The sequence below is a fragment of the Hippocampus zosterae genome, chromosome 3 (genome assembly GCF_025434085.1).
Source record: "Hippocampus zosterae strain Florida chromosome 3, ASM2543408v3, whole genome shotgun sequence".
Lineage (NCBI taxonomy): Eukaryota > Metazoa > Chordata > Actinopteri > Syngnathiformes > Syngnathidae > Hippocampus > Hippocampus zosterae.
Window position 1 is genome coordinate 28,075,347 of NC_067453.1, and position 107,927 is coordinate 28,183,273.

At 42.1% G+C, this 107,927-nt stretch overlaps 5 protein-coding genes across 7 annotated transcripts; 1 reads left to right on the forward strand and 4 right to left on the reverse strand.

Moving 5' to 3' along the window:
- Nucleotides 1-1,653: 1,653 nt before the first annotated feature.
- On the reverse strand, nt 1,654-32,238 carry far1 (fatty acyl CoA reductase 1). 3 transcript variants are annotated; one of them, XM_052062102.1, is made up of 13 exons: nt 32,079-32,238; nt 26,887-26,999; nt 23,954-24,070; nt 22,140-22,315; nt 20,400-20,579; nt 16,613-16,790; nt 16,433-16,477; nt 14,766-14,893; nt 12,955-13,022; nt 11,483-11,654; nt 6,459-6,588; nt 4,336-4,463; nt 1,654-4,073 (listed from the first exon to the last, which is right to left on the reverse strand). In XM_052062102.1, the coding sequence occupies exons 2-13, from the start codon at nt 26,986-26,988 to the stop codon at nt 3,914-3,916; spliced, it is 1,584 nt and encodes a 527-aa protein (XP_051918062.1). In that variant the 5' UTR covers nt 26,989-26,999; nt 32,079-32,238; the 3' UTR covers nt 1,654-3,913. The 3 variants fall into 3 exon arrangements, with proteins under 3 accessions (XP_051918062.1, XP_051918061.1, XP_051918060.1); XM_052062101.1 differs by lacking the exons at nt 11,483-11,654; nt 32,079-32,238 and adding exons at nt 10,673-10,844; nt 31,598-32,069; XM_052062100.1 differs by lacking the exon at nt 32,079-32,238 and adding an exon at nt 31,598-32,066.
- A 532-nt stretch (nt 32,239-32,770) lies between these two features.
- dkk3b (dickkopf WNT signaling pathway inhibitor 3b) lies at nt 32,771-41,939 on the reverse strand. The gene is made up of 7 exons (XM_052062195.1): nt 41,586-41,939; nt 41,063-41,152; nt 40,876-40,956; nt 37,425-37,517; nt 36,075-36,219; nt 33,827-33,977; nt 32,771-32,982 (listed from the first exon to the last, which is right to left on the reverse strand). Exons 1-7 carry the CDS (start codon nt 41,778-41,780, stop codon nt 32,946-32,948), a joined length of 792 nt encoding a protein of 263 aa, XP_051918155.1. The 5' UTR covers nt 41,781-41,939; the 3' UTR covers nt 32,771-32,945.
- Nucleotides 41,940-43,439: 1,500 nt separating this feature from the next.
- cmip (c-Maf inducing protein) lies at nt 43,440-85,832 on the reverse strand. The gene is made up of 21 exons (XM_052062048.1): nt 84,707-85,832; nt 68,759-68,884; nt 66,898-66,948; nt 64,857-65,018; nt 64,652-64,693; nt 62,772-62,834; nt 62,542-62,622; nt 62,311-62,414; nt 61,649-61,753; nt 59,073-59,516; nt 57,508-57,573; nt 53,569-53,595; nt 53,444-53,492; nt 53,266-53,373; nt 53,056-53,172; nt 51,496-51,636; nt 49,702-49,749; nt 49,457-49,603; nt 48,988-49,093; nt 47,716-47,786; nt 43,440-46,994 (listed from the first exon to the last, which is right to left on the reverse strand). Exons 1-21 carry the CDS (start codon nt 85,022-85,024, stop codon nt 46,941-46,943), a joined length of 2,430 nt encoding a protein of 809 aa, XP_051918008.1. The 5' UTR covers nt 85,025-85,832; the 3' UTR covers nt 43,440-46,940.
- A 2,980-nt stretch (nt 85,833-88,812) lies between these two features.
- Nucleotides 88,813-104,101, reverse strand: gan (gigaxonin). The gene is made up of 13 exons (XM_052062070.1): nt 103,952-104,101; nt 102,446-102,669; nt 102,220-102,334; nt 101,736-102,086; nt 99,851-99,919; nt 99,558-99,709; nt 98,779-98,900; nt 97,373-97,485; nt 95,511-95,660; nt 94,579-94,715; nt 93,632-93,766; nt 91,520-91,629; nt 88,813-91,430 (listed from the first exon to the last, which is right to left on the reverse strand). Exons 1-13 carry the CDS (start codon nt 103,982-103,984, stop codon nt 91,258-91,260), a joined length of 1,884 nt encoding a protein of 627 aa, XP_051918030.1. The 5' UTR covers nt 103,985-104,101; the 3' UTR covers nt 88,813-91,257.
- Nucleotides 104,102-104,364: 263 nt separating this feature from the next.
- Nucleotides 104,365-106,653, forward strand: acd (ACD shelterin complex subunit and telomerase recruitment factor). Its single transcript, XM_052062103.1, has 2 exons — nt 104,365-104,638; nt 104,841-106,653. The coding sequence occupies exon 2, from the start codon at nt 104,920-104,922 to the stop codon at nt 106,522-106,524; it is 1,605 nt and encodes a 534-aa protein (XP_051918063.1). The 5' UTR covers nt 104,365-104,638; nt 104,841-104,919; the 3' UTR covers nt 106,525-106,653.
- The last annotated feature ends 1,274 nt before the right edge of the window (nt 106,654-107,927 follow it).

A 107,927-nucleotide genomic window follows, 5' to 3' on the forward strand; every position in this document is an offset into this window, starting at 1 on the left:
AGATATGCACATACTGTAGTAAATATTACAGTACAAAGAATAACAACCTTCAGCTGGACAATACCAGAATGACGATTTGATGTCATTTAATGGCGGCATTAAATCTTAATGTAGCAGCTCAAGTGCCTCTTTAATCTGACCTCTGCAAAGTACACCAGGAGAATGTGGACGATTGACCTGTTACGCACTGATGGGAATCGGTCATGGATGTACAGATTGAGAAGAATGGTTTGTTTCCATCATGCCGTCACTCCCGCTTTATCAGTCGTGTTGACGAATGCCACAGAGGCAAAGCACACACATCAAGGCACACAAATGTATGAAACAAACTTTTATTTCTTTTTTTTTTTTTGGTTCACAACCCCCCCCCCCCTCCATAACAGACACCAGTTCATATATTCTGTTTTTAAGGTGAATACATAAATACAGTAGATCTGACCGAGTTAGGAGCGATGAATCGATCGATCAGCTTCCAAAAAAAGATGACGCTGTATAAAATACAAGCCATCTTTTCCTGGTCAACATTTAAACGTCAGATAAGCATCACAGACATTCGTGTTTTCCACATCAGTAGGATCAGAAGGAATGTCAAAAACTACACCGCACACATTCTATCAGTTGGATGTGCCAGTCAAAACTTGATCAGCGCATAACACAAAGAGGCGCGAAAAAGAAAAAACACACACTGGCCCTTAGAATTTGATTAGCCGGAAAATACCGAACGACATGTACTTCTAAGGACATTATTGTGTTGAAAGGTCCTGAAATGTATGATCATGGTCAGGTCAGATCAGATCAAAATAAGACCAAATGTGCAGTCTGTGCATCAGAGAGGATTCACCGACGCTTGCCGTATCAATTCAATGTTTCCGGGATGCAAACTTCAATTTCTGAATTCGGATATCTTTGGGATTGCATTTCTTGGAATTTAAGCAACACAGTTTAACCTACAATAACAGCTGCAACGCTGGTATGATTTTTATCAGCAGGTTTGGATCTGCAATTACCCCAAATTACTTTCAAAGTCAATATGATGCTTTGGTTATTTGTGCATTGCTAATGAATGACCATTTTGTGGCATGATTCAGTTAATCTGTCTCACTCAGTGCAACGCCAAACAAAAATGCTGCAGTAGAAATGCAAGATCTTATTTTCTCAGAAAAAAAAAAAATTAAAAATCTAATCAACAAAACTGGCCTAATCACACATATATACACGAACAAAGCTTGTCAATGGCATTTCTATGTAATTTCCCCCAGATTCCATGTGCTTATATGTCACTCACTTTAAAAGAAAACGAATCAACAGACGGTTTGAAGCTGACAGGAGGTTAGGCTCTTATGCGATTACATTCAATGAAAAACAGAATATTATAGTCAAACAAAAACCACTATAGGCTTGAGATGCAACAATTTGAATGAGTTATCGTCTCCAGAAATTAAGCAGATAGTGTTGTTTGGGAGTTCAAAGACCCTCACAATACAATTACAAAAATACAATTTCATTAGAAAGCTACCTAAAGAGAGCGACCGTACTCACAAACTAGTTTGAAAACAGCTCTCCTCCGTTTTCACTTTGTTCCAAACGTTCAGGCACTAAAGACAAAAAGTGCGGAACTAACACACTGTATACTGTATATATAATTTTTTTAAAATTACAAGACATTCATAGGACATGTGTGACAGTTGTCACCTAAACCAAAGAGAAGACAAAATCAACATGAGCAAACATTGGCAAGGTCACGCCTCAATTATTCAAACATTGTAGCGTTCTTAGGAAAACAAGACACACGCACACTTCTGACATGTCAATCGTTCAGTGAAGCCTCATGAAGTCAATGGGTGTTAGACAAAGGTTTGGTGTCAAAGTGCCTCTTGAACGTGATGAACAGGGAACTTTACCTTTTCAAACTTCAACAAAACAAATGCTACATAAACACTCAGTCAAATTAGTCACTGGATTTGGCAAAAAAAAAAGAAAACAAAAGACCAATGTTGAAAATTAGCTTAGCTAGCAAGCAACAGGCACTGGTAGCTACTGCACATTGTACGTAAGGTAGCTTGCATTGCAACTAGAACTATAAACAGCTATGGTGTGAACTTTGGCCGAGAAGGTATCGAAATTGTTATTTAGAGGTCATTTAGAAGCTGTCTTTAAAGCAGATGTACTGTCGTGTCAGCAGTTGCACATTTATGTTTAATATGAAACACATGGCTTTAGTCTTAACAGATTTGGTGGTGGTGGCCTGACTAAACACTGGCTCTCCAAACGACTAGATTCGCTGGTGTGCAACTTTCTCAACAGATACAATGTTTCTGCTTGTATGGGCCAATTATTAAGGCATCTCAAGTCAATATTTACTGTATCCATATACTGTACTGTATTCACATGGATACAGTATACATAGATGTGTATATATTAGTATGTAGTAGACATGTATACTGTATACAAACACAAAGGACCCCTTCCATCTCGCAGAGCAAAAATACGTGTATAATTGTGGCCCAATATAAATTGCACTGGAAAACAGGGATAACCCTCCAATAAGCATTTCAGGGAAAACAGGGGTGGCTCCCCCCAAAAATATTTTCTTTTTAAGAACCCCTGCACCCCCCCAAAAAAAACTTTGCGAATAGGTGAATCTGCAGGTGCTGAACCGTACGCACAGTATGTGGTGGTCCACTGTATACATACACTCTCTATATAAATATGTGTATATTCTTATACAGTGTGATGTATAATGTATACTAGTGGTGCGCCGATCGACCTTTCGTGATTGGCCACTTTCCGTGGAAAAGTCCATGATCGTCATTTCGATTAATGCCTTTCAATGCCATCGCATAACCTGATCAACTGCAACTTGTATTTTGCAGCCTACGCTAACTTTCCTGAATATTGCGCATTGCAGACCATACCAGAAATGCAATCATAATCATTTTAAAATAATGCTCTGGTTGTGAATAATAAAGGGATGGAAATTTGGATAGAATTGTTTTTTTTTAAATTTAATTAATCAATTCGTTGCCGGTAAATCGATTTTTAAAATAACTTAGTGAAGCAGCTCTGAAATTGAAAACCGTGCAGCTAATCCGTTTGATCAGCATTGTACTTGGCCAATCTCACCACGGATGAGGGGGTATCGGAATCAATGGCATAAAACCTTGATCGGAAAGCCACTACTGTAGACTAATATCGACATCTCTATGTATACCGTATTCATGTCCATGTATACCGGACACACATTGTGTATATATATACACCTATGCAACCGCGCATGCACACACATTCACACACTCGCAGTGAATACAAACGCAATGCTTCAAGTAACAAAAGACAGTGTTAGTATAGGGTTGTCCAACCCCCGGTCCATGTGAGCCCCTACCCAAGATGTTTTCGATGTCTCCCTCCTCCAACGTACCGGATTCAAATGATCAGCTCATTGGCAAGCTCTGAGAATCTTGACAACGATCCTGATCATTTGAATCTGGTGTGTTGGAGGAGGGACACGTCGAAAACATCCTGGACAGTGTGGGGTGGGGTGGGGGGGGGGGGGGGGTTCGGGTGGGGCTCGAGGGGTGGATTTTGATATCGCTGGTGTGGTAGGGTCTGACTGAAACCAGCAGTCCTTTTAATTTACCGGTCTTTCTTAAGCCTAATGTCTAATTGGAGTTGAAAAGCCTGTCAGAGCTCAATACGGTGTATAAAAATCAAACATCTGCAACATTCCTGTTTTTGAATGCTATTGAATCGCTGACCAATGAGTATAACTGCTTTGAAGGCTGCACTCTCTTTTTCCACACAGAACCAAAAGGAATAGATTTGCATATTCTCTTTCAAGAACCACAGCTAGGATTCAGTATTTTTCATTTCTGTGTTGTTCCGCCCTGCCTCCCTCTACTGGGACTCTGGGTCATTATTTCATGGTGGAAGAGGCTCGGAAGTAGGAGAGAAACTTAAAGCAGAGGCTCACTACAAAGTACCAGATGTTTCTAGCCATCTGAGATCGGGCAATGAAAATGCGCCAGATGAGCACCACTAGGATGGTGTTGAAACTGTAGCGGATATTCCTCAGCCTAGGAGAAAAAAAAAAAAGACAAATACTTTTGGAATTAGTATGCATGACGAGAAAACAAAAAAGACCACCAAAAAAAAAATATAATAAAATAAAAAGATAATTTGTTACCCCAATGCTGTTAGTAGAAGTTGCTGAAATAAATCACTGGAATGTACTTTCCAAAACACTAAATAAAATTTACAAGTTCAACCAGTCTACTAATCGGTCATTCATTTTGTGTTTGGTGGCAGAAATGCATGTTCAATGCAAAGCACACTTACTTGTTGAGGTGCTTGCGTGCGGCAGGCAGGCCTGACAGCTCTTCATTGAGGACATATTTTTTAGTGCCCATGCAGTAATTTTCCATGTACTCTGCCCAGTTCAGCTGCCGCACGTCGAAATTAAACACCTACAGCAACGAAATGGAGACATATGGCAGTGTATATGTATAGATGCAGTGGAAGAAGCAACATTTAAAAAAAAATGCAAAGTCAACTTTGCAAATCTAACATATAATCTTAGAAAATGAACTTATGCTTCGATATGGATATGTGGTATAGGAAGCATAATGTGGGAAAAGGAGAATCGCCTTTGTCAGGGCCGGAGAGCGGCCACAGTCACAGGCCAAACCGGCAGCTCCTCACCTCAAGCAGTGGACTATGAGCTACAAGTGGACTTGTGCAAGAAGCTCGAGTTCCCAGTCCACGTCACAACAACTCAGTATCTTCAAGGCAGGTGCGATTGTCTGAACTGACGGTTCTTGGCACGAGTGGAAGCGGTTAAAGAACCAGGAGCGAGTTGACGTCAAAAATGCGTGCCAATGCTACTGGAACACAAGCCGGGCTCTGATCAACCCTGGCTGGGTCATCTGAATGATGGGGTAATGATGTCGGAAGACCTGAAATCCCTGTTGATCTCGGCAACATCACTGATTATGTGTCCATGTATAACCATGTCCATGCGTCCATCCTGGGATGTTATCTCACGCTGTGTACTGTCAAATTGACAGCGACAAGGGAATTCACACACTTGCTTTAGTTCTTTTAGAAAGACTCCCTTTGACTCAATGTAGTGGCTTTTACATCAAATTATCTGCAATGCTGAATGTGTTTGGCATTGATTGCTGTAGTAACTTCTTATTGAAGTAACTCATTTCTTAAAGTGCCTGTCAAGTGAAATTAAAATGTCGTCCATTTGACAAACAAAAAAAAAAAGAGTTTTGCTAATAACTGTCAAATTAGAACAAGTCAAAAATGATACAAAATGAGGCTTCAAAATGATGAAAAATCAAGCCTTTGTCACCACTCTCAAAGATGTGGGGGTTTCGGCTGAAGACTGCATGGGGCCAGATCTGGCCCCCGGGCTTTGACTTTGACACCTGTGCTTTAAACTGCTAACAAGCGTGAATGGTTGTTATCTACATGTGCCCCACGATTGACTGGTAACCAGTTGAGGGTGTCCCCCACCTGCTGCCGAAGACAGCGGAGATAGGCTCCAGCACGTAGGTGTTACCCTCGTGAGGAGAAGCAGATCAGAAAATGGCTGGGTGGATAAATTGCGGTAGAGTATCAAGGATTTAAGAATCCTACATCCAGGTGAAAATGGCAGGAAAGTCACAGGCAAGGATCAATATGTTAATGTGGACTGCGCTTCTGCAGCACTGAATTTATCCAGACACAACATAAATAAATACATGGATAAAATATACACATTTACAGTATGTTTAAAAAAAAAATTGAGGTGATTGCAATTTGGAAATTGCATTCCACGGCATTGCAATGTTTATTTGAATTTGATTCATTCTTCTGCCTTACTTTGAGGACTCAAATAAGTTCATTCATTCATTCATCTTCCAAGCCGCTTGATCCTCACTAGGGTCGCGGGGGGTGCTGGAGCCTATCCCAGCTGTCTTCGGGCAGTAGGCGGGGGACACCCTGAATCGGTTGCCAGCCAATCGCAGGGCACACAGAAACGAACAACCATTCGCACTCACACTCACACCTAGGGACAATTTAGAGTGTTCAATCAGCCTGCCACGCATGTTTTTGGAATGCGGGAGGAAACCGGAGCACCCGGAGAAAACCCACGCAGGCCCGGGGAGAACATGCAAACTCCACACAGGGAGGCCGGAGCTGGAATCGAACCCGGTACCTCTGCACTGTGAAGCCGACGTGCTAACCACTGGACTACCGGGCCGCCCTGACTCAGTAAAATAAGATCGCCTCATAATTCCTTTTCACGAACGGATGTTTGTTGAATGGCAAACACTTCGAAATTATTTTGATGAAAACATTACCACACGGTAGATTACCGTCTGCCAACTAGCGTACTTTGCTCCAAGAGTGGCGTCAGGATACACGTGACAGTGGGTGGATATCTGTCTGTCCGTCTATGATTCTCTTACCTTTTTATCCTCTGGGGTCATGTGGGCCATCAACATGGCTACGTTGTCGGTGCTCCACACCCAAGAGTGACTCGTGAAATATTCCAGAACCATCATGGCTCTATGAAGGCGAGTGATCGTCTTCATCATCCTTTTAGTGAGAAAGTGAAGGTGAGGTGTAGAATTAAGATTCAAAAGGGTTGATTATGGGATACAGAGCAGGGGAGCAGATTGTTGACATAATTCAGAGAGGGGTCAGAGAGTCAAAGCGAGGCGGCGTGAAGAAAGACAGCAAGCTGTGTAATAAGGCGTCTGGAGCGTGAACAAAAGCGCGATTGTGAAGAAAGGAAAATAACGGGAGGTCAGTTGTTGCCAGGCGAGGATCAGAAAAGTGTTTTAGTAGGATTGCTGTTACTTGTAGATGAGATCCAGTTGAGAGAGGGTGTCATGAGTATGTGCATGCAGAATCTACTTCCGGATTATTTGCGTACAATGGCAATGACTTCCAGGGTGCGAGGAGTGATTTGTTTTGAAAGAAAGTCATTTCAACTAGACAGTGGTACGCATCTGTATGCCCTAAATAGCCTCAAGCTATCTTCGCCTTCAATTCAAATTGTCCCCAATCCTCTTTGGTACATCAGACAATCCAATTGGTTCATTGGTTAACGCGTGTATGATAATTAGGACACAGTTGGTTGACATTTTATTGCCACTTAAGTGCGGATTCAGAAGTTAGTAGTTTTGAGGCTGCCATGACATTTCGGGCATTGTTTTTTTTTTTTTTTTTTTGGTATACCACTGTTCTCATCAAACTACAACAAGTTATATAAAGTATGATGATGTCAAACAATAGTGGGTCAAACTTTTGCGCATTTTCTATTTGCAGAAAACGTCACCCATGAAGAGAATCCAATTCATATGAAAGATATACAGTATGTGAGTTGTTTTAAGGACGTATGCATGTTGCAATCAATCACAGTGTTGAAAATAGAACAGCAAAACTACTTGTGGCGAGAAAAACAAAAATGGAATGATCTGAGCCTTCTAATCACTTAGGAACTAAGTCAGTTTAAGTGCTTCAAAATTGACATGATGAAGACTCAGATTCCATCCGGTGAAGCAAATGAGTCAAATGCGATGAGCTGAATGCATTTTCAAGCAGCCCGTTGAGCCGAAGATTGCTGTTGCTAACAAGCCTAAACCGGAAACATTTTAACCAAACTCGTTTCATTCACCTGAATCCAATTTGACATTTTTAGTGTGGAGATTTACTTCACTTATCTGCAAAATCCACGATTCAAAATGCCACTTGTAAATAATAACTCCACACACCCAAAAAAATCCAATAAAAACTGCATTTTGGATACGTCATTTTGTTATGCTGCAAGCCTGTGTCAAAATCTGAACATCAGCAAAAGTGACAAAAGTAGAGAGAAGAGCCTTGGTGGGAGAAGGAACCAATAACTCACAATTGAGTTCCTCTGGGGAGCTTTGTGAAAGGTCCAGACCTGGATTGGGCAAGCAGAGATTGCTGCCTGGGTTCCAGCAACTACCGTGTACACCCGAGAACTAAAGCCAAAAAGTTGAATCTTGGTGTCATCAGACCATCTAGCAGGTGGGTTCTGTTAAAAAGTCCTGATTGATACTTCAGGAAAAAGAAATAAAAGTGTGACAAAGTGACAAAAACTGACATTTTCAATGTCTTGGGTCATTCCACAGATAGTTCAATTGAATTTCGGCCTGGACTCTTCATAATAGCGCAGTTTTGTTCTCAACCATTTGGAGGACGTTTGGCTGAAATTTGTTTTGGAGGACATGTGACTTACAGCTAAGACTTCCAGACACTGGGCCACACAATTCACTCCAGATGACTTTCATTTTCTTGAGAGTTCCTATGTCAGAAAAGCAGCCCCAAAACAACCTCCTTGCTTCACTTTTCTTTTTTTTTTTTGCTTTGTGTGCTTCATTTTTGCATCTGTAAACAGCAAGCCGATATGTTTTGACTCAACTGTTCAAAGAACACATTCCCAGAAGATGAGGCTTGTTGTTGTGTTTGGCACCGAACAGTGTCAGGTTAGGGGCATTGTGTCTATTTATTTATTTTTTGTAAGACTAACTTTGTACATGTGTGCATTTTATGGATTTCTTAATAAGTACAAAATGCTTCGATTCATTAAGGGCATATTTTATCATGTGCTGATGTCAAAAAGAGGGTGCGCTGGTGCGCTTCTTTTTTGGCTGTGCAGATCCTCTCATCGACTGAAGTGTGCTTCCATGCCGCCATATAATGTACGCACTCGAGGTGGAGTGACCTTAAAATCAGTCGAGCGTGCTCCGAGTGTGTACAATGGTCTATGGGCTCTCAAAGGCAAAATATCACCCTCATTAGTTCGGTTGTGAGTCATTTCACAGCCGCTGACTTCGAATGATGACTCGCACAGGCCGACCGGGATGACTTGTGTTGTGCCGCAGAGCTCACGTACTCTCACACCAAGAGTGTGCAGCAACTGTCTATGTGCGTCCCTAATACGTTACAACAGGGTTGTCCAAAGTCGATCCTGGAGGGCCGCTGTGCTGCCGGTTTTCCAGCTCTGGACCGATTTTAGACACCCCTGCGTTACAATGACAGCCTAATGTTGACATTGTATCATATTACTTTGTGAAAAAGTACCATATTTTAAAGATTATAAATCACAGGGTTTTTTTTTTTCATAGTTTGGCCGCTGGTGAGATTTATACTCTGGAGCGATTGATGTGTGAAAGGATTAACACATTATCATTTCACGGTATTTTCACAAACCATAAGAGGGTGGTTCTTAACCTGGGTTCGATCGAACCCAAGGGGCTCGGTGAATCGGTCTCAGGGGTTCGACGGAGCCTCTGACATGGACGTTAAGACACACCGACTCAACATGTCAATTAGTTATGATATGCCCGCTATGCCATCACTGGCTGCAGTTGATCACATGACATTGCTTGTCCAATCAGTTAAGTGGGAAATTTAGTTTGCTAAATAGTCACCGTGTGACTGTCGTGATAGTGCGTCATACAATTTTTAAAAAACTATACTTAGGTTGTCCACTGCCTACTGCCCGAAGACAGCTCTAGCACCCCCCGCAACCCTTGTGAGGATAAAGCCGATTGGAAAATGGATGGATGGATATACCTGTACTTAGGCCATGTAATTTTATTTACGTTTTTCTGTTTTTAACAAATGTGTTTTTTTTAATGTCTTGAATTTGTAAAAAATAATTTCATTCTTCACTAATGAAGGGGGGCGGCCCGGTAGTCCAGTGGTTAGCACGTCGGCTTCACAGTGCAGAGGTACCGGGTTCGATTCCAGTTCCGGCCTCCCTGTGTGGAGTTTGCATGTTCTGCGTGGGTTTTCTCCGGGTACTCCGGTTTCCTCCCACATTCCAAAAATATGCATGGCAAGCTGATTGAACACTCTAAATTATCACTAGGTGTGAGTGCGAGCATGGATGGTTGTTTGTTTCTGTGTGCCCTGCGATTGGCTGGCGACCGATTCAGGGTGTCCCCGCTTACTGCCCAAAGACAGCGGGGATTGCCTCCAGCACCCCCCGCGACCCTAGTGAGGATCAAGCGGCTCGGAAGATGAATGAATGAATGAACTAATGAAGGGTTTGGTACCACAAACACCACTGTTCTAAGTAGTCTGTAATTGAGCCACACACACATGACACTGGCGATATTTTCAAAATGGATCTCTATGGAATTCATGTCTGATGAAAACCATGACCCGGGAATTGGGGCCACGAGAGAGTTGATTGAATCACTCGGCGATGGTGGTTGCACACACATTTCCAGTTCATGCATAGCGGGTGTGTCTGAAGTCTGGACGGGAGAATCGCAGCACAAGGAATTGACATAAGCGCTAATGGGTGACTATGCCCCTAATTTACTTGAACAGGTCCATATTAACAAGTGTGAAACCTTTTTTTTCCCGGAAAAAGCACCGTGGCCGTGACCGTTTAGATCGCGTCATACCCCAGTTTCAATAACTCATCTTGCACTCCAAATAAAGTGAATTATTTTAGCATAGGTTTGCAACATAACTAATATTTAACAAATTCAAGAGTACTTGAATACACCATATTAATATTAGCCAAGGGACACACTGTACCAAGTCTATCTGACTGAACGTGCGACGCGGTTTTTGTGCAAAAACTGGGCCAGACTACCGAGGAGAGGAAAAAGTGGACACACAACCTTACCGAGGCTTTTGGCCTTTCAGCCCGAGATAGAAGTCATAGAGGAGAGCTGGCAGCGTGTGGCTGACAAGTGTCCAGTACTGATTAGTAAAGGGGTTGGAGCGGAGATTGACATTGGGCCTTCTGAAGGCTTGCTCTAAAGGATTGGTCTTGAAGGTCATGTTTATACAGTTCTCTGTAGGAGAAAGACATGACAAACACGAAGGAGAAAAATAGGAGGCCATTTATAATCTACTCCTGTGCTTCCTGAAGGATACACCGAATTGCGTCACGCTATTAACAATGTTAGCTTGTTAAGAGCATCCATGCAGTGAACATCTGAAGCTCAGATGATTTCTGAAATGAAAACAGGGTGAATGAAATGCTCCTAAAGTCACTGTGACAAATCCAGGAGCGAAGCAAGACGGTTGAAAAAAAAAAAAAAAAAAGCATCAAAACCTCGGTTGGGTTTCCAAAGGCAAAGCCACATGTATAGGCCAACTTTCAACCATTTATTGAGGCTGAACTGAGATGACCCAGATAGGTGTCCATTCTATTTGGAAACTCAACCGGGACTTAACCATTGCTCGTGGTAAAATGTAAGCGTGCATAAACCAGTGAGAACCCCCACGTAAGCAGAGGAGCACCTGAGTTATACATTCTTGAAATGACAAGCATTGCATTACACATGAACAGCACAGCTTTAAGATGATACCACACTGACAAGGAATTTAAGCAGCAGAAAGGTCTGTGTGTGTGGAGGGAGGTTTCTGGGGCATTTTGGAAAAAAGGAGTTGGCCAGGAAAGCCCGATACGGCGAGAGAATGAGGTTACCTGGGTTCACGTCCAATCAGCCTGAGGTACACATCGTACAAGAAGGCTGGAGCCTTGTGACTCACAGCGATCCAGTACTGATTGATTAGGTGATTGGATGTGAGATTAACATTGGGCCGTCGGAAGGCCTGATCGAGAGGGTTCCTCTTGAACGTTGATATTACATGGTATTCTAAAAAAACAAAAGTAATCGACAAGGAGTGTAAGATGTGTTGTATCATTTTTAGAGTTTTGTCTGGAGCTGTGCCATATGCAGGGATGGCAATGGCTAGTGATGAAAAAAGCGGAAAGGGGCGTGGCCTGGACAGGGCAACCGATCACAACAAGTAAGACATCATACACGTCCAATCGCAGGGCTGTTTACAATCGGAAGATGGAAAGACTGATCGGGAGAGCTCTTGAAAACTCGACGATAAGGTACCTGACCCCCCCCCCTAAAATTTTCAACGCATTTAGACGATTCACAAAAATGATCAATTTAAGAAACAAAATGGCGGATTTCCGCGTATCCGCGGAAAATTGCCATCCCTGCATATGTAATTAGTTGGGTTGTTTTAAAAAAAAAAATGCAAATTCACTTTTTACTTTCAATTTAACCAATTTGTAACATGGAGATGTAACAAGTTTCCACCCAGCATTTGCGAGGACAAGCATTTCAGCGCTTTGTTTTGTTCCAGTTTCAATTAAAATATTCCAGGACTATTGTTTCCGTTCTGGATACAACTGTTATTTTCAATTCTCAACATAGTGGATGCTCGGACAAAATATAGGACTCGCTGTTACTGCCTCGAGGATCTTATGAATTTTGTCAGAGGTCATTGGACTGTCTTTTCAATAAAAATGAAAATGTGGATAATGGATGCCGTTTTGATTATGTTTGATTTTATGGTGGTCCCGTCTTACATGATGGGAGAATTGTTCTTATAATTCAAAAAAAATAATAATAATAAATCACATTTCTTTAACACTAGCATTTTAAATAAAACTCAAAGTTGTATCCTGCTTTAAATAATTGCATTTACTGTTAAGAAGCTTTTTGGAATGATTTTTAAGAATTCACAATAAAGACCAAAAAGACTTAAATAAGACTTACTAAAACACTGCATACATGCAAATGTGTCGCGCTTAATTCATGTGTCCAGATGGTAGGATAGTTTAATGACACCACTAACTGCTATGTGTAAACCAAAACAATGTTAGTGTAATATTTAAAGCCATGGAAGTAACCCTGGACACGTTTCAGACGAAGATTTCAACTTTACAACATTTAACAATGACTAATTAATTAATTTAGCCAGAATCCACAGGAAACAGGCAAACAAATGTTCCCTGGTTGGTTGAGGCCAGTGGAGAAGATATTGTGCACAATTTGAAAAATCCATGACAAGTTTCTCTCATCTAGACCGACAACACCGCTGTTGTCGGTCTAGTCGGCTGTTTTAGGCTATTTAGATAACATTAGAGAGACATACCAACTTCTCCCCAGCGAAATGGGTTGATGCCACCAGTCGTGCAGTTGTAAACCAGGATGGATTTGGGCCTACAATGAGACAGCAACTTTAATTACAAGCACTCTGTGAACATTTTTCGTACACCTTTTCCAAAAATGTGAATATACAACCAAGTTCACAACTGGCCTGATTTAATAGGATCCCAAGTTCAGGAGCAGATACTAAATTCCGTATTCACTCGCACAGATCGCGTGCACGGCAAGTGTGCATTTTCCATGCGCTCAATAATGATTTTTTACTACAATCCTATATAGTGAGAGTTAAATTCTGGGTTAACTCACGAACAAAATGTGCATGTAGGTTGCTCTAATGATTTTCACAGTGGAGCACTCGGGAGAGCATAGAAAATATAAAATGAAGTTTGAAGTAATGCAAGTGGTCAGTGGAAGTGGCAAAAAACAAATGAGAGAAAAAAAAATCACCCTGATAATTTGGGACCAGCCAGCAACCGCATAAAAGCCATGTTGTTTGTTTGATTGAACTTGCCCCAAGTTCTTGGCAATAGGATACTACTGTCCATCCTGTGTGGTTACAACACCACAAAAATGATCTCGGAGTAACCAGTACTAGTCCACTAGGGTTGGACGATGAATCAAATTTAAATGATGAGCTCGAGTTTGGCTTCTCTCATTCCTTAAAATGTAATAATCGAAGAAAAGCAATTAAGGTGTACAACGGAGTGGTGCCTTTACAAGTTCCCGACGTTGGGAACATACCCTAACGAACTCGAGGTTCTGTTTTTTTTTTTTTATTGCGATTATTTCAGCATATTCTTATTTTACTTCTTGCTCATTTTTCCCCTTGGTCTCTTTTCTAAATAAATTCAAATTTGAGTTTAAGAATTCATGGAATTTTCTTTTGCTCAAAATTTGAGGATACTTTTTTTTTTCTTGTCATACCCATTTCCACGTAACTTGGCACGAAATACAATCCCGAAATCCCAGGTTAGCCTGAAGTAGGTTGTGTGTATTTTGATTTCTGATTTTCACGGAGCGCTGGAATGACCCAGACATGAGCGGAGTTTCATCATAGGTGATAATGCACGACTCCTTCCTGTGACTGGCTTCAAGTCAGCCCTAAATTCAGGGGTGTCCAAAATGGGTCCGCAAGGATCGATGTCCTGCCTGGCTGCCATCCATCTCCCTCTGCTGATTCAAGTGGTCAAGATTGTTTTCTTGCTTCTTCAGAGCTTGCTGATGAGTTGATGCTTTGAATCAGGTTTCAGAAGGGAAAGACGGAAAACAGGCAGGACAGCGGCCCTTGAGGATCGACTCTGGATATCCCTGCCGTAAATCATTCAGAAGCTCCAAAGTTGCATCGTTGACTAGACTGTGATGTACAGTAAAATTTTTGATTGTAGCATTTCAAAAATGTTTACATGAGCGGAAAACATCCATTTTGCCTACTGCCGCTCATTTTGCAGCTTTTCAATTCCTGTAATAGTTCTGGACAACGATGCAGTTTGCTCCAGTCTGAAATATTTACATTTTTTAAAGATTTAATTTCAAGATGCAAAATAAACCATTGCAATTTGTCTCAGGGTTGAAAAATCACATTGCGTGTTTTTAACCCTTGAAAAATTCACTTGTAGTCAAAAAGCATGCAAAATGAACTGTCGTAATGTTCCACATTTGGCAGACTCACTCCTCTGTTCATACATTTGCCTCCATATCTAATCGGGTGAGCAATCAAGTTTGCAGCAGCTTTTTTTTTTGTTTTTTTTGGCCGGTGCAATCCTTCAGTAAATCCAACCCAATTGCTGAGTTACCAACCTGTTCTTTTGTTGTGATCCAGAATACCAGGCAGCAGCCAGTGTCGCATTGATGACGACATCTACAGGTACCAAGTCAGCCACTGCGTCATTAGATGCTCTCATTGTACGTAGGATCCCTTTACCTGCCTAAGGAGAGATAAAAATTTATGAAAACATCTATTGATCTCAAAATTCAAATACAGGCTACGTAAGGCCTGTAGTTAAGATGTTCTCTTAACTACCAAAGGATTTAGTAAAAAAAAAAAATTCTTGTCACACTTAAATGCTTCTGATAATCAATTTTAATATTCATTCATTCATTCATTCATTCATCTTCCGAGCCGCTTGATCCTCACTAGGGTCGGTGGGGGTGCTGGAGCCTATCCCAGCTGTCTTCGGGCAGTAGGCGGGGGACACCCTGAATCGGTTGCCAGCCAATCGCAGGGCACACAGAAATGAACAACCATTCGCACTCACACTCACACCTAGGGACAATTTAGACTGCCACGCATGTTTTTGGAATGTGGGAGGAAACCGGAGCACCCGGAGAAAACCCACGCAGGCCCGGGGAGAACATGCAAACTCCACACAGGGAGGCCGGAGCTGGAATCGAACCCGGTACCTCTGCACTGTGAAGCCCACGTGCTAACCACTGGACTACCGGGCCGCCCAATTTTAATATCTCTCAAAGAAATGCAAGTCAATACTAAATGCCATTTTCCATTTATTATATTTTTCTTAATTGTATTTAGGAAGGGGAAAACGATTAACACTAAAATCTGTCCGTCTTTGGAAAAGTAACTGTCCCCTTATTAAATCATCAGTCAACTGTGTTGAATGAACCCCTTGAGGGACAGTGGTTACTACAGTGAACAGCCTACCATGATATCAGGTTACAGGGTGCCTGAAAGGGTTTACCACCGTTTTTGGAAAGCCAAATTCAAAAAATAGTACCTGTTAGACAAAGTGGAGTATATATCTATTTAAAAAAAAAAAAAAGAAAATTTAATAAAGGCACCGTGCAATGATCAAAAGAAATTCAAGAACAAATGACAAAAAGTGAGTGTAATTTATATGTCAAGGAATGGTTACAAAGCCATTTGGAAGGATTTGGGGTTCCAGCAAACCTCAGTAGGTGTTTGGATTTTGGCTTCCTTTGATGAATAAAATCTGTATTTTTAAACTACAGTTTCTATTTAATTAGGATGTTTTTGTGTGAGCCACAGTATGAAAAGTGGTTCAACGATTCGAAACTGGTGCAGCAGTAAATAAGCAAAATATAGGAATAAAAATCAGAATGGAGGCAAATACTATTTGATTTATTGTATATTGCTTGAAAAAAAAAAAACAACAAAAAACCCAAAGCTTTAAATTTAGAAAATGTTCTGTCAAGGAGAGTGCATATCTCCAGTAAAAGACGATGCAATAGATATTTAGGTACATACAAAGGAGGCTACGGTTGGCTTCAAGACTGGTGCATTTTAAAATGGAACGATTTCATTCCGGTTCGATTAAATCAAAACCGATTTTCCAATTCAAACCGTTTTTGTTACACCCCTAGTTCTGTCTATTAAGAGTGGTAAAAACATTGCTCCCATTCAAAGCACTTTCTCCAAAATCTGCAATGTGTTTGTTCCACTGATGAATGATAAAACAAACCGTTACCATATTCCTCCCAGCACTTACCGCAATGAATATTCCGCTAGGTCCATTAAAATTATCAATCCAACCCTGAAACAGTGCAGAGAAGTAACACATTATTATTATTGTAGATGCTGAATTACACATACAATACACAATACAATATTGACCTTCTACAGTATATGGGCTTTGAATTGGAAGGAAAATATTTCAACAAAAACTCACGGGAAAAGGTTCTTTCCAGCTGGCACCAACGATGGAGGGTCTTACAATAGCAACGTTGAGGTCGCCGGCCTCCTGCTGCACCAGATACTCGGCTAATGCTTTTGTGTAGGTATAAGTGTTGGGTCGTTGACCAATCAGTTTGGGGGTCAGAACCGACACCAGTTCATCGTCCATCCAACTAGGAACAGAATTAAGACATGCAAGGGTTTCTAGTTACCATCAGAGGTTTACGTAGGGTCAGCATGCCACGAATACGAATACGGTTGTAGACGTTCCAAATGAATTAATGTGGTTGGTTGGAATGTGCTGTACATGAGAGCGCATGTCCAAAGTCCACGAGTGTGGAAAGTCCATGACTGACCTCATCTTAATTTTCAATATTTAAGATATCCTTTATTCGTCCCACACTGGGGAAATTTACAGCCTCCAGCAGCAAGAATGTATGTAGAAAGAAGAAAGGAGAAAGAGAAAAAAAAAAACAACAAACATCTTTCAATTAAATACAATATGAACACAAAATGGATAAATCGCAGTACTATTTACAATTTTCCTTCACATCATTTAATTATTATTATTATTATGATTGTTATTTTATATTCATCAGCCTGACAGCAGTCGGTAGGAACGAGCGTCGGTATCTCTCCTTCTTGCAGCGCGGGTGTAACAGTCTCTGGCTGAAGGAGCTACCAAGTGCTGTCAGGGCGGGCTGGAGGGGGTGGGAGGGACTGGCCATCATAGCTTTTAGCTTAGTTAGCATCCTTCTGTTGCCCACCTCCTCCAGAGTGTCAAGGGGGCAACCCAGGACAGAACTGGCCTTCCTGACCAGTCGCTCCAGTCTCTTTCTGTCCCGGGCCGAGATGCTGCCTGACCAGCAGACAATGCCGTAATGGATGGCCGAGGCCACCACCGAGTTATAGAACAAGATATAGAAGATTTATCATCTTGAATGTTCTTATCATCATCCAGCCTCAGTATCTGGTGTCAACAATTTCACGAAGCAATCAGGCATGTATTACCAATCAGGACCTAAAACTAATGGTTAACGCGTATCCCACAAAACTCAATGCAGCTCTTTGTAACGTTGGACTTTGACAGAAGTCCTATTAAGTACAGTCATGATTAGAAAGTGGCAATTCTTTGCCCAGCCGAGTCGCCACGTCGTGGGCTGATTAACTCGGAGTGGGGTAGCATTCTCCACATTGTGACATCACAATTTGGGAAATTTCTGAGCAGCTCTCTCAGAGTAGCAACATGACAAGAGTTCCCTAAAATGACACTGGCAGTCTGACACAATGATGAATACGGTTGGAATGGCCATTTCAAGTACAGTACAACGGAGTACAAATTTTGAAAGTGTTCCAAGTATACCAAGCTTTTTGTGTGTAAACATTGACCTCGTTGGCTAACGCTTTTGTGTTATATTGCCTATCAGTCCAAGTGCTCCAAAGAGCACAAATTACAGTAAAACAGTGTAACTGCACCATTTATTAGCATATCATAACAAAACGTCACACATTTTTGTAATTGGCCATGCCGAATAGCATTTTGAACGTATTTCTTATAACATAAGATATCCTTTATTCGTCCCACACTGGGGAAATTTACAGCCTCCAGCAGCAAGAATGTGTGTTAGACCCGCGCTGCAAGAAGGAGAGATACCGACGCTCGTTCCTACCGACTGCTGTCAGGCTGATGAATAAAAAATAACAATCATAATAATAATAATAATTAAATGATGTGAAGGAAAATTGTAAATAGTACTGCGATTTATCCATTGTGTTCATATTGTATTTAATTGAAAGATGTTTGTTGTTTTTTTTTCTCTCTTTCTCCTTTCTTCTTTCTACATACATTCTTGCTGCTGGAGGCTGTAAATTTCCCCAGTGTGGGACGAATAAAGGATATCTTATCTTATCTTAGAAAGAAGAAAGAGAAAAGAAACAACAAACATCTTTCAATTAAATTATGACAATTTAAGGGGCCTAATTATGATCCGCACTACCCCTTCCCCACAAAATTGTTTAAAAAAAAGAGGGGGGTGGTTTGGGTTGTTTTTATTCCCCAAAAGCAAAACAAACAAGCCAAGCTCTTCATCTTTGGACATAGTATATAAACCCACAATGTAGTTGTAATACAGACATTTTGAAATGAATTTGTCAGTCACAGCAATTTTTCACAACATTAGTTATGTAATTTCACAATACTTGATGAAGTTAGCTGAAATTTGGTATGCAGTTTCTTATAATGTGTGCTTTTATAAAGTTTGGGGCTATACTGTTCTCCTTGATGCAATAGATGCCTCAAGTTGTGACACCGTCCCGGTGAGAGTCTTTCATAACACCGACAAACCCTTGCATGAAGATCGTGCAAACCTGAAGACATTTTTATGAAACGTTAGCAACTTTTTTTCAATTTTTGATTAAGTCCAGAGCACCATGCGGAGCAATTTAACATATTAAGTTACAGGCAGTTGTTGAAGTGGTATATGCATAAGCACCTTAAATTTTATTTCATCCAACTGAATCAAAATTAGAAATTTAATTTAAAATGTATCATGTTCATTATTGATATTTATCACTCACAAAGAATGAATTATGACTTAATACCTGTTCTCTTTATTTTAACTTAGCATGAAAGAAATCCTAAAATGATTGTATTCTTCATAAGATTACTCAAGACACAGCAAATATTTTACTGAGAAGATGCAAGTCTTATTCATCTTCCTAACCGCTTGATCCTCACCTTTAAACATAGATTGAACATTCATTCATTCATATGCAAGTCTTATATTAATGCAAATTCATCATTTAATTTATCGTGCATATGGGTTCAATATGAACTTGTAATCTAGGGTTCATTCAAGCCGTTTGAAAGTGAGACATACTTCTTGGGTACTAATGTGAAGGTAATAAATGTTATACACAACGCTGAAAAATAAATTACTCAAATTACCTTTAACAATACATCATTTCATCAACAGGAGAATGCAATTTCTGGAGAAATTGTGTTTAAAGGCAAAGAGGCTCAATGAAAATTGAATGATATAGAATGACAGAATGGTATACAATGACCTGGAATGAGCACAGCAGGTCGAAAAGTGGAATGGTTTGAATTGTTCAGGAAAATGCAGAAAGTAGAGGATAAAAAAATATTCATTTCTGGCTTTTATTTTGACATTTTAAAAATGTGGTAGAAATAAGCTGAACAGTTTAAAGTTGGTTTGAATTAGTCAAAAAACATGGAAGAAAAACAATGTTTTTGCATTTATTTTAAAATATTGCAAGGAAGCAAGAAAGCTAGGAAACAAGGAACCTATGAAGCAAAGAAAGAAGAATGGCTGGGGATGGCTTCACAAGAGAATCAGGGTGTCCCCCGCCTACTGCGCGAAGACAGCTGGGATAGGCACCCTCCGCGACCCTAGTGAGGATTAAGCAGTTTGGACAATGGATGGATGGAGTTTAAAGCTGGAACATTTCCTTGATAGCTTATTTCACGTCGGGTGGATAAGCTGGCACTCCAGAGATCCAACTTTTATATACAAGAAACTAACTATATTGTACACCAGAAGAGCCCATTTGCCCGTTACTATGATACTAAGTCTATCACTGATATTAGTTGGGGGGGGGGGGGGCTGCTAAGGTTCTTGGTGTGAATGGACTTTTTAGTTATTTCGTTTGTTTTTTATATTTTAATTTTATATTTTAATTATATTAAAATTCTCCAAAAACATGTGTGTCATCTGCTAACATTGACGAGCTAGATTTGGTAAAAGTCAAATCGAACTTACTCCAGTGCATCAATGAGTTTGACATACTCCACTGGGGGAGGATAGACCATTTCCTCAATGAGCTCCCGATCACAGTTGGCGTAGGCTGTGGATACATGGATGAAGATTTCTAGATGCTTCATCTTATGGGCCAGAGTGAGCATCTTCTGAGTAGCCAAGACATTCAACTGCATTGCATCTCTAAGAGGAAAGTTTTAGAAAGGATACAAAGTTTAAAAAATAATAATAATTCGAAGATGACAATTAGAACAAGGTAAGCGGCTGCTGTCTCACAGAGCTGATCAGGACAGAACTATGGCATTAAATGGAGCTACTGCTTCAAGGCATGCAATATAATTCAATGACCGTATTTTCCGCACGAAAAGGCATACTGGATTATGAGGCGCACCTTCAATGAATTGTCTATTTTGTCATTTGTTTCAGATATTAAACGCACTGCATTATAAGGCGCAATGCATCCACTAGATGGAGCCACAGCTCTTCATTTGACTCGAGAGGCGTTCACGACCGACTCCCCAAAAAATAAATTAACGGTTATTTCAATGAAACTACGAAAATCAAAAACACAGTAATGCATCAAAACAGAAAATCAAGCGAGGAAATCACAAAATAACTTCTATAACCCCCCTAGAGAATTTATTTTGGCATCTCCTTGAGCATAGCTCCAATAGAAATATCAGCTGTTAGTAAAATGTAGGAGACTGGACTGTCTCAGAAGTGTTTGTTATTTATTCCTTTGTGTACTGTATTCACAAACGAATAAATAAATAAATCAAATTCATTCTGAAAGAAAAAGAATTTCTTTATAGAATTTATTTTGTGATTTCCTCGCTTGATTTTCTGTTTTGATGCATTATTTTCAATTTTTGTAGTTTCAATGAAGGAATCGTTCATTAACGTTTTTCCTAGGCGGACATGAACGCCTCTTGAGTCAAAGTAAGAAGAAAAGGCAGGAAACTGACAGACGTAACTGTATTTGTTGAGACTGTGAAAGACATTCATAAAGTGTGCGTTTTAAAATTTAACACCACAGCTCTCCTTTTTTCGGAGCTGCAACAAAAACTTATTTAATAAAGCAGCGACACAGTTCAAGTTATAACATTGGAAGCATCTCTCCAGGAAGGAGCCATCTTGGGGGTCGACATATTACCGTAATGACCATACACAAGACGCACCGGATTTTCAGGCGCTCGGTGAGCTTTTAAGAAAATCGAAGACTTTTTGGTGTGCCCTATAGTGCGGAAAATATGGTATATACAGTAAGTCTGTATCTCTCGACAACAAATTAAGTTCATAACATGAATCTTTCAAGACAAATGAAAACAGGTAGATGTGATACAAACAGCCATACCCGTCTAAACACCAAAAGTTAAAATTAATCTGCTTTCTCACTCTTAAACAGCAACCTCTGCCCTTAAAATAACTACAGATAAAAAGGCACTACCTCATTTTGTCCAGGACAAAAAACAGGAGAAAAAAAATCTTTGTTGAGGCAAGTAAGTAAGGTGTCAAATATCTCTGCGTACTCCAAACCACTCTGACTCATACCGACATGCCATGCTTGATGAGAAGTTGAGCAAACATCTATCAGCATCCATAGCACTTCATACTCAAGACGCTTTAAACAATCATTCATTTGGCTGAAAGTGTTGTACAAGATTATTTAATACTCTTGCCTAAGACACACACAGTTGGGAATTCATTCCAAGAAAGAAACACGCTTACAATTAAAATACTCACTTCAGTGGTTCATTGAAACGGATGGTGGCGGCACAGTGGAAGATAATGTTGATGCTTTCAGCGAGTAATGTCTGATTCTCCTTACTAAGATCCAGTTCTGGCTTTGTGAGGTCACTGCTCACTGCAATAATCTTCTCTGCAAAGCATGGCTGTTCACCTTGTAACCTTTCGAACAACTAAGAGCAGACACATTTTTATTCAAATCAAACCAAGCAAATCCTGAATGCGAGAGGGAAGAAATGTCATCAGTGCTCTATGTTCCACATACAGTACATTTGACAATAAAGTTTATCCAATTTTGAATGCAAGGAAAGAAGGTCAGGGCTTTAGAGACTCACTTTTTGTTCAGGTTGCACTCATGCGCCCAGCCTTTTTCTTGGTAGCGCCAGCACTTACATTAGTTACACATTTTTGACTGCATTAGGCGCAGAAAAAGAAATTGTGTGGTTCCGGTAACGCGACCGACCAAGAATTTCTATGTCGAAAATGCCGACCTGTAATTTTTTTTTTCTTTCAAAAAAACCCTCTACATTTTTGTATACAAACAGTTTCAAGAACCAAAATAAAACAAAAGGAAATTTGACTTTCTATTGTTTGTGCACAAAAAGCTGGGTCCTGAATTTCGCACGACTAATTAAGTTGGCCGATTATAGCCCTTGAAACAACGGCGAAGTAGAAGTTTGCCGGTTATTTCTACATTTACATACAATGGTACATCTACTTACGAAATTAATTGGTTCTGTTTGAAATTTCTTAACTAGAAAATTTTGTAAATTGATATGTGTTTTCCATGTACAGTCATACCTCGGTTTTCGACAATAATCCGTTCCAGAAGGCTGTCCCTCTTTGCCAATGGGATGCCAGGAAGATGCTCAGTAATAGCCAATGGCAGAGCAGTTAAAAGTATGTTGCGTTCAGGAAACTCGGAGCTGCGAGTAGCAGCCCATACTGTGCAGTATTTCTACCTTTCGAATCTTGAAATTTCTTTTGTAACAGGAGGCAATATTTTCCTGTTGAGTCGTTTCGTAACGTGAAAATTTTGTATGAAGAGGCGTTCATAAGTAGAGGTACCACTGTACTGTAACCATTTACTGCGGTTACAGTAGAACTGGTCTCATTACGAGGGCTATACGCGAATCTGTGGTGAAATTTTGCAATACTGTTGTGTAAATCGTCCCTTTAATGAGAACTCAATGTGTATGATGTAGCTATGTGGGGAGTGCGCAGGCGTTGTGTGTGCAATGACCTTTGTCAAACTTTTTCTGGTACCTGGAAGCATATGCAGATATTTGTGAATGTTGAGCCAGCTAAAGTAAAATTATCTTTACACCAACAGTTCAGCAGTACAGTCTTGATGAAATCCATCTAGTAAGTGTATCAAATCTCTGTTCATAGCCTCTGACTCACAGAATCACGAAAAAAATGAAAGTCACTTGTATCTGAGATGACCTCTCCTCAGATTAGCTGATGTGCTGATACCTACTAAATCCGTGCTAACAAGCTAATTAGCATGCAAAAGAATCGCGAAAAAATTACATGTTACCGTAATAACCATTCACAAGGTGCATCGGATTTTAAGGCGCGCTGTGAGCTTTTAAGAAAATGGAAAGCTTTTATGCCTTCTAGTGCAGAATATACGGGAGATAATTTTGTCATCTGCATATTTCTCAATTGTCTTTGGAAGTTTCACTATACAACATGACCAAGTAACACATCAGTAAATCTAATTAATGTTTCTTAATATGCTCCGATCCGACTATACTCCCGTCCGCCAAAAGTAATCCATGGTATCATTGGATCTCAAAAGCTCTTACCTTGCTGCTGATCATGTCAGTAATACGGGCCTGAGGGCTCTGGCCAGATTTTGACCTGACCATCACATAGACAGTATTAACTCCTGGGCACGACCTCAGCAGCTTCTCCAGCATTACCTGTAATAGTCAACAAGGAAGGGGTATATAAACATTTCTTTCCTGTCGCTACATAAGTCACAAATACAGTCAATGAAATGGAACATATTGTTCTTGTCTCGACCACATCATTATTTGTGGTGCAGCATGTTCCTAGATTCCTTAAAAATCACTTAGCACTTACGAACTGGGTTGCAACATTTCTTCTTACTACTTCGTTACATTTGAATTTAAATCGGTTTTGTTGGTCATTTTCTTATGTCATGTTTGAAATAGGCGGCCCGGTACTCCAGTGGTTAGCACGTCTGCTTCACAGTGCAGAGGTACCGGGTTCGATTCCAGCTCCGGCCTGGAGTTTGCCTGTTCTCCCCGGGCCTGCGTGGGTTTTCTCCGGGTGCTCCGGTTTCCTCCCACATTCCAAAAATATGCATGGCAGGCTGATTGAACACTCGAAATTGTCCCTAGGTGTGAGTGTGAGCGTGGTTGGTTGTTTGTCTCTGTGTGCCCTGCGATTGGCTGGCAACCGATTCAGGGTGTCCCCCGCCTACTGCCTGTTTCAATGTGGCTCCCGGGCATTTACACAATAAGCGTCGAAAACGCCTCGGCGGTGTCGATGTCATTCAAACTACGGCGTTAAATACACAGAAGGTACCACGCCAGCCTATCATCAATCACGTTACTTGATTGACATAGAGGGCAACCAATCAGATGACTGAATCACAGCTCATGCGCAAACAATGGCACTAAGCTTTAAGCTAGTCAGCGAATTACCTCAGTTTTTAAGGCAAGGGTGCCCAATACGTCGATCGCAATCGACCGGGAGCCAGGAGACTGGTTCCAAGTAGACCGCAAGGGGTGGGATGAGGAAATGGAGGGGTGTAGATTTGTGTGTTTGTCTGTAGCTTTCATTCATGTTCGGGCCGTTCCGTTCAGGCGGTTGCCCATCATGGCGTACGTGCATATGTGCATGAATGCTTGGTTGGGCACACGCGTGCATGTGTGTGTGTGTGTGTTCTTGCACGTGCGCGATCGGATCGTGGGAGTTTGGGCGCTTCAAAAGTCGATCTTTGGGCAAAAAAAGTGTGTACGCGTGTCCATGTGCGCGAGGACGGACGGGATGCCCATGTGTATGTGGCTCTTTGCAGTCACACAGTCAAAAAATGGCTCGTAGTCTCTGACTGGTTGGCCACCCCTGTTCTACTTCTTCCTCTCATAACTTTGCTGCTGTGAAGTGGGAATTTCTCCATTGTGAGACTATTAAAGTTTTGAAATTAAAGTAAATTAATTCTTACTTCAATGAAACCATGAAGAAAATCAAGCATGGATCTGGGGAGCTACACATCCATGCGCACCAAATCCAGTAGACACTTAAACAGCTTCTTCCCTCTAGCCATTAACTCCTTAAACCAGGGGTGACTAAACTTTTTGGACCGACGATCTACTTTTCGATCAAATAACCTCCCGGGATCTACCCTTATCAGCACGTATGCACGCACACGCGCCCGCGCACACACACACACACCATGATGAGAAACGGTCTGAAACTGAGGCATGTGATGATGCACTTTTGCAGCCTGTTGACTGTCGTAGCTCACACGTACCATTTTAAAGCGCTTCCCTGGGCCCTCCTATTCTTTGCCTGCGCCCTCGGTGAATTGTACACAAAGCAAACTCTGAATGATAAAAATGACGATAAAAGATAGAGCTCAACAGCTCTGATCACAAGGTGCAATTGCAGACTGCTGAGCGCGAACAACTTCCGGTGACGTAATTACGCGCCACCGGCAAATTCAAGATTTACCAGCTTTATTTTATTTTTATGTATTTATTTTTTTGTGAAAATGAGACTGATAGGATGATTAGGGTGCAGTGTACATTAACACAAAAAAAAAATATAATACTAACATGTACAAAGACACACAAATGGTTGTGTTTTTTCTCCTTGACACGCATTCGGATCTACATGGGACCTGTCATAAACCGGTAGATCAGGATCGATGTAATGGGCACCCCCGTCCTAGTTCATATAAACACAGAAACCTCTGCTAGTGATTAGGTGCGGATAAGAATGACAAACTTTGAGCCGACTTTCATCCATATCCCGTACAAGGCGCACCACATTAAAAGGCACACTTTTTAAGAAAATTTAAGGATTCTCAGTGAACCTTATGGTAAAAAAAAAAGACAGTATTTGGTTTTTATTTTGCCTTATTTTACTCTGCTGTCTGCGGTTGGAATGTCGGCATTGCAGAGAATGCCTTGCCTTTCCTGGATTCAAGTAAGGATAAATAAATGATCTCTGTCAGTTTAACACTATGACGTTTAAGAGTGCAAAAACTAAGGAGTTTCGTGAACAAGAAAAATTACACGAGGAAATCCTAGCTCCAACGTTGCCATTTTATTGCACAAATTATATTTAGTAACATAAGTGGCGGCTCATAAAGGCCCTCCTCACTGAGAGGCAGTAGAATGATTTTTAAGATTTCTGCCTTACATTTAACAAAAACACACAAAAATTATCAAGTATTTTCATTTGCACACATCCACAGGGTATAAAATTAATAGATTTTATTAATTAAGACTCGGAATATGTTTTTAATCAAGTGACGTATGTGTGCATGTGTGTGCGTACGTGTTTCTGTGTGTATGCGCGCAAACTCTCTTGTAGCTCTGAATTATGCTACGTGATTTATAAAATATCACATATTTCAAAAGAAATTAATTTCATAAAGTACATATAGTAATACCATGCCGACACCGAAATCTGCTTATGCTTGATCCACACATTGGTTGAGCCACACCTACTGGACTCGCTGCCAAGTCAATTACTATTGTACCTTTCCCATGAAGCCAGTTGCTCCAGTGATCAGCACATTTTTCCCTGCATAGTATTCCGGTATGTTCATCATGTCTGCAAATGTGTTTGCTGAACTCCTCATCACCACTCCTCCTGTTCAAAAAGAACGACACAAATCACAACAAAAAGTATTAGAGCATCGACAACATCTTTAGAGTTTTGCCCAGAGTTTTTTTTAATTTACTTTTTTTTACCCCCAATGTGGAGAAGCATTAGAGCAGGGATGTCCAAAGTCCGGCCTGCGGGCCAAATCCGGCCCGCGGTCGAATTTCATCCGGCCCTCGGCCCCTGTCATAAAATCAGTGCCGTCTGGCCCGCAGGTTGGGCGCAATGGAACACGTGTTGCATTGACTGAGGTCTCGTAGACTGGTGAGTGATGTTTCATAGAGTACTGCTTCCCTCTAGTGGCTAAATGAGTAATAGCATTTAGACACGAGAGGGCATCACTCACGAGTTAACAAGACATCACTCCGTGTTTATATTGACTGATATGTCATATTTCAAATGATCCTTGCAGTTGTGGATATGTGTATTGCTTGTTCATTTCCCTGTTGTTCGAGTCAAAGGTTTTGTGACTATTGAAAAGTCATGGTGATACATTTTATGTTTGAAATCAATCAATTTGCACTCAGGAGACTTCTGTTTAAGAAAAAGTCAAGTGAATAAGCAGTTGCATGTGATATACCTGTTTCAAATGAACCAAAAGAAATTCTTAAGATTGTTGAAATTCAAATAAAAATGGAAATGTAAAACAGACTGGCTTACTAAAATTTGTTGAACAATATTGTTGTTCAATGTAAAGAATGTCAGCCAAGTTCGGCCCCCCCGACATTTTACCACATAAAATCTGGCCCCCTTGGCAACAAGTTTGGACACCCCTGCATTAGAGAATCATCAGCAGTTTGAAACAAACATGTGATTGAAACTTGGCACATGCAGTATAAAGACAGGAGGCAGCCTGACTGCCAGCAGTTGGGTTAATAAAGTTTGTGTACACAACACCAGGACTGATTAGCATTTGTCTGGTTATGAGGGATGCGTTTATTCTTTCGAAGGTAGGGTCTTATCGGTGAAATCATGTTGGCTTTTCAAGAAGACAGACACTGTCCAGCTGATAACAAGCCATTTAGATACCTTAAATCAATATTGACACAGCATTATCTCTTTTCTCCACAAATACACACACATTCACTAGTGAAGGACTGTAGACAACCGTGAGTATCATCAAGGGTTAGGGGGAAAAAAAAAACAATATGAATGCTTTCTTGTTTCTATTAATAAATTGTAATGCTTTTAAGGGCATGGAAGGATACTTAACATTAAGTCGAAATGGACACCATATGGTGAAGAAAGGTGATGACTGGGGAAACATGTTATTATACTGGAATACATTACATTTTTAACATATTATAGACATTATTTCTGTATTTGAAAGAGTAAACCGGTTTAAATTTAAGGCCGTATCTCACTGAGCGGCAAAGTGTGCGCGCATGCAGTAATTTTTTTCCGTCACAAAGCTGTTTCACTGACGATTTTAATGATCTCAAACCGTTTACGTTTTTTCGTTGCTCAAAATTTGATGGTGACAAGAAAAAAACGTGTGTGGCCGTTATGGCTACTTGGGAATGTCTTTGCAAGAGTTTGCAACATTGAAAAAAAAAAAAAAAAAGAAAAAAAGAAAGAAATTTGCTCCGTGGGCACACACTTGCAAACCTTTGTCAGTCAATTTGATACGGGCTTAAAATAAGGCACATTGTTTATGTTATTATTGTTGTTATTGTTAGAATTATTATGTTATATTATAATATGCATTGCTAGGAAATCCAGGGATACATGTTGCCCAAAATTCTGGTAAATTCTTAGCTCTGACACCATACTGCAAGGCAATTTTAATGGACAGTCCAGCATGAAAGTTCAGACATCTTTATTTGCTCTGTATATAGCACTGTACCGAGTCAGTCACGATTCAAAATGGATTTGTGGAAATCATTGTTATTGCAAAAGACAATCTACGCGGATACGAAAAAGGGAAGGACTATTTAAAGTTCCGTTTGTACATGAGTGAGAGCTTTGACAAGAGAGCGAAGAGAAATAACACTTTCAACTAAACAAACGCATTACAATTGCTTTCCATTCATTTGAGTAACGATAGCAGCTCGTCTTTGGCTGCAGGCTTTCTGTCCCTTGTGGGTGTCATTAGCATTTCTGTGACAGCTAACGGAGTTAACATGAGGCAAATAGTAAACATGACCTTTGCAGGTACAGGACAGGCAGGAGCCAAGGCAACATTTTAAAAAGGTCTACAAATAAAAAGAATGGCAATGTCGCCAGTTCACCTCCAAAATGCCTACAGTTTGTAAAATGGGCTGAGAAATGTAATCTGAATTGACCGTAATGCTTTAAGTCCGAAAACATTGCCATCAATTCATCTAAAATTTTGGTTAATTGACATTTAAAAAAAAATAATAATGGCACATAAAATGCTGTTTGCACACTGCATTATGTGTGCAATCTTTCAAGAAATGGTGTCAATGTGAATTTAACAGCACCAACATGTGTATGTGTTTGTGTACCCTTTGTTATCCAGCACAAAAGAGACATTCTTACGGGTAAACTGTCTGTTAGGATCAAAAAGTTGGCTTTCGAAGACCCAGTCATGTCTAGCTAGTGCACAGGCTAAAAACAAACCAGATATGTCATAGAAAGCAGGGTAATCTTAGGTCTGAACTACTGTGACCTTTAATGAGACGTCTATTCCAGAGCTAATGCAGCTTACAGTTAGACAGACAGGCAGCAAGCTGATCTTTGATGAGACGTTCACACGATCAATAATTCATCACTTTAGGTTGTATATTAAGCTATCCAGGCACAGCGGCATGCGTGACAGGCAGAGGAAAGTTTTGGTCTCAGAGGCACATTGCTGGGCTTGGGTGAGAACAAGAAGGCTCAAGTTTCTTTTTAGGGTGGTTATGCGTTGACAAATCACCTCACTTATTTTAATCTGTCAGGACGAAAAGTAGGAAGAGAACACAAAGAGTTGGCTGAAGATTCAACAAAAGCAACCAGTGCCAGGGCACATTCGCAGGAAGTGAGGATTCAATACCACAACTCTGAACAAAAAGTCCAGAACAATTTGCCTATTGAGATACGGTATTGTCACAAGGCTCTAATTGCATGTGACTTGTAGATATTTGAGTTATATGTCAAATGATCTCTTCCAGTTTAACAAAGACCAACAGCTCGAAATTAAAGGCCACTTGTCAATATTATGTATAATTGTGTACAGTACAAACATTAGGGCTCAATTAATTTTTAAATATGACTTCTTTGTCAAGATGTATATATATTTTTAACAAACACAAACAATAAACCAACTGGCATTACAAGAAACAATATCAGAGTTATTAGACATAAATGTTTTGATCTTATAGCATCGTCCTACAGTGAACCTTTTTTGGGTGGTGGCCTGACCATTTTATGGTGACTCTGATAAAACCAGCACTGTGCCCGGATAATCTTAATAGAATATGTCAAGTAGCAATGATTATTTCATATTTTACATTTTTTTATGCCGTTTTATTTTACCCTTTCAGAAAATATTGCTTTGTGTAGTTATTTGTTTTAAGATTAAGATTAAGAAAACCTTTATTAGTCTCGCAATGGAGAAATTCCAGATTCACAGCAGCAAAGTTATGAAAGTAAGAAGTAGAACAACAAAATATGGGAGCTGCTGGAAAGGCAGCCACTCTCGCGGCGCCATTTTGAAGTCAAAAAATAACAAAAATAACACAAGACATCACATAGGACAGAGACAGTCGTGCAATCTTCACCACTTTTCCGCATACACTTTGTTGTCTGAAGCAGTTATAGATGAAAGAGGAGAGGATCAAAGTTTTGCATCTTGTTTTCGTTTTTGCAGTATTAAATAAAATTCAATTGAGCATTTGACGTTTTACCTTGTCTTGACTTTATATCTTGTTCAAGTCATCATGATGTAAGAATTTAACCAGATAAGCAAAACGATGTGTAGCACAGTAAATACATCAATAATGATTGACCATTTTAAGTCGAACCCCTCCACCCCCTCGAAATATTAAATATTTAAAAAGCAAGAAAATCTTGACTTCATCATATTTATTTATTACTTCTATACAGGTGCAAACGGGCCAACATCAGTAAACTTCGAGTGGCCCTGGGCAGCTGATTAATTACGTGTGTCAAATTTAAGGCCCGGTGGCCAAATCCGGCCTGCTATATCATTTTATGTGGCCCACAAAGACAAATCATGTGTCGACTGCATGTTTCTTGTAAAATACCAAATCGCATTGTCTTCACTTTTAATAAAATTGAGATGTTCAAGCATTTTTTTGTTACCAATGCCTTTTTTATTTAAATTGGGAATCATCCCCACTCATAATGGCACCACCAAGGCAAACCATAACTGTCTGTACAATGTGCCCGCGAGACAAAAAATGCGTTTGACACCGCCGGATTAATTGTTCAGCCCTAACAAACACGTTTTCATGGACTACTTTGAGGTAATGAGAACGATATTTGAGTTTTATACAACCATATAAATGTATTCAGTACACATGAAATTCTCAACCCATCAAAACGGACATTTGCATTGAACAGAAAGATCACCGCAGGCAAACCCGAGGCCACTGGATCCCGTGATTCCAATTCCTCACTGATGCCTGGCATCATTACCACACCATGAAGCTGGTGGAGTTCCACTTTTACAGCAGGCGTTTCACACAGCGCAGCAACTATTGGAGACCGCAATACCACAAAGAGCCAAACAGAAACGCGCTTCCCACAAACGCTTCGTGTATTTTCTGCTTTCGTCTGAGCCGCTGCACACGGAGAAAGTTCAACAGCTGGCTGACCACCGAGAAGAATTCAAATTACTGTTTAACACGAGAGTCCCGCGACGGCTTCTAAAGTGGCTTGGAGATTGCTAGGCACATGAAGGTTCTTGTGGTAGACAAGGGAAGCGAACCGGTGTGGTCGCAAAAAACGCGATTTTTTTGCGTTTTAAGCATCTCGAACCGCCTGGCGCAGAAGTTGGCGCTGAGAAAATCACCGGTGAAAAGGAACAATTCAGTTACTGGGCAGAATATTACGGATAGCGTTACAATGGCACGGATGTCGTACCGCGGTTCTACGTACCTATGTGTGGATATTTCCGGGCTTGCGAACTTGTTAGCCTGTTGCACAGCGTCCCGATAGTAGGGAAGCAATCGGCAGGGAACGCGAAATTCAACGGTGCTCACTCACGAGGAAACTGGTCGTGGGGCGGATAGTGTGACGTCACGACGTCATAGGAACGGCAGCGCAGAGACAAAAAGGAAGTCTCCATCTTGCAAACGAACGAACTCCTTATGCCTCAATGCTCATATACAAAAACAGCATTTTGGGTGTTTTTGAAATCCCATCAAGTCAATTGACTGACTGTACCATAAACGCAAATAATTTGGCATCGCACAAAGAGATAACGTTTTTGCTAAAATACAATTTGAAAGCAACATTTTATTGTACGTTATTGTTCGACGCAAGTGGAGGCAATTAGTGTGGTCGGTCAAGACCAGAACAAACCGGTGTAAAACAATTAAGACATAATTTTAAAAAGCAGTAATGTGATCCTAAAACCGGTCAATGCGATTAAAAGCTTAAAGTTTGAAAAATGGACAACTCACACACTAAAAAAAAATCTAGCTCCGTATTAATTTCTTAGCACACTGCCTTGCATATCAATAAAACATAAGTGGGGCCCCTAGTGTTCCGTTGTTTCCAGTAAAAAAAACAAGAATCTTATCATGGGACTTTGTATCTTTTATTGCAAGAACAAGAACAAGAATCTTATCACGGGACTGTATCTTTTATTGCAAAGAATACATTCCAAAAATATAAACACACACAAACAAAATTGAAAAACTTATAGTTGGAGCAGCTTGGCTGTTCTTTGGTGAATCATCAATCACGACTTCACCTTAGCTTCAGGCGTACTTGTGTATTTTCGATACAGCACTTAGCTCCTTATTTCCGGTCTGACAGCACACAAACAGATCCACGTCTGTAAGAGAAAAAAAAAAAAAACAGGCAATGCAGCAAAGAAGTGAGTTAAGAGATAACTATACTGCACTCTATTACTGTGCTTCCAAAAAATCGGGGAGCATAATTTAGGACATATAATAATAATAATAATAATACATGTTATTTATAAGCCCCTTTCAAGACACCCAAGGACACTTTACAATAACAAAAAACACAAAACAATATATCATTTTAATTGTGTACTGATTAGGAAAGGACAGAGGAAACTGAGGTCTTTTGGGGTTCAGGGGTCACTCCTTAAGACGTTCTATAACTCGGTGGTGGCCTCGGCCATCCATTATGGCATTGTCTGCTGGTCAGGCAGCATCTCGGCCCGGGACAGAAAGAGACTGGAGCGACTGGTCAGGAAGGCCAGTTCTGTCCTGGGTTGCTCCCTTGACACTCTGGAGGAGGTGGGCAACAGAAGGATGCTAACTAAGCTAAAAGCTATGATGGCCAGTCCCTCCCACCCCCTCCAGCCCGCCCTGACAGCACTTGGTAGCTCCTTCAGCCAGAGACTGTTACACCCGCGCTGCAAGAAGGAGAGATACCGACGCTCGTTCCTACCGACTGCTGTCAGGCTGATGAATAAAAAAAATAACAATCATAATAATAATAATAATTAAATGATGTGAAGGAAAATTGTAAATAGTACTGCGATTTATCCATTTTGTGTTCATATTGCATTTAATTGAAAGATGTTTGTTGTTTTTTTTTTCTCTTTCTTCTTTCTACATACATTCTTGCTGCTGGAGGCTGTAAATTTCCCCAGTGTGGGACGAATAAAGGATATCTTATCTTATCTTACTAATAGTTGTTCTTACCCTTGAGGTTGGCACTGAAGATCATTGGCACAGGGGCAGTAGTCGCGAGGGCCCTCCTGGTCCCAGGCAAGCATGTCCATCAATAAATTGGGTTGGTTCAGACAGGCCTCTCCCTGTCCCGGTTTAGGGTTGCACACAGGAAATAAAAGCTCTGGAGAGAATAGGGATAGGGGGCAGACTAAACAAAGCCAGGCTAGACAAGCACATGGATTTCAAAACGTTTATTGTCATGAGAGTCGTTCATCCTGAAAGAACGCCTGCCTTATGGTGAAAGGTCTTCTTTAAATCTGTTGGAAGTTTTCATGTCCACTTTTCTCCGTTCAGTCCAAAGGCATCAATGCTAGATTTTTTTATTTTATTTTGAACTCTAAATTGCCCAGTGTCAACTGGGGGAAGCTCCAGCACACTTGTGACCCTGAACAAAATATGTGGTAGAAGGCAGAGGTGGGAGTAAGTCTCATATGTGCAAGTCACAAGTCTCAAGTTGTAACCTTCAAGTCTCAAGCAAGTCCCAAGGGACTACTGTATCGGAAAAAAAAAATCAAACAAATCAAGTCACCTCCAAATTTCTAGCAAGTCACAAGTCAAGTCAGTAAAACATGTTGGAGTGGTAAAATCTTTTTTTTTTGGACTAATCTCACAATAAAAAGTACATTATCTCCATTTTTTTTAAACATTTAAATGCATGAAGTAGTTGACCAGCGATTGGTGAGCTAAACTGTCGAGCAAACCTAATAGCTTACGTTCACAGTGCTATCTTCTATAAAACCGATAAAACTCAACTTAGAGATGTTGTGTCTTTGATCTTCGAGTGTCGAAATCTGCATGCCGCTATTGTGTTTTTCCCGGTTTCATCAAAACCATCATCCTTGATTCCAAAGTTGTCTCCACGTCTTTTTTTTCTCTCCACAACTGACCACAAGCATCATGACAGAACCACTGGTGTCTATGGTAGTAATGCTTTGGTGGATAGAAGCTACTTTTGAAGTGCACATCTCTTCATCATGTTAGGGTGGAAGGGGAGGTTTGCAAGACTACACAAATGGTAATGCAACAGTCGAAACCAACGGTTCGGAGAGTTTTCACAAACCATCCCAGCCTTAGTTACATTATTTAGCTGAACTTAAGATGTTCGCAATCACCTTTTTTTTATGTTTTTTTTTTTTTACTGGTCTCAAACCAGTGTTCGTATCGCAAGTTAAATTGTATGGTTAGCTTGCCTGTCTGTAGGTTATGTCATATCAAGTAAGACGTTAACATTGCTGTGAGTTCATTCTGTGAGACGTCAACCGTGCGTTTTTCCATCCTTTTTTGGCTAACGTCGTTGGCAAAATAATCCGTGAATTAAAATCAATGATCCTCTCAAGGGGCGGCCCGGTAGTCCAGTGGTTAGCACGTGGGCTTCACAGTGCAGAGGTACCGGGTTCGATTCCAGCTCCGGCCTCCCTGTGTGGAGTTTGCATGTTCTCCCCGGGCCTGCGTGGGTTTTCTCCGGGTGCTCCGGTTTCCTCCCACATTCCAAAAAATATGCATGGCAGGCTGATTGAACACTCTAAATTGTCCCTAGGTGTGGGTGTGAGTGTGAGCGTGGATGGTTGTTCGTCTATGTGTGCCCTGCGATTGGCTGGCAACCGATTCAGGGTGTCCCCCGCCTACTGCCTGGAGACAGCTGGGATAGGCTCCAGCACCCCCCGCGACCCTAGTGAGGATCAAGCGGCTCGGAAAATGAATGAATGAATGAATGAGGATCCTCTCAAGGTGGACCACTGGTTAGCACGTTTGCCTCATAGTCCAGCGATGCAGGGTTCGATTCCGGCTCTGGCCTCCCTGTGTGGAGTTTGCGTGTTCTCCCCGTGCCTGCGTCGGTTTTGTACTCTAGTTTCCTCCCACGTTCCCTAAACATGCATGGCAGGTTTATTGAACATTTCGGTTTGAGTGTGAGCACGGATGGTTGTTTGCCTATGTGTGCCCTGTGATTGGCTGCCAACCAGTATAGGGGGTACCCTGTCGACTTCCTGAAGACAGATGGGATAACCTCCAGCATGCTTGCGACCCTTGTGAGGATAAGCCGATTCGATACCAAGTCCCAAGTCATTCCCATCTTTTTGGCAAAAATGAGCAAATTGAATCTCACTCGAGTCAAGTCGTGTATCCATCTCACCCCCCATCTCTGGCAGAAAGTGTATGAATACAATGGGTTGAATCCTTCATGTTAGTCTTCGAGGAAGTGTGACAGAAAAGAGGTTACCTCGTTGGAAGGCACAGCAGAGGTCTCGTTTGCAGTCATTCTGGCCCTGACATATTGTTCCCTCTGTTCCCTCAGTGGCATTAACTGTACACTGGCCCCAAACACACAACTGACTTGAGCAGCACTCCTCATTCTTTGTGCAGGGCTAAAAATGGAAAGACATTCAGATGTACAAACTGTACTGAGGGCGGCCCGGTAGTCCAGTGGTTAGCACGTCGGCTTCACAGTGCGGAGGTACCGGGTTCGATTCCAGCTCCGGCCTCCCTGTGTGGAGTTTGCATGTTCTCCCCGGGCCTGCGTGGGTTTTCTCCGGGTGCTCCGGTTTCCTCCCACATTCCAAAAACATGCGTGGCAGGCTGATTGGACACTCTAAATTGTCCCTAGGTGTGAGTGTGAGTGTGAATGGTTGTTCGTTTCTGTGTGCCCTGCGATTGGCTGGCAAGCGATTCAGGGTGTCCCCCGCCTACTGCCCGAAGACAGCTGGGATGGGCTCCAGCACCCCCCGCGACCCTAGTGAGGATCAAGCGGCTCGGAAGATGAATGAATGAATGAATGAATGAATGAAACTGTCCTGATAATTTTTACTCTCAACGATATTAAGAAGAATGCATCCAATTTATGTATATGGTGCTTTTTCTGTACACTCAAATCACTAACAATGGACATTTTTTATGTGCTCGCAGATTCACGCTCTAGTGGTGGTAAACTATGATCTGTAGCCACAGATGTCTTGGGCGGGCTGATGGAAGCATGGCTGCCGGTGTGCGCCTAAGACCCCCTCTGACCACCACCAAATGTTCACACCCTGCCATACACCAGTGTGAGTGGCACTGGAGGCAAGTAGGGTTGAGGTATCACGTCCGAGGACGCAACGACACATGACACGGACAGAACAGGAATAGAATCGGTCAACCATTTGGTTTCTAGATAACCCGCTCTCTATGTGTGTCACGGCCCTTCAAATAGTTTACATGACCCAACTCATACCATGTAGAAGTCACAGTGAGATTTTTACTGATGATGCAAAGAATTGTGTTTTGCAAGCGGTGTTGATCAGCTTAATTCGACTTTTACAGGGCCATTGGGAGGGACTACATTACCACGATGGCTGGGATATTGGAATGAATTTGAAGTTACCGGTATGTATGACATTACAAGTCCATCCAGCTGTAACTAGGCTTTTGATGACTTGATTTGATCATGTGTAAAATGTCAGCATTTAGAAAGATTCTTATTTGACAGTATAAACCTCAGCATTCATTACACCGGCGGTTTCATTGCTCACATAAAAACTGGCTTGTTTAACGGAACAAAAGAAAAAGGATAACAATAACAGGACGGACTTCCCACCATATCAGTTGGTATGCAGGGGAGGCACTTGGAGCTGTCAATCCGATAGAGGCAATACCTCCGCGCGCCACAGTCCTCGTCCACCAGGCACTCCTGTGGCATGAGATATACGTTACGTATAAGCATGGCAATAAACGTCAACTTTGCATTACTAGACTGACTGTGTCTGTGGAGCTTTTTCAGCACATAAACTTAAAATCTCTTATTCTTCCCTTCTTACAACCACCTTCTTTTTGTGTCTAAACCAAGGTTTTGTGTGTTCGACCGTCGATCTCACAGTGCAGCGGTGCGGGGTTCAATTCCAGCTCCGGCCTCCCTGTGTGGAGTTTGCATGTTCTCCCCGGGCCTGCTTGGGTTTTCTCCGGGTACTCCGTTTTCCTCCCACATTCCAAAAACGTGCACATTTGGCTGATTGAGCACTCCGAATTGTCTCTAGGTGTGAGTGTGAGCGTAGATGGTTGTTTGTATGGGTGTGCCTTGCGATTGGCTGGCAACCGGTTCAGGGTGTCCCCCGCCCATTGCTCAAAGACAGCTGGGATAGGCTGCAGCACCCCCCGCGGCCCTTGTGAGGATAAAGTGGATCGGAAAATGGATGGATGGATACTGTGGAGTGTACAATTTAGCAGGGTAATAAAAAAAACATTTCTGAACCCTGCACAGGCTTTTGGGGTAAAATGTTCCTAATATATTGAAGAATGAAACCCTTTTAATGATGAGCGTATAATTATGTACTTTGTATTGCATACAGTTGTACAGGAGGTGCTAGCAGTGTAAATCTAGCGAAGCATAATTAAAAACAGTCTCGAATGTCATGTTTTATGTCAAGTATGAAGTGCGGGAGCCTAGACCTAATGACCACCAGAGGGCATTGAACTTTTCCTTGAAACAGGCTTGACTCGCCAAACAGTGGACTCGCCAAATGAAGCAATGTTGTTCGTGTGATTGTTCATTTGAGAAAATTATTGAAATAAATTCGTATTTGGCCCTCCTCACATTTTGAACCAAATGAAAACCCCTCAAAAACGGCGGTGTTAAAAAGGCCCCGGTACTAATGGCCATTGTCAGTAGGAGGCACACCTAACGTGAATGAAAACCAACCAATCTTATCCATTTCAAACAAAAGGTTGCTGATTATGTGGTTTAGTCTTTAAATGTTGTGTTCATTTAGTTTGTTGAGCTTTATAGTAGACTGTCATCATTTGCTTAGCTCACATATGGCCAGACCTGCAGTTAAAATCACATGCACGGAATAAATTGAGAATAAATTACATTCTACCAAAAGACAAGATCATTTTAAAAGACTCATGCCATCCACTGTTCATGTTCTAAGTAGAGTTTCTCTCACTTTTTTCCCCCTACAGCCTTTGTCATGAGATCTTCCTGAAGTAATAAAAAAACATACTGGAAACTGTAAGTAGGGGCCAGACAACCCTGTAATTATTTTAATATGTTCCAGACAAATACTGCTGCCGTTAGTCATGTGCACAGTAGCACTGATCAGTCAAGTCCAGGGGTTGGCAACCCGCGGTTCCGGAGCTACATGCATTTCTTTCTTCAACTTTTGTTCATTTGTTAATTCCATCCATCCATCCATCCATCCATCTTCTACCGCTTATCCGGGGCCGGGTCGCGGGGGCAACAGCTTTAGCAGGGAAGCCCAGACTTCCCTCTCCCTAGCTACTTCTTTCAGCTCTCCCCAGGGGATCCCGAGGCGTTCCCAGGCCAGCTGCGTGACATAGTCTCTCCAGCGTGTCCTGGGTCTTCCTCGGGGTCTCCTCCCGGTGGGACATGCCCGGAACACCTCACCAGGGAGGCGTTCAGGAGGCATCCGAATCAGATGCCCAAGCCACCTCATCTGGCTCCTCTCGATGTGGAGGAGAAGCGGCTCGACTCTGAGCCCCTCCCGGATGACCGAGCTTCTCACCTTATCTCTAAGGGAGAACCCGGACACCCTGCAGAGAAAACTCATTTCGGCCGCTTGTGTCCGGGATCTCGTTCTTTCGGTCACGACTCATAGCTCGTGACCATAGATGAGTTTGTTAATTGTAGATGTAAATTTTAAGATTGTGATTTGAAATATTACAAATAATTTATATAGTGTATTATTTTTCGTCGCTCAAAATATATGTCAGAATCTCCAACAGCCTGGCAAAACGACGTACATTTATCGAGACTTTCAACCCCACGTAGGGCAAAGATGGAGAAACGTAAGAAAAGAAAAATATCAGAAGAAAATAGAACATTTAATGAAGCCTGGACAGATTCATTTGCATTTTCCTCGGACAAGAGCTGGTCATATGCCTAATTTTTGGTGAAAAACTGGCCAATGATAAAAGTTTGAAAATCGGAAGACAATTCCAAAATAAACACACAGCCTTTTGCTGAAAAATATCTAGAGGGAGAAGAGAGAAAAAAAGCTGTTTTAGAACTGGGGCTGGAGGCTGATTTGAGGAAAAACCAATTCAAGAAGTGGATGTAGTCTGCAAATTCAACGGCGTAAGCAAGTTTTGTGGCCGTTCGGGAAATAGTCAGACATAGGAAGCTGTTCACAGATGCAGAAGACATGAAAGAGTCACTCATTAAGATTTCACTAGACCTATTCGCGGACTTTAAAAACAAGACTGAATTTGTGCAGAAAGTCAGAGTGATGCATTTCTATTGTATTTTTCAATTCAGGTCAAGGCTCTGCTACACGCTCCGAAAGCCGAAAAGATGACGGCTTTTTTGTTTGCTAGTTTAGCTCAAGAAGTTTGCTCCAAGTTCAGCTTTTTAATTCATTTGACAACACCCTATTTTACTAGTGTAAACTATCAACCCCCCCTACACATGCGCACACTCACACACACACACACACACACACACACTCGGGAAAACTCGATAAGGAGTGACTGGTACAGCTCAGCGTAACTATCACCTCTCTCTTCGACATATAAGTATTTGTATCTGTATTTTGCATTCCTGCATGTGTGTGATCTTGTTCTCTGTAAGGTGTGCCACATAAAATGTGCAGCAGTGTGTGAGTTCAATTTCCCCCGGAGGGATTTTATTGTGTTGATAAAAACTAGACAGCTAACACTTTACCTCAGCCATGTTGCCTGATGACAAATGATGAGAAATGAAAAACATGCTGTGTGTTAGCTGCATGCTGTAACTGTATGTGAAAACAAGTCTTTACAAAACCGTCCCAGTTTGAAAGCAGCCCAACCATGAGCCCCTGCCAGTAGATAACATTTTGGATTTTTAAATGGTTGTATGTAGTTCTGTATTATTTAAAATAACTCCCTAGGCCTTTGGTTTGCTCTAAAAACATACAACAACAAAAAAAGATTCTTTAACATTTAGTCAGACACCATTAGCTGAACTCCATTGAACTCCAATTTCACCATCCTTTTTTCTTTTGGAACTTGTTCACATTTTTCGAGATAGCGGTCGGTAACGCTAATATACTTACATGATACACACTGTTCCATTCGCCTGAGATCTCTACATGGATATGTGATGATTCTGTCTCTCCTGCTGTGCTATTAATTTCCTTAAAAAGACAAAAAGGCGAGCAAAAATTCTGATGAGTCATAAACATAATATAATACTTTATTTAACTTTTTATTACTTCTGACACCCAAGCATGTAAGAACTACCTTGTCAGTTTGAATGGCATCTTTCACAGTCTTGGTATTACTGTGGTGATGATGGTGATTTTCCATTGACTTGGCACTCTCCGTTGTTATCTGTGGGTTAGAATTCACTTTAAAATGTGCATACAAATAAAAGGCCAGAAAACGTGGAGGGTTACAACAAATATATTCACTGAAAACAAAAGAAGGGGCCCAGTTTCTCTCATTTGATTCATTCTGTCACACAGCTGTAAATAAACAACGTGTTTATTTTTACTGGGGTTGATTTGCATTGCTGAAAAAAAATAGCATTTCATTCCCCAAATTATTTTTACCCCTCTCGTTAGTTAGATAATGTAACAAATAATATAACTGATTATACTTCTCTGAATGGTATTTCACAACATGAACATAAACGCCAACAACAAGTACTTGTTCGCTCATAAAAGTGGCAGTCTTGAACTCGGGTGGATCAGTATCAATGTTTTACAAAAATCACATCGCTCTAAAGGAAAGAATAGTGGCCATTAATTATACTATATTAGACCTGGTCGACGGCATCCTCCAGAAGGTTTTGGGTATCTTCCATCAACTCCTCCACTTCACGGAACATGTCGTCCAAGCTGACAAAGCTTTGCTCCTGGCCGTCTCGAATAATCATTGCCCGGCTCGGCACGACTCCTACAGCCCCCCACCACAAAAATAGACTGAAAGTAACAGATAAAAACCCATGGCCGGACATTTCTGCCACTGTTCTTCCTAGTTGTGAGCCCACGGAGCCTCTCAGAGACGGATGACGCAAAGAGCACCACTGCACACAGCTGGTTCGGTTTTATTTGGAAAGTCTGAGGAGGAGTACGAATTCGCTTTAATGACGAGGAAGCGGCTCATGAAGAAGCTGCTTGGAGACTGTGCTGTATTATTTACTTAAACGCGGCGAAGCCTCCAAAATGAGTGGAAGTAGTCTGGACGTAAATATTAATTGAGCTTTTCCACACATTTTGTGTTTCCTTACGAAATTATTCACTTTACATTTCCAGTGACTGTATTGGAGACACATCTATATGATATCCAGCAGATGGCGCTGCTTTTCCTTACTATAAGCATGCCTCGTTATGATCAGTGACGTTATGAACCACTTGCATATCTCCCCTGCCCCTGCGTGCCAATCGAAGGGGGGGGGGGGTACAAATTGAATATTGTATGAAGCAATATAAACTGTTCTGGAGTTGCAGATGCTATTATAACTTGTCCCCTCCTCCCTTGCCGTACAGTCACTCAGTAAGTCGGAATCGTTTCCAGTGAGGGTAGGACTCCGCCAAGGCTGCCCTTTGTCACCGATTCTGTTCATAACCTTCATGGACAGAATCTCTAGGCGCAGCCGAAGCGTTGAGGGGGTCCGTTTTGGTGGCCTCAGTATTGCATCCCTGCTTTTTGCAGATGATGTGGTGCTGTTGGCTCCTTCAAACAGGGCTCTCCAACTCTCACTGGAGCGTTTCGCAGCCGAGTGTGAAGCGGTTGGGATGAAGATCAGCACCTCCAAATCTGAAACCATGGTCCTCAGTCGGAAAAGGGTGTAGTGCCCCCTCCAGGTCGGGGGGGAGATCTTGCCCCAAGTGGAGGAGTTTAAGTATCTTGGGGTCTTGTTCACGAGTGAGGGCAGGAGGGAGCGAGAGATCGACAGGCGGATCGGTGCAGCGTCTGCTGTGATGCGGACGTTGTATCGGTCTGTCGTGGTGAAGAAGGAGCTGAGCCAAAGGGCGAAGCTCTCAATTTACCGGTCGATCTACGTTCCAAACCTCATCTATGGTCACGAGCTATGGGTCGTGACCGAAAGAATGAGATCCCGGATACAAGCGGCCGAAATGAGTTTTCTCCGCAGGGTGTCCGGGCTCTCCCTTAGAGATAAGGTGACAAGCTCGGTCATCCGGGAGGGGCTCCGAGTCGAGCCGCTTCTCCTCCACATCGAGAGGAGCCAGATGAGGTGGCTTGGGCATCTGATTCGGATGCCTCCTGAACGCCTCCCCGGTGAGGTGTTCCGGTCATGTCCCACCGGGAGGAGACCCCGAGGAAGACCCAGGACACGCTGGAGAGACTATGTCAACCAGCTGGCCTGGGAACGACTCGGGATCCCCCGGGGAGAGCTGAAAGAAGTAGCTAGGGAGAGGGAAGTCTGGGCTTCCCTGCTAAAGCTGTTGCCCCCGCGACCCGGCCCCGGATAAGCGGTAGAAGATGGATGGATGGATGGATGAACACTGAAAAGTGTACATCAAAAAGTTGCATTCACATTTGATACGTCTGTGCACTAAAATGTTTTGTGCATGTATGCGGTCTCTGTTGTGAAAATCCCATCGCTATGAGAAAATTGAGTTTTGTATGTGATTGAAAATGAATGAATGAATAAAAGATACTCACGGACAATTTATTTTTGTTTCAAATTATTTTACATCATGTTGAAGATCTTTCGTTTTATCACAGCCACGGAGCAGTAGCAGCAAGAATAAGAAGAATGATAAGAATAGCAATAATAGTAAGTCCAACAACCCAGTAGGAGCAGATCAATGTTGACAGAGACCAAAAAAAAAAAGTACCGACACTCTTTCCAGATGCCCCCCCCCCACTCCCCTCCAACAAATACAAGGAAGGAATTATGCAAAATCAAATTCTTGCGTTTTCAGTCAGAGTTGCCTCATCTGATGGGCTCCTTACATTGTATGACAGACAAACCGCAGAACATTTCTAAATAGTACAAACTCGCTGTGAGTTGGGAGTTAAGGAAAACAAACAAACAACCCCCCCCCAAACATCTCATCGTTTAGGACCAAACACGAAGGTGAATGTTTAACAAAACGCGGGCTGCCCCTCATTTACAACCATGATTAAAAAAAAGAAAAAAAATAGTTGCCCCTATTCAGCCACGAAGAATATGCTGTTTGATGTCTTTCAGACAAAGAGGAGGTTGTTCAATGCCAAGTCTGCAGTCCGCAATACAAATAGCTTGGTTTGATTCGAATAACCAACACCTGCAAAGTTCAGTGATTGTCATCAAAATAAAAATGAAATAAAATAAACACAATAAATAAAACTGACAGTAGCGGAGACCAGCGTGATTTGGGACATATTTTATTCCTTCATCACACAACCAGTAAATGGATCCACAGCAGTATGTTTTCAAACGGGAGAGTGGTTATCTAATTCTTTGCAATTAAAAAAAAAAAAAAAAGCAATCTTGAGATTTAAAAAAAAAATCAATTTTGGCCAGTTATTTTATTTACGGTATTTATTTGGGAACCCTTTCAGGGACAGCGGTTACTACAGTTGACAGCTCATCATCTTATCAGATGACAGGGTGCTTAAAATGGTTAAAGTGTTTTTTTTTGGTTGAAATATTTATTCTATTGAAGTGGTCATTATGTTTTGTCAATTCTGAGCTTTGGACATTTAGACACCCATAATTGTACTGTTTTAGGTTTTGTCAATAATAATAATGACAACAATAATTACAGTGCGTGACAAGATCTGTCACGGCTTATGAGAGGCCGGTGGGAAAAAAACAAAAGTGATTGCTCTAGTTCAACACTTAACCTCAGATAGTGATCAAACCCTTTATCACAATTTCAAACCTTATAGAAAACAACCCAGAGTGAAAATATCAGATGATGTTGAGACACGTACATGCAAAACAACCCTGAAAACTAGACCAACCAAACATCAGAACTACGTCATCAAATCAGTCAAGCCGGAAACGTAGGATTAAAAATACGATGCCAAGAAAACAATGATTTCCATTACAGTGCACTTGGTGTGAAACAACAAAACAACCACACAGATTTGCTCAATGAAGGCAACGCCAGCCCACCGATAAAGGAAGGCCAAGATTAAGAGAGAAAAGAAAACGAGAAGGGTTTAAAAATGATTCCAATACAAGAGAGAAAAGAGAGTCTATATACAATTCTATGTACATTACACAGGATACGAAAGTGAGCAAGGATGCGTATGGCCCAAAATCTACTCACCAAATAGAAAACTGCATTTCAGCAAATAAATAGGAAAGTAACTCGCAGTGGACGGCATCCTATTCTTGGTGGTTACTTTTGATTTTTCTCACCCGCCTGGAGCATTCTCCGGCTTGGCACGTGGAGGGAAAATATATGCATTTGGAGCAAAAACGGACTAAAATAATAAAAAAATAAAATCGAAGCCGTCATGTTTTGTCTCAATGTGGAGCCAAATACACGAGACAAAAGTGGCTGACTTGCAGTGAGGCAGGGCAATTACCATATACTGGAGAATGCAGTGTTGCCACAGTACACAGGGAATGCTTTGAGGGAATGTCGAGGGACAATTATGGCCTAAAGTTGTCTTGTTCCATCACCCCCATCGACCTTTATAGCCCACCTCCACAATATATACATGAATTGTGTCCCAACATCTTGTTTACACATCACCTTTAAGATTACCACCACTTGAAATACAGCAGAAAAGAAGTGTCTGCAGTGTGACCTTGGCACGGGAGGTCAGACCGCACCTTTTGCACAGGGAGCGCACCACAAGATCCGCGTCAACGGCCTGGCGGAAGAAGCTCATGTTGGCTGGATGCAAAAAGACATTTGGCAAGTGTTCTTTCTCCATGTCCAACAGTCAACAATAAGGCCCAAAAGACAGAGCCGATGAAAACACATAAACTCTTGAGCTGGTGATGTGGTCTCGTGCGCAGGTATCCATGAACAGATCCTTGTGACACCCCCCCCCCCCCCCCCCAAGTTGGAATAATCCAGAGAGAGATCCACAAACGGGTTCGGTCTAGGTTGGCTTCATGTATTATGCGTCAAAAACAAAGCACTCAAAACAGCGAAAAAGAATTGAGTCAGTGTACGTCTATACTGCCGGGATCAAATCCCAGAGAGTAAAAGAGAATTATAAATAAGAGGTAATCCCAGACCGCCAGGCTACTGCTACACAAAAGTCCTATTAAATAGTAACGGGAGCTGATCGGTATATGTACACTGGAGAATTAAAATGGGACCTATTTTGCTCTCACTGTTCAAGTCTCCTACAGAGACCCCAAACCGTTTCTCAAACATCATTCCAGACGACATTCATCTTCAAATAAACACACAGTAGTATATGAAATTGCAGACGCCTGGAAAAAATGGTCGATTTAAACTGACCCCCCCCCTCCCCCCTTTTGTCTTGCCTTTGAATATGTTGGTAAATGAAAAGCGGGCACAGTCTTACCACTCACAAAGGTAGTGCCGTTGCCAACCACAGTCTTGGAAAAGAGGGACCCCGCAAATCAATCTGGACAACACATTGGGGGGTCTGATTACGAGAAAAATACGTCCGTTTGATTCGCAACGTTGCGGATTAGGGCAGAGAAGAGCTGGAATGTAAGCGCTTCGTCACATGAGATCCATGAGCAATTCAAAACAAAACGAGTGGAAGGTTCTGAGTGGGCATCACTCTTTCCCATAAAACTTTAGAAACAGATCACATATCTGACAACATATCACAAGGATATTGGGAGCAAAGATAGCCGTTTTGTTTTTTTTTAAAAACAGTGTAGCAGGTCCTTGAACATCCGCGGAACCCCCCAATCCACCCCCCAAAATAAAAAGCATCCACTATACAGTGACAGCAGTAGCGACGGGAGCAACAAGGTCCATAAAGCTTTCTTTGTGGGGGAGAAAATGGCAACTGTCCTTCCTGGTCATGGCACTGCTATATCCTCTCCTCACATATACGTTGAATTAAGATGATCCTGACGATTGTTGTCTGACATCTTGGATGATGAAAATATCGGACGATGCAACGGGAAAAAAAATTGTTTGTGAACTGTCTTCAGAGTGGCTTTCTTCTGGGAGTCTGTCTCCCCATATACAGGTGGTGCGAGAACAGTTGATCACCAGGCCTCTGTGTACCGAACATCCACATCTTTCAGGTTAGGCAGTTTGGCCTGCATGGAAAACGGCATTACAACCCGTCAAGCGGACCTTCGAACTTTCAATGAATTACATTCCAGAATTTTTTTAGACTAAAAAAGTCACGCATCATAGAGTGAAACGTTCACTTGCAGCATCCACAAAACTTAATATACTATTAAGTTATTAATATACTATTAATATATTATTAAGTATATTACTATATGTAATATACTTTTATTAAAAATTGTGGAATTACATGCTTGCTTCTGGCTGACCCTCGCAATTTTCTGCTGTGCTTTGTGGCATTGACATTTTTCTTAGCGTCTTCCGAGTTGTGTGCCTATTGGCAAGCAGGATATTGCACACGTTACATCTCGTTGGACCTAATATGGACCTTTTCGTGTTTTGAAAATGTCACCGTAAAAGTGAACTGTATCAATGTAGAGGTGTGTTTTTCAAGCATGAACGAATTAATTACTTCCAATCAAGCCATCCATCCCTTCATTTTCTAATCCTCGCGAGGGTTGCGGGCATACTGGCGTCTGTCCCGGTTGTCTTCGGGCAGTAGACACCCTGATCGTACACCCTGATCTGGTTGCCGGCCAATCGCAGCCAATCAAGCCACGCATGTAAAATTAATGACGTTTTCTCTAATGCCTAATGAGCAAATGCGAATACAAGTCAAGCATTTAAAGCAGAATGAGACATAAAGTCAAACTATTTGTTATTATCAGTGTCGTGTCTTGTATTTACCTTGAGGTCCTCATATGTGTCGGCTGTAAGCTTGGTGCTGTTCATGTTCAGACTACACAAACTCTTCATGGCTGGAACAAGCATACGGATACAATTTGTGGAATGTTTATTCATGAATTTAATAGAGCCGTCAGTTTAGCGCGTTTTTATTGGCATTAATTAAAATGAATTTTAACGGGATTAAATTTTTTCTCGCGAGATTAACGCGGCACACGTCACAAGCGGATGTTACGGTGCTCTATAAATACACCAGAAACAAAACAACAACCGCACTGCTGAAGTCCACGCCCATGTCTGTTTTGCCAGCCACGGCAGCGCGAGACACCGAAAACGGATACTTAAAGAGTTTATGAATGGAAAGTTTACTTTTAAAAAGTTGCCAGATTGCTCCACTGACAAGACCAAAGTTACCTGTATGATACAGGTATACGATCTATGCCACTGCTGCGATTGTTACTTGTTTGGAACTATTTTGTGTGGAAGGTTACAGCGTTCCGTGTCCATATAAATAGAGCGGGTGGAGCTTCTCTGTGTTCGTCTGACAGTGACAGTGCGCTGCTGTTGTAGCGACCTAGCGAAAATTAAACGTCTCCAGTGTTGTCATCGAACCAACTGTAGTCATCCGAAATGAGGTAGACACAAAAACCGTAGAGAGACTTCCGCGCAAGAAGGACCAACATAATCAACATAGCCTGACTTTGTTAGGGGGAGTGAAACCCCCCTCTTTCAGAATGGTTTGCCCCAGCAGCACGGGGGAAGTGCTTGCGCTTGTTTGTACGGCCGGCGGTTTTGAATACAGCGGCACATAACGAAAACTGGTGTCCGGGGTCTCGTTATTCTCCAACAAACATACAGAAACAGACTGCTGTGTTCAAAGCAAACTTGAGAAAAACGAAGTATGCAACCATGGTTTAAATCCTTTATACTTTATAATGTTATATTGCTCTGTTTTGATTTCATTAAAATAGCTGTTAAAGCAGCTGTTGTGTGACAAAAAAAAAAAAAAAAATCACTGTTGTTGATGGACATTAATATTGTGTGAGAGATTATGTGTGAAGAACTGCTCCAAGTGAAAAATGTTCATGTAAAATTGAAAATTGAAATAATTATTTCAGTAAATCACGATGAATTAGTTCATTTGAGTTAATTATGACAGTTGCATTTTTATTTAGATTAAATATTTTAATCGTTTGACAGCTCTAGTATTTACACATAATCGGATTTTTGGGACAACAGATGACGTGCGAGCACTATGTGTATGTGTTCTCTTACAGCTCAGAGCCAGTAATCCAGCATCAGTGACGGGAGTCTCACACAGATTCAACACCTGAAGGCAGGCCAGGTGCTCCGATAACAGCCGCAGTCCTGCATCGCCAAACTGTGGAAAGACATTAAATATATATCTATAAATAAATAAATAGAGAGAGACAGAGAGAGGTGTCAAATTATCGTGTTAATTGCAATTAATTAATTACAGAACATTTAGCATGTTTTTTTAATGCGTTAATCTTAATTTTAATCTCTGCCGTTATTGTTTCTGTGTTAGCTTCCTGCGTTTGAGTTGTTGAGGGTGGGGAAACAACTGTCAGTCACAGCCTGAAATGGACATTGATTGGCTGCCATTATGTTGGGGCTTGTTTAGCCGAAGCTGATAGGCTCCCATTGGATGTGTCTTTTGTTACTCTATGAAGTTCTGAGATTCTATGACTATGTGTGTGTGTGTGTGTGTGTGTGTGTGTACCTGAGTGGACCACAGGTTAAGTTGTTTGAGCGAAGGTAGCTTGATGAGCTGCTCGGCACAGGCACTGGTGACATTGGTGAAGGCCAGACTGAGATTCTCCAAGTTCCCAAAAGAACCTGAACTCAACAGTCGAGCTAAGTCTGCATCCTAAATCGTAACAAAGTGTACATTAATTGAGCTTTATGCATATATGAGGACAGTGGGGCGAAGAAGAAAGACAGTGAAGCTCATCATTCTTATCTCACCGTGGACTTAGAAGGAAGAGTCAAGCGGGTGGGACCTCCTTTTCTTTGCTGCAAGGACAAGGAAAAAAAAAAGATGGCGTCAGCGCACCTGAACTTGCAGGAACCTTTCCAGACAGCAGATGGGGTGCGCGAGTAGCTTTGACTTAACTTTCCAAGCAATGTTTTAAGTCATGAAGTTGACACTGTTGAGTGATTGGGTGTATTATACAGAAAAGTGGTGGTGCTAAGACGTCTCTTTGACAATCAGTCACAAACATGGAAAGTATACCCGGTGATGAAATATTTGTTATTGGCATAATTGCTTCAAAACAGAGTTAGCATTCAATCAGAATGCCAGAGGAACCCCTTAAAATCTGTTTGCAAAAATCAACCTAGAACTGTGAGGCAGACGCACTCACCACTCTTGTACCATGCTGCACACAGAGAGAGAGAGAGAGAGAGAGAGAGAGAGAGAGAGAGAGAGAGAGAGAGAGAGAGAGAGATAGGTAGCTAGATACTTCATCTTATGAGGGAATTCATTTTGATGCCTAAACATTTTCAAACCTTTTTACAGGTTGAATAAATACGTAAAATAAAAACTAATCCCAAGTATTTATTTCACAGTTTTTATTTTTTTTATTTTTGCAGTGCCTTCTTTTCCTAACTTTACTATTTGCAATGTCGACTGCATTTAAAAAAAATGTTGTGTGACTGAGATAAGTGAAATACTGCTTTTTGTGTTTAGAGATTGTCACAAATTATTTACAGTGCAACTTTTCATTGTGCCAAGTTTTGGGTTCCATTTTAAAATGCGCTAAACATTTACAGCTGAAACTGCGAATGCGAGTTGCACCTTCAATTTAATATGCACCGTCAAACATGTACCATACTACATAACAGTAATTATTCCCACCTATGGACTTTTATCAAACGGAAATTCCCTCACCTGGAATAAAAACCTATACATTAAAATTTCGACTATGATATTATATTAACCATCGATTCATTCATTCATTCAAGTTCTGGTACCCGGAACCTGGAAGCCCTACGGAAGCCCAAAGTAGCGCAAACTCAAGCAAGTCCCGCTGGATACTACGGAATAACTGTTCCCGCGCCGCTATTTACTCTCATTGGATCCAAAATGGCGACATCCAAGTGACCCTATTGGCATGAGTTTTACTGGAATCACAAACAAATTTCTATTTCATGCATTTACATTTACGCCCTGTAGATCGTGGCATCCAAATGATCCAAATCGTAATGACCGCGGAAGACAGAGTGGAATGCATCCGATTAGTTGCTCAGAGTAAATTGCTTGTGGCTTTCCTGGAATGCTTTACCTGTTCTCGCGCTAAAGACCTTCCACTAACTGGACCACTAATTAGAAAGAAGGCGAGTTCTCATCTCATTTTGTCGCAAATAGTCCTCATTTTGTAACGCGTCTTGTTATATTGTATTTTGTTCATATACAGTACCTGTCCTGTATGCTGCAGGTTTTGAGCTCTCAAGAAGTTTTGGGACTATATACAGTATTTTTTGCATTTTATTGTGTGTGTTGTTACATACTTGCATGTTCATAAAGGACATGTACCATAGTCATTTCTCACAAAAGGAAATTCTGTTTTAAGGAAAGATTGGACAATGCAAATATGATTCCTTACGAGAGAATACTTACCTGTAGACCTGTATGTATACTTTAAGGTCAGCGTTGCGCCAAAAGCCTCAGCACAGTGTTAATTGCACAGCGTTAATCATGCGCACATGTAGATATGTGCGCATGTGAGTCTTTATGTGCATAAGCAATAAGTAACTCACCAGTTCTTTAAGTTCCCGCTGTCGATCGCAGAGCTGTTCGTACATGCGGATGCCCACCTGGGTGCTCTCCAGAGTGGAAATGATCTGCAGCTGGGTGTCCTTGTTCTCGATGATGTTGTACTCCAACATCAGACATAAAATCTGCCCACAAACAATCCAACGTTTAGACGAGAAGAATCTCACAAGTGCACCATTGTTACTGCAAGGGAAAGAAAATTGTGGAAGCGCAGGAGTTGGATTCACTTGTACGTTTACAAAATGAAGTCTGAGGTGACGGAATTTGAAGTATTAGTGTAGGAGGTAAACAACTGGCGCTCGGCTGTACAGCGATGTGTTCATCCTGCGTAATACCAGCAATTAAAACCTCTGGAAGATCAGCTCGAAGAGATTTACAGACTTTGACCATAAGAGAGCGAAAATGCTCCAATTCAGTTCCTTTGCCAGAATGTGTGCACTATGTATCAATATGGACAGTTGATTTAATTATTTAGGTATTTATTTTACCGTATTTATTTTGCGGACGTTGTATCGGTCTGTCGTGGTGAAGAAGGAGCTGAGCCAAAGGGCGAAGCTCTCAATTTACCGGTCGATCTACGTTCCAACCCTCATCTATGGTCACGAGCTATGGGTCGTGACTGAAAGAACGAGATCCCGGATACAAGCGGCCGAAATGAGTTTTCTCCGCAGGGTGTCCGGGCTCTCCCTTAGAGATAAGGTGAGAAGCTCGGTCATCCGGGAGGGGCTCCGAGTCGAGCCGCTTCTCCTCCACATCGAGAGGAGCCAGATGAGGTGGCTTGGGCATCTGATTTGGATGCCTCCTGAACGCCTCCCTGGTGAGGTGTTCCGGTCATGTCCCACCGGGAGGAGACCCCGAGGAAGACCCAGGACACGCTGGAGAGACTATGTCAACCAGCTGGCCTGGGAACGACTCGGGATCCCCCGGGGAGAGCTGGAAGAAGTAGCTAGGGAGAGGGAAGTCTGGGCTTCCCTCCTAAAGCTGTTGCCCCCGCGACCCGGCCCCGGATAAGCGGTAGATGATGGATGGATGGATGGAGGTATTTATTTTTGTTGCCATCACTGCTTATCTTTTCCCCTCTGTCGCTTCGAGTTCAGCAAGCACTTGGTTGTCCAACACGGCTCTACTTGAAACGTTTCCCAGCCTATGTCTCAATCACTTTTGTTATTATTATGTAACAGCCTGCTCTGGGAGAGGCCATCATCATTGTCACAGTGTGCTGAAATGACCCAGATGCACGGAAATGTAGATTGCGCCAAAAGTACTGCGTGACAATTTAGCACATTTGGCGGACGCAATTTTGGTTGCTCCCAGTAAATAGATCAGCTGGCACGTTTGCTCGTGCCCGTTTTTGCACACTCAAAACCTCACTAAGTCAGGCCTTGATGGTCCAAACCGAACCGCTCCCACTTCTATCCACATCACCAAAACACAACGGGCTCTTGGTTGACGCTCGAGAAATAAATCTAAATGTTGATCAAAACATAACCAAGTGGCTTGTGAATAAATACCTGCCTTAGAATTGGATATAAACAATGACGTACCTCAACCATCGTCTGGTTCCCACGCAAGGCTAATAGCATGCAGGGGCCGAGCTTGTTCTCAGCCAAAGAGAAGAGGAACTTCTTCGTCTTATAACAGGAACCCATCAGGATATGAACCTGGTTTCGAAGAAGGGATGGGACAGTTAATACCAATCATGACCATCACAACCAATTAAGGTTACCGGTATTAGTCAGAGTTTGTAGACCCACCATACTGGCGAAAAGTTCACCATCATCGTCACAGGCCACCCCTCCCGGACTATATAGCTGAAACCAGCCATCTTTTCCTGAACGAACGCTGAGAAGGCAGGAATGGACCTAGAAGGTACAAAGGAGTAGTTCAGGGGTGTCCTGTGGAGTATTGAAGGGCTTTTGAACAAAGTCTCACCTCTTGCCTTGGATCCTCTGCAAACCTCTGAATAACATATTTCAGTTCCCTGTTCACACGCAGGTAAAGAATAAAGTTGGGAAATCAATATTTTGAGATCCAGTCGTGTTTTATGTGATACTTACTTGGTGAATTTGGCATGTGCAAGGGCCCTGCAGAAGAGGACAAATGACATGTCAGGGTCTCACTGAAAACATTGTTGAATATTTAGAATGGTTCTGTGCATAGTCATACAACATTTGAGCTCACTATTTGGTTAGAGCCTAGTGTGTTATGGCAGCACGTGGACGCTAATGACATGGCTCTTTTTTTGTGATTTTAACTCGGGTGAAACGGTCAACGGGATGCCAGGGGGAGTCTTCTTCTGGTTATTACAATGACAGCTTTTTTCCACACTAAAAGGCGATCCTAAAAGCATTAAATCAGGCATATCCAAAGTCCGGCCCGCGGGCCAATTTCGGCCCGCGGTCGAATTTCATCCGGCCCTCGGCCCCTGTCATAAAATCAGTGCCGTCTGGCCCGCAGGTTGGGCGCAATGGAACACGTGTTGCATTGACTGAGGTCTCGTAGACTGGTGAGTGATGTTTCATAGAGTACTGCTTCCCTCTAGTGGCTAAATGAGTAATAGCATTCACTAAATGAGTAATAGCATTTAGACACTAGAGGGCATCACTCACGAGTTAACAAGACATCACTCCGTGTTTATATTGACTGATATGTCATATTTCAAATGGTCCTTGCAGTTGTGGATATGTGTATTGCTTGTTCATTTCCCTGTTGTTCGAGTCAAAGGTTTTGTGACTATTGAAGTCATGGTGATACATTTTATGTTTCAAATCGATCAATTTGCACTCAGGAGACTTCTGTTCAAGAAAAAGTCAAGTGAATAAGCAGTTGCATGTGATATACCTGTTTCAAATGAACCAAAAGAAATTCTTAAGATTGTTGAAATTCAAATAAAAATGGAAATGTGAAACAGACTGGCTTACTAAAATTTGTTGAACAATAATGTTGTTCAATGTAAAGAATGTCAGCCAAGGTCGGCCCCCCGACATTTTACACATAAAATCTGGCCCCCTTGGCAAAAAGTTTGGACACCCCTGCATTAAATGTTCCCAAAAGACGCATTTTTAAACTTTCATATATCATATAGGGCGCACTGCATTATAAGGCTCATAGAAAAGATAACAATAGTGGCTGCGGTTGTGCTATGCATCCACTAGATGGTGCTACGCTAAAGGCAATACAATACAATACATTACAGATTCCTTTAGATTAAATCTTCACAACCGCTGCAGCTGTAACAATGAGACCTGGTCACAAACACGTACATGAAACATAAATGCAAATGGTATATAAACACAATTAGGACTAAATATCCTTCGAAGTCTTGCTTGTCTCCTTCTTCCTTCGTTCAGTTAACTAGGCTTTAGGTATTATCTTTGTTTCATTATGGCTGCGCAGAGCTCACAGAGTTGTTGTCTGTTTGAGTGTGTTGGCGGTTCACTGGTCGAAAGCATTTGGTTGAGAGGCTCTAGTTTTCATGGGGCTTGATTTCAAATACTCACATTTTTTTATTCATTCAAATTTGGCAGATTAGTTAGCGACCCTCTCTACGGTGTATCAAATTGATAAGACATTTTATTTTCCCTTTAGAAGGCCTTTAAAATGTTACAACTGTTGAGTTGATGATGAGACTGGAACTAATCAAATCATTTTATATTTCCCATCTGCTACGGGAAATATTGTTTTGAGATGAGAACAATTTGGAATTCGCAACAGATATTGCGCTTGATTTGCGCTTTCCCATCACAAAATGTTTGCCGCAATGAGCTTGATGTGTGCTTGTTAGTGTGTGCGTTGATGTGACTTCATTGTATTCTGAGCTATAGGTAACCTGGGGAGTGTTTTTGCCTTTCCTAATGATATCTTTAAGTCGAGCACGAGGCAACAATGGTGCAGGTGAGTTAAAGGTGAGTCCCAGTGTTACAGACAACAATGTCGTCTCATCTCCACTGCTTAATGAACCCGTCAGTCTGACACCAACTTCCAGAACTGGCTTGGGGCAGCTTCAAGACATTATAACAGGCTCTCTGGGGGAACAAGGCTTGAAATCTCCAGTTCACAACCCTGTTGTCGAGGGTTTTCAACGCACGTCAGCATTTCGTTCCCCAAAGAAAAACAACGGTCTCAACTTCCCAAGGTGCACCGAGAAAGTATTTAGCAGCAAGCCTGTGTTGATGGTTTTACAATTATTTTTGGCCTCAGGTTATTAGACTGAACCAAAGGGGATTATTTTATGATGTTAAATTGTCAAACATTAAAACATTCATTTGATTAATTATCATGTCTCCAAACATGTTTTGACAACAGGGATGTTTTGCAAGGATATGCACTTATTTTCATAATAATTTCTGTGGAAGTTATTTTAAAAAAATCTTGCTGGGGAAAAATGGTTTTACAGCTCGTCTGGCAGCAGGAGAAATAAAGTACAGTGGTGCCTCCAGATACATGTTCAATTTGTTCAGTGGCCATTCTTGTAAATCAAAATATTCATACCTCACTTTATAGTTTTTCATTGAAATAAATGGCAATGCCTATGATTCCGATCCAGCCTTCCCACAAAAAAAAATGTTTCACACCATAAAAACCAGAGTAATAACATAAATAGCATGTACAGAATTAAACCGTTTGTATCAGGATTGAATACTTCAATTTAATGACGTGCGTCTCTCCTTCCGGTGTTGCTGCCTTGGCCACCGTGTAATGCATTCATTCATTCATCTTCCGAACCGCTTGATCCTCACTAGGGTCGCGGGGAGTGCTGGAGCCTATCCCAGCTGTCTCCGGGCAGTAGGCGGGGGACACCCTGAATCGGTTGCCAGCCAATCGCAGGGCACACAGAGACAAACAACCATCCACGCTCACACTCACACCCAGGGACAATTTCGAGTGTTCAATCAGCCTGCCACGCATATTTATGGAATGTGGGAGGAAACCGGAGCACCCGGAGAAAACCCACGCAGGCCCGGGGAGAACATGCAAACTCCACACAGGGAGGCCGGAGCTGGAATCGAACCCGGTACCTCTGCACTGTGCAGCCCACGTGCTAACCACTGGACTACCGGGCCGCCCCTGTGTAATGCATCAATGTTTTTTTTCTATTATTTGTTAGCTTATGAAGGAAGGGCATTCTTTAGGCAAAGTTTGGTTGTTTCATCTAATTCTTTGTTTTATGTTTAATTTGAAAATAACCTTCAAGTGGGAGTGACATAAAGAGCTTGAAGCCTCTTTTTTGAAGAATTGTTTTCCATCTGTGAGACGGCTGCTCAGTGTCAAGTGAGTTGAGTTCAAAGCCACCAGACAACACTCGTACCTCAGGTTTAAAAAAAAGGAAAATAACAGCTAATATCTCGAAAATTGGGTTGCTCGTATTTCAGGGCACCACTGAAAATCCGGGAAGGAAAAAAAACAACAGATTTCTGTAAATTTCTGGGATTGCAACCTCATCGGGAATTTGACTTTTTTTTTTCTCCAACTATGGTAAATAAGAAATCAATGGGTCAATTTGATTTATTTTTAAACATGAATAATTAATTTCAGACGGGAGGCAATAAGCAGGAGGTAAAGTCTCTGTGTTCCCCTTGTGCTTGCTTGAGTTTTCTCGAATTTTTGCCACATTTCAAAAACAGAAATGTCAGGTTAATTAAAGCCCATAAATCACCCTTAGTGAATGCAAGGGCAAATGGTTGCCTGCCCAGATAAGACCTGTGATTGACTTCCGTCTACTCTAATGTACTCTGCAAATCAGCTGAAACAGGCTCCACCTCACCATCTTACCATGAACAGTGATTACCACCAAGTAGTACATGCCATTGTCTCCTCAGTTTCTACTAATGCAATATACAACCGATTCCACAACTTGGCCAGAATTCTCAATAATCGGTTCATAAAGTTGAAATTGCAACACATCAATAACCATAAAAATGAACTAGAGTGCTAAATTGCTAAATTGGCAACAACAACATGCTGACGTGTCACTTTTAATGTGTGCGACGACTCACTCTTTTGGAAAAGGGATGGGCTGCAACAGGCTGGCCAACGCAGGTCTCCAGTCGTCGTAATCAGACCTGACACACACACACACACAGACACACACACAGTCATTAGAGGAACAAAGATAAATGAGTGCTGTGGGTTGGATGCTAAGACTAGGACTCTAGGTGTGGTTAAACATGAGCTGCTGAGATGACGCAAGCTCACAGTGCTGACTTCACAGAAGGTGATTCACATTAGTGGGAGTGAAGAAAATGACTCTTTTTAGCTAACAAGTGATGACGCCTCCTTTTAAGGCCGATCTCTTCAATGTGGTAACAAGACCTTCAAAGAAAGTCATACAGAAGTGCAGCTCGGCTTTGGCATTGTGCGATCAACCAATATGTCACGTTCACTGAGTATAAGCAACTCTATATTGTGGTTAGGGAATATACTGTACCAACATTGATAACCAGAGCTCGGCGTGTTCAGTAAATGTAGCCGGGCTGTCATTCATCATTCGCTACCGCCAAAAGTCTATCATCGTCAGTCCGTCGCTCGTTATTGCAACTGCACTTCCGTCATGTCCGCTATCTCCGCTTCAGGACTGTCTGAGCATTATCTTTGCATGTGAAGAAACTTTTGAAAGACTTTTGAAGCCCTTGAACTAGCTTACATATCAAGGGATAATTTGTGAGCCTCACATTTTCCAGTTCTTTCCAAATACAGAGGCGGATCTTATTTATTAGTATGTGTTTATTCGTCTTATTGCTAAATTTTATGATTAGCTGTGAAATGACAGCAAAGAGGTGAAAAACAAAACATCCAAGTAGGAAGATTTAAATGTACTACCCTATTGGCCCAATATAAGACGGCCCCGATCATAAAACGACCCCCTCTTTTTCAAGACTCAAGTTTGAAAACATACTTTTTGAACACCAAATAATTTTTTATACAGAAAATAATTAAAGTACATCTGAAACAAATGATTATAACAATATATTTGAGAGAAAAAGCATGTTATTCTGCCTCATTCAAATATCTGAATATAAGATCTGAACATTTAAATATGTAAACTATTATTTTCTTCTCTTTTCTTTCTTACCGCTATTTTTTATTTTTATTCTTCGTGCTACCGCTATTTTTATTTTTCTTCTTCGTGACAGGGGTTCAATTTGGCCTGGGGAGTCAAGTTTAGCATTCGCATCAATGACATCTGGCGCCATCTAGCGTCGTGAACAGATATAATGTCTAGACCCCGAATACAAGACGATCCCAAAGTCTTATTTCAAAGCAAAAAACACTGTCTTATATTCGGGTCAATACGGTACTTTCTCTCGGAACTGTGTTGTGTATGAAAGCGCTAGAAATTTAAAGGTTGAGACATCCATCCCAAAAAGTTAAAATACCAAAGTAGGACATGAAAAACCACCCGAGATATTTTGCAGCTATGAATCTGACAAGGTCGTAGACAACTTCCTCTGACAGCTTTTAATAGCATTAGACTATGTGCTAAATGATTACCTGATGAGTGAGAGCATGCATGTTTTTTGCAACTGTCACTTTCACCAAGATCAGTCAGTGCAAGACTCACAGCATCTTTAGGATGAGAGCAAAGCACCCAAGCACACGGTCGGCCTGAGCGGGCAGCTGGATGGACAGAGTGTTGACGGCTGGGCTGACCAGAAGACAGTCGATGAGGTTGGGTTCACTGTCATGCTCGGACTTCCGCTTCGTGTTGGCGCAGTTGTTGTTGCGCTCCAACTCCACTAGGATCTCACTCGAGTTGACAACAGATGGAGGGGGAGAGAGGGGCAGGCTCGGTGTTGGAGAGCATTTGGGGATCGACGGTGGCGGGTTTGGGGGGGCGGGAGGAGGCGGCTGAGGAGGAGCGGGGTTGGGGGAGAGAGGGAGCAGGGTGGCGGAAGGTGGCATTGGCGGCTCCGGGCGCAGCAGGCGGAGAGGCATCGGAGGCTTGCGGTCATTCTGCTGCTGACAGCCGTTTCTGATCTCCTTCAGGCTTGGAGAGTTGTCTCGGCTGGAGGGTAGGATGCCGATGGGAGGGGAAAAAAGGGAAAGGTGACGGGGATGAACCTCCAACAATGAACATAAGCACATGCACTGTATTAACAACAGATTTGATGCGATGACACCATCGAGCCAGGAGACTGGCTGCCATAAGTACTGGACCTTAGAGGGTTGGTGTTACGGAAAAGAAAAAAACAAAACAAAAAACAAAGATGGGTTCTCTGGGGTGAAACATGTTGACAGGGGCAATGCTGATGACGCCGATTGTGCGGTTACAGCATATGAGCTGGATTTTCATCAGCACAGTGCCTCATGGAACATACTTGAGTGACACTACTTAGAGCAGAGGTGGGCAAACTACGGCCCGCGGGCCAAATCCGGCCCGTTGGTCTTTTTAATCCGGCCCGCCGAAAGTTGGTACACAATTAAGGTTCGATGTCAACGACTACATTCATTTCATTTGGACTTGTAATGACCAGGTGCCAGGTGGCACAGTTACTTGAAGTTGCAGAGCATAGGAAGGAAGGGGGAGACGATACGGAAGCCCACAGTAGCGCCAAGTCAAGCAAATCCCGTTCGATACGACGGAATAATGTACTCTTAAAGTCTGAAAAACGTGCCAAAAAATGCAAAATACTGCTTTTTAAATAAAGAAATCCAATTAATATTATGTCAAATTTAGTTCACCCTTTTGATCCGGCGCTCCATAATATTTTCTGGTTCTCATGTGGCCCTGTGCAAAAAAATAATTGCCCACCCCTGACTTAGAGCCTGGTTACTAAGGACATACAGTACATGTGTAGGAACTGGCACAAATCTACAAAACGGGCGAAGTTCTATCTTCAAATAGTTGAATTTAGCATGCGTCATGTGATTTACCAAATACAAACTAGATTAGTGCAAGAAAAATGAGAAAGAACAAAAATGATTGGCACCTATTGAGCGGTTGTCTCACTGTCCATTAATACTGTTTTCTCCACTTCATAGACAGTCCTTTTCAAGAGGTCCTCCTTTTCAAACATTTTTTTCCCAAATCGTTCATTGCTAATCTGACACCACCACCGAAGGCACAAATGATCACAGGTACGACAACAATTTTGTAACCAGGTCGTCTTTTTCTAGTTTCGATCGCCAGCTGTTGGTATTTCATCAGGCTTTTCCACATTTGGTCTCAATGTTGCGTTGTTGAGCTCATGCCATCTCACAAATACAGATCTTTTCTTTATGCCCGGGAATCAAGTCAGGTCGTCTCGCCGTTGTCGTCTTGCGTAGATGAAATTCGAAATGACCCATCCATCCATTTAATAATCTGTTGATCCTCACAAGTGTAAGTATCGCAGACTCGCGGGCGTGCTAGACCCGATCCCAGCTGTCTTCGGGCAGTAGGCGGGGGACACCCTGAACCAGTTGCCAGCCAATCGCAGGGCACACAGAGACGAACAACCATTGCGCTCAATATCCACACCACAATTTAGACTGTTTTTGCATGTTTTTAGAATGTGGGAGGAAACCGGAGGACCCGGAGAAACCCCATGCAGGCATGGGGAGAACATGCAAACTCCACATAGGAAGGCCGGAGCTGAAATCGAACCCTGCCCTCTGCACTGTGAGGTCGATGGAATCCGTTCCAAAAATGTATCAAGAAAAGTTTACGTATAGCTCTGACTAAGAAGAAAAATGGTAAAAGTTTGTTGACCAGTGTTATTAAAAAATAAATATGTAAATATAATTCAAGTTTAAATAATTACCTGTAGGATAGACTGAAGAATTATTCACAGAGAGAAATGTGAGAGAAAGAGAGAAATTACTAAGTCGGTGTCAGTGAAGGTTGTTATTAAGTTGAGCGTATATTTTAATTTCGGTCTCGTGTATGTAGGACGAAAAAAATATTTGTTTTTATTTCCGCATGTTGTGCTGTATTGAAGTGTTATGAGAACGGTCCTCAAAAGTATGAGCTGTAGGCTATTGATCTTTTATGACACTGACCTTCAGGCACATCATATCTGAGTAACTCAAAAGCCAAACCCATAAAAAAGAGTGACGGACACTCTGCAACTCTAACCATGCAGAGGAGAGAAGATACAAACTCTTGTGTGTGTGTGTGTGTGTGTGTGTGCGTGCGTGTATGCACGTCTGACTAACCTGTTAATGAATTCCTCATAACACGAGTAAATGGCAGCAAGACAGACTGCAACCAGGTTTGGCAGGACCCGTGGGTGAGGGCACTGCCCTGTTGGCCCGTGCATGCTGCAACACAGGTTAGGTTCAACACATGGTCATGATCTACTCCAATTTCAGATAAATGAGATGAATACGCTCAAATCTCTAAAACCCCTCTGTGACAGTTACTGAATTCCAAATTGCTCAAATTTCAGGGCCCAATCGGTCGCCTTCACACAGTAAACGCCATTTTTTAAGTAACGTTTTACCATCACAAATAAAAAGAGAAGTTAACCACTGTAAAGTACAAAAACCCTTTCAGGGACAGCGGTTACTACGGTGGGCAGCTAATCATGTAATCGGTTTATGGGGTGTGTGAAAGGGTTAAAGAGGGGAAAAAAAACACGGAACAAAACCCTTTCCTTTGGGGACATTTCACCAGATCAGCTCGGCAGTAAATTATTTTGAACCTCGTGTGCTAAGCTAGGTGCTTTCATTCATCTATAAATTCCTATCGTGATTCTGTTATTTATACCGAATAGCGTGTAAGTCAAATTGAGCCAACCCTCGATAAAGTCAGTCAATATTTCATTTATTGAACCCACTGCAGTGTAAAATTGAGTACAAGTATTCATATTTCTCACCTGTGAACAAATTTCTTGACAACTTCCATGCCTGCATTCAGTTCATTCAGTGCCAGGATGTACTCCTGAGTGAAGAGGCGCAGTCGAGGGCACTTTCCAAAATCCTGCAAAGCAGAAAGAACACAAAACCTGGGTAATCTGACTGAATAGAACCCATTCGGACCCGGACGGTAAGGGAACAGAAACTGATCTCCATCATTCCTGCAGCCTCTGCGGGGGATCATGACTCACCATGTTGTGTTTGAGGATTCTCTGGACCACCGGCGTGAAAACTTCTATAACAACCATGGAACGCGGTCGCTCACGACAATGCTGCAAAAAGTCAGGGCAAGTCCATTTTCATTCATAGGTTAGCAAAACAGGGATTACTAATGACACATCCGAACGGACATTCATGTCTCTAATCAAACGCTACTGTATGTTCAATTCCGTGACAGTTTCAGAACATTTCATCACCTCACCTTACAGAAGAACTCACAAAGATCTGGGGGTGGGTGGTTGTTTTCTAGAAGAGGTGCGATTGCCTGTAAATACCCAGATACAGGCAGAGGTAAAAAGAATACAATATTCCAAAGAGGGCCAGAGGAATAGAAACACAAAGTCAGAACCCCCAAATTAGTCATTATTGTGTACAGTAGACCAATGTCAGGCCTGGATTTGCCATGCGCGAAGGTACCGTATTTTCACGACCATGAGGCGCACCGCATTATTTTTGACTTCAAAATGGCGCCGCGAGAGTGGCTGCCTTTTCAGCAGCTCCTATATTTTTTTTTTGTTCTACTTCTTCCTTTCGTAGCTTTGCTGCTGTTAATTGGGAATTTCTCCATTGCGAGACTAATAAAGGTTTTCTTAACTTAACTTAAGAGGCGCAGTGTCAGTTGCAGGTGATATTTCTGTGTTTACCACACACAAAACACGCACTGCATTATCGGAAGCAGGCATGGTAAAACGTGAATCCATTGCTTTAATCCAACTCATGCTGTCATGTTTCGGTTTGTGACCAACAGGTGGCACTGTGGGGCTTTTCCCTGCAGCTGCGCACCTGTTGGTCGTTAGATAATCAGTGGCTTGAAAAGGACTCCCAGCCCGACCACTCATTGTCGGGTCGTTGTTGCTGTTTGCTTGCAACTGTCATGTTTGTTGCTGTCATGGTTTTGTTTTGCTACTTTGGATTAGTTTTGGTTGTTAGCACTTTGTTTGTTTTGGATTCAGTTTTCTCTGTTTTATCTATATATATATTGTGCGTCGTCCCGCACTCGGTCTGTCCTTCCGTCTGTCCCTTTTCAAAACGTACCTACTTCACCGCGCCGCTGCGCGCCGCCACTGCGCCGCTGCGCGCCGCCACTGCGCCGCTCAGGCAGTGGCTCACTACGATCGCGCGGGCATCTTAGCGAAAAAATGTTGTCTACCCACAAGCATTGCAATGAAATTGTTAGTTATTTAGTAGAGCTAAACATCTCTTTATTTTCGCGATAAGCAATGAAGATGAACAAAAAGTTGAACCAAGCAACAACACTTTTGTGGGCCGAAGGCCCACCTTACCAGCCTTCCGCAGGAACTAGCTGATGAGCCGCCCAAAGGGCGGCCAACCAGCTAGTTAAATATAATTCGTCAAGTTCACCCTGCTCCTCCCTCCTGCCTGCTCTTTGGGGTCTACATCACCACCTCGCAAACGTGACACATGCCGCCTCGCCTTGTTTCCGTGAAAACTCAGCTTCATCTTCTTGACTTTGCAAAGCTCATTCTCCTGATTCCTCCACTTGCAAACCATGGATTCGTATATCTTAAATTTCCTTGCGGCCGCTCGATTGCCATGTGCCGCGTAACTGATCGCTTGAGGTTTGAACGGTGCCCCCTTCCATTTTGGAGAAAATCTAAGACTTTTAAGTGCACCCTATGGTCGTGAAAATATGGTACTTTGTATGTTTGTTGTTTGACAAAGGAAAGCATAGTTGCATTGTGGAAGAGAACCTTTGGCCCAATTCACAAGACAGGTTTGATGGGAATGACGAGTGCTTGTTACGGTTTCGCCCCCGCCTCCCCAAAATGCTTTTTTTTTTTCTTGCTGTACAATAACTCAGTGATAAACACATCAGTATGTTTTGCAGGACTTTTTGTTGTTGTTAAAGTAAAGTGTTGCTTTGTATTCATCAATAAATTCAGCTTTGTCTGTAGTATTCGCTCAAAGAATACTTTTCCAGTGACATAAAATGTAGCATGGGATGAAACACCTGTCACATATTTTGGACTGCAATCGCGAAACCTCCAAACTAAATCTGATAAATAGCTGAAATCAACCCCCAGAAAATAAAATATGTGAACGTGTGACCTTCGCTCTTACCACTATGATGTTCTCGTGATCCTGTGTGCTGAGATTAGAGTTCTGAGGGCAAAAAGATGACACGATATAAATGAATGACAGATTTTATTATGAAAGAAAGAAAGGAAGGAATTGCGGTGACTGTGCCAATATATGCCACCTTCCCTTAAATAGTCTGCCTCTGAGGAAATGACAAATCCAACCAGACAAACAAGATTAACGCTACCTCAGCCAGCAAAAGAGAGATGATATGTAGAGGGGCCTGATGGATGGACTCGTCCTGCAGTGGTGAGGTCAGGGCCATGTCCACGAGTGCTCTGATCTCCTTCAGCACAACATCCCAGCGGCTTGGATTGTTCAAAACCTTACGGTATTTGTAGATCTTTTTCTACGTGAAAAATAAGTCATGAAAAAAATTCAAATACAAATTTGTGTGTATACAGTACAGACCTCCAGCAGCTATCCCAATGAAAAAGGTGCCTGAAATGAACCCCAAACTCTTTCTTTTAGGGTTGTTAATACACAAATAGGTGTATTTGTGTATACACCCCCCCCCCTAGCTGTGCCATCCAACCCAATGGGATTATTTAAAAATATATAATCCAAATGTAAAACAACGATTCAGAGGATTTCATGCTCACTGCTCCTTTCCAGTAGTTCTGAATGAAGTATGACGCGTTGGTCCAGCCGTTTACTCCGCGTCTTTGTTTGACATGGTCTGAGCAGGCACAAGGTTTGCCAACAGCGCCCACACGACCACTCCCGGAAAAGTTGATTGTCCCTCCACAGCCATCAACTAAAACATTTGCTGTACGTGTGGTCTCATTTCGAGGGTTCACCGTAATTTTAATGATTGCAGTTAATCTCAAATTGTCTAAATTACCATTGAACAAAAAAGAAAAAAAAGTGCATTCAGTTTGACTTTCTGTTTAAAATGGAAAAACGTGTCAAGCTCACTATAAATAAAAGAGTCCACATTCTTCCATCCAGAATTCCATCGGTGGCTGTGGTCTTATAAATTATACGTGTGTATGAAATATCACGGATTAAATTAATCGAAAGCTGTCTTCATTTGCATTTTCACGAGTTATGAGATATTGATTGGATTTGGACTTTTTCACAAAAACTTCACATTGTCACTGAGCTGGCAAAATTATGAATAAATACTGGTGAAGAATTACAGTTGATGAATAATGAATATTCACTTTTACCGTTTTGAGTCTGAATGAATATAGAGAGAAACACAAAGAACTCCTTTAAGCCCACTTCCTGGTCAAGCTACTTCAAGCATAGCATTGCAGTGTCACGCATGAAAAATAAGGGGTGTTCACACGGCAAGATTTGGTCCGGTGCTACGTCGGGGCTGCCCCAGTAGAGCGTTCACACGTGCAAATTAGCTCCGGCGTAGCCCCGGAAAACAGCTTACACCGGACCAAATTTGATCCACCTCAGAGAGGTGGTTTAAACATTTGCTCCGGAGCAAATGCTCGTTTGCGAAGCAGCACCGGAGTAAATTTGCACGTGTGATCGCAACCGGGTTAAATTTGCTCCAGAGCAAATGCTTGTGAAGAATTTACGTACGGCGGGAATGTGTTGCTTTCGCGCTCTGTCGGACTTCCGTCATGTGTTTGTTTTAATAACAACACAAGACTTGGCTGGTAACATCGTTCCTTTTGTAGGAGACTGGACTGTCTCAGAGTTGTTTGTGTAGTTTGTTCCTTTGTTGTGTGTTCACAACCCACCGCCCCACATATAATTTATTTTGTGATTTCCTCTCTTGATTTTCTGCTTGGCGCATTACGTGTTTTGCTTTTCTGAGTGCCGTTGAAGTCATCGTTGATTTAAGTTTTCGGGGGCGGTCACTCTCGAGCAGAAGGCACGGAGATCGAGAAGGAGAAGGACGTGCCTGTCCAGTAGTCGCTTGAGTTGTGTATACGTTTTAAAAAGAACCAACACGACAGCTCATTTGTTTTCTGTCGTTTTGCTCCGCTGCAGAAACTGCCGCGTGAACGCAAGTAGGGCTGCACCGACGCTGTGCCGGTGCTGACACGCTCAGCGGCTTTGTACGTGTGAACGCTCCACACAATTTTCTGCGGTGCAAAATATATTGCAACAAAATACATCGGTGCAGCGCCGGAGCAAATGTGCGCCGTGTGAACACCCCTATATTCAAAGCTGCAGGGGAAATAATCACACAGTAGAAAATGATTTCAGGTGGCTGCAGCAGGATGTTTTAGCTTATCGATGAAACTGAAAACCATGCTTACCTTCCATTGTAAGGAGTGAAACCACTGGTCCCTTAAGTAGCTGTTAGCAGCCTGCAGGATCACACACAAGCAAAGCCACAGAGTAAAGGGAAAGCAAACCAAAAATAAACGAGAAAGGTTCAACGGGGAATCGTGGAATGGATGTTAGACTTGTTCAAGACCAAGGCGCAGATTATTCCTTATATTGACTTTCCATCATTCTTTCATCTTTGCACATAAAAGTAAGCAACAACTGAAAAAGTTACTTTGTCGAAATCATGATTTTTTTTTTTAGAAATCACGTTTTTACCTTGAATGTTCAGTGTTTAGGTAAATAGACTGGAGACCAACCTTATTTTCTACACTATAAGGCGCACCGAAAAGCATCCAATTTTCGCCAAAAGCCCATCGTGCACCCTATAATCCAGTGCGCCTTATATATTGTGTTGCAATGAACTAGAATACAATACATCCGGATTTACATAGCGCTTTCACAACAGCTGCAGCTGTAACACAGCGCTTTAAAAACACAGGCCATAAAACACGGACAGCCGTGCAATCTTAACCACTTCTCCCTCATACTAGTGATGGAGGGATGAAGCCCCGTGAATGTATCGAGTCATTTGGGCCAATTGCTTTGCCAAAAGGCTGATCAAACGAGGCCCCATTTAATAGCTCATTCAGTAGTGCTGACATCTGCTGGTCATTTGATATAACGCAGATGTTATGTGGTTAACAGGCAACAAACCAGTAAATCTGCACAAAATAATGGAAGTTTTGTCCATTAAATATTGTCTGCATATATGTCAGTTGTGTGTTCAGTTACTTGATGTGCTTGTGTAACTGGGACACACATTGGATAGAGGGAATGGTGTATTATATTGATTTTTGTTAAGGAATAAAATCATTTAGACAGCGTTGGGGTTCAGGGCCTTTTCCCTTTCCCCCAAAAAAATTTCAGAGACGTTTGTTTTTTATGCGGTAAAATATCATGTGACCAAGAAGCGCGCATTCACCTGCGTCAAGAGTGACATACTATAGACTGATATAACAGAGAATCTGGTAATTTTTCAAAATAAAACATCTTTCAGATTCTGAAATGAATAAAACGGAAGGAAAGTAAGTTATTTATTCTTTCTGTGCGGCTCGGCACCAAATGTCTCGGTCTGCGGTTGGGGACCCCCTGACATAGTGGATGCATAGCGCAACTGCAGCCAGGGCTCAACAGACAGACAGAAAGAAAGAAAGTAGTATTGTATTCCCTTTAGCGTAGCTCCACTAGTGAATGCAAAACGCAACCGCAGCCGCTATTGTAGCTTCTATTCTATGCACCTGATAATGCACCCATCCATCCATTTTCTGAACTGCTTTATCCTCACAAGGGTCGTGGGGCGTGCTGGAGCCTATCCCAGCCATCTTCGGGCAGTAGGCGGGGGTCACCCTGAAGCGGTTACCAGCCAATCGCAGGGTACACAGAGACGAACGACCATCCGCGCTCACACTCACACCTAGGGACAATTTAGAGTGCTTAATTAGCCTGCCATGCATGTTTTTGGAATGTGGGAGGAAACCGGAGTACGCCGAGAAAAGCCACGCAGGGCCTGATAATACAGTGCACCCTATATTTGAAAAGTTTTCAAATAGGCCATTCATTGAAGGTGCGCCTTATAATCCGAAGCGCCTTATAGTGGAGAAAATACGGTAGTTTATAAAGATTCAATTACAGAGACAGTTTCAATTTGAAAAAAATAATTAAAAGTCAAATGCATCACGGAACAGATTGTGGTTAGCTTTAGAGGTTTCAGTTTTTGTAGAGGTGTTCAAATCATGTAACCTTGCGGATGCCGCTACATGCCACACACATTCTAAAGACCGGTTTTACCTGCAGCAGGACTGTGCCACCAGGGAAGCTGAGCTGGACACAGTACTTTGGTGCATTGTCCCATGAAAGCAGCTGCAAGTCCTCTATGGAGCTGTAGGACAACGATGTCTCCATGTAACCGGTAGGCTGTGGACAAGAGAAAAATGGACACTTTACAACACATGTGGAGCTGGATTGAAAACACTGAATCTTGCTGGCTGTCATCTGAAAAGGAAAAAAAAAAGAAAAGAAAAACAAAAAACCAAATGTCCCCTGGGCTGACTTGCTCTGAATAGACACAAACAAAACATCCTGATGCGGTTTTGTCTATGTAGTGAGCAATTTAGCACTGACATATCTCACGCTGGAAGAAATGTAGCAATTGAATTCATCCCACAACTATGGTCACATTATTTATGAAACCATTGTTTGTGTAGCCGTGTAGTCTTGCCAGCTGGAAGTGGTGGCTGAGGAAAAGCTCACAACCTGTTCACCACTGTAGTTTCCAATTTCTCCCTGAGACAGTGACACATTCCCCCAAGTTTCCCAACTGTGGACAATAGGACTCGTTACAAAGCAACCATGGGTGAGGAAAATCTGAACAGATAAGTACTGTAAAAAGACAGAGAGACCAGACAATAGAACATTTTATCTATTTATCTTCTTTATCTTTATTTATAGAACATTTTTCATCTGGTGAGGCCCAATTGCGGTTTGAGGAAAAATGCATCATGCCACAGAGGCTCCACCGGAAGGCATGTGCCTCTCATATATGCAGAAAGTACAATAACATGAATCGCTTGATTTCCTCGACTTTCACGTCACCGTGTGAAGGGAGACTTACTGTGCGGCTGCAAGGATGGGCCCTGCGAACGTCATTTGTGCCCTAATTAGCTTGCAATATGAACATTATGGCATTTATAAGAATGTGTCCCCCCCCCCCCACAAGGAAATGCGGAATCAATAGAGAATGCTTGCTTTAAAGGTCATAAAACTTTGTCAATAACTGAACTACTCAAAGTTTTCCGACCAAGCATGCCATTGGATGATAAATGATGAATTACAAAAGAATGCAACACTGTAAATCACCCAGGAATAATTCAATTGCCACGATCAAGATTCAATACAGTGGATTGAAAAACTATAACGGACTTGGTTCAGCAGTTGAAACCATCGAGGAGCCTTCTTAACTCAATACCATCTGGCTTTTTCAAAACTATTGTGAAATCTGTTCAAACCGAGTTACAAAAAAGAATCAACAGCTCACTTTAGTATGGCGAGCTTCCGAAACCTCCAAAAGTAGACGCTATCAAGGCTCTTCTCAAAAAGTGAACGTTTTAAGTCCCCTTGTTAGCCAATTACTGATAAAACCCATCTTAAACCTTCCATTCTTATGCAAGATTTGTCAAGAAAATGGCTTTTCATCAACAATGCAAATTCTTGAACTCAAACAGACTTTTTGATTAATTCCAATCAGGTTTCCGACCTCATCACGTTACAGAAACAGCCCTTACTAATATATGGGCAAATAAAATTACCTAAATTCAGTCTTTTCTCCAGGTCCTTATTATCAATGTAAAGAAAAAAAAAAAGTAACTATCAACAATGCTGCTTTGGGATAGCAGCTAATGCAGGAGTGCACGACCATTGGACTGGGTCCCATGTCAACCAAAATTAAAAAAAAGGTCTGCATTTTATAAATACATATTTTTAGGTTAGTGTACACTGCACCCTTTCACAAAACATTCATTCATTCATCTTCCTAACCGCTTGATCCTCACTAGGGTCGCGGGGGGTGCTGGAGCCTATCCCAGCCGTCTCCGGGCAGTAGGCGGGGGACACCCTGAATCGGTTGCCAGCCAATCGCAGGGCACACACAGAAACGAACAACCATCCACGCTCACACTCACACCTATGGACAATTTAGAGTGTTCAATCAGCCTGCCACGCGAATTTTTGGAATGTGGGAGGAAACCGGAGCACCCGGAGAAAACCCACGCAGGCCCGGGGAGAACATGCAAACTCCACACAGGGAGGCCGGAGCTGGAATCGAACCCGGTACCTCTGCACTGTGAAGCCGACGTGCTAACCACTGGACTACCGGGCCGCCCCCCTTTCACAAAACAGTATTTTAAAAAATAAAATAAAATAAAAAAGCAGGTCACCTTTAACCGACAGTGGCGCATGATCTCCATCAGCGGAAGTTGTTTGCGACCAGCAGTCTGCAATTGCAGCTTGCGATCAGATCTGTTGCAATACATCTTTTTTTTTTTTTGTGCTCCTTCAAATTTGTTTCATCTGCAATTCACCGATGGCAAAAAATGGTAATCTGGAGCACCAGTAGAGAGATTTTAAAAATGGCAGGCTTGAGCTACAATAGTGATGTACTGTATATGCACCTGCCTCCCACTAAGCCAGACAGTTGTTCCCTTTTTAAAAACTCAGTCTGATCTTGCATCTAGTTTATTTTTGTTCATGTGAGAGTCCGTTATGACTGTTGTTCATCATGTCATGCGTATGTGCGAGGCTATGGGGGCTTGCACGTGTGTGTGTGTGCGTGCGTGCGTGCGTGTGTGTTTGTGCTGTAAGGGGTCGAACGTGGGAGACTGGCTGCTTAAAAAGTAGATCTTTGGTCAAAAAAGCTTAGGTGCCCCTGATAGAATACATTGCCCATTAAACCACATTTCAATGCACACCAACACAGTTAATTTTTTTTAAATAGGTAAAAACTAAGAATATATTGAGTGACTATTGTGAAACATCTGTCAGCCATTTCGCCTAGTCCCACTAAGCATATGAATGTTTGAGAAGGCATTTGTTGAGTCCTTCAATTGACCGCTTCATACGACTTTTCCTCTTATTCATCGGGATGCACAATGTCATGTAAAATGCCTTGAAGAAAGGCTTAGATACTATTAATACAGTAATAATAATGCAATAATTATGCACTCTGATTGTATGATGCAGTAATGTCATTGTAGTCTTTTTTTTCAGTTAAACAGGCCTCTATGGGTTGTTTTGATATCACTCCGTGCCTCTATGTTTTTTCTCCAAACAATAACATCTGACATATTCCAGCACACACACACACACACACAGACGCACACACAAAGCTCCAATCATTCATTCATTCATTCATTCATTCATTCATCTTCCGAGCCGCTTGATCCTCACTAGGGTCGCGGGGGGTGCTGGAGCCTATCCCAGCTGTCTTCGGGCAGTAGGCGGGGGACACCCTGAATCGGTTGCCAGCCAATCGCAGGGCACACATAGACGAACAACCATTCGCACTCACACCCACACCTAGGGACAATTTAGAGTGTTCAATCAGCCTGCCATGCACATTTTTGGAATGTGGGAGGAAACCGGAGCACCCAGAGAAAACCCACGCAGGCCCGGGTAGAACATGCAAACTCCACACAGGGAGGCCGGAGCTGGAATCGAACCCGGTACCTCTGCACTGTGAAGCCGACGTGCTAACCACTGGACTACCGGGCCGGGCCGCCCATTAATAGATTACTCGTTTTGAAATAAGTCAAGTCAATTATAATAATAATAACAATACATTTTATTTGAAAGCGCTTTTCATCATACTCAAAGACACTTTTCAAGATGTTAAAGGATAAAAATGTGCACTTAAAACAAGCATACATAATTTACAAAAGCACATTTAGATGAACAAAAAGCAAAATGGGTAAAAGATGTCAGAGGTGTTGATGAGTTTTAAGAGATCATTTGAAGGATTGGAGGTCAGTACAGTTGCGGATGTGTTGTGGTAAAGCGTTCCAGAGGGTGGGAGCGGTGACAGTGAAGGCTCGGTCCCCCCAAGTTTTGAGCTTGGTCACGGGGATGGCGAGGAGGTTTGTGTTTGAGGAGCGGAGATTGCGGGAAGGAGTGCATTGGTGAAGAAGGTCGGAAAGATAGGAGGGGGCGTGATTGTGAAGGACTTTATAGGTGAGTAGGAGCAGTTTAAATGGAATACGCTGGGGAACGGGGAGCCAGTGGAGGTTTTTAAGGACAGGGTTGATGTGATCACCAGTGCGGGTGTGGGTGATTAGGCGGGCGGTGGCATTCTGGATGTACTGTAGTTTATTGAGGAGTTTGGAGGTTGTACCGTAGAGAATGCCATTGCAGTAGTCAAGGCGGGAGGTGATGAAGGCGTGGATGAGGGTTTGAGCAGCGTTGAAAGAAAGTGATGGGCGGAGACGAGAAATGTTTTTGAGGTGGAAGAAAGCAGTTTTGGTCATTTGGGTGATGTGTTGGTCGAAAGAGAGGTTATTATCAAAAGGGACACAGAGGTTGCGACAGTGAGAGGAGTGTCAATAGTGAGGTTAAAGTTGGAGGTTGTTTGGGTGAGGGACCGAGGACCAATGATAAGCAGTTGAGATTTAGTACAGTTAAGAGTGAGAAAGTTTGTTTGCATCCAGGATTTGATATCTGAAAGACAGTTAGACAGGGTGGAGTAGGTTGTTGGAGTCAATGATTTGGTGGATATGTACAATTGGACGTCATCAGCGTAGCAGTGGAACTGGAGACCAGGATGACGAATGATTTGGCCGAGGGGTAGAAGGTCGAGAATGAAGAGAAGAGGATCAAGCACAGAACCCTGGGGGACACCTTGGGACAGTGGGGCAGTGTAGGAAGAGCAGTTGTTGATGTGTATGAATTGTTTCCTGTCTGTGAGATATGAGTGAAGGCAGGTCAGGACTTTGCCGGTGATATGAATGGTTTGTGTTTTATTTTGTCATTGTGTATTGCACTTTTTCTCAAAAGCAAACATTTGATCACCAAAAATGTATATCAGCCGATGTATAAACCCTGTTATATTTTTTAGAGGATGCATATTACTTCGGTCTTGCAAGCACCCCTCCCACCCATGAACGGCAACACAATTACAGTGTTTACTGTGGAGTGTACTGCAACACAATCTCAAATGAATCAATGGAGTATCATATCAAATTGTTAGATGAATAGAGATATGCTCGTCCACAAGAAGAGGTAGAGTGGAATAAGAACACAGATGAGGTTTCAATTTTCTGACAACCAGTGGAGGTTACCATAGATACCCCGTTTTGCACAACAACATGCGGCAATTGTCTGCCGACATTTCCTCCTCTCCATCTCTGGATCACCACCTTCACAATGTTGTCCTTTCTTCCACCTTTTTCTTCAAGACACAGCTTGCCGCGTGTTTTCCTTCCATTTCTTCCTGTGGCTTTCCATCAAAGGAGAGGCAACATAATCTTGCCTGCTCTTCTTGGTGATGTGTTTCCATAGAAACAAGAGGATGGAGATGTGTGTATGTTGGTTTTTCTGCGCCCCGGGAGAAAATCAGTCAAGACGAGAAAGAAAAAGACATTAACATGAGCAGAGAAGCACTGATGTGCTAAAGTAAGGATACTATATTTCCAGACTGTATTGTAAGCGGGCACCCCGGTGGTCGACTGGTGAGCGCATCGACCTTACAGTGCAGAGGTACCGCGTTCGATTCCGGCTGCTGCCTTCCTGTGTGGAGTTTGCATGTTCTCCCCGTGCCTGCGTGGATTTTCTCCGGGTACTCCGGTTTCCTCCCACATTCCAAAAACATGCATGGCAGGTTGATTGGGCTTTCCAATGTGTCCTTGTGGGTGTGATTGTGAGCGCGAATGGTTGTTTTTCTATGTGTGCCCTGCGATTGGCTGGCAACCGGTTCAGGGTGTCCCCCGCCAACAGCTGTGATAGGCTCCAGCATGCCCTGCGACCCTTGTGAGGATAAAGCGGCTCAGAAAATGGATGGATGGATGTAGCAGCTCTGGTCAGGTAAAACATTGGCTTTCTCGAACAGCGCTCACTAAAGGGGTGTTCACACGGCACAAATTTGCATCAGTGCTGCGCCGACGTATTTTGTTGCGATATATCTTACACCGGTGCAAATTTTGTGGAGTGCTAACACGTAAAAAGCTGCTGACTACAGAGAAGCGTGTTTACCCCGGTGCAGCCCCACTTGCGTTCACACGGCAGTTTCTGCGGAATTAATACGGAAATAAAACAAAGAGCTGTCGTGTTGGTTCTTTTTTCTACAGGGGTAGCCCGGGTGCTGCATCGCAGCAAAAAGTTGCCGTGTGAACACACCTTCAGTGGCCCAACAGTTCAATATCTCGACCCATTTTCCATGATGCAAATGAACAAAAAAAATTAAGCGGTACATGGAATGGATGGGCAAAAAAATAAAACGTGAAATGCACCATTGACATGCTGTTGTGTGACTTCAACGAGGGGTCCCAGGCCTGAGGATTTCATTTACTCAAATAAACAATTTTTCAGTTCCGTTGGATCACCAGATGGGAAACCGTGATAACTAATTTTGGTTTCCATAAATGTTCACCATGGGAACCAATTTTTCCATTTTGACTGATATTCATCTTCAAGAATTCTGATATTCAAAAGTATAATATTTAAAGGGTAAATGTTTGAAAACTATGCACTGACAATGAACATAACTACACCAGCAGCTGTGTACTCCAGGTTTATTCAACAAAATAAATGGATCAAAATATGGTGTACTCATATGGCGTCATGAATACAGCATACCACAATATCAGAGGATTTTTTCCTCTCTCACACTGCAAAGATTAATTTACCGGTAATCATTAATATATCAATTACTGTGAAATACTTTGGCCATCAGAAACACAGATGTGTCCACAATACTTCAGTCCTGGCTACATATCATGGGCCACAAGTAAACCTGTCACCGTTAACATGATTAAACGTGTGTGTACTATGTACAGTATGTCAATAAACATATCAACGGCTACTCACCGCCTTTATTAATGCAAAAGCATGTAATAGCAATTGAATGATTAAAATCACGTGATAGTAACCCAGATTTGTTAAGATCATTATTTTATTTTGAGTTTCTGTTAAGGTGATGTTTATTAGTGATACTGATGTTTCCGATGGACCTTGAATACACCGCGGTGTGAGGAGCAAGACTTAGTTTGCGAGGGAGAGAGCACTTCCAAGCACTTTCCCATGTGGGTCGAAAGAAAAACGATTAGGGATAAACAAAAGCTGGTTCTTGAACCTTTACCTGTGCAACTACTGGGTCAATTTCCACAAACAAGGTATTGTTGGAAAAGGAATCCAACATTGATTCCAAATATACAATGTTCATTCAGATTGATGCATATTTTAAGATAAGATCACCTTTATTTGTCCCACACTGGGGAAATTTTAGATTTTTTACAAACTTGACCTTGATTTTTAACTTGAAACTGACCTTGTGGCTCACATGACCTTGACATTTTTCATGAAATGTAATCTCGAACATGTTCGACAACTGCTTTTATACATATATATATATATATATATTGTACATATTTTTTTTTGAGTATTCATTGAATTGAGGTGATATACTGTATGTCACATGTATTGACACATCAAACACGGGCTGTTCTGCAGCCACTGTGTTTTGCAACACACACACACAAACACACACAAAAACCCGGAATCTTCCTCATGGGTAACGTTCTTCCCGTTCCTGTTCTCAAGCAAGTATAATGATTCCACACCTTGGCTGCCTTGTTTTCATATTTACAATTAATCACAAGTGCAACTCTCTCGACCTGATATTTTCATAGTATGGTCTCAAATTGTTTAGACACTCACAATGAGGCACACAATGTTCAGGACGTGACGTTACGATGAGTTGAGTTAGGATATGTTTCGAGACTTGATTATACATTGGTACGCGCGTGGCTGCTGCACTCCTCAATATGACGTCCGTGTGGCATTTATGTGTCACTTCCCCGAATGATACTTCTGCATTAGATGAGGAAATAAACTGCTGCTTGTGAACATGGAAGAAAACACGCTGGTGACCTGCAAGACCTAAAAACAAGAAAACAGTTTCTGAGCTGTGTGTTTGTTGACTGTGGTCTGAGGTTTTGCTATGGTTGCTTCTGTCAAGAGAGCCTGTAAGCCAACAATGTTCAGTTCTTGAATCATTCACTTCAGAAAATTCTTAGCGCTTCCAATATCCACAGTGAAAACCATTCAGTAATTTTAAACATCTGACCAGATGAAAAAAAAGTGTTGAAATTAGAACAATGAGCACTTCTAAAAACTTCACTCACAAGTTCCTAATTTTTCATGCATCGTCATTTCACATGCCCACATTTAGATGATTCCAAGAGTAACCAAATGTGATCCATCTGCTCCAACACTGGAAATACGAAGACTCTCTTTTCTCTCTGGAACAAAATCATTCAACCCCCTGTCTCCCTAGACCCTCCCCCCCTCCCCCCCAAACACACACACACACACACACACACACTTTTAATCATCTGACGCCTGCAACGCTCTGCTCCTATTTTTCAATGAAAAACTCAATAAAATCCACAAGCACCTGGGCTCCTCAGTACCCCTCCCCTCCTTCGGTCACTCTTGTCAACTGTTATCCTCTTTTGAAATCCCCCATCCCTCAATAATCTCAGACCTCATTATCAAATCCAAGACTTCTTCCTGTCAGCTGGATCCTCTCCCCACAGTCCTGGTCGAATTCTGCTCACCCTCTCTGCTTCCCTTCATTTCAGCCATTATTCATTCCTATCTGTCCACTGGAATTGTTCCTATCCCCTTCAAAACTGCAGCTGTCACCCCAATCCTGAAAAAAAAACCTGGTTCAGATTACAATGATTTCAATAACCTACGCCCCGTTTCTCACCTTCCTTTCATCTCCAAAATTCCTGCTTCACTCCAACCTCACCTACAACAGTCTCTATGAACAATTCCAGTCTGGTTTCCGTCCCCGCCACAGTACAGAAACAGCCCTCATAAAAATCACGAATGACCTTCTCGTGGCAGCAGACTCTCCATCCTCATCCTCCTCGACCTGAGTGCAGCTTTCGACACCATCTCTGACCCCATCCTCCTTAATAGACTCTCCACCATAGGTATCACCCACAACCCCCTACACTGGTTTCACTCTTATCACACTGGTCGCTCTCAGTTCATACAACTCAATTCCTTCACTTCACAATCCCTCCCCGTCTCTTCTGGTGTATCCCAGGGTTCTGTCCTGGGACCCATCCTCTTCATCATCTACCTTCTCCCCCTTGGCAATATTTTCCACAATTTTGGTATACACTTTCACTGCTTCGCGGATAACACCCAGCTCTACCTCTCCAGCAAACCCGACAACTCCCTCCCACCCTCCTCCCTCTCACAGTGTCTCTCAGAAATCAAATCTTGGTTCACCCATAACTTCCTCAAGCTTAAGAGCAATAAAACAGAACTCCCCCTAGTCTGTACCAAATCCACCCTACACAAAGTCGACAGTTTTTCCCTCACTATCGATAGCTCTACTGTGTCTCCTCCCCCTTCAGGTTAAGAGCCTGGGTGTCATTCTCGATAGCTCACCATCTTTCCACTCCCACATCAATAACAAAACACCTACGCAATATCAATCATCTTCGTCCCTCTCTCACCCCTCACACCACTGCTATCCTTGTCCACAGTCTCATCACCTCCCGTATCGACTTTTGCAATTCACTTTTTTTCGGTATCCATCACAAATTCCTCCATAAACTTCAACTTGTTCAGAATTCCTCAGCCCAGATCATCACGAGAACCCCCTCCTTTCATCACATCACCCCCATCCTCTAAGAGCTCCATCGGCTCCCTGTCAAACTTAGAATCAACTTTAAAATACTTCTCTATACATTCAAAGGCATCCATAACCTTGCCCCCGCCTATCTGACTGATCTGCTTCAAATTTCCATTCCCTCAGGTCCTCATCCTCCCTCCACCTCTGTGTACCACCTGCCCGCCTCAGCACAATGGGGTGCAGAGCTTTCAGCCGCTCTGCCCCCAAACTCTGAAACTCACTCCCACCATCATCCGTAATATTGACTCTCTTTCCCACATTCAAATTCCAGCTCAAAACCCACCTATTCAAATTTGCGTATTCAACTTAAATCCATAATTTTATCTGTGGTTTTATTGTTTGCTCTTGATTGTAAAGTGTCTTTGAGTGATGTGAAAGGCGCTTATAAATAAAATGTATTATTATTATTATTATTATCATCCAATAACTTGATCAATTGAGTTTTTTTTAAATATATAATTTTAGACAAAACTACTGGGAAAAAAAGTACTGAAATTAGAAGGACAACAAAAGAAAACCGGTACAGCAGTAGTTATCCGGTCCTGCAAGTACTGGAAAATGTGCCTCAAACAGAATTTTCAAGTTTATGGTCCTAAACATGCTTCACATGAACAAATATACAGTACAATATTTCCTCGAAAGTTTGTTTTCTTCCATCAGCGATTCATGTTAACCACCAGAATTTATGTGTTTAGCCCTCTTGACTTTCGACTGAGTTGTGGGTGTGGGTGCATTTGACTACATTTAGTTAATCAACTGTAAAAAAAAAAAAAAACATAATATTATTTTGTAGTATGGCTAAACGATCACCGTAATAGCATTTGCGGTAAAAGTGTGACCATGATCAAATGTGATTTTCTAATTGTAAAGTCTGCGACTTGATTCATCATTGGGCTTCAGACTAGGAAGATAAGATAAGATATCCTTTATTCGTCCCACACTGGGGAAATTTACAGCCTCCAGCAGCAAGAATGTATGTAGAAAGAAGAAAGGAGAAAAAAAAAACAACAAACATCTTTCAATTAAATACAATATGAACACAAAATGGATAAATCGCAGTACTATTTACAATTTTCCTTCACATAATTTAATTATTATTATTATTATGATTGTTATTTTTTATTCATCAGCCTGACAGCAGTCGGTAGGAACGAGTATCTCTCCTTCTTGCAGCGCGGGTGTAACAGTCTCTGGCTGAAGGAGCTACCAAGTGCTGTCAGGGCGGGCTGGAGGGCGTGGGAGGGACTGGCCATCATAGCTTTTAGCTTAGTTAGCATCCTTCTGTTGCCCACCTCCTCCAGAGATGTCAATGCCGTAATTAAGGACCGACACGCAAAGTGTGCGTAATTTTCGGTGAGATGTTTTCATCTCATGAGACGTTGAGTATGTCAGCAGAGTGAGCGATCGCCCAACTGGTGAACACTTTTTCTGGGTGATTCATTTTTACGTAAATGCCTCATGGCCCGAGAGGCGAATGACGAGGACACTGCATAAACACAGATCTGTCGATGCATCTATCGTCAGTCATAGACACATACTGTAGAGGTCCCTCTTAGCCAATGGTGGATGATGCCAGTAGCAGGATGATGCTCAGTAGCAGCTAATGGTAGAGCAGCTATAAGTATGTTGCATTCGGGAAACTTAGAGCTACGAGTAGCAGCCCATACTGTATTTTCTTTCACCTTTCATATCTTGAAATGTCTTTTGTAAACAAGAAGCAACATTTTCCTGTTGAGGCCTTTCGTAACTTGAACATTTCGTATGAAGAGACGTTCGTAAGTAGAGGTACCTGTGTAATTGGATATCTTGTAATGCAGATGCAGATTTGTTTGGATTATTATTGTATTTTGTATAAACAGTATATCAAAGGGTTGCCACGTTACCAACATTTAGTATCGGTCACGTTAGCAACATGTGTTTTGATACTTTTTCAAAGAGAACGTAAAAAATATATCCAGTATCTTATTAATTTTTTCTTCAAACAATGGCAATAATCAGCAAACAGAATAAAATACCACAAAAATAAGCTTTTCTAGTGCACTCAATTTTAGAATGGATACAAAACGATTGAAAGCACAAACATTTTCTTTTCTTTCTCTTTATTTTTTGCAAAAGGAAAAAAAATGGTGTCTGGAGGTCCCAACCAAGCCCTATTAACAATCCCGACCGGACGTGTTCATGTAAAATGCATTGGTTTGAAGCCTCCTGCAAAAAGGCAAACTCATTTGCGATCCTCTGGCGCCACCTAAAAGTTGCACAATTGAAATGACCTCAACCCAACAATGTGGCATGCATACGTCTGTCCAAGCGAAAACAAAGCGATTGACGTAAAAATCGTGTGAAATGCATGTTTACACATTAGGTTTACGATGCATTCAAAAATATAAATTATAATGGGTCTCTATGGTGCAAAATATGTAAATTGTAAAGATTACGGAATCAAAACCTTTTTTATTATTGCTGCAATGCCTGAGAATTATCAGCCGTTGACGTCATGAAATTTAGGCCATTTAAAACCCCCCCATACGTTTCAGCTCTCTCGTGTTTTTCCGAATGTCTTTGCCTTTGATTCAAAGACATAATTTTACATTTATCGCAAGCGGTGGACTACGAGGGTTAAAGCCAGTGTGTCCTTGCATTGAAACACACCCTTGTTAAGGAGTACAAGAGTGTTGGGATTGAGTTTGTGAATACAACTTGTTTTCTGCAGAGTAGGAAGAGCTTGTGAATATTGTTGGGTTGCTTGTCTGTGGACGTCCCTGCAGCGTTTGTGTAAGAATACCCGTTGTTTTGAGGGATACGAGTGCCATGACTAACGTGCTATCTTTTTTTTCGGGTCAATGGTATTTTCCTTAGTGCTAACTATAGTGAAACTCCTCTACAACGAAATCATGTTTGCGGCAAGAAATGTTTCACAACAGGGGGTTTTTCATTGTAGCAAATTTGATCTCAGATGTAAACACACACAAACATACACACACACAAACGTATGTGCACACGCACTCACAATCGTATGTGTACTCTTTATTTTTATTCCAATAGTGCATAAGTATGAGCACACACTTATTTGACACTTCATATAGTTAGTGTAGAAAGAAAAAAGGGAAAGAAATTGGGTGGTGTCCGTCCCTCATTCAGCTCGGGTCCTCTACCAGAGGCCAGGAAGCTTGAGGGTTCTGCGCAGTATCCTTGCTGTTCCGAGCACTGCACATTTCTCGACTGATATGTCCGATGTTGTTCCCGGGACCTGTTGCAACCACTCATCTAGTTTGGGGGTCACTGCCCCGAGTGCTCCGACCACCACAGGCACGACTGTCACCTTTACCTTCCAGGCTCTCTCCAGCTCCTCTCTGAGCCCTTGGTATTTCTCGAGTTTCTCGTGTTCCTTCTTTCTGATGTTTCCATCACGCTACATCCACTACAACGGCTTTCCTCTGCCCTTTTTCTATGATCACGATATCTGGTTGGTTCGCCATTACCATCTTGTCAGTCTGGACCCTCAAGCTTCCTGGCCTCTGGTAGAGGACCCGAGCTGAATGAGGGACGGACACCACCCAAGTGGTGAGACGAGCATTTTTAAAAAATATATACAGTATATATATATATATATATATATATATATATATATATATATATATATATATATATATACATTGTATATAAATAGTCATACCTTGGTTCTTGACCATAATCTGTTCCAGAAGGCTGTTCTAAAACCGAAACCACACCCTTCAAAAAAAATAAAATCTTTATTGGACACTTCTGCTCACAATGGAACTTTACACAAGGAAGCGTCACTTCCTCGTGTAAGGAAGGCGAGAGGAGTCAAGTGGTGCATTCAAGTGCGCTCAGTTTGGTCGAGAACCGAGTTTCGGTTGTAATCCGAGGCATAAAAAAACTCAAAATCTTTGGTCGAAAACCGAGGTTTGACTGTATATACGTATCTATATCAATATATATATATATATATATATATATATATATATATATATATATATATATATATAAAATGCGTATAAATACACTCTCTCGCTCGCTCGCTCACACACACACACACACACACACACAGATGAAACACGAAGGTAAAGACTAGTCATTTTTACACACAGCATTGTAGTCAAATTACTGTAGAATGAAATTAAATTAGTAAATATTGGCAATATTCGGCTCTTGGAATGCCACGCAAACATGTCCAAAAACCCGATATATGCACAGATTTGATTTTTTTTTAAACGCAAATTCCCCTTTTCTAACCTGAATATTTGGTCATAGAAACACAATTGTGATACCGCCTTTGAGGCGAACATCGGCTTGTGATCTGTGCACGCTCTAGCCGCAAGGAATCTTGTTCTGAATCTAGTAAGCACTTGTCCGTGCGGCGATGGCCCTTCCTCGAGGAGTGATGCCACTGGCGGCCATCTTACGTTGCCATGTGCAGTGAACCAAATTTCAACGCATTGATTTCTCTGTGGTATTTTAATGTAATTTTCTGTCTCTTTGGCCACAATACACACAATGTATATACACACACACACACACGCAACTATAAGTCAGTTCGTCTGCCGCGCAAGTCACCGGAAATACACAAGTTGAGATGAACAAAGACGGCGACACTCAGACCCAGCACACTTTTGGAGCCAGGAGGAAACTGACTGCTTTATTCTGGTGTGCCACCTGAATAAATCTGTATATATGACTATAATCTGTTTTCTTGACGGTAGAAAGTAATGAGCGAATATGACTTCTATTTGCGTCATGACGATATCCATACATTGCGCTTTAGATCTCGGTTTTCCAGTTGAACACAATTACCATGTATACAAGAGTAACTGTCCACTCAGGCATGTGAATAGGTTATTCCGAAACCGAAACTTTGATTTTAATCCAAATATTGACTGTGTAGAAACGTAGTCAGTGCCCTTTATATTTTGCAACAGAGGGGATGAATCGACTTAGGGACGATTGAAGTTGGAAATATGATTTTTTTTTGTTTGTTTGTTGGGTTGGGAAGCGGAGGAGACTATTTTAAGGCCAACCTTAACGTGTGCCCTGCGATTGACTGGCAACCATTCCAGGGCGTACTCAACCCCAAAGTCAACTGGGACGGACGAGCCTCAGGCTACCTGCAACACTTATGAGGACAAACTTATGATTCTCAAAGTGTGTCACTCATAGCACAAGTGGTGCAGCACTCGTGGTACCTGGAAGAATTACTGCTCTTGGACAGTTCAGTTTTATTTCACTTTTTTCTCTACATTTAAATGCAGTGTTGATGTTCAAACTTTGTATAATGTCACAGGGACTTTCAATGATATTATTTTTCATGGACATTCAAACTCACTACAGTTCTGCATTTTAATTGTGGCCATAATGGTCACTCGTCAGTGTGGCATCGGCACCGGTTTCCCTGAACAAGATATGTGGTTATGGAAATGAATGACAGGGAGTAGACATGCCTAACTTGCATATCATTTACATCTCTTCACAATGCTCGCCAATGTCTTACAATGTCCAATAGAGGTATTAATGAAACTCTGTCAGTGGTATAATAACTACTTTAAGTTAGCTTGGTGGTTTCATATGAAGGAACCATCAACCCGTCTTCCTTTCTGTGTATCCTCATTTGTTAGAGGAGCTGCAGTCCCCATTTGACTTTGGCCATGACCTGGTCAACGGCCAATTGCAGAGCGTGTACAGACAAACACCAAAGGACAATTTACGAGTCTCCAATCAACCTCACATACTTGTGTTTGGAGGTGGTAGGGGCGGGGGGGGGTTGAAGCAGGACTATGCCAAGAAAATCCGCAAACATACAAAATGCCCACAATAAAAATATATATATATAATAATAATACAGGCCAGAGCACTGTTTCCAATTCTGTTTTGACCCCCCCCCCCCAACCTCAGAATTGTGAGGCGGATGTGCCACTCATCTACCCCACAGACCACAAAGGAAATGGCAGCAACCTATAGGAAAAACACTGCTCAAAGGTTGCCATGGCAACATTGTACTATGCAGCCGGGTTTGAAAAGTTTAATACCTGTGGGCTACAGGAATGGGCAATGTACGTTTAACACCAGAAGGTTGGGCTGACGAAGGCTCCTGTCAAACAACAATGTCACTGCTATCAACATGCTGACACACACTGCTTTCTCGCCAACTGCGTCAAACAGATTGTGCACAATCTTGGCGCTCGTCTGCTGCGTCCAGACAAGAAAAGACAAACACCAACGCTGCCTGTGGAATGCCAGACGCAGCAACGAGCATTTTTATAATGACACACACACACACACGCGGGGAAGAAAATGAAGATTCTCACGGTGGCCGAGGTCAGGCTGCTGTCCGTGAGCGTGAGGTGATGCGGTTCCCATCTGCGCAGGAACTTGGAGGTGAGGATCTTACTGAGGAAGGTGCGAGGGTGTTTCACCACGCACACCTGGATGTCGCCCTCGTGGAGCAGCTTGTAGCGCATCCCGCTGCTGCTGCAGTGTTGCAGGCTCCTCTTACACGGCCCCGCGGCAACTTTGGCGTTATTATTCCCCTCCGACATGTCCCCCAGTAAAGGTTTGCTCTCCTCGCACTGATAAAACTGGTTGTTGTGCAGCTCGTTGCCTCCGCCGGCGCTGTTGAAATCCATAATCCAGTAACCCAGCGGTGTTTCCCGAAATGAGGAGAGGAGCGAGATCGCTTGACACAAGACACCCCCAAACGGCAAGACACCTCTACATGTATATGAAAAATGAGCAGTGTCTGATCGCGCTGGGGGAGGGGGGGTACCTACCTACCTAGTGGTGCTCGAACACGACGAATAACCGGAGAGAGACGAGGCCGAGCACTTTTATGGCAGGGTATCCACACGGGGGAAGGTTTGGATGACACACTGTAAACAATCCACCATTTTACTCCCCCGCACAATGCCCCATGAAATGTGTCCGCGGTGCCGCGTCTCTCGACTCCCCTCCGCTGCCAAAGAGCGATTCAGTATGTTAGGGCCATGGCCTTATCCATTCCGTCCGCTGGCGAGCCAAAACGAATAATCCAGCGACAGAAAGAACGCGGGGAGAAGGACGAAAGGGGAAGAAAGTTCCAATTGCGGCGGGTGTCGCTTCCTCTCGGGGATTTTGTGCTCATTACAAGCTCGCTGGCTCGTTTTCCTTTTATTCCGTATTTCCCCCTATCTTGTTGTAAACCAAGCCAGCTCTCTCCAGCAGCGCCGCGCCGATTGGTCGCCGCCGGATCACGTGATATTGGACTGACGTCAATGGGGAGGCGAACGGATGAGCTTTCTCTAGCGTCTTTTTGCGCTCCACTGTCTACCGAAGGCTGCTTAGTCCTCCTCGTCGTCCTCCGCCTCCTACCTTTTTTTTCGGCTTCTCCATCCGCCACATTTCTTCTCTTAATCGTTTCGTTTCGAATGAAAACCAGTGAAGTTTAAATACAAAAATAGAAGTCGTGCATTAAAAACAATTGTATTCCTTCATTAGGGCTGTTCACACGGCACATTTTTGCTCCGGCGCTGCAGCGATGTATTTTGTTGCGATATATTTTGCACCGCAGCAAATTGTGTGGAGCGTTCACACGTACAAAGCCGCTGAGCGTGACAGCATCGGCACAGCGTCGACGCAGCCCCACTTGCGTTCACACGGCAGTTTCTGCAGCGGAGCAAAACGACAGAAAACAAATGAGCTGTCCTGTTGGTTCTTTTTAAAACGTATACACAACTCAAGCGACTACTGGACAGGCACGTCCTTCTTGGTCTCAGTGCCTTCTGCTCGAGAGTGACCGCCCAAGAAAACATAAATCAACATGACTTCAATGACACTCAGAAAAGGAAACACGTAATGCGGCAAACTGAAAATCAAGAGAGGAAATCACAAAATAAATTATTTGGGGTGCGGGGGATTGTGAACAAACAACAAAGGAACAAACAACTCTGAGACAGTCCAGTCTCCTACAAAAGGAACGATGTTACCAGCCAAGTCTTGTGTCGTTATTAAACAAACACATCACGGAAGTCCGACAGAGCAAGAAAGCAACGCATTCTCGCCGTACTTACTCTTCACAAGCATTTGCTCTGGAGCAAATTTAACCCAGTTGCGTTCACACGTGCAAATTTACATCGGTGCTGCTTCGCAAACGAGCATTTGCTCCGGAGCAAATTTTTAAACCACCTCCCTGAGGTGGATCAAATTTGGTCCGGTGTAAGCCTTTTTCCGGGGCTACGTCGGAGCTAATTTGCACGTGTGAACTACTGGGGCAGCCCCGGCGTAGCACCGGACCAAATCTTGCCGTGTGAACATCCCTATTATCGTTCCAACCGAAAACATACGTATCAAACGGAGGAAGCAAAATATGAAAATGTAATAACGCCAACAATGAAGTTCTGCATTCGTTTTTCTGGTCACGCCCTGTGTTGCAGGCCAAAATTTGGAGGAAGAGCAAGCTCCAACTACGCCACTGCTAGAGCAAAGTGAGGGTGGGGGGTGGGAGAGCGACAGTCGCCAATGTTCTTTCAGTAGTACATTGGATGGGACAATCAGTCAACCACACAAATACAAAATCGAAAAACTCACCAGCATCTCAAGCATATCAACAGTAGGTCAAAACTCATATTCAGAGAAACATTACTCACTAACCCTTGACAGGATGGCTTTGATCCAGGAACTCTGTGAGTTGGCCAACAAAGAGACACAAATAAAACGTCCCGTCACAATTTCTGTAACCATTTCCACAAATCGTTCCACCCCGTCTCGACATCTCTTTGCTACATGTCTAATTGTCACATTGTTCTGCATTTGTTTCATCATCATCTACATTTGTGTCCAGGTCATGTCGTTCCAAACCTGCATCCAAGTCATTCAAAGCTTTCCCTTTCAAGTGCCCGCATTCATTTTTCTCTTGTTTCTGGTGTCCTTCTGATCAGACTGATGCGGCCCGAGCTCTGGCCCATTGCAAGTCAGCTTCTCAATTGCATTAAGATTGGGTGGCTCCAACCACACCGTGACAGTTGTCCAACCAAATCCAGACTTGATGCCCAGAAAAAGATAAAACAACTGAAATGGAAATAGAAGGTTATGAAATGTTTGCAACTAATAGGGAAAACAAAAAAGGAGGGGGGGGGGGTTGCAATATATGTAGACAAAGCACTTAAATGCAGTAAAATCAAGGGATTGACAAACACAATAGAAAACCTAATGGAATGTCTAACCATTGGAATACATAATAAAAAGGCATCAAATATCATCATAAGTTGCATCTTTTGATCCTTTGATCCTCTCCTCTTTCATCTATAACTGCTTCAGACAACAAAGTGTATGCAGAAAAGTGGTGAAGATTGCACGACTGTCTGTCCTATGTGTTGTCTTGTGTTATTTTTGTTATTTTTGACTTCAAAATGGCGCCGCGAGAGTGGCTGCCTTTCCGGCAGCTCCTATTTTTTTGTTGTTCTACTTATTCCTTTCATAACTTTGCTGCTGTGAACCTGGAATTTCTCCATTGCGAGACTAATAAAGGTTTTCTTAATCTTTTCTTAATCTATAGGACACCAGGATCATGTATTGACACATTCAATAAAAAACTAACAGATATGCTCAGTTACTACAACGATAAGAAAACACGAATAATATGTGGTGACTTTAACATTGACTTATTAAACCCAAATGGACACAAAAAAAACAACTGACTTCATAAATACTATGTACATGTTCATCTCGAAATATGCCCTGCTACTGACTGACTGGCGACCAGTTCAGGGTGTAGTCTCCCTACCGCCCGAAGTCAGCTGGGCTGGGCTTTACTTTTAACGGGCTTGTCTGTAATTTCTTTGATAATCTTGTGAGACAACTGACTCCTTCACTTCTTCCATGGTCCATGTTTAGTGTCGTACACCTCAAACAGCACAGTGATTACTCGTCACCCTGACTGACTGATAACAATTTTGAAGACAGCCGTGACGCCAATTGGAGGACACACCATGGTTGAACATGTCCCTTTGGTTGAATTATTTTCAATCTTTTCGAGAGGTACCAATTTTTTGTATCCATGCCTGTTTCATGAGTTTGTTTGGGGTTTTTTTCCCCCAATTAATTCTGTTGAACCACAGCTGTTCCAAAGCAATTTCCGCTCAATTTATTATTTCTGTGACCGCTGTGACGTCTTCTTTCATTAAAAGATGGGGACCAAAAACGTATTCCATACAACGTTGATATTTTTAGATTGAGAAAGACTAATAAAGGCTAACATTCGGGGAAGCAACTCCACCATCAGCCTGGTGGGAACGAGCAATTTGCATTGTAAAAACCACTGAGTGATATAATCTGACGTGTATGTGTGTCACTTTGCATCTGAGAGGTAGCATGATAAGGCAAACAATGATCCATAGATACAAAGTCATTCAAAAAGACTCAAAGATAGCAGGGATTCCAATTTTTAAAGTCTTTTTGGTGCTTTAATTCCCTTGACATCAACCACAGGCCATAATTTACAAAACATACTCGTTCATACATGTTGAACAGCCAAATATTTTTCTGCAGATTAAAAGATCATTATTAGATTCGATTTCTACTATCGTGCCGTATAATTATGTGCCGATATAGGAGAACAGTACAGTAAGCCACTGCATTCAACACAGCAGGTGAGACAGGACTGTTAACAAGCTCTTACAAAGTGTTCCCTGTTCACCAGTCATAATTCTAACCAACACACGTCATGTTGTTCTCAACATTAATAGAGGAAATGAATCATTAACAGAAGGAACCATCAACGTTGAAGAGCGTATGAAAGGACTTGCTGAATGGCTTTACTAGAAGCGCACTCGTGAAGGTTATAAAAATACCCCCCCCCCCCCCCCCGAGCTTAGCCGCACTTAAAATTTCTTGGGAAATAATTTTTTTTAGTGCATTCTCAAGGGCGTACACTGCAAATGTAGTAAAAAAGGGCCGCAATGTCTCCAAAGGGAGTTAACTGCTTCAAATTATGGCACTAAAATGTAGTAAGTGATGTAATCCGGAATTAAGTTTGACGCACGACTTTCACTCAAGCGGTAATCCAAATTTATATCGGTTGGCGAGTTGAGGAATCAGGAGTATAAATCTGGCAATAAACAGGAATCTATGGTTCAGAAAAGTGGAAACATGACAGCAAAAAGGAGATTTACGATGAATACAACATAAGGTGGTTCCTACCCGCCTGGTTTGTACAATACTGCTAATGTTCACCAGAATGATTCATCTTCCGAACCGCTCAATCCTCACGAGGGTCGCGGGGGCTGCTGGAGCCTATCCCAGCCGTCTCCGGGCAGTAGGCAGGGGACACCCTGAATCGGTTGCCAGCCAATCGCAGGGCACACAGAGACGAACAACCATCCACGCTCACACTCACACCCACACCTAGGGACAATTTAGAGTGTTCAATCAGCCTGCCACGCATGTTTTTGGAATGTGGGAGGAAACCGGAGCACCCGGAGAAAACCCACGCAGGCCCGGGGAGAACATGCAAACTCCACACAGGGAGGCCGGAGCTGGAATCGAACCCGGTACCTCTGCACTGTGAAGCCGACGTGCTAACCGCTGGACTACCGGGCCTGTTGTTCACCAGAATGAAAAAGTTTTAAATGACACAACTCTTGCCATTTACCTCTTTGATGTCTCTCGGGGTGGGAGTACCGTCGTCCTTTTATACGATATCACGTTTCCATTGCAGCGTACACTCTTACCGAGAGTGAGTCCACTTTTTACATGCGTGACTGTGACATGAGATCAGACAGTAACAGCAACGGGGTACGATTGTACCAAGTGGAATAGCGGGTCAGAGGTCACACCAAGGCCCCCGCCCCCCAAACAAACAAAAAAATTCCAGACCAACAACTCACAATGCACTTTTGGTAAAGTCTAATTTGGTTCCATCAGGGCTACGAGATGTATTCATTGACAAAAACAAAAACACACAAGCATGGTGAGAAGATGCAAAGGAAGACTGGCAACACGATTCAAACATGGAACCTTTCAACCGGGGGAGACATGTTAACAAATAGCCCACTGCGCTAACCAGAACTAGCTTTTTCCACTTAGTATTTTTTTTTTCGAATGAAAGATGCCAGGTGATGGCTCAGAAATGTCCCAAAAGATTCCTTTTTGCTCACAGTGAACATGTTGCATTCACGTATTTCCGACTGGAGCCAATTCAAAAGATTTGCCCAAACGACTGAGACAAAGAGCAGCTAACATTGCAGAAAACACAAGTTCTGAGGAAAGCATTTAGCATTTAACAATGTTCTGAAAATGATGGTTCCACTCAGAAGTGCAAAAAAAACTACAGGTCAAACATTGTTCCCGTAATCAGGAATTCCCCCACGTTGACAAATTTGTGTCTTTGTAACCAATTTTGTCTTTTCTCCAGTCTTCCAGACGTCCAAAGGATGAAATCAATGATCAATGGCCCATAAAACCAGTGTGAAAAAAAAGATATGTATGTATGATCCTGTCAGATCCTTTCCCCGTAAAAAATCCCGACTGCTATTTCTTCCATTTAGCAGTAGACCTCCAGGAAAAATAAATACAATAAAAGCAAGGATCCATTTCAAGCTGTTAAAAAAAATAACAAAATCGAATGGTCAAATAGTTCCATATCACATCAACCAAAAAAGTAAATATTTTTCATTTATAAATTCATCCCACAAAAGGTTAGGCAGCATATACAGTACACAGCAAAAAAAAAAAAAATCTAAAATAAAAGTCTCCCTAAAACAACCACAACATTACTTCAGTGTTTATCAATTCTCTTAACCCGAGCATGTCGTATGCGGTTGGATGTTACAAGTGTGCAAAAGTCAGAGTGAGACATACAGCTGCAGCCCATTTGCTCTTCCTCAATTTAGACTCTGATTCGAAACATGCCTTGGCTCAACTGAAGGCGGAACAGACGACAGTTGGCGATCCGAAGTGCAGCGCAGGTTGTTTTGGAGAGGTCGCTGGGTAACATGGGCTTGGTACGATGCCAGGTCCCCGTGCTGCGACGGAACTCGCGGATGTAGTCAAAACTGGTACCTGTGTGGCCACAACAGGTAACGCGCGCAGATGATTAATCTCAAAGTTGCTTCCAGGCATCCAGTTCATCGTGTTTGCGTTCCACTGACCGGTATCCAAGTCTCCAACCACATAGATGCTGCCTCCGATGGGAACAGCACCGTACACGAATGATGAGCTGGTCTGGATACACAAGTTTTGGTCATCTAGGAACATCCACCTGCACAAAACCACATCATCACACTGGTGACAATCAAGTCCAGCTGCTCTTGTAGTTGGGTTTTTTTCTGACATTTTGTTGTCACATCTTACAGCACTAGCCATGATCCAGATCCAGAGAGCTTACGCAACATCTCAAGGATCTCATTGTTCAATGGAATCAGTAAGGACAAGATTACACAAGAATTTCCAAGGCATTAAATGCACCATGGGACAGAGTGAAGACGGTATTAATCCGACAAAGAAAAATGAAATGGCACCACGGGGACATGAACAAGAACAAGAGGCGACTCAAGTGCCATCGATCACGGGCAGTGTGGCAAGCTTTACAAAACATCACAAATTACAGAAGTGATGACGTAACAGCAAGGGAGCAGAGTGTGTCACTCGCAGAGGAACACAGATGCTTCTTTTCTCTGGTGAAATCACAGCAACACTCATCTTACCCACCAGCGCCCCCACCGGGATCCAGCTGTATTTTTATTCACAAGAAGAAATATTAATATATCGCCTTTCAACGGACCCAAGAATGCTGAAACTATATTTCAGTGGCTTCAAAAGATGCATGGCTGGATGGCTGGATGTATCATTGTACATGATTATACAAGGGATCGAACCGCTGCAAACCTAATTTTGTTCCGCACTACCTTAAAGTGCGGCCCGGTAGTCCAGTGGTTAGCACGTCGGCTTCACAGTGCAGAGGTACCGGGTTCGATTCCAGCTCCGGCCTCCCTGTGTGGAGTTTGCATGTTCTCACCGGGCCTGCGTGGGTTTTCTCCGGGTGCTCCGGTTTCCTCCCACATTCCAAAAACATGCATGGCATGCTAAATTGTCCCTAGGTGTGAGTGTGGGCCTGGATGGTTGTTCGTCTCTGTGTGCCCTGCGATTGGCTGGCAACTGATTCAGGGTGTTCCCTGCCTACTGCCCGAAGACGGCTGGGATAGGCTCCAGCACGCCCTGTGACCCTAGTGAGGATCAAGCGGTTCGGAAAATGGATGGATGGACTACCTTAAAGTGTATTGCAGGGACAAAACTTCTTTTTTTACTGCGCAGAGGGCTGGAGCCTTTTTGCGACCATTTTTTGCAAAGAAAGTACAGGGTTTTCACTCTTCCACTTGCTTTTTCTTTATGGTCCTTTTAAGGACTTTTGAGAGCTAATTTAGCCATTTTTAGAGGACTTTTTTTCTCCATTCAGTAGGGGATTCATGGTGGATTTAATGCCTGCTCAACAATATGCGGTCTGAAAGCCACATATCACTAAGCTGGTGTTCAAATCATTGCTGCCAAAGGAAGGGGACATCTTTATTTTTAGAGGCAATCACTTTAACCCTTTATTTGATATACTGTATGTCAAATTTTCATTGTCCTACCAAGAGGTAGGACAATGAAAAAACTTGAATTCATTCTCAAATAAAGTACACTAAGAACAATTTAAATTTAGAAAATATAAAACTTAAATTTATTTTCGACTAAACAGAACACTAAGAACAGAGCTCATGGCCATATGGGTCACCTGCACACACATTTTCCTACAAAACTATTTCTTGGAAGAGTGGGGAAAATGAAATGAAATGAACACCACAAGTTAATTTCTAAGGATTTTTATTGATTTTAGAAGTTTTCCCTAAAAATTACGGACAATTAAGAAAAAAATTTAAAACACATTTTAAGGATTTTTATGAACTTTAAGGACCCGTAGGAACCCAGAATTTTTTTCTAAAAGGTTAATGTAAAAATATTTCACATACGTATGAAAGCGCGTTGCTTTACTGAAAAATATCATAATTCATGAAAAGAATATAAACCACCAATAAACTAATATTTAAAAACCTTCAGGTCAAGACCTCCCGACTTACAGACAAGACGATAAAAACAACAGATAGCCTTTCGTTAGAAGCTAAAATGAATTACAAGGCACTTACTGACTTGAGTAGCGTCCTTCATCAGAAAATGAATCACTAATACTGTTCTTGGATGTGGAAGAGAAGCCAGCAGATACAAACCTCCTCATTTCATCGTGGTAGAATTCAGACTTGCAGGTCATCATGTGCCGTTGCTCCGGGTTGTCGTTCTCTTGACTTCTCACACCGCCAAACACGTAGAGCTCCTTACCGACGCCACAGGCCACAGATCCAAATCTAACCAGAAAGGGGTGGATGTCTGATCAACTTAAGAGTCATCATCATACTGTTTACAGTACATGGTTTAGAAGCAAGACCTATGACTATTTGGAGATGAAATCTAAACGCAGCCACATCTCGCTCTGCCCTTGGTTTTCAAAGTGTAAAATCCAAACTTGCTATTGGCCTAGAAGTACGTGGGGCGGGATGAGAGTCAGCTACTTGCATTCAACAGGTACTCGTAAATTGGCTTATTTAAGGAAGACAAAGCATTTGACAAAAAGCATGGGACCGAAATATCCCCGTGACAAAAGTGCATGTCTCTTTTGAATGAAAACTATGCCGGTGGAAAAAAAGCTCAGTTTCAGCTGTGGTATTGCATGGCTAAGTTCATGCAACACGGCACATTTATTTGTCAAGAGATTTATCAAGGTACGCATTCTGACTAAAAAACTGTCATAACTATTGCTCCATCATTCAGTGCAAGTTTAGAGCATGAAGAATAGCTCGAAAACAAGTCAAACTGAAACTGTACGTGTAGTAACAATGACCACAAAGACATGTTTCGATTCTTGTTGTGTGATACCGAAACATAGAAGGTCATACAGTCTCAGTCAACCGTGTACAGGTATTTTTTTTTAATTCAAAAAACAAATAAACAAATAAATAAACACAAATAAATGAAGACAAATGAATCTGTAACATCAACAATGAAGGTAAGGTGAAACAAACATTCTCAATGGCAAGTGTTTGCATCAGTAAATGTACCGGTAATAAAAAAGCCTCCTTAATTTATTACAAGACTACTAGATGCAAAACTATGTGATTACCTTCTCTCCTTGAGCGGACAGAGGCCTGTCCACTGCTGGGTTTTGGGGTCAAAGGATTCAACCGAGTCGAAAAGTTTCCCGTAGGAACCGCCACCAATGGCATAGATCTTCTTATTCATGGAGGCATAGCAACCCACCTGGGGAAGGAGCGTGGGAGATCAGATTTATAGTATGTATATTCATTATTTGGTCTAACAGGTTGCTGGTGCCATATCAGAGCAAACACAAAGCCACAAGATCAAACAAAAAGCCTGAAGAGCTGAAAATTTCAGCAGCACCTCTAAATCATCCACCGTGTGTAACCTGGTTATTTGGAGCAATCACGAAAGAGGCACAACTCACTGCAGTCTGCAGAATTGTGTGGAAAGTAGTTCTGCAACCAGATCAATGTCTTCTCCTTCGGCCATTTTGGGTTAAAATGCAGTGATAGCTCTCGCAGGCGCGATTCCAATCTTTATTTTTTTTTTTTTAAAGAATCTTTCTTGAACAAGTCAGGATACAATTCTCAGAAAAAAGAAAAGGCGCTAATCCAATCACCAAACGCGCATGGCCAGTCTCGACGTAGGGCCTTCGAGCTGGCCCGAGTACGCAGACTGCTCCGTTTAATCTGAAGGCCCCGAGCAAGTTTAATTTACCTGGCAACACAAGCTAGCTAAAATATGATTGGTTAAAAACTCCATACCACCATTAATAAATTATTTATTGAGTGGCTTTGAATGTTATTTTATTCAAAGCCACTCGACTAAGTGGAAATAATATGACGTAAAGAATACAGAGAATGTAATGTTTTATGAAAATAAAATAACAGATTAAATTTATGTTATTCTCAGAAAAGTAAATTTCTTTTACTATTATTTTACATATTTACTTTTATGTCCTGCTCAGTCACATTTCCCCACTTATTCTACCTGACCATTTATAGGATGTGTTACCTTGCGGATCATGGTCATACTGGTCTGCATCTTCCAGGTTTTGACGTGAGGATCAAACACTTCTACCGTGGTCAGTTCACTTTCTGCATTCTCCCCACCAAGAATATAAATGAGACCATCCAGCTCCACCACGCCAAAGTTCTGCCGAGTCTGCACAAATCAGTGTCACGACATTATTCAGTGCTCGTCTGCGATGCTGGAACTTGTCCAACACGTTCATATTTTCGATGGAATTCAAGAGTGTGAAAAACTAAAATAATTCACTCAGCTAGTTAAACAAAACTATATTCTAAAGAATGTGGAAATAAACTTGAACTGGAAAGGCATACGAGGCTGTAAAACATGCCTTGTACGAATAATTACAAATTGTAGCTAAACAAAAGTCAGAAAATGTACAAGCAATCATGCAAATGCATGCTATCATATTTTGAAAACAGAAATAAAGAAAAATAAAATAGAGAAGATTAAAACACTAGCTCGACAACAAACTGGCAGGTATTTTCCATCTTTTGTGCATGTCACCTTTAATAAAATACGGTCGTGGGTGCATCTACTTGGATGCGTCTACTCAAGCAGGAACTGCTACAGAACTGGCGCTGAGCAATCTGGCGGGTGTTTACACATCTGTCGAGTGACAGCTATTGTCACCAGAGCAACATCATAAAGCATAAGCTGTAGTCATGACACTTTACAGGTGTGTAATTGAGAAGAAGGTGAAGGTTGAGTTTGATGTGTCCTCTTCAACCTCTGAGCCCTGCCGAGTGGTGACGGTCATAAAAATCTCAAGCCTCAAAATGTCTCCATGGCAACTGGTGGTGTGCAAGTTGCGATTCCATCAGATGTTATATAAACAAAAGATGAAATACAAATTGTGCGTCATGATGAAACGGTGAACCGATAAAACCTGATATTTAGTTGAATCTATTGATATTTTTAAGTAATCCATCGCTCATTGTCCAAACCATTTGCATTGATTATAATTGGTTGTTATTTAACGCTTTTATTTAACTTGTCATACGCAATCAAATAGAGCACCAAAACTAGCAATAGCATTGGCAGATAACATGGCAAAGGGATGTGTTAGTTCTTGATATGATGGCACCGTGCTCAAAAATCACCTATAACCTAAGTTTGCATGTAAACAACTTAGTTGTTGATTTAAAAGGTACACCTTGGGTTAAGAATGCTCGCATCTTCTCTTCATTCGCAAACAAGGATAATATGGTCAAGTTGTGCATCGAGAGAGCAATCTGCTATTCTTGGTGTGTGTTGAAGCCTGCAGGAATATCAGGGGTTTTCAAACCTTTCGGGTCCTGGGGCCCCTTACAGGGATGATTTTTTTTTTCAAGGACGCCCTCATAATGCAAACACCAATGATTCATTACTATTTTATTTATTTATTTATTTTTGTTGTATGTATTTTTTCTTATTTGATGTTGTTTTTAACATTGTACTCATGATTTTAACTGCTTGTTGTAAGGTGTCCTTGAGTTTCTAGAAAGGCGCCCACAAATAAAATGTATTATTATTATTATTATTATTTTGTGGACCCTAAAATACTATGCAAATTATTTCAATAGTTTTGCATGTTTCAACCTAAATATAGATGACCTTTTTAATAGAAAGGAACTGAATCAAATTCAATGTGTACCTTTTGTAACCAGTTGACAGACTTGCTTCCACTGACAACATGACCATGAAACAGGCAGTGTTTTAAAAAAAAATATGATTATACAGATAGCTGTGATCATTTTGGTCATGATAATCCTGATATCAAACGTTCGTACGATTTAACCTCGACTTCAGTGAAAAGAAAAGATTGCAATTCATTCATTTGAAAACGCATGAATTGGTCAGCATACCTGTAACATTGAGGGGATGGGACTCCATGTATTGGACTCTGGGTCATACTTCTCACCAGTGTCCAAGACTATGTTGTTCTCGTCTCTCCCACCCACCACAAATAGAAATCCCTCTAAAACACAGGAAATTCAACATTATTCAAAATGCATTACAGTACTTATTTGTACAGTTTAGACCAGTGGTTGTGAACTGCTGTCGCCCTGGGACCCACATCATCCTGTTGTTGTAAAGTCATGACCTACTTTTATTGAAGTTGAGAACAATGAATCTTTTTTTTGAGTGTATGTCAAAGTAGCCTTTAAAAAATACAGGTGCCATAACTTACATTTTTAAGGACAATTTAAAATTAGTTGTACATACTGCCAAAAAATATTTTACGAGCTATGACATTCACTAGCCGTGAGCTGCATTGATTGTTTTTTTTTTCTGAGTAGCCAGTGACTAGAGTGCAAGTGAGTAACCTTTCCTGATGCTTATACACATTGGAACTTGGTACACTTCTTTTCTGGGGGAACATTAAAAAAAAAACAATACACTTTCGGGTCCCAACCCACCAGTTCAGAATCACTGGTACAGTGATACTCCTCTACAACAAAATCATGTTTGCAGCAAGAAATTTTTCACAACAGGGGGTTTTTCACAGTAGCAAATTTGATCTCAGATGGAAACACACACACACACACACAAACGAATGTGTACACGCACACACAAACATATGTGTACTCTTTATTTTTATTCCAATAGTGCATAAGTATGAGCATCCACTTATTTGACACTTCATATAGTTAGTGTAGAAAGATAAAAAGGGAAAGAAATTGTGAAATTTTCCATCAACATTCACTTTCACTTGCATCAATTTCTTGGATAATGTCTTATTTTGGTTCCGCCGTCTTTCATTTTGATCACTTTTACCCTCTCTTCCAGGATCAGAGCTCTTCTTGTCTTAGCTGCTTGACATCCAAAGGTCAGTTTTGTAGCCATTTAAAAATGCAACATTCTTGCTGCGTCTGAAACAAACAATAACAAATACTTCCTGGACTACTGCACATGTGTCAACCAGTGTGGTGGTTGCTGTTGCCGTTTCCAAACGAAACAGTAGAGGTCGCTGTTGGATTAGACTTTGTCGTAGTGAATCTCGTCGCGAGGCAAGAGCAGAGAAAAAGATTTCGTATAATGCAACATGGTTTTTTTTTCGTTGTATGGGGGGCAGCAAAGTGGGAATGGTGTTAATGCATGAAGATTTTTCACACAAGGGGGTATTTTCGCCCATGTAGGTTTCGTTGTAGAGGAATTTCACTGTCTTGACTACTCATTTAACATATCATTATAAGCCCCAATTGAGAGGGGAAAACCATGAATGAGTTAAAAGACAATTTCTGCATCACTGTTATGCCCTGTCACATACCAGCAGAGACCACCCCATGACCGATACGGGCGATGCTAATAGGCTGCAGCTCAATCCAGGTTTGTCGATTGGTGTCATAAAGTGGACACATGCAGCGAGTCAGAGCTGTGGGCTTCCTGGTCCTGTATGAAACAAACAAATTTGCACTCATCTAGAGGAACTATGCGCTCATTTTAACATTAAGAGCATCAAGCAAAGTTGTGAGGTCCACAGATTTGGGTCAAATAGTCGTCCAGAGTTTAAAGCAAACATGGTGAGGCAGCAATTAGTTGTTATGCTGCACACAAATTGAATAAGACACCAGTACAAGAGAAGTCAGCCCCATCTGTGAATGTTTTTCAGTCAAAGTATAAAATAGGTGTTTTTGTTTTGTTTTTTTAATCATGCTCATGAATTAGCTCTTTTCACACGAGAAAGTCAATTTTCCTTTTATTTTATTTATTTTTTAATGATGTCAACGTGCTAACCACTCGATATTCATCATTCCAGAGGGGTCCATTTTTAGTAGTACACCACGTTATTTTATCTTGTTTTATTGCAGTATGTTTGAAATTCATTTTTTTTTTTATGTTACTAAAATGTCGAATAACTCTATAATTACCTTTGTTGTCAGAACCAATGATTTAAAAGTGGCAATTTAAAAGCAACGTGAGGTCGATTTTTATAGCTTTTATACTAGACAAAAGAAAAACAACAAATCTTATTTTAGCACAATGGTCGAACAAATTAAGTTTTGTTTTCACTCTGGAGTCACGATTGAACTAATTTCCACATCTTACCTACGATCCTCTCCGCCGACAACAACAATGCACTCAGAGTAACCTCGAGGCTTGAAAGCAGCAAGAAGAGCTTCGCCTTGTGGCTGACTCTCCGCAAGCACTGGCTGACAGTGCTCTCTAATCACCTCTCTCATCAGCGGCTCCCCCAAGGCCTAAAGGGATATGATGACACAAGTTAAAACCTGGCCTGGCGAGAAATATCTGTTCAGCATGGAAATCTATACCTATAATGAACTGAATGTGCAGACTGGACATTATACAACACAATGCAAAAGAATAATCAGTTTCAGTACCTGTTCTCTCAGGTAGCTTGCATCCAAGCCTTGCAACCACACTGCAGACATCACTTCCCTCATGTGAACCTGCAATTAGATAAAGAGATTGGTTTAAACATTTTAAAAAGTCAGTGCAGTGCTGCTGTTTACTTGATATACAGCACATTAGCTGATAACAGGCAGAACGGTAACAGTAACAGACTGTTTAGCAAGTCCGCTTCACAGTGCAGAGGTCATGGGTTCAATTGCGGGACCCGGCCTTCCTGTGTGGTGTTTTCATAAGATAAGATATCCTTTATTTGTCCATTCATGTTCTCCCCATGCCTTCATCGGTTTTGTCCAGTTACTCCGGTTTCATCCCACCATTCCAAAAACATCATGGAACACTCTAAATTGTCCCGAAGTGTGATTGTAAGTGTAAAAGGTTAACCTGTTTGTCTACATGTATGTGTGCCCTTCGATTAGCTTAACAACCAATTCAGGGTGTACTATTGCCCAAATTCAGCTGGGATGGGCTCCAGCACGCCTGCGACCCTCGTGAGGACAAAGCGGTTCAGATAAAGGATGGATGGATGGAAACCTACACTTTCGAAACAAAGAACAATTTAGTCATGTCATCACTCACTGCATCATGCTGTAATGTTTGGAGAGATTTCGTTATTCATTCAAATGTGCAATTGCAAGGTCAGCTCTCATGATGTCGAACCTGAGAAAGAGCTTGGCACATCTCTTCAATGTATCTGATGGGCTTGCCGTCAGCAAGTACAGTAAATGCACTTTTTAGGACCGAAACCTCAATCTCAGTTGTGTTTAGTTTGTTTGTTTTTAAATGTATTTTAAAATGGGCCATTATGGTGGTACTTGGAGAGCTAAATATTTTTTGAGGTGGGTCTTGGTGAAAAGTATTTGAGAAATCCTGCTCCAAATTATGCTACATTAGAGAGGTGTTGCTCATTAAATAAGCAAAATTGTTGTGGGCAGTGGAGTAATGTATGGGTTACCGTCATTTAAATCACTAAGGGGAACAGTCAGTAAATTGTTACTATTAGAGGTTTAAAATTTGTGCTTGCAAGACTTTTCTTGGCGTCCTCTGACCGATGGGAATTTTAGGTTGTTTGTCCAGAGTGTACCTGCCATGCAACTAGCTGGTGAGCAGTCCAATGTGTAATATTAGGTAGGATAGTAACATAACTATCAGTGGAGATCCACTCAACACAACCCTAATGAGGTTTAAGTTGGTACAAAAAAATGTATGTGCAATTTGGGATTTTGTGCGCATGGGAAAGTTCATGTGTCCTGTGAATGTGAAAATAGCCATATTAAAGATGCGCATATAAATCCAGCCTTGGTAGTATTTGGTCCTTAAAAAAATAAATAAATAAAAAGGCAGGACATCTGAATTGAATCAATAATAAACAATAAAAACAACTTCAAGAACATAGTAATTAATTAATCAAACAGAAGCTGGACTAGAGACCCCAATACTGCCTGCATCTTAATTTTCTACAAACACATGATGGTCAATTGTATCCATCCATCCATTTTCCGATCTGCTTATCCTCACAAGGGTCGAGGGGGGTGCTGGATTACCCTAAAAAAAAACTGAGAAAACTCACACAGGCACGGGGAGAAAATGCAAACTCCACACTGGGAGGCCGGAGCTGGAATTGAACCTGGTACCTCTGCACTGTGAGGTCGACGCGCTAACCAACTGGACCACCAATGGTCGATTGTATGCCATAAAATATGTGGGAACCGTTTAGGGACAGCCTTTTGATGTCGCCTGTAACTGTGCGTGGAGTGGACTATGTTGCACAGAAGCTTGACCTCAAACCTGTCAAAAGTGTTCTGGATTAACTAGAGAAGAGATTGTGAGCCAGGTCCAACATCGGTGAGCACATACCCTGCGAGCGTCTGGATCGTGGCTGAACCATCGCACCACAGCCTCCAGCACATGCTTCTCATTACCGACGTTAAGCTTCTCCTCAGCCAGCACCTCGCAGAGTCGGTCATGAGACAACTCCCTGAACTCCTCTGTGAGCGCCACATCACGGAAATGCGTATGCAAGTACTCTGTGGCAGTGTAGTGGACATGGTGCAGGCAGTAATGGAGGGAAAAAAGACGAATGCCGATACAGTTTTCTGCTGTGATGCAGCTTTCGAGGAACTGGCAACACAGCAACTTGAGCTCAGTCATGAGGAGCAGGTCAGATGCTTGTACCATGTCCTGGATGGTGCCTTCACTTAAAGTGATCTGTATGGAAAGGTCAGTCAGACGTTAAAACACAAACAAGTACATAAACAACAGACAAGGTGATGTCGTACAAATTGAAACAAAAGGAACCACGCCTGAAATCTAAGATGCTTCTGAAAGCATCTGCACTCACTTCACCACTGAAGATAAAGTCCAGAATCTGTTTCATAATGGGCATGGAGACCCCTTGCAGCTCAATCCTGTACGTTGACCCATCTTCTTTTGGAGGATTGTAGTTCAGTTTGGTCCTAGAATGGAATCATGAACATGAGCAGCCCATTGCCCCTCGTACTTTATAGGCACATTGAAATATTTACCATGAGTGCTACCATGAGTGGAATGAAGCTAAAATGTCTCACCTAATATAAGGGCTGGCTGCAGCCAGGATGTTTTTCTGAACAGGAAGCTCCTCACCGTCTACTACCAGCAGTGCATCATGGAAGCTTTGCTCTTGCCAGAACGTGCGAAGAACTCTGAGGAGGTTCTGGGAATGTTGAGGGTCAAATACCTTTGAACCAGGATCACTCGATGCAGAACCTGGCATGTCTGGACTTGGGGAAGTCTGGTTGTGTGCTCTTAAATCCTGATCACTAATGACAGTTTGCAGATCAGTATTGTGAAAAAAATAGCTCAAACATAAAAAAAGGGTGGAACCAATCAGATTAAAGACATTGAATAAAAAATGGGACATATTATGCACATGCTTCAGGTATGAAATTAAAAGATTAAGTACATCCTAGATCAGTGGTTCTTAACATGGGTTCGATCAAAGAATTCAGTGAATTGGTCTCAGGGGTTCGATGGAGCCTCTGCCATGGAGGTTAAGACATAAAGTGACTCAACATGCCAATTAGTTAGACGAACAACCATTCGCACTCACACTCACACCTAGGGACAATTTAGAGTGTTCAATCAGCCTGCCAAGCATATTTTTGGAATGTGAGAGGAAACCGGAGCACCCGGAGAAAACCCACGCAGACCCGGGGAGAACATGCAAACTCCACACAGGGAGGCCGGAGCTGGAATCGAACCCGGTACCTCTGCACTGTGAAGCCGACGTGCTAACCACTGGACTACCGGGTCGCTGCCTCACTAGAAGTAGCTAAAATAATCACCATCCACACAACTTCTCAGCCAATAACTTGGCAGCAATGCTGGCCAGAGTGAAAAGAGACACTTTTAAATAATAGCCGAAACACTATCATTTCAAAGCCAAAGGTTAAGCAGAGCTGCAGTATCAGTGCTAGAACATCTTATAGATGTTATTATTTTGTTAAATATCCTTTATTGTAATAAAACGTAGTCATGCAAAAAGACAAACACAACTACATTAACGTCGCCCTAAAAAAAACCCCGAAACAAAATTTTTAAAAAACAATCCGAATTTACAATGACACGCCACAGGGGAGAGTAGAGAGCACATTATCTCGACTGTCCTGTGTAGGAAGCCAACATGACTCACAAAAACCGGTTTAATAGACAGCGATTATTGTATACCACGCATACTGGAAATATACGCAAAATGGCGAATCAGTAGAATATGTCAACGAGAAAGATGAATTGCATATGAGATTAACAGAGAGTAACACACAAACTACCAGGTGCCCAAATGAATTTTAGCCCATTTGTTTGTCAAAGACTCGGCGAGCAGAAGGTTTATTTTATTGTGATCTTTCCCCAAAGTGACACATTTTAGTTAGCAATATAGTGCACGCGAAAGTGCTCGCAGAAAAGGTCAACAACTGTGTGATCAATATGAATATACTGTATTCCGCTATTACTTGATGTAGGTTTACAATTGTTCGAAACTTGCAATGTCATTTATGAACGAATCCAAACTCGAATGTAACAGAGATATGACGTACCTTGAGATGAAAAAATACGTCACTCTTTTTCATGGGTGCAGTCTAGTCTGTGCGAATAACGCAACTATATTTTAGACCGCACACATCACACTGTTATGAGAAAATCAAGACAGTGCTTGTGTTGCATTTGAAGCCAATGGAAAATTGTCATATTCATATTCATTCAAAAACTTAACCCGTGTAGATTTGATTTGACAGTGAAAGTATACAATTTATATTTTATATAAATAGAGATTTTATATTTTCACTATTATCATCTTTGTAAACGATTCCAGAACAACCTAAACAAGTCGGTCTTCGTAATTTTAAAATTATATTAGCGCAGACTTGTCACTGTACTTGAACATACCATCTGCGTGCCGGAAATACGTATCTGAGTAGCATTCAAATAAGCTATACGTAGTTTTAGTTTGTTGTTTGCATTCTAAATCAGCAGTTTTGGCACTTATAAATAATCACAGTGCTGAAATATAATTATACTATTTTTGTAAGAAGATAAAATGATTTGGGAAGCAGTACTGTATCATGTTTATATTCCAAAGATTATATGTAAAGGACGACTTGAAGCAAAACGGAACGGAGCCATACTGTTAGCGTCACACGAGCGTGACAAATACTTCCGGTGTGTGACCGCTCCAATCTCACGGAGCCTGCAGCAACAACTGGAATTCGGGAAAGTAAACAAACGTAATGCGACTTAAATAATATAACATGCCTATGTTAAAATAAATTAAGGAGCCGTATTTCAGTAAAACTGCTTGCTGTTTAACCTCTTACACGATCGTAATTCAAATACGGCATTGTATTAAACAATAGCGACACATTATTACATGTGTATGTACAGTATTGTGAAGTGCTAATAGTCTGTGTTATTGTTTTTGTTTCATAGATTGTCTGATGGAACGTCTGAATGTCTTCAGTGATTGCCTAACGGAATAGCAGTAAAAAAAAAACCTGAATCCTCAAACATGTTCCGCCGTAAGAAGGACGTACTGGCTCCGTGGATTGAGAGTCTCATCCAGAGTTATGGGAGTGAGGAGGGGACCAGTGACCGCAGGACGCCGAGGGCTTATGTTACAGCTGCGAGTCGGATGTCAAATTCTGAAGCTAGGCTCACAGAAGGCCCCCCAGATCTGCTCTTTCTATCTGATGGCGTAGTGCAGATCCCCACCTTTCTCACCCCAACTGCCGTGGAGTATCTTCGAAGGGACGAGATTGAAAATTTCAAGAATCTGATCGATTGTACCGTTTACGTCACAGGCCACAGACTGAAGTTTCACACTGCCGCGGACCCGACCAGATCCAAGTTCTTCTTGTCAGCTGGAAGGATTATGGTAATTTCAGTTGGCCCAACCAAACCCCGCACCCCATGCTGCACCACTTTGCGTTCTGTGAAACAGAAAATCTTTGAGACATGGAGGGCAATTATGGTCCAGGAAACGCAGGACTCTCTAGCGAATCCAAATGACTTTAATCTGTCTGAGCTGCTTGGGGAGTGGCAGAATGACAATGTTCAAACCGTGCTTCAGGATGTGCAGAAGAGACTGATGATGTTTAGGTTGGCGATTCTGGGGGTTTCCTCATTTAATGGCCACCCAACAGTGACTGAATCAGACATGTTCACTCCCACCAACTGGGACATCGAACGGGAAAATGACATGGGATGCTTCAGCATTCCGATCAAGTGTCTCCTCATCCCAGAAGGACATGCCGTGCATGGACCGAAAGAAAGCGCCAATATATCGACAACCGATGGGGACATGATGTTGAATTTGCAGCCTTCGCCGTGTACCCGATCCTCTGTTGATCCTGTGGACGGGCAAACTGCAAAGCTTCCGGAGGGAGCGGGAGAAGTCCAAAACTGTGGAGATAACATCGCCGATCCTGACAGTGTATGTGTCAAGTTGACCAATAAGGAGATCACACCATTAGAGAAACCATGGGAAATGTTTCCTCCACCTAATGGTTTATCTTTCTTGGGTATGTCCCAGGAAGCCATTCCAATACCGCCTATGCAGTCCCACAAACAAAACTATCATTTGAGCATAACCGGTACCCAACTTCCCATAACGAGCACACAATCTGAGGATTTACAACACAGCAAAGAGGCCCATGACTCATTTCCGCCGTATAAAAAAACGGCGTGCTCATCTGGCAAATGTAACACGGGAACACCAACTAGTCCCACTGCTCCCGAAGAAGTGCAGTCCTTAATTGGGAATGTAGATGCGCAACAAGAAACTATCGGGAGACAACACAGAAAGGCAAAAAGAAAACTGAATGTTGAGTGTGTGCAAGAAGCGCAAGCAACAGTTGCAGTGGAGGAAGATGAAGCTCAGGTCATGACCTCTGGCACTGATGAAGGCGGCATTCACGTTGAAACTTTGTGTGCTGAAAAAAGAAAAACTCTGACTGTTCACGCTGGTGGAGAGCCGTTCTCATACACTTACATGGCGTCTGGGCAGAATCTTCACGACTTTAGCAAGTTTCAAGTAGCAAAATCTCTGCTGGCGTGGGCTGTCAAATATCTTGTTCCAAAACAGAGAACGCCGGACTGCACCCTAAGTGATTGAAACACCACTCTGTTATTCCTAATTGACATTTTCATTGAAAATCTCTTTAAGAAAGTTAAATATTATAAATAACAATGTTTGTGTGTTTGTTACATCGTGCATAGTTTCTAATAAAATGATCCTTTTTTTTTAACAGTTAAGATACACTGCCACACACAGTGAGTGCATCTTTTTATCTCCATTTTTTTTCGTCTTCTGGAACACTGTGAGTTAATAATGCTTAACTCGTTGAATCTTTAAAACGTGCTCACACTTATCATTTTGCTTATTTGGAACCTTCTAAATGTGGGCGGCCCGGTAGTCCATTGGTTAGCACGTGGGCTTCACAGTGCAGAGGTACCGGGTTCGATTCCAGCTCCGGCCTCCCTGTGTGGAGTTTGCATGTTCTCCCCGGGCCTGCGTGGGTTTTCTCCGGGTGCTCCGGTTTCCTCCCACATTCCAAAAATATGCATGGCAGGCTGATTGAACACTCTAAATTGTCCCTAGGTGTGAGTGTGAGTGCGAATGGTTGTTCGTCTCTGTGTGCCCTGCGATTGGCTGGCAACCGGTTCAGGGTGTCCCTCGCCTACTGCCCGAAGACGGCTGGGATAGGCTCCAGCACCCCCCGCGACCCTAGTGAGGATCAAGCGGTTAGGAAGATGAATGAATGAATGAATAAATCAGGGATGTGCAACCTTTTCTGAAGAAAGATTTACTTTTCTTGCAACCACCCAACCTCCCGCGATCGACCCGGTACCACGCATACACGCGCACACACATGCCATGATGAGCAACAGCCGTAGTGGCCGCTAAAATGAATAAAACAGAAAAAAATAAAGTGGACACAAGAATTTGAGAAAAGGAAATCACTTCTTACCTTAGTCGACACCTGTCGCGGAGACTTTTGCTGCGCGTTAAGTGTGTGAACATAATTATTTTTGCTCAAATGTACCGTTTTAAAATGTTTCTCCTGGCACTCCATATTTCCATTCTTTGTTAGTGCCATGAGAAATAAACTTTAAATGAGATTTTTTTTTTAAACAATATATTGCAGGCGGCCCGGTAGTCCAGTGGTTAGCACGTCGGGTTCACAGTGCAGAGGTACCGGGTTCGATTCCAGCTCCGTCCTCCCTGTGTGGAGTTTGCATGTTCTCCCCGGGCCTGTGTGGGTTTTCTCCAGGTGCTCCGGTTTCCTCCCACATTCCAAAAACATGCGTGGAAGCTTTGATGGAACGCTCAAAACTGTCGCTAGGTGTGAGTGTGAGCGGTGATGGTAGTTCGGCTCTGCGTGCCCTGCGATTGGCTGGCAACCGGTTCAGGGTGTCCCTCGCCTACTGCCCGAAGACGGCTGGGATAGGCTCCAGCACCCCCGCAAACCTTGTGATGATAAAACGGAACAGAAAATGGATGGATGGGTAGAAACC

Bases quoted from the DNA above. Each gene is read 5' to 3' on its own strand.
- far1 (XM_052062101.1), bottom strand. The intron at 24,071-26,886 runs GTACAATAGTAA...TGACTATTACAG, and splicing joins CAACTGGCTTCATGGGAAAG to GTAATGCTGGAGAAGCTGCT. The intron at 4,464-6,458 runs GTAAGAGAATCA...TCGTTGCTGTAG, and splicing joins TGACCCCAGAGGATAAAAAG to GTGTTTAATTTCGACGTGCG.
- dkk3b (XM_052062195.1), bottom strand. From the start codon at position 41,780: ATGTCCGGCCATGGGTTTTTATCTGTTACTTTCAGTCTATTTTTGTGG. The intron at 37,518-40,875 runs GTAAGTATATTA...CTCATGCCACAG, and splicing joins AATGGAACAGTGTGTATCAT to GAGTGCCTGGTGGACGAGGA. The intron at 32,983-33,826 runs GTAAGAACAACT...TTTCTCTTACAG, and splicing joins CTTCAGTGCCAACCTCAAGG to ACGTGGATCTGTTTGTGTGC.
- cmip (XM_052062048.1), bottom strand. From the start codon at position 85,024: ATGGATTTCAACAGCGCCGGCGGAGGCAACGAGCTGCACAACAACCAG. The intron at 65,019-66,897 runs GTAAGCATGGTT...TTTTTCACGTAG, and splicing joins TTCACTCCTTACAATGGAAG to AAAAAGATCTACAAATACCG. The intron at 62,835-64,651 runs GTAAGAGCGAAG...GGGTATTTACAG, and splicing joins ATCACGAGAACATCATAGTG to GCAATCGCACCTCTTCTAGA.
- gan (XM_052062070.1), bottom strand. From the start codon at position 103,984: ATGAAAAAGAGTGACGTATTTTTTCATCTCAAG. The intron at 102,670-103,951 runs GTACGTCATATC...ATTAGTGATCAG, and splicing joins ACGTATTTTTTCATCTCAAG to GATTTAAGAGCACACAACCA. The intron at 98,901-99,557 runs GTAAGATGTGGA...TGTTTCATACAG, and splicing joins GTCGGCGGAGAGGATCGTAG to GACCAGGAAGCCCACAGCTC.
- acd (XM_052062103.1), top strand. From the start codon at position 104,920: ATGTTCCGCCGTAAGAAGGACGTACTGGCTCCGTGGATTGAGAGTCTC.